Source organism: Mustelus asterias, chromosome 16 (genome assembly GCF_964213995.1).
Source record: "Mustelus asterias chromosome 16, sMusAst1.hap1.1, whole genome shotgun sequence".
Lineage (NCBI taxonomy): Eukaryota > Metazoa > Chordata > Chondrichthyes > Carcharhiniformes > Triakidae > Mustelus > Mustelus asterias.
In genome coordinates this window covers 19,774,886-19,919,064 of record NC_135816.1, presented here as the reverse complement: position 1 = coordinate 19,919,064, position 144,179 = coordinate 19,774,886, and the positions used below count along the sequence as shown (strand labels likewise).

The window sequence follows — 144,179 nt, the reverse complement described above, 5'->3', positions numbered from 1 at the left end:
ACAAATCACAGCCAAGGCATTGGCGTGCATCGGCCTGCCTGGATAGATCTAGGATCTAAGTAATATGAGGCCTCATTCACATCAGCCGTCCATGAAACGGATACAGCAAGAACCAATTTGCAGAACTATAACTTGCACAGTAGTAGCAGGCTGTTTTAGTTACTAAACTACAGAAAAGTTCATACTCCGATATGGCGTGCAACACCACAGATGGTTTAAATAAGTATGGTTCAGGGCCCTTTTGAAGCAGTAGTGTGTTGAAAGCCGTGCATATGAGTGGATGTGACAGAAAGAATGTGCTGAAATCTGTTACAACATAATGCTGTAATTTTGCAGCAAGATGCGAAAATTACATTTTGCGGCAATGACACCATTAATAACAGATATCTGTCTGTTTTTATTTTGTTATTAATTCGGTATTCAGTCACAGATGAGAGATGCAGTTATGTATTCTGCTTATCTTTCTCATTTATGGCATAAAGTATTTCCTTAATTTATGATTCCTCAGAACCCTTTGGACTGATGTCATCAGAACTCAATTGGGAAAGATGGTATTAAATGAAGCGATTTAATGAAACAAAGTGATTTTTCACTTGCCATTTTCATCCCTCATCCTTTTCTGAAAGTGCCAGCTCATCACTGTGCTACAGTCACCAGGCGGCATCTCACCAAGTGGCCATCCGTTACGTAGGAATGGAGATGACTCAAGATGCAAAGGGTAATAAATACTTAAAAGTTATCAATGCAGCATTGTCAAACCCAATCCTCTTCTCGCGGACAATCCATGTCCTCGTCCAAAGGGTTATGCTGGATAACACGTACTGCTTCGCATACATTAGCTGCTTCTCACCTCCATAACCTGAAGCCCCAGCCTCTAGCACTGAGCCATTCAGCAAAGAATTAAGATCATACCTGGGACCTGTTTCATGGCCTGGTTAGAATAGAATAGAATAGAACTTTATTGACCATGCAGAAGTGGAAATTTGTCTTTGACTTCACCTCCAGTATAACATACTGGGTGGAATTTTCCAACCCCGCTCGCCCCAAGACCAGAAAATTCCGCCAGAGGTGAACGGACCTTTGCATGGTCCTGTCCCTCCCACTACGATTCCCGGGGCGGGCGGGATGGGAAATTTCTGCCCATAACCATACAGTCATTAGTTTTAAAACAGTGAGTATTTCATGTGATTAATTCGGTATTCAGTCACAGATGAAATGCGTTAATACGTTTGTACATATATAACATATGCCCATACCATATCTTACCTGCCGTTCACTTCACGCTCCCACTGCGGCAGAGAATTTGTCGGCCAGCCAAATCTCCGTTCACTGAGGCGGGATGGGAAAATCCCACCAGCGTGAATGGTGGTAAGATTCCGGCCAATATATTACACTCTGCAACTAAAGTGTTTATTGCAGTCGATTAAAGTAAATAAATAAGAACAGTGCTATTACCTTCACTGACTGGACCATAATGGGAGCAAATCATGTGGTCAAGTGGTCTATTTATAGACTTTTGTGATGGCCATCCTTTGTGGTGGTGACCTTTCTACAGTCCCCACCACTTACACCATCCATGCCTAGATCAGGCAAATGGCACTAACCATTAGCCATTTCCACATGAACCATTAACAAATGAAACACATTGAGCCGGCTAATCTCAGCAATTCATTAAGCTTTTTGCAACTCCTTCTCAGATTGTAGTTGACCAAGAAGTTGACACTGTTCAGAAGAATTAAAGGGAAAAGCAGAGAACGTGTTCTGAGTCAAAGAGACAACTACAGTAACCAGACTTAACAGTGGAAAAGCAGACATCGGAGGTAAATCAAATGTTTGGTGCCATCTTAATATAGTCTGAGAATCAATAGTCAAAGCAATTGTGAAGGGTTTGTTTACCATAAGAACCAGAATGAGAACCATAAGAGCAAATGTAGGCAATTTAGCCCCTCGAGACTGCTCTGCCATTTAATACGATCATGCCTGATCTCATCACGGCCTCAACTCCACTTACCAGTCCATTCACCATAGCCCTTCAAACCCTTTTCGGCCAATATATTACACTCTGCAATTAAAGTGTTTATTGCAGTCGATTAAGAATCTGTCCATCTCGTCCTTAAATTTATTCAAAGCCCCGACATTCATCACTCTCTGGGCTAGTGAATTCCATAGACTCATGACCCTATGACGGAAGTAATTTCTCCTCATCTCTGTTTTAAACCTGCCATCCCTTATCCTAAAGCTATGACCTCTTGTTCTAGATTGCCCTACAAGAGGAAACTTCCTCTCCATGTCTCCTTTGTCAATCTTCCTTATCATTTTTCTGCACTTCAGCTTTTTTTAAGTTTATTTATTAGTCACAAGTAAGGCTGACATTAACACTGCAATGAAGTTACTGTGAAATTCCCCTAGTCGCCACAGTCCGGCACCTGTTTGGGTCAATGCACCTAACCAGCACATCTTTCAGAATGTGGGAGGAAACCGGAGCACCCAGAGGAAACCCACGCAGACACGGGGAGAACGTGCAAACTCCACACAGACAGTGACCCAAGCCAGGAATCGAACCCAGGTCCCTGGCACTGTGAGTCAGCAGGGCTAACCACTGTGCTACCGTGCCACCCCCTTGAGTAAAGTAGATCAATTAGATCTACTCTCATTTTTCTAAACTCCAGGGCCAAATTTGCTCAATCATTCTTCATAAGACAAACCCCTCATTTCTGGAAGTAATCTAGGGAACTTGCTCTGAACCACCTCCAGCAACTACACACCCCCTCAAGTAAGGGGATCAAAACTGTACAACATTCTAAGTACAGTTTAACTAATGCTTTGTACAGTAGCAGTAACATTTCACTACTTGTATATTCTATTCTTTTAGCAATAAATGCCAAAATTCCATTTGTCTTCCTTATTACCTGCTGTACCTGCAGACTACTTTTCAGCAATTTATGCACGTGGACACCCAGATCCCTCTGCACCAAACCACTCCAAAGTTTCTCTCCATTTAGATAGTAACTTGCTTTTGTATTATTCCTACCAAAATGAATAATCTCACACTTAGCCACTCTAAACTCCATCTGCCAAAGTTTGCTCCATTCACTTAACCTATCCATATCCATTTGTAAGTTTCGTATTTCATTATAGCAAAGAGAGAGAGGGCAAAATTTGACATCCCCTTGGGAGATAAGGAAGGACAGGTGACAGAAGTGTTAGTGAGGGATCATTTTGGGACCAGTGACCATAATTCCATTAGTTTTAAGAGAGCTATGGAGAATGATAGGTCTGGCCCAAAAGTTAAAATTCTAAATTCGGGCAAGGCCAATTTTAATGGTATTTGACAGGAACTTTCAAAAGTTGACTGGAGGAGTCTGTTAGCAAGCATAGGGACATCTGGTAAGTGGGAGGCTTTTAAAAGTGTGTTAACCAGGGTTCAGGGTAAGCACATTCCTTTTAGAGTGAAGGGCAAGGCTGATAGAAATAGGGAATACTGGATGACTCGGGATATTAAGGCCCTGATGAAGAAGAAGAAGGAGGCATATAACATGCATAGGCAGCTGGGATTAAGTGGCTACCTTGAAGAATATAGAGGGTGTAGGAATAGAGTTAAGGGAGAAACTAGGAGGGCAAAAAGTGGACACAAGGTTGCTTTGGCAGATAAGGCAAAGGAGAATCCAAAGAGCTTCTACAATACATAAAGGGCAAAAGAGTAACTAGGGAGAGAGTAGAGCCTCTTAAGCGTGAACAAGGTCATCTATGTGCGGATCCACAAGAGATGGGTGAGTAAAGCATTTACTATTGAGAGAGGCATGGATGTTAGGGAACTTGGGAAAATAAATAGTGATGTCTTGAAGTTTGTACATATTACAGAGAAGGAAGTCTTAAAGCGCATCAAGGTAGATAAATCCCTGGACCTGATGAAGTATATCCCAGGATGTTGTGAGAGGCAAGGGAGAAAATTGCGTATCCCCAAGCAGAGATATTTGAATCATCGACAGCCACAGGTGAGGTGCCTGAAGATTGGAGGGTAGCTAATGTTGTGTCTTTGTTTAAGAATGGCTGCAGGGAAAAGCCTGCGAGCTACAGGTCGGCGAGTCTAACATCTTTAATGGGTAGGTTGTTAGAAGGTATTCTGAGAGACAGGATCTACAGGCATTTAGAGAGGCAAGGACTGATTAGGGACAGTAAGCATGGCTTTGTGAGTAAAAATCATGTCTCACGAATTTGATTGAATTTTTTGAAGGGGTAACCAAGAAGGTAGATGAGAGTAGTGCAGTTGACGTCGTCTACATGTACTTTAGCAAGGCCTTTGGCAAGGTAGGTTGTTGCATAAGGTTAAATCTCACGGGATCCAGGGTGAGATAGCCAATTGGATTCAAAATTGGCTCGATGACAGAAGACAGAGGGCGGTTGTAGATTGTTTTTCAAACTGGAGGCCTGTGACCAGTGGTGTGCCTCAGGGATCGGTCTGGGTCCACTGTCATTTGTTTATTTGTATTAATGATTTGGATGAGAATTTGGGAGGCATGGTTAGTAAGTTTGCAGATGACACCAAGATTGGTGGCATAGTGGACAGTGAAGAATGTTTTCTCGGATTGCAACGGGATCTTGATCAATTGGGGCTGATGACTGGCAGATGGAGTTTAATTTAGATAAATGCGAGGTGATGCATTTTGGTAGATCGAACTAGAGCAGGACTTAGTCAGTTAATGGTAGGGTTTTGGGGAGAGTTATAGAACAAAGAGTTCTAGGTGTACAGGTTCATAGCTCCTTGAAAGTGAAGTCACGGGGGAACAGGATGGTGAAGAAGGCATTCGGCATGCTTGGTTTCATTGGTCAGAATATTGAATACAAGAGTTGGGACATCTTATTGAAGTTATGCAAGACATTGGTAAGACCACATTTGGAATACTGTGTACAGTTTTGGTCACCCTATTATAGAAAAGATATTATTAAACAAGAAAGAGTGCAGAAAGGATTTACTAGGATGCTAATGGGATTTGATGGTTCGAGTTATAATCAGAGGCTGGATAGACTGGGACTTTTTTTCCCTGGAGCATAGGAGGTTTAGGGGTGATCTTAAAATAATGAGGGGCATAGATAAGGTCCATAATCAACATCTTCTCCCAAGGTAGGGGAGTCTAAAACTAGAGGGCACAGTTTAAGGTGAGAGGGGAAAGATACAAAAGGGTCCAGGAGGGCATTTTTTTCACACACAGGATGGTGCGTGTCTGGAACGAGCTGCCAGAGGTAGTAGTAGAAGCAGGTGCAATTTTGTCTTTTAAAAAGCATTCAGATAGTTATATGGGTAAGATAAGTATAGAGGGATATGGGCCAAATGCGGGCAATTGGGAATAGCTTAATAGTATAAAAAAGAGCAGCATAGACAAGTTGGGCCAAAGGGCCTGTTTCCATGCTGTAAACCTCTATGACTCTCACTTACTATCCCACCTATTTGAGTAACAATCAAGACCAAAAGAATCCTGAAAGGGGAGGTGTGAAACCTAGAAGTAAAACCTTGTTGGAAACAGGTAAGTGAAAGCATTGTTTAAAAGAAGATTTGAAAGTGTGTCTTTTTGAAGGCAGGATTTGAAATCACTTTTTTTTATTCATTCGTGGGACATGGGCATCGCTGGCTGGGCCAGCATTTATTGCCCATCCCTGGTTGCCCTTGGAGTCACATGTAGGCCAGACCAGGTAACAACAGCAGATTTCCTTCCCTAAAGTACATGAGTGAACCAGATGGATTTTTCCGACAATCAGCAATGGTTTCATGGTCATCAGTAGATTCTTAACTCCAGATATTTTTGTTTTATTGAATTCTAATTCCATCATCTGCCATGGTGGGATTTGAACCCAGGTCCCCAGAACATAAACTGAGCGATAACACCACTAGGTCATCACCTCCCCTTCCACTCGTGTGGAAGCTGGAGTTCAGTGAGAAAATGTGGCTCATGGCATAAGAATCATCTGCGGAATTCTGAGCAGATACCCAGAAAAATTCACTTGAGTTCAGAATGTAGTGTATCTGACCACAGCCATCCTGTTTGTTTAAAGGGGCTGTATGTTACTGAGGCCATTAAAGCCTAAGATATATGTGTCCCGGTGGCCAACAGCAACAATGAGAATGGTTAAGTGTTTTGGTCAACTTGAGTTAAATACTGATACAGGTCAGAGAAGGCTGAAGCAAGTTGCAACCTGTTCTGTGAGATGTGACCTGACACTTCCAAATAACGGTGATTGTCTGGTCAAGTACCAGACAGACCAGAGCCATCAATTACTGCATTATTCTATATATGAACAGGCTATTTGACTTACATGCAACTTGGTATAAACATTTGGGAGTTGCTTATGAGTAACGCCATTGGCCATAATCAAATGTTGCAATTAGTTTCTGATGATATTTGGTTGATTGCCAGAGAACTTTCTGAAGAGATGTGCAAAGTTTAAGGTAAAAAGAGGAACCTTGAGTCTTTTCCTTAGAGGAAACTTGGGAATCACCTTCGCGGCATGTGCCCTGAAGATCAGCTTCAGAGAAGAACAAAGTAGATCAGAAGAACAAAGAACCACGGGGAAGATCTATATCTGAGGGTGCAACTGGCCAGTCCACTCAAGCAGGTTGCATTTGTTTTCAGTTAAACTTACAGTTAAAGTTAGAGCCAACGTTAAATGAGTTAAAGTTAAAATCAAATGAGATTGAGTTGAAGTTGAATGAGTTAAAGTTAAGGTTGAAGTTAAATGAATTAAACTGAGTGAGTTAAAGTAAGTGTTGCAACTAATGTGTATTTATGTTGAGTATTGATACCTGAAACATTAAATAAAGAGGGGGTTTTGTTTAAGTGAAATTTGAGTTGATTATCTTTTGCTCGGTCGCACAAGGAGAAAATATTTAATTTATTTTTCAAATTTAATTATTCTGGTCAGATAACATATACTTTATCACCCATGTTAACCTTAAAATCCATGTATATTTGTGAAGATAAGTGGGAGCAAGGGAGCATTGTATTATCAACATTTTCATGTTTAATATTTTTGTCTTGTTGTTAAAAACTAATTAAGAGTCCTGTGACTCTGTTCCTCTACACATTCTAAAAAGAAATAAACCATTCCCACTGTTGCTGTTGCTGTTGGCCACCTGGCCACAAATATCTTGGGCTTTAACGGCCTCAGTAACACACAGTCCCTTTAAACAAACAGAATGGCTGTGGTCAGACACACTCCACGTCTTTCGTGCCAGGATTCCATTCTAGAATCTTCCCATCCAACTTTAGCGTCAACTGGATCGTAACAGGAAACTGTTTCTCCCATGGTTTGTCCAACCCCCAGACCTCCCTCCACCCCTCCCCCTTCCCCCCCTCCCCCCAACCAGCAAACCCACTCCAATGGTAAGTCCAGCCCCCAGAACAACCCCCCATCCCTCCCCCTTCCATCCCCCACCCAGCCAACCCACCCCATGGTTTGTCCAGCCCCCAGAACAACCCCCCACCCCTCCCCCTTTCATCCCCCACCCAGCCAACCCACCCCATGGTTTTGATCACCTCTGTCATTTTTGTAAAACTTTTCTGCACTCTCTCCAATGCGTTCACATCCTTCCTACAGTGTGGCACCCAGAACTGTACACAATGGGCCCGAATTTACCATTACATTGCGCCTATTTTCTTGGTAAAGTCGGGCGTGAGGGGAAGGGAGGCGGGTCAGATAGATCTCTGATGGGAGGGGGAGGAGGAAGTGGGCCACATGTATCTCTGGTGGGGGGGTGGGAGGAGGGAGGCCCGATCATTCTTTGGTGGTGGTGGGGGGGGGGGGGGGGGGGTGGTGGAGGAAGGCCAGATGATTCTCTGGTGTGGGGGAGGAGGGAGGCCTAATCATTCTCTGGTGGTGGGAAGGGGAGGCCAGATGGTTCTCTGGTGGGGGGAGGAGGAAGGCCTGATAATTCTCTGGTGGGGGGGGGGGCAATCATTCTCTGGTGGTGGGAGGGAGGCCAGATGGTTCTCTGGTGGTGGGGGCGGGGGGGTGTCCGCTGCCATTCTGCGGGTGATCGGAGGGGAGGAGGGGGGTAGGGGATTGCAATCAGTCTGGGTAGCAGGGGGGTGGATAATGGGGACAGTTATGTTGTGGGGGTGGGGCCATATCTGTGGGGGCCATCACTCCTGGACCGTTTTATCCACTTTTTGCGGCCCGGTAGCGATGTGACAGGGGAACATTTTTCCTTTTTTTTTTACTGTGCATGCGCAGTTCAAAGCTCCGGTCGGAGCAGTAGCGTTTCGAGCGCGATAAGCCCCGCCCACAGCGCGATTCAGACTCGCGATTTTTTTTCAGGCTGAGTGCGTATGGGGACACCTGAGAACAGGTTTTCAGATTCAGCACTTAGAATCAAAACAGTAAAATCACTCCCAATATTTCAGAAGTAAAAAAGATTGGCTTATGATCGAAAAATCTGAAGTTGATGTAAGTAAACATTTGAACAGTATTTGCATTTGACATTTTTTTGCTATCTCCAAAAGTAATTAAAAGCTGAAGGATTGAGGTTTCCATCTTTAAAAGTTAATGGTCAGCACACCATTAAAATGTACAAGCCTTAACATTGTCTGGTGTTTGTATATCTATAAGCAAGTACTGTATAGGAACTTCCTGCCATTCAATGTATTTGAATGGGGAGCCAGATAGTGAGACGCCAGTAAGCTTTTGGAGAAGTACCACATCTCAGATAGTAACTTACAGATTTTCACATTTAACTGCGTGTGTGCAGTGCCAGATGTTGTCCCAATTTCCACATAACAGTGTTCATGGTTATTTCAATAATGAAATCCAACCTAATTTCAACCTCTTTGAAGGGAATAAATTTGAACTGATGAGCTCTGAATGATGCGCAGTGGTGGCAGCAAATATAGGAGCCCCATTCACTGCTTGCGCTCCCTGGTTGTTAAGGAAGCACTCAGTCCCTGTAAGAGATGATGTACCACCCAATGCTTACAGTGGGCTAATCATATTAAAACCAACATGACCCTTATTAGTGCTGGGAATCATTAACCGCTGTGGCGATATAATTGCTGCAATTTTTGTAAAAATCAAGGAGGGATTCTCCTGCCCCGCCCACCATAGGAATCATAGCGGGCTGATGGGGGTGGGGGCGGGGGGTGGGGGGGGGGGGGTGGGGGGGCGGTGTGGGGGGGGGACCATGCAAAGGTCTGTTGATCTCGGGCGGTATTTTCCAGTTTTGGGGCGAGCGTGGCCAGAAAATCCTGCTCCAAGTGTTTCATTCATTGCAATTACAAACATATACTGAAGGTTGAAATTTAACGGCTGGAGGTATGGGCAGAATTTTACGCCCCCACCCGCCAGCAGTGTTTTCCATTCCCACAAATGTCAATGGAGTCTGGAATTGTGCCCTGCATTTTACTGCCCTCATAGAAATCATAGAAACCCTACAGTGCAGAAGGAGGCCATTCGGCCCATCGAGTCTGCACCGACCACAATCCCACCCAGGCCCTACCCCCACATATTTTACCCGCTAATCCCTCTAACCTACACATCCCAGGACTCTAAGGGGCAATTTTTTAACCTGGCCAATAAACCTAACCCGCACATCTTTGGACTGTGGGAGGAAACCGGAGCATCCGGAGGAAACCCACGCAGACACGAGGAGAATGTGCAAACTCCACACAGACAGTGACCCGAGCCAGGAATCGAACCCGGGACCCTGGAGCTGTGAAGCAGCAGTGCTAACCACTGTGCTACCGTGCCGCCCTCTGCCCTCACCACCAACCGCACTCCCCGCCCCCCCCCCGCCCCCCCATGAAACTTTCTCATGAAACTGAGAGGAGCTCCTTGCGTTTTATCAGCTCTCTCATTTGCATGTAAAAGGACACCTAATCCAGTAGCTTTGGTTAAATAATTCCTTCACAGCAATTAGCCATCTACAGACGTGTCTGGGCACCCTGCAGAATTCCTGCATGATTCACTGTTGGCTGCTTTGGGTAATACTGTACCTGGATTCTGAGTGATTTGTACAAAGTGGATATATGGACCTAGGATCTTCTCTGTGACTTATAGCACACTAAGAAGTTTAACAACACCAGGTTAAAGTCCAACAGGTTTATTTGGTAGCAAAAGGCACACAAGCTTTCGGAGCCCCAAGCCCCTTCTTCAGGTGAGTGGGAATTCTGTTCACAAACAGGGCATATAAAGATACAAACTCAATTTACATGAATAATGGTTGGAATGCGAATACTTATAGCTAATCAAGTCTTGATTCTCGGGTGCGTCAATGATAACATATTTTTACATAATGTAAACTGATTCACTTTGGATCATTTATGCCCTGACGCTCAAAGCCTGGCCTAGAGGCTTGGAGCTAATTGTGAAGGCTCGCAGAAAAGAACGTGGGGGACAGAGTCCAATGGACAACAGTGAAGGCCTAATTTCTCCCTGTGAGGGGATGTGAGGTGAGGGGGTGATGCAGTGGCGGGGAAGTGGCTGGGGCACAGTTTTGAAATCTCAAATGAGTTAAAGTAAGAACTGTACGGTGAGTTTTGATTTCAACATCATGAGACACAGGATGCACAGAATGGAGGAAAAGGGTTCAAGATATTATAGCCTAGAAGGAGCCGGATGGGAGAGATCAGAGGAACATTGGCCATCAAGGTAGCAAATGTATAAAGAAAAACCAGAGTAGCTGAATAGTGGAGCAAAAAGAGTAATAACCTACCTGGTCAACAATTAGGTTTACAACAGCTTTATGAATTCCAAAAACAATTGAGGAGATCCTGCTGGCGTGCCAAGATCACTATGGCCCATGGGGGCAAGGGACATGGCAATGTCCCTGGCAATGCCCCTGACACTGGTTGACAGTGCCACCCTGGCAGTGCCAACTTGGCTGTCCCAATCTGTGCCAGGGGCAATGACAGGTGTGGGCCTCTGGGGAGCCCAGTTGAGGGGGGTGGGGGGGGGGGCGGTGGTGGTCCCATTATGTATGGTGTGGGAGTGGGGGGTTGCAGAGCACTGAGGCTTTTGGAGCGGGGAATCTTCTCAGTGAGCGGAGGTGGGGGACCTGGCAGTTAGAGGGCAGCACCAGTGACACTGCTGTGGTGGTTATATGTATGTGTGTGTGTGTGTGTGTGTGGGGTAGGGGGGGGGGTGGAGGTGGGGGTGGGAGAGCCCCCAATAATTGTGCAGTGGGAGGGTAAACCCCACGCGATCACCTCTCATTCTTCTAAAATCTAGACAATATAGGATCATTCTACTTAATTTCTCTTCATTGGACATTCTCATGATAGGAATCAATCTAATGAACCTGCAGGGCACCCACTTCAAGTCAAGGTTTCATTTGGAGATACATTGACCATTGCCACTCATGTGAGGTCATTGACATTTTTCAGGCACTGTAGCCAGAGCCTTGGGGCAAGACTCTGGGAACTCGCCTCCCTGACCCCCATCTTCCACTCCATTCATAGGGTTTGCCTTGAGGGCCTCTTGGCCCCTATAGGAATGTGGCCTCTTTCCTCATATTCAGTGCCAGAATAACTGTCAATGACCTCAGACGAATGGCGATGGTCAGTGAATGCATCTCCAAGTGAAACCCCCTATCCACCTCACCACTAATCTCTCAGGCCCGCATGCACCACGTCATTCACCCATCAACAATCAGAACTTGTGACTGTCAATATGGTGCCAGCCTCACATCCATTGCTTGCTGATTCCACATGCTTCCAAACAGTCAGCCATCACAGGCACATCACCCAAACACATTGCAGAGAACCAGCCGAGGACTGACACATTTGCATCTCCTGGGCCCTCTGGAGGGGACAGTGTTTTGCAATATGGCGCAGAGAACCATAGTGATTTAATGCAGCATCAGCAAGCCCTAAAATGTCAATTTCAGGAAGAAAGTCTTCCAGTGGCTGCAGTCATATCTGGCACAAAGGAAAATGGTTGTCATTGTTGGAGGCCAATCATCTTTGTTCTAGGGCAGGATTATATTCACTGGAGTTTCGAAGAGTGAGAGGGGATCTCATAGAAACTTATCAAATTCTAATAGAGTTCGACAGGATAGATTCAGAAAGAATGTTCCCAATGGTGGGGGAGTCCAGAATGAGGGATCATAGTTTGATGATAAGGGGTAAACCTTTTAGAACTGAGGTGAGGAGAAATTTCTTCACCCAAAGGGTGGTGAATGTGTGGAATGCGCTACAACTGAATGTAATTGAGGCCAAAATGTTGTCTGATTTCAAGGAGAAATTAGATATAGCTCTTGAGGCTAAAGGGATCAAGGGATATATGGGAGGAAAGGGGAATCAGGATATTGAACATGATGATCAGCTATGATCAAGATGAATGGCGGAGCAGGCTCAAAGGGCCAAATTGCCTACTCCTGCTTCTAGTTTCTACATTTCTATCACTAGAGGAATTGCTCAGGATAGTGGCATAGGTCCAACCATCTTCAACTGCTTCATCAATAACCTTCCTTACATTATAATCTGAGACATGGTAATGTTTACTGATTATTGCACCATGTTCAATGCTATTTGCAACTCCTCAGATAGCCCTGCCTGCATGGAGAAAGTAACATTCGCTCCATGCAAGCAGCAGTTGCTGACCATCTCCAACCAAGATCTCATTGAAAGTCAACATATACAAGAGGGGCTGGATGGTCCATTCCAAATCTTATATTTCTTAGATATGGTTGCAAATTGTCCTTATCTGTATGTGATACTCTAGTAATATTTCAGTTCCACTGAGTGAGCTGTGCTCTGCCTTAGCAGGCAGAGGGGTATTCTTCAAGAGAATACTTCAAATGCTGGAAAACTGGAACAGAAAAAGAAAATGCTGGAAAAGCTCAACAGGTCCATCGGGGGAGGCGATGGCCCAATGATATTGCGGCTAGACTATTAATCTAGAAACTCAGCTAACGTTCGGGGGACCCAGGTTCGAATCCTACCAGGTTCGAATCTGGAATAAAGAATCTACTGATGACCATGTGTGGCCATTACAGAAACGTGGCTGAAAGGTGACCAGGACTGGGAGATGAATATCCAGGGGTATCAGGCGTTTAGGAAGAATAGACAGGAAGGAAAAGGTGGTGGGGTCGCGCTATTAATAAGAGATAATATCAGGGTAGTACTGAGGGATGACATAGGCTCTGAGGAACAAAACGTGGAATCGTTATGGGTAGAGATGAGGAATAGTAGAGGGAGAAAGACACTAGTAGGTGTGGTATATAGGCCCCCAAATAATAATGTTGAGGTGGGGAGGGCTATAAACAAGCAGATAAGGGATGCGTGTAAAAACGGAACGGCAATAATCATGGGGGACTTCAACATGCACATTGACTGGCAGACTCAAGTTGGTAAGGGTGGAATGGAGGAAGAGTTCTTAGAATGCTGTCGGGATAGTTTCCTTGAACAGCATGTTACGGAACCGACGAGGGAACGAGCTATTTTGGATCTGGTATTGTGTAACGAGGTAGGTAGAATTAAGGATCTTATTGTGAAGGACCCTCTTGGGTCTAGTGACCACAATATGGTCGAATTTCTGATTCAGATGGAAGAGGAGAAAGTTTGGTCTCAAACCAGTGTCCTCTGTTTGAACAGAGGGAAATATGATAGGATGAGGGATGAATTGGCTAAGGTAGACTGGGAGAGCAGGCTGGCAGGTAGGACAGCTGAGGAACAGTGGAGGATTTTTAAGGAGATCCTTTTCAGTTCTCAGCAAAAATATATTCCAGCAAAAAACAAGGATTGTAAGAAAAGGGAGAACCAGCCGTGGATAACGAAGGAAATAAAGGAGAGTATTAAAATAAAAACAGCTGCGTACAGAGTGGCCAAAAATAGTGGAGAAACAAGTGATTGGGAAAAATTTAAGAAACAACAAAGAGAGACTAAGAAAGCGATAAAGAAAGGAAGGATAGACTATGAAGCTAGGCTAGCAATTAATATAAAAAATGATAGTAAAAGTTTTTATAAATATATAAAAAGGAATAGAGTGGCTAGAGTGAATGTTGGACCCTTGGAGGACGAGAGGGGGGAGTTAATAGTGGGAAATGAGGATATGGCTGAGTCTTTAAAGAAGTTTTTTGTGTCGGTCTTCACGGTGGAGGACACAAATAGTTTGCCAAATATTAACGATAGAGGGTTGGCAGCAGGAGAAATACTTAATACGATTAATGTTACCAGAGAGGCAGTGCTGGGTAGACTAATGGGACTGAAGGTGGACAAGTCCCCGGGTCCGGATGGAATGCATCCCAGGGTATTGAAAGAAATGTCAGAGGTAATAGTGGATGCGTTAGTGATTATTTATCAAAACTCGTTGCATTCTGGGGTAGTGCCGGTTGATTGGAAAACGGCTAATGTTACGCCGCTGTTTAAAAAAGGAAGGAGACAAAAGGCGGGTAACTATAGGCCGGTCAGCTTAACGTCTGTAGTAGGGAAAATGCTGGAATCCATTATTAAAGAGGAGATAGCAGGGCATCTGGATAGAAATGGTTCGATCAATCAGACGCAGCATGGATTCATGAGGGGAAAGTCGTGCTTGACGAACATGTTGGATTTTTATGAAGATGTGACAAGGGCGGTTGATGGAGGAGAACCGGTGGATGCGGTGTTTTTGGATTTCCAAAAGGCGTTTGATAAGGTGCCCCATAAAAGGCTGCTGAAGAAGATTAGGGCACACGGAGTTGGGGGTAGTGTGTTAAAGTGGATTGGGGACTGGCTATCCGACAGGAAGCAAAGAGTCGGAATAAATGGGTGTTTTTCCGGTTGGAGGAAGGTAACTAGTGGCGTGCCGCAGGGATCGGTACTCGGGCCGCAACTATTTACCATTTATATAGATGATCTGGAGGAGGGGACGGAGTGTAGGGTAACGAAGTTTGCAGACGACACAAAGATAAGTGGAAAAGTGAATCGTGTGGAGGACGGAGAAGATCTGCAGAGAGATTTGGACAGGCTGAGTGAGTGGGCGAGGATATGGCAAATGGAGTATAACGTTGATAAATGCGAGGTTATACACTTTGGAGGAAATAATAACAAATGGGATTACTATCTCAATGGAAACAAATTAAAACATGCTACCGTGCAAAGGGACCTGGGGGTCCTTGTGCATGAGACGCAAAAGCCCAGTCTGCAGGTACAACAGGTGATCAAGAAGGCAAATGGGATGTTGGCCTATATTGCGAGGGGGATAGAATATAAAAGCAGGGATGTCTTGATGCACCTGTACAGGGCATTGGTGAGGCCGCAGCTGGAATACTGTGTGCAGTATTGGTCCCCTTATATGAGGAAGGATATATTGGCATTGGAGGGAGTGCAGAGAAGGTTCACCAGGTTGATACCGGAGATGAGGGGTTTGGATTATGAGGAGAGGCTGAGGAGATTGGGTTTGTACTCGTTGGAGTTTAGAAGGATGAGGGGGGATCTTATGGAGACTTATGAGATAATGCGGGGGCTGGATAGGGTGGAGGCGGAGAGATTCTTTCCACTTAGTAAGGAAGTTAAAACTAGAGGACACAGCCTCAAAATAAAGGGGGGTCGGTTTAAGACAGAGTTGAGGAGGAACTTCTTCTCCCAGAGGGTGGTGAATCTCTGGAATTCTCTGCCCACTGAGGTGGTGGAGGCTACCTCGCTGAATATGTTTAAAGCGCGGATGGATGGATTCCTGATCGGTAAGGGAATTAAGGGTTATGGGGATCAGGCGGGTAAGTGGTACTGATCCACGTCAGATCAGCCATGATCTTATTGAATGGCGGGGCAGGCTCGAGGGGCTAGATGGCCTACTCCTGCTCCTATTTCTTATGTTCTTATGTTCTTATGAAACGATTGTCGATTGTTGGAAAAACCTATCTGGTTCACTAGTGTCCTTTAGGGAAGGAAATCTGCCATCCTTACCTGGTCTGGCTTACATGTGACTCCAGAGCCACCGCAATGTGGTTGATTCTCAGCTGCCCTTGGACAACTGAGTGTGGGCAATAAATGATGGACAGCCAACAATGCCCATGCCCCACAAATGAAAAATAAGTATGCGGAGAAAGAGAAGCAACATTTTAGGTCGGTGAACTGAAATTACTTGGAGATGTAGTATGTTAAAGCGAAGGGAAAGGTCGGGGGGTGGTGAGGGTGGGTGGTGGGGGGGAGGGGGTGGGTTGGGGGAGAGGTGAGGGAAGGAGAGAAGGGAAGGCTGCCGAGGCTGAAAGGAAGGAGAGAAGAAGTGAGAAAGCAAAAGAAAATGTTAATGGGACAAGTAAAGAAAGAGGGGGTGTACATTGGAAAAGCTGATAGCTGCCATACCAGAAGCAAAATAAAAACTGGGGGGCGGAGGGTTATGAACTGAAATTGTTGAACTCAATGTTGGTTCCAGAATGGTGTCAAGAGATGAGATGCAGTTCCTTGAACTTACATTGAGCCTCATTGGAACATGAAGGGTGAGGACAAAGAGGTAACATTTCAGATTTCAGTTTTCCACAGTGTTTTGTTTTTGTATAAAGTGGGCTGGACATTTGTTAATATCTGTATTTTGGTACAAATGAAGCCCAATTTATTTAGTATCGCTGGACAGTTCTTTTGTTTTTCTTATTGCAGCAAATGCTGGATGTACCATTTCTACACTTATACAGGGCCTAATGAGGAACAGGAGCTCAGTCAGTATTACACTCACCTCTGAGTCAAAAGGTTGTGGGTTCAGATCCTACTCCAGAGACTTCTTTCCATGCTTCATAAATGTTTCCAGGTTAAAAGTGCAACATTCCGAGCAGAGTAAATATAATGTAAACCTGTCATCGAACAGAATAACTTGGTAAGAGCATTCATCCGATAGCAAATTATCCCCTTGTGTAAAAGTGCTCTTTGTATCCACCTTTGATACATTTCTTTATGAATAAGGAGCACTGTAGGAATGCAAATAATTTTGTTTCCTGTACTGTGAGGCGCTAAGTGTTCCTTCAGTGCGAGTGCCATTCACTTGGGCAGTTTTACTGCATAATCGGCATTGGCAGATGAGGTTTGCTAGAGTGCCATAAGCCATTGTGAAGTAGTTTCCAAAAGAGAAAGGCTTGCTCCCTCTTCTCTCATTGTTGCCCCTCCCTCCATTAGGTCACATGTTGCAGCAGTTCACAAGACTTTTCATCTTATCTTTAAATATCAGAGGCCACACAATGGCATCACACATGCTTCAATGCACGAGCAATTATTAAGCTTACTTGAAACATGGTAAGAAGGTAAAGTCACCATGGTCCCAGATGACCATAGACTGGTGGAGAGTCCGCAATGATTATAGACTGGCGGTGATTTAACCTGAGGGATCACCATACCTAAGCAAGGGGCAAAGTTGAGATTCCAGCTGAATAACCTCAGCTGGAATTGAACCCGCTCTACATCACTAAGCAACTGTCCAGCCAACTGAGCTAAACCAACCCCCATGAAACATGTTAGAACACCATGCTTCAACAGGACAGCTGCTGTATCATGAATGTACCAAGATCAACAATGACATGTTTGTTTCAGATGTGGAGATGCCGGCATTGGACTGGGGTAAACACAGTAAGAGTTTTAACCTGGTGTTGTTAAAACTCTTACTATGTTTGTTTCAGGCCAGGAACGAGGTTTTCCCATTTATTTTATTTAATTTCTTCTTTTCATCTCATCCGTCCATTTTTACCACTTTTCATCCCTACTTCTATTTTTCCACTTCTGAAATCACTCTCCATCTTGTCTCCAAATACGCCCTCCCCCCATCCAGGGCCAACTGCTACATTCCTCATGTGGTCCTTTAACAATTTGTGCCTCTGTCCTGCCATTCACACATTCCTATCACTTAATGAATGCTTTTAGCATCTTTCTCAGCCTTCATCATCACTATTTACATTTCCTTTGTCCAATTACAGCCCACCCCCCATCCTCATTGTCTCAATCTTGTTTGATTTTCTTTGCTTTCAGCTCTGAAGATAGGTCACCCAGACTTGAAACGCTTGCTCTATTCTCTCTCCACAGATGCTGTCAGGCCTGCTGAGTCTCACCAGCATTTTCTGTTTTTGTTTCAGATTCCAGAATCCACTGTATTTTGCCTTAAACTAGGTTTTCCCCAAGGCAGTCTCTTAAAGAGCCACTAAGGATTTTCAGTCATGTGTCCACTGAACTTTAAATTTCCTTATTGAGAGCATGAGGTCAAAAGATGACCACTTTCAAAAGTAAATATGACTCAATTTTAATAAATACAGGATTGCTTTTCCAAGAATTATTATTCCAGGATCAGAAGTCCACTCACAGAATCCCTACAATGCAGAAGGAGGTCATTCGGCCCATCAAGTCTTCACCGACCACAATCCCACCCAGGCCCGTACTACCATAACCCTACATATTTACCCTGCTAATCCCTCTGACGCGAAGGGCAATTTAGAATGGCCAATCAACCTAACCCGCACATCTTTGAACTGTGGGGGGAAACCGGAGCACCTGGAGGAAACCCACGCAGGCACAAGGAGAATGTGCAAACTCCACACAGACAGTGATCCGAGGCTGGAATTCCTGGTGCTGTGAAGCAGCAGCGCTAACCACTGTGTCACTGTGCCGCCCCACTGTCATACTGATAGATAGATGGCCAACTGGCAAATTTCTGACTCTCACCCCTTTCTATCAATCAATTAACAAATAAATCGTAACAGAAATAAGACAGGTGGTGGTGGGACCACCTTCTTGAATCACTGCAGTCCATCTGGTATAGATACACCCATTGTGCTGTTAAGAAGGGAATTCTGGGATTTTTATCCTATAATCAAATGGACTGCTTTGTCCTAGATAGTGTTAATCTTCTTGAGTGTTGTTGGAGCTGCACTCATCCAAGCGAATGGAGAGTGTCCCATCGCACCTGTGACTTGCGCCTTGTAGATGGTTGACAAATTCTGGAGAGTCAGGAGATGAGTTACTTACTATAGAATTCCCAGCCTCTGACCTGTTCTTGTAGTCACAGTATTTATATGTCTGGTCCAGATTAGGTTCTGGTCAATGATAACCTCCAGAATGTTGATAGTGGGGGATTCAGTGTTGGCAATGCCATTGAAAATCAAGGAGAGATGGTTAGATTCTTTCTTATTGCCTGGCACATGTGTGGTGCGAATGTTACTTGCCACTTATCAGCCCAAGCATGAATGTTGTCCAGATCTTGTGGCATATGGTACAAACTGCTTCAGTACTTGAAGAGTCATAAATGCTGGAATTATTTGTATTGCTGCATCTTATAACACAACTGAAGAAGGAGGATCTTATCTGGATTTTATCTCGCCACCTGCTGATCTTAGGGCATAACTCAGGGGCAGGATTTACGATTTGGACAGGAGATGAGAAAATGGGAGCAAAAACAATAATTTACCCTCGAGATGGGAGGAAGTTAACTCGCCAATCTAAGACTAAACAGCTACATTTTAAGACTGGGCTGTTGCTAACTATTTTGCGTAGGGAAGCAATGGCCTAGTGGTCTCATTAGACTATGAATCCAGAAACTCAGCAAATATTCTGAGGACCTGGGTTCAAATCCAGCCATGGCAGCTGGTGGAATTTGAATTCAATGAAAAAAATCTGTAATTAAGAATCTACTGATGACCATGAAACCATTGTTGATTGCTGGAAAAACCAATCTTGTTCACTAATGTCTTTTAGGGAAGGAAGGGAGTTTTCTATAGGCCGCCCAATAGTGACAGGGAAGTGGAGGAGTAGATTGGGAAACAGATCCTGGAGAGTTGCAATAATAGCAGAGTTGTTGTGATGGGAGACTTTAGTTTCCCAAACATAGATTGGAATATCCCTAGGGTAAGGGGATTGGATGGGAAGGAGTTCGTTAGGTGTGTTCAGGAGGGTTTCCTGACACAGCATGTGGACAAGCCTACAAGAGGAGAGGCTGTACTTGATCTGATACTGACCAATGAGCCTGGACAGGTGTCAGATCTCTCAGTGGGAGAGCATCTTGGGGATAGCGATCATAACTCTATCTCCTTTATGCTTGCATTGGAAAAAGAGAGGATCAGGCAAGCTAGGAAAGCGTTTATATGGAGTAAGGGGAAATACGAAGACATAAGGCAGCAATTTAGAGGAGTAAATTGGAAGGAGGTATTCTCGGGGAAATCTACTGAAGAGAGGTGGCAACTTTTCAAGGAATGTCTGTCCAGGGGTCTACAGGACAATGTTCCGAGCAGACAGGGAGGAGTTGGTAGGTCAAAGGAACCGTGGTGCATGAAAGCTGTGCGGGACCTAGTTGAGAAGAAAAGGAAAGCGTACAAAAGCAAAGATAGGGATCTAGATGAGTATACGGCTTGTAGGAAGGGACTAAAGAAGGAAATTAGGAGAGACAGAAGTGGTCACGAGAAGGCCTTGGCAAGTAGAATTAAGGAAAACCCTATGGCGTTGTATAAATATGTGAAGGGTAAAAGGATGAGACGTGAAGGAATAGGGCCTAAAAAAGGTGAAGGCGGGAAAGTCTGTATGGAACCAGTAGAAATGGCAGAGGTGCTTAATGAGTATTTTGCCTCGGTTTTCACAGAGGAGAAGGACATGGGTGGATGTACTGTGGGCTTGCGGTGGACTGAAAAGATTGAGTATGTGGACTTTAACAAAGAGGTTGTGCTGGAATCTTTGAATGGCATTAAGATAGATAAGTCGCCGGGTCCGGATGGGATGTACCCCAGGTTAATGTGGGAGGCGAGGGAAGAGATTGCAGAGCCTCTAGCGATGATCTTTGCGTCATCGATGGAGACGGGAGAGGTGCCGGAGGATTGGAGGATTGCGGATGTGGTTCCTATTTTCAAGAAGGGGAATAGGGATAGCCCAGGAAATTACCAACCGGTGAGTCTAACCTCAGTGGTTGGTAAGCTGATGGAGAAGATCCTGAGGGACAAGATTTATGAGCATTTAGAGAGGTTTAGTATGCTCAAGAATACTCATCATGGCTTTGTCAAAGGCAGATCGTGCCTTGCGAGCCTGGTGGAGTTCTTCGAAAATGTGACTAAACACATTGACGAAGGGAAAGTGGTAGATGTGGTTTATCTGGATTTTAGCAAGGTGTTCGATAAGGTCCCCCATGCAAGGCTTCTAGAAAGAGTGAGAGGGCATGGGATCCAAGGGGCTACTGCCCTGTGGATCCAGAACTGGCTTGCCCAAAGGAGGCAGAGAGTGTGTATAGATGGGTCTTTTTCTAATTGGAAGTCAGTCACCAGTGGTGTGCCCCAGGGATCTGTTCTGGGACCCTTGCTGTTTGTCATTTTCATAAATGACCTGGATGAGGAAGTGGAGGGATGGGTTGGTAAGTTTGCCGACGACACAAAGGTTGGTGGGGTTGTGGATAGTCTGGAGGGATGTCAGAAGTTACAGAGGAACATAGATAGGATGCAAGACTGGGCGGACAAGTGGCAGATGGACTTCAACCCAGATAAATGCAGGTCAAATGGGATGAAGGAGTACAATATAAAGAGAAAGACTCTTAGTACAGTAGAGGATCAGAAGGACCTTGGGGTCCGGGTCCATAGGACTCTAAAATTGGCCCCGCAGGTGGAGGAGGTGGTTAAGAAGGCGTATGGTGTGCTGGCCTTTATCAATCGAGGGATTGAGTTTAGGAGTCCGGGGATAATGATGCAGCTAAATAAGACCCTCGTCAGACCCCACTTGGAGTACTGTGCTCAGTTCTGGTCGCCTCATTACAGGAAGGATATGGAAAAGATTGAAAGGGTGCAGAGGAGATTTACAAGGATGTTGCCTAGATTGAGTGTCATGCCTTATGAGGATAGTTATAGGGAGGGAGCTTGATCTTTTCTCCTTGGAGAGACGTAGGATGAGAGGAGACCTAATAGAGGTATATAAGATGTTGAGAGGCATAGATCGGGTGGACTCTCAGAGGCTTTTTCCCAGGGTGGAAATGGCTGCTACAAGAGGACACAGGTTTAAGGTGCTGGGGGGTAGGTACAGGGGAAATGTTAGGGGGAAGTTTTTCACACAGAGGGTGGTGGGCGAGTGGAATCGGCTGCCGTCAGTAGTGGTGGAGGCAAACTCAATAGGGTCTTTTAAGAGACTCCTGGATGAGTACATGGGACTTAATAGGATGGAGGGTTATAGATAGGCCTAAAAGGTAGGGATATGTTCGGCACAACTTGTGGGGCCGAAGGGCCTGTTTTTGTGCTGTAGTTTTCTATGTTTCTATGTTTCTAAATCTGCCGTCCTTACGTGGCCTGGCCTACCTGTGACTACCCTAAGTCTCCTACACTCCAGGGAAAAGAGTCCCAGTCTATCCAGCCTCTCCTTATAACTCAAACCAAATCCCAGTAGCATCCTAGCAAATCTTTTCTGCACTCTTTCTAGTTTAATAACATTATTTCTATAATAGGGTGACCAGAACTGTACACAATATTCCAAGTGTGGCCTTACCAATGTCTTGTACAACTTCAACAAGACATCCCAACTCCTGTATTCAATGTTCTGACCAATGCAATCAAGCATGCCGAATGCCTTCTTCACCACTCTGTCCACCTGTGACTCCACTTTCAAGGAGCTATGAACCTTTACCTCTAGATCTCTTTGTTCTATAACTTTCCCCAACACCCTACCATTATTTTCATAGACCAATGGGAGGTTTTCAGGAGAGGATGGCACCTGTACAAGAGGGAGGGGTCACAACTAAGTTGGAAGGGCACAAATATCCTGGCTGGGAGCTTTGCTAATGCAGTTCGGGGGGGTTTAAACTAGTATGGCAGGGGGGTGGGGATCAAACTATTAGGTCTATAAGTGTGGTGGCTGGGGACGAGCTTGGGGCTGGGACAAGGCTGGCAAAGAAGAAGAGCACTCTGGGGGAGGACGACCTCACTGAGCCTGGGGGTCTGGAGTGCTTATACTTCAATGCAAGGAGCGTAGCAGGTAAAACAGACGAACTTGGGGCCTTAATGCGCACGAGGAATTTGGATGTGGTTGCGGTGACGGAGACTTGGTTGAAAGAGGGACAGGACTGGCAGCTGAATATTCCAGGGTACAAGTGTTTTAGGCGAGACAGAGGAGGGGCCAAAAGAGGTGGGGGAGTAGCGGTATTGGTTGGAGAGCATATTACAGCGGTGCAGAGGGAGGACAATTCGGAGGAGTCGGGTAGCGAGTCACTCTGGGTGGAGCTTAGAAACAGGAAAGGCGCAGTCACTATGTTGGGGGTGTACTACAGGCCCCCCAGCAGCCCAAGGGAAGTGGAAGAATGGATATGTCAGGAGATACTGGATAGGTGCAGGAAATATAGGGTTGTTGTAGTGGGAGACTTCAATTTCCCTGGTATAGACTGGAAATCGCTGAGGGCAGGGACTCTGGATGGTGAGGCATTTGTAAAATGTGTACAGGAGGGTTCGTTGGAACAATATGTGGACAGCCCAACTAGAGAGGGGGCTATACTGGACCTGGTGCTGGGGAATGAGCCCGGTCAGGTCTTCAAAGTTTTGGTCGGGGAACATGTGGCAAATAGTGACCACAATTCTGTTAGCTTCAGGATAGTGATGGAAAAGGATGAGTGGTGTCCCAAGGGTAAGGTGTTGGATTGGGGGAAGGCTAACTTTATTGGGATCAGGCAGAAATTGGCAGCTCTTGATTGGGAGAGGCTGTTTGAGGGTAAATCCACATCTGGTATGTGGCAGTCTTTTAAGGAACGGTTGTTAGGGCTACAGGACAAGCATGTGCCTGTAAAAAAGAAGGATAGGAAGGGTAGGATTAGAGAACCGTGGATAACCAGGGAAATTGAGGGACTGGTCAAAAGGAAAAGAGAGGCGTATGTTAGGTCCAATCAGCTAAAAACGGAGGGAGCTCTGGAGGAGTATAATGAAAGTAGGAAAATACTCAAACGGGGAATTAGAAGAGCAAAAAGGGGTCACGAAATGTTCTTGGCAGACAGGATTAAGGAGAATCCCAAGGCATTTTATTCATACGTTAGGAACAAAAGGGTTGTAAGGGAAAAAATCGGACCTCTCAGGGACAAAAGTGGGGACTTATGCTTGGAGCCCAAAGAGGTAGGGGAGATCCTAAATGAATACTTTGCGTCGGTATTCACTAAGGAGAGGGATGTGTTGACTGGGAGTGTCTCGGAGGGGAGTGTTGAACCGTTGGAGAAAATCTCCATTACAAAGGAGGAAGTGTTAGGTTTGTTAGAGAATATAAAGACTGACAAATCCCCAGGGCCTGATGGAATCTATCCAAGGCTGCTCAGGGAGACGAGAGGTGAAATAGTTGGGCCTCTGACGCAAATCTTTGTCTCGTCACTGGACACAGGTGAGGTCCCAGAGGATTGGAGGATAGCCAATGTGGTCCCGTTATTTAAGAAGGGTAGGAAGGATAACCCGGGTAATTATAGGCCGGTGAGCTTGACGTCCGTGGTGGGGAAGTTGTTGGAGAAGATTCTTAAAGATAGGATGTATGCGCATTTAGAAAGGAATAAACTCATTAACGATAGTCAACATGGTTTTGTGAGAGGGAGGTCATGCCTCACGAACCTGGTGGTGTTTTTTGAAGAAGTGACCAAAATGGTTGACGAAGGAAGGGCCGTGGATGTTGTCTATATGGACTTTAGTAAAGCATTTGACAAAGTCCCTCATGGTAGGCTAGTGAAAAAGGTTGGATCCCATGGGATAAAGGGGGAGGTGGCTAGATGGGTGGAGAACTGGCTTGGTCATAGAAGACAGAGGGTGGTAGTGGAAGGGTCTTTTTCCGGCTGGAGGCCTGTGACTAGTGGTGTACCGCAGGGCTCTGTATTGGGACCTCTGCTGTTTGTGATTTATATAAATGATCTGGAAGAAGGAGTAACTGGGGTGATCAGTAAGTTTGCGGACGACACAAAACTGGCAGGACTTGCAGATAGTGAGGAACATTGTCAGAGGCTACAGAAGGATATAGATAGGCTGGAAATTTGGGCAAGGAAATGGCAGATGGAGTTCAATCCTGATAAATGCGAAGTGATGCATTTTGGTGGAAATAATGTAGGGAGGAGCTACACGATAAATGGAAGAACCATAAAGGGTGTAGAGACGCAGAGGGACCTGGGTGTGCAAGTCCACAGATCTTTGAAGGTGACGTCACAGGTGGAGAAGGTGGTGAAGAAGGCATATGGCATGCTTGCCTTTATAGGACGGGGCATAGAGTATAAAAGTTGGGGTCTGATGTTGCAGATGTATAGAACGTTGGTTCGGCCGCATTTGGAATACTGCGTCCAGTTCTGGTCGCCACACTACCAGAAGGACGTGGAGGCTTTGGAGAGAGTACAGAGGAGGTTTACCAGGATGTTGCCTGGTATGGAGGGGCTTGGTTATGAGGAGAGATTGGGGAAACTGGGGTTGTTCTCCTTGGAAAGACGGAGGATGAGGGGAGACTTAATAGAGGTGTATAAAATTATGAAAGGCATAGATAGGGTGAACGGTGGGAAGCTTTTCCCCGGGTCGGTGGTGACGTTCACGAGGGGTCATAGGTTCAAGGTGAAGGGGGGGAGGTTTAACACAGATATCAGAAGGACATATTTCACACAGAGGGTCGTGGGGGCCTGGAATGTGTTGCCGGGCAAGGTGGTGGAGGCGGACACACTGGGAACGTTTAAGACTTATCTAGACAGCTATATGAACGGAGTGGGAATGGAGGGATACAAAAGAGTGGTCTAGTTTGGACCAGGGAGCGGCGCGGGCTAAATGTTCCTGGTTTCTCGTTTCAAGGCTTCATTCTACGATCATCTTGCTGGTGCCAGTACAGAGTGATACTGCGGATAGTTGGGAACCTGTCTCGGGGGCAGGGAATTCATATGGTGTTCGTGGAAGTGGAAATGACTAGGGTTGGGAAGCATTTTCCGATCGGGGCCATTGTGATCTCCTGGACTCGTTTCGATCGCCTCAGGGGGTCGGAGAGGAATTTCCCAGATTTTTTTTTCCCCATATTGGCCCTGGGGTTTTTCACTCTGGGTTTTCGCCTCTCCCTGGAGATCACATGGTCTGGAATGGGGGGGTGGGGGTAAGTTAATAGGTTGTAATGAACAAAGCATCGTAGCTGTGAGGGACAGCTCGGTGGATAGGATATTGGTATGTAGATAGGCTGGAAAATTGGGCGGGGATCCTGGATTCAGGATTCAATCCTGGACCGGGGAGCGGCGCGGGCTTGGAGGGCCGAAGGGCCTGTTCCTGTGCTGTATTGTTCTTTGTTCTTTGTTCTATTAACTGAATAAGTCCTATTCTGGTCCGATCTACCAAAATGCATCACCTCGCATTTATCTAAACTCCATCTGCCATTCATCAACCCACTGGCCCAATTGATCAAGATCCCGTTGCAATCCGAGATAACCTTTTTCACTGTCTACTATGCCACCAACTTTGGTGTCATCTGCTAGCTTATTAACCAACTCAATTAACATCCAAATCATTGATATAAATGACAAATAACAGTGGACCCAGCACCGATCCCTAAGGCACACCGCTGGTCACAGGCCCCCAGTTTGAAAAACAACCCATGAATGAATTTTAAAAATCTCCTAAAAGTGCCAACTGTTGAGAAGAACGCTCAGTCTCGTTCTGTAGGGCTTTCCCAAGCTCAACAGCAAAACTGAGCTTTGCACTGATCTTAAATTCCTGGCCCAGAAACAGCCTGATTTGATCCAAACAGTCTGGAATGTCAAGCCAAAGATGTAACGAGCTGCCATGTGTACAGGAAATGTTTGCAACAACATACCACTTGTTTGGAGTAATTATGCAAAATCATCATACCATATGATTGCTCACAAGCACACAATCTAATAAAACACATATGTCAGTCTCTAACATCAGCCAGGTTACAAGCCCCCGGAACACCAAACCACAAACAGTTTTTCACCTTATCCATGTTTCCAGGAGAGTTCTGACCATCTTGAACTTTCTTTCTCTTAACTTTAGTTCTGTAATTAAGTAGAACAATGAAGTCAGAGAAAGGTTACAGTGCAGAAGGAGGCCAAGGGCTGACACGGTGGCACAGTGGTTAGCACTGCAGCCTCACACCGCCAGGGACCTGGGTTCGATTCCTGGCTTGGGTCACTGTCTGTGCGGAGAGTGCACGTTCTCCCCGTGTCTGCGTGGGTTTCCACCAGGTATTCCGCTTTCCTTCCACAGTCTGAAAGACGTGCAGGTTAGGTACATTGGCCATGTTAAGTTCTCCCTCAGTGTACCCAAACAGGCACCAGAGTGTGATGACTAGGGGATTTTCATAGTAACTTCATTGCAGTGTTAATGTAAGCCTATTTGTAACACTAATAAATAAACTAAAAAACACTAAACATTCAGCCCATTGTGTGAGCACCAGCCCAAAAAAAAAGAAGAAACTAGCCGCTCAATTTAATCCCACTTTCGAGCACCTGGTCTGTAGCCTTGCAGGTTACAGCACTTTTCTGATCTTTCCCCCTCACCCTTTTTAAATAATGGGACAAAAGTTGCAGACCTCCAATCCTCTGGGATCTCACCTGTATCTAGTGAGGGTTGGAAAATGATTTTCAGAGCATCCTCTCCTTCCTCCCTCACCTCCTTCAACAGCCTGGGATACAATCCACCTGGTCCTGGTGATTTATCCATCTTCAAGGATGCCAGTCCCTCCAGTAATTCCCCTCTCAATATGCTTACTGTAGCCAAATATCACACTCCTCCTCTCTAACTAGAGAAGTCAAATGCAAGAGATAACCTTTACATAGAATCCCTACAGTGCAGAAGGAGGCCATTTGGCCCATCGAGTCTGCACCAACAACAATCCCACCCAGGCCCTATCCCCGTAACCCCACATATTTACCCCGCTAATCCCCGCATCCCGGGACACTTAGGCGCAATTCAGTAAGGCCAATCAACCTAACCCGGACATCTTTGGATTGTGGGAGCAAACCAGAGCACCTAGAGGAAACCCACACGGACACGGGGAGAATGTGCAAACTCCACACAGACAGTGACCTAAGCTGGGAATTGAACTCAGGTCCCTGGAGCTGTGAGGCAGCAGTGCTAACCACTGTGCCACCGTGCCACCCTAAACAGCTTGGGATACAATCTCATTTTTGTTATTGCAAAATGCAATTTCACCTGTTTGCTGAATGTTTTTGTCTGCTTGCAAGGTTATTTACTTTATTTTCTGAAAGTTCCAGTACATACCTTCCCCTGTCCAAAATGGTGGATAGTTGCTTCAAGCCACTTCTAGTGAGGTTCTATAGTTGGTTATTGGGAGATACCATTCTCCCTCTTTGAAGGACTGTCTGCCCTTTGCTCTGCAATTCACTCTTGTGCACTGCGAGGTTACCAACTGATTGTATGGGATGGCAAGCTTGATTTTATATTCTGGTATTCTGCAACACAGATGCTGGAGCTTTCAATGCAATCTCTGCCACACTGCCAAACGTAGCTATGCTTCTTCAATGATATTTAATTGGCGGCATGGTGGCACTGCTGCCTCACATCTCCAGGGACCCGGGTTCAATTCCGGCCTTGGGTCACTGTCTGTGTGGAGTTCACATGTTCTCCCCATGTCCGTGTGGGTTTCCTCCGGTTACTCTGGTTTTTTCCCACAGTCTGAAAGACGTGCTGGTTTGGTGCATTGGCCATGCTGAATTGTGTCAGGGGGATTAGGAGGGTAAATATGTAGTATTACGGGGATAGGGGCTGGCTGGGATTGTTGTCGGTGCAGGCTCGATGAGCCGAATGGCCTCCTTCTGCACTGTTGGGATTCTCTGAACATTTATGGTATCACTACACATTGAGATTTCTCGAGAAATTGCAGTCCTTGGAGTGGCTGCAATAGATTCTGAATTTTTTTAAAATCCCACTTCCAATGCACACCCATGTTATTTAATGATATTGTTGTACATTGTTAACGCAGGACTATGTGAGAAGAGCATATCTGAATAACTCTTTCAAAAGGTCCAGTACAGGAACAGTGTCCCAAATGGGCTCCTTCTGTACATTCTGCTGTAGCTTCTATAACAATGTCAGAGCTTCAGATCGATGTTGCACCTCTGATACCAGGTAAATATTTGCATTCGATGCTTGACAGGCGCTTGTTGTTCCCACATCGACAGTATTCTTCAGCACAAAAAAAATCTTAAATTAAAAGACAGGAAAGGAAATGGGAAGCTGCTCAGCCTCCAGGGAATTGTTTTTTTTCCCTCTGTTCAGTTTTCAGCTGGCTGCCTCCGGCTCCCAGAATTCAGAGAGCCTTCGCAACCTGCACCTGGCTGCAGTGGCATCCCAGGCTGTTTCAGGGATTGGAATGCAATGAGTGGATTTGACATCTTCGCTGTTTACCAACGTATCACTAAGTGCAAAGTGTGTTTTCATAGAGGGATGGTTAAAAAGAGAAAGGAAACTGGGTTAAAAACTCATGCAAGGATTAAAAAGGGGGACAAAGCAGTAGAACATAGATGGGCGTCCTGACCCAGTACCTCTGGGTTGTCAGCATGGTGGCACAGTGGTTAGCACTGCTGCCTCACAGCGCCAGGGACCCAAGTTCGATTCCCAGCTTGGGTCACTGTCTGTGTGGAGTCTGCATGTTGTCTGCGTGGGTTTCCTCCGGGTGCTTCAGTTTCCTCCCACAGCCTGAAAGACGTGGTCTTTGGATCATTGGTCGTGCTAAGTTCTCACTCAGTGTACCCGAACAGGCGTCGGAGTGTGGCGACTAGGGTGATTTTCACAGTAACTTCATTGCAGTGTTAATGTAAGCCTACTTGTGACACTAATAAATAAACTAAAACACACACAGACAATTATTTATTCCAGACAAAAAGGGGTATCCAGGCTGTTCAGGAGAAAGCTCATGTAAGTTATAGTTAAGGGAGGAAAGATTGGAATCTCTGGACAAACACAGCGAATCATGGGCAGTTCAGCGATTGAACAAACTAAGCAGGTTTCACTCTTGCGATGCATCATTTCATCTTTATTACCTTATCAGCTATCAGGTATCCTCTGTTCACTGATCTCCTCAACTCACAATATCTGTTTATATACATACCAGATTTTACTCAACTTTCCACACATCACCCGGAACACTGAGGAATGATAATATTCGATAAGTGCCAAGTAGCTTTAAGTACATTAGCAATTAACTTTCAACCGAGACAGAGATGAAGACGGCATTCCAGGTTCTATCGAGGAGCCACTGTAGACTGCACCGCACTCCACACACAGAGAAGCACTCAGACAAGTTTAAACACATTCAACAGAAAGAGCGTGCCACTTATCTTAAATTTCATCACATTGTCAGAATATCTCCAAGAGCTTTGAAGCCAATGAATTGCTATTCAAGTGCAGCCATTGCTGCCACACAGACAAAGCACAACAAGCAATTGTGCACACAAAAAGCAAGTGAGAAGCACGATCACCGAATTATGTTTATTTTTGAGGGTGGTTAATTGAGGCTGGAATGTTGGCAGGACACCAGGAGCTCTCGACTCCAATAATGCCACCGACACTTCAAAATCTAACTCGACATGCAGACAGGGCCTCAGTTTAAGTAGCACTGCTTCGCTTCTCCAATTTGCTGTCAGTCCAGATTAGGTGCTGAAATTGTGCACTTAAAAAAAAGACTTTTCATTTATATAACACCTTATTTTGTCTCCAGGAAATCCCCAAATGCAAATTACTTTCTGAAGAACAGTGGCTCTCTCTATGAAGGTAAACACAGCAGCACATTTTTCAGATAGTGTTGTCCCATAGTCAAGAATGAAAGAATGTTGGCAAGGGCAAAAGGAAAATTCCTTACTCCTCACCAAGAAGTGTTGTGGGATCTTTAACATCCGTCTGCATGGGCAGACTGAGTTCACTGACTCTTGTGAAAGGCAGCACAAGCAAAAATCCTTCCGGCCTGCGCTGAAGTGATAGCCAGCTTATTTCCTCACAGCCTTGAATCCATATTCCTCTTTGGAAAAATTCTTTCATTCTGATGTGGACATCTCTGGCAAGCCCAGCGTTTGTTGCCCATCCCTAATTGAGATTGTGGTGGTGAGTTGCCTTCTCGAAACACTGCATGGGCGGCATAGTGGCACAGTGGTTAGCAGGTTCAATTCCTGGCTTGGTCACTGTCTGTGTGGAGTTTGCACATTCTCCCCATGTCTGTATGGGTTTCCTCCGGGTGCTCCAGTTTCCTCCCACAATCTGAAAGATATGCTGGTTAGATGCATTGGCCATGCTAAATTCTCCCTTAGTGTAGATGAATAGGCGCCAGAGTGTGGCAACTAGTGGATTTTCAGAGTGTAAATCATAGAAATCATAAAACCCCTCCAGTGCAGAAGGAGGCCATTCGGCCCATCGAGTCTGCACCGACAATAATTCCACACCAGGCCCCATCCCACAACCCCACATATTTTCCCCGCTAATCCCTCTAACCTATACATCCAGGGACACTATGGGTAATGTAGTAGGGCAAAACCCAGGGAATGTGGGTTGCAGAAGGAGAGCACTGTAATATTCACACTCACTGCAGGGAGACAGGACAAAATGCAAATAACTATATCTCAGACGGTACTAAAACAATCACACCCCAGGTGATATCGTTCAAAGGTTACAACAACCACATGAGAATTGATATCAATTATCAAGGCTCCAAAAGGTCTCAAGGAACCATTGTGCCCCTGAAAACTTAATCAAATATCCAGGAGATGGGACAATCAGCATCCCATCGAAATCAGGTTGACAAACACAGTGCCTTGATATTATAAACAGGTGGACGGGAGATGTCCAGTGAGGAATTAAAGCTGAAGCACCCAAGACAATGGATCCGCATAATGTAATCAAAAACAGAACTGTAACCAATTCAAAGTAACAATCTGATGACCTAATCGAAATATAGCACTTTGTAACGCGAAAGAGTATAAGAATATGTAAGAACCGATGATCAGTAGAGTAGCTCAGAAGCAAAGCTGTAGTTACAACCACGGGTTCTGCTCTTCCTCATGCATGTTGAATAAAGCTATTTTGTTGAAGTTCTACATGATCTCGGAGAATTCAGTTTGTTCATTCCCTCCAACACAAAGTAACTTCATTGCAGTGTTGATGTAAGCCTACTTGTGACACCAATAAATAAACTTAAACGTAGTAATTATTATTGTGTCACAGAACTGCCAGGATAGTAGGAGACAAACTAGATGAATGATGGCCTTTGTTGTCTTGCAAGTCCTATGTTCCTATGAATATGTCAGAGTTGTAAATTTAGAAAAGGGATTCAGAACTGAGCTATAAAATAATGAGTAGAAAGAAAAATCTTTTTTAAAAAACCTGCATGCTTCATCTTATTTGGGATTCTGCCAATCATAACGTTAAAAGCTCATAGCAGGGTGTGGTCATCAGCTCCAGTATGCGGACCTGAGGCAGTTCAATATATCCCAAAATAATGGAGCAAGGAAGACATTTTTACCAAGACCATGAGAACCACCCAGTTAAGAGGCATGATTCCTTAGCTTCAGTCTTAGTTTAAGTTAAAGTTTATTTATTAGTGTCACAAGTAGGCTTACGTTAACACTGCAATGAAGTTACTGTGAAAATCCCTTAGTCGCCACACTCCGACGCCTGTTCGGGTACACTGAGGGAGAATTTAGCACAGCCAATGCACTTAATCACCACATCTTTCGGACTGTGGGAGGAAACCGGAGCACCCGGAGGAAACCCACGCAGACACGGGGAAAACTGTCTCCGCACAGACAGTGAACAAAGCCAGGAATTGAACCTGTGTCCCTGGCGCTGTGAGGCAGCAGTGCTAACCACTGTGCCACTGTGCTACCCTAACCACTGTGCCACCATGCTACACAATGCAAATGCAATTGAGTGGGCAGTGCAGTATCCTGCTTTATAAAACTATTCTGATACAAGCAAAATAACATACAACAGCCATTTCTTTATATTTGAATTTAGGCCACGAACACTTGAGACACTGCCACAAACCATTACAAAGTCTTTCCTTAAGAGTAGAAATCCATTCTGTACTTACTAGGGGCACAGTGATTTTAAAAGACATGGAATATCTTATCCCATACAAATTACTGCTGAGTCATTGACCTCACAACAATCTCTGTTCCTTGGCCACTAAGACTTTGTGACAAAGGCTTCTGTAGAGTGATGTTCACATATATCTGCATGGCACAGTGACAATGGGTGCAATTCTCCCAAGCCCCCATCGGCAGGTTCAATGGCAGACGTGGGGGAATGTGGAAGGAGGCCCAAAACTCGGTTTCAGGCTGGTGCGAAGTGACAGCAGAATCTTCCTCTGGTACCTCATTTGCACCCTGCTAATGAGATGCAGAAGAAGCCCCACTCTCCCCGCCCCCACGTCAGATTCTCTGTAATGTCTGTGGAAAAACACACCGGCATGAAATATGTTTGGAACAATGCGGCATTCATCTGAACAATGTCTGGGGCTGCCTCCAGAGTTCGGGATGGAGGCTGTCCACAACCCTGGACCCTGGAACACCACAGCAGTCAGGTGGGGGGGGGGGGGGGGGGGGGCGCAGTGTTGGGGGAGGTGAAGGAATGGAAGTATCTGTAGGTGGACCTTCCAAGTTCAGTGTTCTCGGGGGGTTCTGTCTTCTGGTGTCAGAATGTTTCCAGAGATCTATCTACATTTTGAGGAGGTCCAACTTCTTCCTTCAATAGTGGGTCAGTGATATAGGGCACCTTTTCAGTATGGCACCTGAACATAACAGTGACTCTGTGCCATTCAGACATGCCCCATCACTGAATAAAAACATGTGGAAGCATAATTAATGAGAAATGGGCCATAGGATTTGGCTTGTTTTCCTACCAAACTCCACAGTGGCAAACACTCCACATTCCCATCCCCACCACAGGAGTTAGTCTAAAAATGGGAGAATTCTGCTCTCTGTTTCCAGGACATGGGACAGGCTCCATAGGAAAGGGGTTTGAATCTGCCCCCATATAAGTCATTGATCAAATAACTAGATCTCTAGACCAGAATTCTCCAGTCTCGCATGTGCTACTACAGCTGCCAATAAGAATGGAGAACTTGCCGCTCAGCCAAATCTCTATTCACTGCAGCGGGACTGGAAAATTCCAGCCCGTATCTCTGGTTATAATGACACAGTGATGAAGATTATGTCTTGGATTTTCCAGACTCACCATGGCGTATGTGGTAAACCAGCCAAAAGTCCATTGACTACAGAAGCGCTGTAGTCACTGGCAGATGGGACAGGAAGATCCCACCGTATAGATCAATTGATTTCCAACTCTACACCTGTAGATCAATGACAAAATAAAACAAATTCTATGTTATGATCCCAGCTGATGTTAATATTAGACAAGTCAGATCCTGGAGTGAAACCTCGCTTGGTAGATCTTAACTCTTTTTTGGAAACCGAGGAAGAAAGTTACTGAACAAATTCACAGGAGTCTGCTGATGAACATTTAACATTTAACAATTAAATATTTATTAGCAAGAAAAATGACCTATAGTACACCAGACAAAAAGGTTGGAAAGATCTCAATACAAACACATGAAGATGATTCATTTTCCCAATATTCCTTTACCTAACAATATCTTTACAGACACAAAATCCAGTGAGGATTTACCACTATCCTGACAGCTCGGCATATTGCTTGGCTAGGTTAATGTGGGTTAATAAGGGAATTCAGGCACTATTTAATCATAAGTTGTTGTTTCTGTTGGAAAGAGCGGGAAAGGAGCCTTGTTTAGGACAGGGTATATGCAGCACATTGGAGTGTATAGAGATTAGACGTGAGCAAGGTAATGGAGGAGATTATTGGAGCAGTAGAGTTGGGAGATAATGAGATTGTGTTCAGAGGTTGAGGTGAGGTGAAGGTGAGCATAATGGAAAGGAATTGATATGAAATATGCTTGAGCTGCTCAGTTTGTTGGCACAAGTAGCAGCTTGCTCTTTATGATGTTGCTGTTTAGTGCAAGCTTGCTGTATGCAAATTGGCAGCTGAAATTTCTACATTGCAACAGTGACTGCACTTCAAAAGTATTTCATTGGTTGTAAGGTGCTTTGTTTTAAAAGGTTTGTTTATTAGTGTCAAAAATAGGCTTACATTAACACTGCAATTAAGTTACTATGAAACTCCCCGAGTCACCATACTCCGGCACCTGTTCGGGTACACTGAGGGAGAATTTAGCACCTAACCAGCTCTTCTTTCAGACTGTGTGAGGAAACCAGAGCACCCGGAGGAAACCCACCAGACATGAGGAGAACCTGCAGACTCCGCACAGACAGTGACCCAAGCCGGGAATCGAACCCAGATCCCTGGCGCTGTGAGGCAACAGTGCTAACCACTGTGCCGCCTTGATACAGCCAGAGGTGGTGAAAAGCACTATATAAAAGCAAATCTTGCTTCTTTTTTTTAAAAAAAAGCATCCTGTCCATTGCTTGCAGGAAAAATGTACTGTACTTCACAATTTTCAATTTCTACCCATTAGTTAGTAGATCCTTCAAGTGGTCACTCGGTATTAGGTGGTGTTTGGTGTTTGGTATGAACATTGCTCACCTACTGCTTCTCTGGATTGTATGCTTGCTCTAACTCAAAAGATCTCGGTCCACATTTCTACTTCATACGCCTCAGACCTTTCACTGATTGTGCCTTTACTTTTCAAACTGTTCAAACTACAAATTCCACATCATCTTCAATGCTCCATCCCAGAAGGATCACCATTCTTCTTCTTTTATATTCAGTCCACTTGTTCAACAGGATTGAAGTGTTAAGTTAAGGCAGAGTTTGCCATCGATGCAGTCTCTGGCACAACCTACTTCTCTTGTTCCGCGCGCAGTGACAGCTACGTTTTGGACTAATTGGTCCTATCTGTGTTTTGCACATACTTTACCATCTCCAATATTTGGTCCTTATCATTCTTATATAAAGTGTCAACCATTTGAAGTTTCCGATCTGTGACTTGTTTCGTTCTGATTACTCCATTAGAAAGTATGACAGGGAACTGAGAGGTTAGAGCTGGTTGGTGGCATGGGCTAAGATTCGGGCTGCAATTTAAACAATGAGTCAGGTAAAGCACAAAACTAGAACTGCAGTCAGTTATGGACTTCAGAAATGTGATGTAAATTCACTTACCCTTCATCATTGGTTATATTAAGAAAGTATGCAAAATGGTCTCAATAAAATGAAGATGGAATGCAGCAATCTGGGAATTTCGGCAGCGAGACCCTGAGGGAGATTTTGAAGAAACCGGCCAATTAATAGTCTACTCTCAACCAATTAAAACCAGTGGATGGGCCACACATTTTGGGAAAGCCAATCAGAGGACCCAAGGCTCTGGGCAGCCAGCAGTTCCACTTGGAGAGGAGGAAGCTCCTTCTGCAGACTACAGAGAGTTAAAAATAAAGTATGATCACAGCTTCCAGGGCATCACTGTGGAAAGGAATCTGCTGTCAGGAGAAGACCTTCATTCATCGGTTAGACTTCAATGGGGAGAGGGGACGGGAGGAGGGTGAGGGGGAGGTGTTGGGGACCTAACCTGTCATCTGGAAAATTCCAGGCAACATCTGATGAGTCGTCTTGAAAGCTACTTTAATTGATAAATTGACTAGCCACTGACAAAAGAAAATTAAAAAAAGAGAAGAAGGCTTTTCAGCCTTATGAGCCTCCTCTGCCACTCCATAAGATAGTGCTGATCTGATTGTAGCCTCAACTCCACTTTCCTGCCTGCACCCCCATAACCTTTGACTCCCTTGTAGATCACAAATTTGTCTAACCCAGTGTTGAATATATTCAATGACCCAGCCTCCACTGCTCTCTCGGATAGACCCAAAAACAGCTTATTTCCTGCTGCCAAATTTTTGAATGAGCCTGCCATATATTAAGCTGATCTTTCTTTGCAACCTAACTATGACTGTAACACTACATTCTGCACCCTCTCCTTTCCTTCTCCCCTCTGTACTCTGTGAGCGAAATGTTTTGTCTGTATAGCGCGCAAGAAACAATACTTTTCACTGTATCCCAAAATATGTGACAATCTTAAATCAAATCAAATCAAGTCAAAGAGAATGCCAAAGATTCATGACTCTCTGAGAGAAAAAAAATCCTCTTCAACTCAAAATTAAATGGGAGACCCTTTATTTTGAAACTTGTGTTCCCCTGATTCTAAATTCCTTCCATGAGAGGAAACATCCTCTCAGCATCTACCCTTAACCCAACCACTTAGAATTTTAAAACTGGATTTAAATGTGGATTACAGGGTCAAAGGTAGGGTTCTGAAGACTGTGGAGGAACAGAGAGATCTTGGGGTCCATATCCACAGATCTCTAAAGGTTGCCACTCAAGTGGATAGAGCTGTGAAGAAGGCCTGTAGTGTGTTAGCTTTTATTAACAGGGGGTTGGAGTTTAAGAGCCGTGGGGTTATGCTGCAACTGTACAGGACCTTGGTGAGACCACATTTGGAATATTGTGTGCAGTTCTGGTCACCTCACTATAGGAAGGATGTGGAAGCGCTGGAAGGAGTGCAGAGGAGATTTACCAGGATGCTGCCTGGTTTGGAGGGTAGGTCATATGAGGAAAGGTTGAGGGAGCTAGGGCTATTCTCTCTGGAGCGGAGGAGGCTGAGGGGAGACTTAATAGAGGTGTATAAAATGATGAAGGGGATAGATAGAGTGAACGTTCAAAGACTATTTCCTCGGGTGGATGGAGCTATTACAAGGGGGCATAACTATAGGGTTCGTGGTGGGAGATACAGGACGGATATCAGAGGTAGGTTCTTTACGCAGAGAGTGGTTGGGGTGTGGAATGGACTGCCTGCAGTGATAGTGGAGTCAGACACTTTAGAAACATTTAAGCGGTTATTGGATAGGCACATGGAGCACACCAGGATGATAGGGAGTGGGATAGCTTGATCTTGGTTTCAGATAAAGCTCGGCACAACATCGTGGGCCGAAGGGCCTGTTCTGTGCTGTACTGTTCTATGTTCTATGTTCTATGGATAAACGCAAATTACTGCGGATTCTGGAATCTGTACGCAATCAGGACCCTGATCTTCCGGTTGCTTGCCATAAAAACACACGACCCTGCTCCCATGCCCTCATGTCTGTCCTTGGCCTGCTGCAATGTTCCAGTGAAGCTCAACGCAAACTGGAGGAACAGCATCTCATCTTCCAGCTGGGCACTTTACAACCTTCCAGTCTCAACATCGAATTCAACAACTTCAGATAATTTGCTCTTCCCCACCTTTGTTTTCATTCTATTTTATTTAATTTTTTACTGTTCTCTACCTTTTATTTCTTTATGGTCTTTTTTCATTTTTCTTCCCCCCCACGCACCCCCCCCCCACTCTTTCCTTCCCCCAACTTCATCCTCCTTCCCTTACCTTTTCTCCCCCATTTCCCCTTTTCTACATTCTATCTCTGTCCCACACCCCTCCCCCCTCCCCCAACATTTCCATTTGTCACAGCTTATAGCTTCTCTGCTGGTTGGCCATTCACACCCTTTATTCTCTCTGCGGACAGCCATTAGCAGTCTTTTCCCCTGGTTTCTATGAGTCATCTTTCATTCCCTCCCCCTACAGTATAAATATCTCCCACTTTCTATGGCTTTTAGCTTTGACAAAGGATCATCTGGACTCGAAACGTCAGTTCTTTTCTCTCCTTACAGATGCTGCCAGACCTGCTGAGATTTTCCAGCATTTTCTCTTTTCGCTTAGAATTTTAGGTGTTCCAATAAGAGCACCTCTCATTCTTCCGAACTCTAGTGTGCACCGGCTCAACCTGCTCAACCTTTCCTCATAAAACAACATGCCTCCCAGGCAAGTACCCTTCACTACTCCCCCACAAAGCAAACTCCATGAAAATACTGCTCAAGACCGGAACACGCTGGCTAACCAGCGCGCTAACCGATAGTGCAAAATTGCCAGCACATCCATCTCTGGTCCCACCTCTTCAGTCCAATGGAAACTCATCCCATAGTGTGTTAAAGTAATGGCAATTGAGATACTTGCACCACAGTGGCAACAGTGTGTACCCTCTACACAATGCACTGCAGAAACTCATTAAGGATTCTTCAACAAAAGCAAATTACTGCGGATGCTGGAATCTGAAACCAATAGAGAAAATGCTGGAAAATCTCAGCAGGTCTGGCAGTATCTGTAAGGAGGGAAAAGAGCTGACGTTTCGAGTCCAGATTACCCTTTATCAAAGCTGGTCATCTGGACTCGAAACGTCAGCTCTTTTCTCTCATTACAGATGCTGCCAGATCTGCCGAAATTTTCCAGCGTTTTCTCTTGTGGTTAAGGTTCCTTCAATAGCATCTTCCAACCCTGCAACCTCTACCATCACAAAGGACAAGTGCAGCCCCTGCATGATTACAGCACCACCCTGCAAGTTCCTCCCCAAGCCACACCACCCTGGGTTGGAACGAAATCGGCGATCCTTCACTGTCGCTGGATCAAAATCCTGGAATTCCCTCCCTAACAGCGCTGTGGATGTTCCTACGCCACATGAACTGCAGCGGTCCAACAAAGTAGCTCACCATTCTCTTCTCACGGGCAATGAGTTTAAAAGTTTAAAGTTTAAAAGTTTATTTATGAGTGTCACAAGTAGGCTTACATTAACGCTGCAATGAAGTTACTGTGAAAATCCCCGAGTCACCACACTCCGGCACCTGTTCAGGTACACTGAGGGAGAATTTAGCATGGCCAATGCACCTAACCAGCACGTCTTTCCGACTGTGGGAGGAAACTGGAGCATCTGGAGGAAACCCATGCAGATAGGGCGAGGACGTGCAAACTGCACACAGACAGTGACCTAAGCCAAGAATCGAACTCGGGTCCCTGGCGCTGTGAGGCAGCAGTGCGAACCACTGTGCCATCGTGCCGCCCAATGAGGGAGGGGCACTGAATTCTGGCAACGCCCACATCCCGTGAAAGCTTTTCAAAAAAAAAAAATCAGTGTTGTGAAAAGACAGATGGAAATTTGAAGGAGATATTGTCATGAGGGAGAGAGCATGTCCTGTTCCTTTTAACCACAGAATGTTTAGCACAATGAGCTTTGTCATATATCTCAGAGCATGAAAAGACATATAATTGCAGACAGGTTTTTCTGTTTGTGAGGATATAGTTTTAATCAACCAAAACATTGGTTTCCGAGTGAGTTTGTAATCACTTAGAACCCCTGAAACCATGCACTGCTTTGAATAAATTTGTTTCACTTACTCCCTGAGCACTAACTAAACATTGGCCTGTTTATGCATATGTGCTTATTCTATTTGTCAGATTAACAGCGGTGTCAGTTTCTCATAGAAATTGGCAGTTCCATTCATACTTCATTTGAGGAACAGGATTTTCTGATTTCACAAAGTTTTTTTCTGACATTTTTGTGAATTTGCTATTTTCTGCTACATTGATTGTCATCAACCAATGTCACTGTCAGTGCAAAAGAAGCAGAAAGGCATTGTTTCCAGGGATTATTTTCAGCACGACAGTGCGTACAGTCACAGCAGCAACACCCTGAAACAACAACAGAGACGGAGGAAAGAAAGGTAGAAGAGTTTTTGGGGGTTAGAGATGGGATTGTAGCAGAGAGGAGATAGGCAAGAGGTGCAGAATCACAGAATCACACAGTGCAGAAGAGGCCCTACAGCCCATCGAGTGTGCACCGGCATGTGAGAAACCTCTGTCCTAACGACCTAATCCAATTTCCTAGCACTTGGTCCATAGCCTTGAATGTTATGACATGCCTAGTGCTCATCCAGGTACTTTTTAAAGGATGTGAAGCAACCCACCTCCATCACCCTCCCAGGCAGCCCATTCCAGACGGTCACCACCCTCTTCTCCTGCTTTTGTTTTCTATGTTTCTATGTTTCATTTTCAATAATAATTGACCACTGCCATTTTATAATTCATAGTTTCTGGCTACATAACCTGCTGTAAAGGAAAGCACCATCAGTTGCTTCAATTAGGCTGGAACACACATCGACTAACAGGCTATGCAACAAAGTATTCGAGCCTTGGTGACTGCCTGTGTAGAGTTTGCACGTTCTCCCCATGTCTGCATGTGTTTCCTCCAAGTGTTCTGGCTGCCTCCCACAGTCCAAAGATGCGCAGGTTAGGTGGATTGGCCATGGTAAATTGTCCCTTAGTGTCCAAAGATGTGCAGGTTAGGTGGATTGGCCATGATAAATTGTCCCTTAATGTCCAAAAATGTGCAGGTTAGGTGGCCATGGTAGATGCACAGGTTATGGGGATAGGATGGAAGGGGAGGTCCTAGGTGGGATCCCTTTTCAGAGAGTTAGTGCAGACTCGATTGCCCGAATCATCTTTATATGCACTCTTCTAAGGCTTCTACCTTCAACTGCCTCAGCTATCTTCAATTCCCTCCTAACTCTGAGGTTGTCCACTTCGCTCTCTGTTATTGAGGGTTCGTCTCAGGACTTCTTGACTTCTTATTCCCTTATCTCCAACGTTGGACTGGGGTGGGCAGAGTAAGAAGTCTCAAAATACCAAAGTAAAGTCCAACAGGTTTATTTGGAATCATGAGCTTTCGGAGCGCTGCCCCTTCATCAGTTGAGTGGAGAGGTAGGTCACAAACACACATATACACAAACACAATTGCAAGATAATGGTTGGAATGTGAGTCTTTATAGGCAATCCAATCTTTACAGGTACAGATAATGCAAATGGAGAGAGGGATGATCACAGATTAAAGAGGTATGAATTGTCTTAGTTAGTAAGATAGGATACCTGTCTCTTAGGCCAAACTGCCCAAATATCTACTTCCATGTCTTGGTATAAAAGTTTGCCTGATAATTCTCATGACAGGTTGCGGGAGGTTTTACTATGGTAAATATTCTATGAGGTGGGCAGGATTTTCCTCACCTCCCCACCCCTCACCGGCATGATTTGCAGCTGCAGAGGTAGCCCAACATTGGTCAGCAACAGGCTCATCTGAACCCACCGCTGTCAATGCAGTTTCCCATTGTTCGCACCCTCTGCCACTGCAGAACCCATGACGGGGACTCGCCGTGCCAGGACTGGACGATCCCACCAGCGGGGTCAGCCGGAATATCCCGCCCAGAACAAATGCACATCATTGTTATTGTCCTTCTATCCCTCAACCTTTCTGTGTTCCATCTAGTCAGATTCTCAACAGTTTCAATGTTGCTACCATCTCACTAAACGGTATATGCATTTTGGCACTCTTGCCATTATCGGTCAGAGCATTGAGTACAGGAGTTGGGATGTAATGTTAGGAATGTACAAGACATTGGTAAGGCCACATTTGGAGTACTGTGTACAATTCTGGTCGCCCTGCTATAGGAAGGGTGTTATTAAACTGGAAAGGGTGCAAAAGAGATTTACAAGGATTTTACCAAGACTGGAAGATTTGAATTATAAGGAGAGGCTGGACAGCTGGGACTTTTTCCCTTGGAGTCTAGAAGGATGAGAGGTAACTTTATAGAGGTTTATAAAAACATGAGGGGTATAGATAAGGTGAATAGCCAGGATCCTTTCCCCAGGGTAGGGGAGTCCAAAACCAGAGGGTGTGGTATTTCCTGAGAGGAAGGTTAAGAGATTTGGGCCAAATGCAGGCAAATGGGACTAGGGTGGCACAATGGTGCGGTGGTTAGTACTGCTGCCTCACAGCGCCAGGGATCCGGCTTCAATTCCTGGCTTGGGTCACTGTCTGTGCGGAGTTTGCACGTCCTCCCCGTGTCTGCGTGGGTTTCCTCCGGGTGCTCCAGTTTCCTCCCACAGTCCGAAAGACGTGCTGGTTAGGTGCATTTGCCATACTAAATTCTCCCTCAGTGTACCTGAACAGGCGCTGGAGTGTGGCGACCAGGGGATTTTCACAGTAACTTCATTGCAGCCTGAATGTAAGCTTACCTGGGACAACAATAACAAATAAAAAATAGTTCCGCTTCGGAAACCTGGTTGGCGTGGCATGGACAAGTTGGGTTCGAGGGCCTGTTTCTGTGCTGCATATGTCTATGACTCTCTGAATATGACAAGGAAAGTTTGTCTCTGGACTTATAGAAGATGGCTAAGTGTCAAGGGTACACGATGGGGTGAATCAGAAATGTAATTTATTGTGTTATTTGCTGGGCTTCACCACAGCGGATTGTATTTAGATTCAAATTGATGTTCAGTCAGAATGTAATCTTATGCTATGCTGTGGGATCATAATATCATAATTCTAACTATATCTCTAGCTCAGCGGAATCCTGACAAGTGCATAGCAAGTTTGGCAAGGTATCAGACGCGTGCTTAGGAGCAGGCATTATCCTCAATGGCAATAAATGAGAGAAGGGAAATTGAAATTCTATGCTTAGATTAGGTCTGTATTTACTTAGAGTAGATAACGTCTGATGGTGTTCATTCTCATCTTGTCTAACATTAATACAGAGGATAACGACCAAAGCTCGGAATTTGTTCAGAGGCTGCAATATAAACATGGAGCAGCTTCCACAGATATTCGGGTCCTCAGGCTTGCTCAACCCAGACATTATTTTATGGATTGTGAAGAATTTTTAAATTAAGCCATTGCTGGCTCACAAGTTTGTGTCTTCCACTGCAATTTAATCCCTGCCTGGGGTGCAGAGGGAGGGTTATGTTCCCATCTAAATTAGGATTATCAACGGTGATAAATAAAATATTTTTTGATACTACGGTTCATATCTAAATGATTAAATCAAGCAAGATCAGATGCAGAGTGGCACTGCCTTTTCTTTTCCTTACTTTGCCCAATAGCGTACATTTGCTCATAATCTCAGAAGGTAAGGCCTATTTGTGCCAATGTAGTTTGACCACACTGGGCACTCGCTCAGTTAAAGTGTAAACTTGAGGAGCGGCACAGTGGCAGAGTGGTTAGCACTGCTGCCTCACAGTGCCAGAAACGCGGGTTCAATTCCAGCCTTGGGCAACCGTCTGTGCGGAGTTTACACGTTCTCACCGTGTCTGTGTAGCTTTCCTCTGGATGCTCCGGTTTCCTCCCTCCAAAAATGTGCAGGTTAGGTGGACTAGGAGCCACGCTAAATCACCCCTTAGTATCCTGGAATGTGTAGGTTAGATGGATAAGCCATGGGAAATGTGTGGGGTTACAGGGATAAGGCAGGGAAGAGAGCCTGTGCAGACTTGATGGGCCGAATGGCCTCTTCTGCACTGTAGGCATTCTATGATGTAATTATTAAATTGAGGCTAGCTTTGGGCTACGAACGTGAAGCCACTTGGAACTCACTGAAGACCAGCCAAATGCAGTTCAAACATGGTAGAGGAAAGTCTTGGTGAAGGCTGGCCCACTCTATCACCCCAGCCTGGCAATTGACTTATGTCACATTTTGCACTTCAGCCTCTAATCATATGATGACACGGGGAGAACATGCAGACCCTGCATAGACAGTGGCCGAAGCCACGAATCGAACCCGGGTCCCTGGAGCTGTGAGGTAGTAGTGCTAACCACTGTGCCACCGTGCCACCCCATCAGGTATATTCCCCTTTCCAAGAGCTTGAACAGCAATTCATACCAATTTAACATCACCAATCCTAACTTTAGAAATTAAGTGTCCAGGGTTGATGCTTTTGTATTGGAGACAGAAGTGCTGAAGTATTAGTCTGAGACCCTGAATGGTTTAGGTCCAGCACTTAGAGAGGAAATATCTGATGTGCAAACCATCACCATGCTGTGCCGTTTGATATCTGTGGATGGCTGCAAATCAATTCTTGAATTCTTGAAACTGCTGGACCTCTTAATTATGCAAATATCCATCCAGTCAGGAAAACCATGCTAAAAGTATAGGAAAGGAAAACAGAGCATCTATTGTGGCTGTGCTTGGGAGCGTGAGGAGTTAATTTGTTATTTCAGCTCTCCTGACATGTCTGAGCACCAGTGCCTCAGGAGGCACAGGCTCTCACAGCAGGTTACTGCTGACATCTACTCTCCGCCACCACCCCCCCCCCCCCCCGCCTCACTCCGCACCCCCCACCACCCCCTCCCCCCAACCCCCACCCCGGTACAAGGCTTGCGCTCCAGTGGAGCAAGTGGGCACAACATTGCCAGTGGCCGACAAGCTGTTGGTCACTGGAGGGCAATGCCTCCTCTCCAATCTTCAGGCCTCTGCCTCTCACCAAGTATTCTCTTCCCCTACAGGAGAGAGAACAGAAAGGTGGGAGTGCTCATAAGGGTGTGTGTGTGAAGGGGAGGGATGAATAACAATTTTTGGAGGGATGGTGGTGAGGGTGCAAGATGGCAATAGGCTCAGGTTGATGATAAGTGTTGGCTGTTGTTCAGATGGGGATGTGGGGTACCTGCAAGGAGTGCAGCTGCAAGATGTGTTTAACCTGAGGAATGTGACGCAGGAGAACACCAAACATGTCATGTGGGTCCTGGCTTCTGAAAGTTTTATACCTCTCAGCTTTTCTGCCCTCTTGAGGTCCTGAATCCGCTTGGCCCACTATCCCCAGGTTGGAGGAAGCCAACTTCTGCTGCTGACTTTTTAAAAATTCATTTTACAGGATGTGGCATCCCTGGCCAGGCCAGCCTTTATTGCCCATCTCTAGTTGCTCTTGAGAAGGTGGTGGTAGTGGGTTGAAACGCTGCAGTCCCTGAAGTGTAGGTGCATCCACAGTGCTGTCAGGGAGGGAATTGCAGGATTTTGATGCAGCGACAGTGAAGGAATGGCAATATATTTCCAAGTCAGGATGGTGAATGACTTGGAGGGGAACCTGCAGGTGGTGGTGTTCCCATGTGTCTGCTGCCGTTGTTCTTCTAGAGAATAGTGGTTGTGGGTTTGGAAGGTGCTGCCTAAGAAACCTTGCTGAGTTCCTACAGAGCATCTTGTAGATGGTTCACACTGCTCCAACTGTTCGACAGTGATGGAGGGACTGAATGTTTATGGTAGGGATAGCAATCAAGCGGGCTTTTTTGTTCTGGATGGTGTCAAGCTTCTTGAATGTTGTTTGAGTTGCACTCATCCAGGCAAGCGGAAAGTATTCGATTACACTCCTGACTTGCGCCTTGTGCATTGAGAAATCAGGAGTGTGTTACTCTCTGCAGGATTCCCAGCCTTTGACCGACTCCAGTTCAGTTTTTTGGTCAATAGTAACCCCCAGAATGTTGCTAGTGGGGGATTCAGCAATAGTAATGCTATTGAATTCATCAGCAACTTCCATTAACACTTGTTTTCTGTTCCAATTATCCTTGAGTGAGTTCACCTCACTGCAAAGCTCTTCCGGACCCACATCAGAACCTCCAGAGTAAGAGTTGGAACCTTCCAGGATTCCTCCCCATTCCTGTGTTCGCTGCAGCTTCCAAATCCACTTTAATTAGAACCACCTTCTCTAGATTCATAGAGTTATAGAGGTTTACAGCATGGAAACAGGCCACTCAGCCCAACTTGTCCATGCCACCCTTTTTTTAACCCCTAAGCTAATCCCAATTGCCCACGTTTGGCCCAAATCCCTCTATACCCATCTTACCCATGTAACTGTCTAAATGCATCTTAAAAGACAAAATTGTACCCGCCTCTACTACTACCCCTGGCAGCTTGTTCCAGACACTCACCACCCTGTGTGTGAAAAATTTGCCCCTATGGACCTTTTTATATTGCTCCCCTCTCACCTTAAACCTATGCTGTCTAGTTTTAGACTCCCCTACCTTTAGGAAAAGATGTTGACTATCTAGCTGATCTATGCCCCTCATTATTTTATAGACCTCTATAAGATCACCCTAAATCTCCCATGCTCCAGGGCTAAAAGTCCCAGTCTAAGTGGACATAGATGATTAGTTTGCTCTAGGAAAGAACAATGGCTGGGTAAGCAAATCAGTCAGTCAAATTCCTGACTTGTAAATGGTCCTATCATTCCAATAGAAGCTAAAATGAGAAGATTCTGCCCATCTTTCCATTGATGATTCCTGATCAACATTTTCTGTTTTTATTTCAGATTTCCAGTCTCCACAAAATTTTACTCATGAATTTGTTTCAGTGTGTCTTCACACACACACTTTTTGTCCTTTGGGAATAGTGGAGAAGTGATGGATTGATCCCTTGGCATTCAACAGAAATTCAAAAATGCCTGTGGAAGTCTGAGACTTTCTCACAATTTGCAATAATCAGAATTTAAATGTAGCCACAAAAGAGTCAGTTTTTCACAATTTAATAGGTTAGTTAACCTCAATAATTCCAAACTAATTTAGCATAATATTTTATTAACTGGACATAATACAGAACTGATAAAATATAACAATATAGCTCCTGCTTGCAAAAAAAGAACTGTAAATTACATCTTAATTTCTTTCTTCATCTGGGTTTCCAAATGACTTTAAAAATATCTTACATAGTTGAAAAGGGCATTAATTTTCACATTTAAACAAAATCTTCAATGTTCCTACACTAAAAGGGCAAAAAAGGTTGGTGCTTTCCATGACTTCTCTGCTCTGTCACATTCACTCAAGTTTGTTGAAGAGAGGTTGAAAACAGATGAACTCCTGCAACTTGTGTTGGCAGAAATGGAATCTTTCCCTTTACTCCCTCATTATCCCATCACGGATTAATTCAGCGCCTTTTTCCTCAACCCCACTTATAAATTCCATTGCTTCTTACTTGGCAAAAACCTTAAGAGTTGGTGATGACTCAATGTCAATAGCAGTTGGCAGACCTGGAGGAAAACAAGTTAAAGTTATTTTTTAAAGTTTATTTATTAGTCACAAGTAAGGCTTACATTAACACTGCAATGAGGTTACTGTAAAATTCCCCAAGTCACCTGTTCGAGTCAATGCACCTAACCAGCACATCTTTTAGACTGTGGGAGGAAACTGGAGCAGTCAGTGGAAGCCCACAGACACAGGGAGAACATGCAAACTCCACACAGACAGTCACCTAAGCCGGGAATCGAACCTGGGCCCCTGGTGCTGTGAGGCAGCAATGTTAACCACTGTGCCACCGTGCCGCCCCCATTTTAAGAAAAGCATTTTGCAAGCATTAGAATTGACATAAAATGACAGCATGCAACTTTAATTTGAATTGTATAAAACTATCACCATTTTATCTGCAATCTATTTCGAGAAGTCATAGAATCCTTACAGTGCAGAAGGAGGCCATTCGGCACATTAGCCAGAATTTTACTGCCATGCCTGCCCCAGAATCGGGGCGGGCGCCACTCGCAGAACGGAATTCTCCATTGGCCTTGGGTGGGATTTTATGAGCCTCGCCTGAGCGCGGTTGTAAAATATCAGCCACTGAGCCTGCACTGAGAACAATCCCACCCAGGCCCTATCCCCATAACCCCACATATTTGCGCTGCTAGTCCTGCTGACACTCAGGGGCAATTTAGCATGACCAATCCACCCAACCTGCACAACTTTGGACGGTGGACTGTGCATTGAAAAATCCTAAACGGTGTAACACACTGCTTTTTAACAATGTGCTGGTTAGCTTTAGTGGAAATAAATTGATACCAGCTACTTCAACTTCAAATGTAAATCAAACATTTACCCCAATTCTTGTTGGAAATGTTCAATTGAAATGAACACACAACTTGAGAAATGTTGATCCCTATAATGGGTTATGAACTCAAAGTGCCAACATTTAAATATATTCCGAGTGAATGAACCCAGGGAATATTCTCATGGTTTGAACCAGTTCAAAACTAAAAACACAACTCTGAATATCTCAAAAAAATAATACACGCACTGATAGTTAGCAAACATAAAATAGCTTGTAGAAAAGATACTGAGTAAAATGTTTAAAATACTTTCAACATCCAAGGCAAGACAAGAGAGGATTAAAGGGCTTTTAGCTCTGTGAGTAGAATGGAGGGGTTGCCAGCTGCCCATCCAGAGTGGCTTGCTAGGCCATTTCCGAGGGAAGTCGAGAGTCAGCCACATTGCTGTGGCTCTGGACTCACATGTAGGCCAGACCGGGTAAGGACGGCAGATTTCCTTCCCTAAAGGACCTTAGTGAACCAGATGGGTTTTTCCGACAATGGTTTCATGATCATCAGTAGATTCATAATTACAGATATTTTTTATTGACTTCAAATTCCACCACCTGTCATGATGGGATTCGAATTCGGGTCCTCAGAACATTAGCTGAATTTTCTGGATTAATAGTCTAGCGATAATACCACCAGACCATCGCCTCCCCTAAGTGTCGGATGAGTTGACACTGAATGCAAGCACAACACAGGTGTACTTTTCTTCAAATAGAATGAATCTTTCAAACAATATAAATGCTGTACCTTCTTGACATTCATACAGTCTCATAATCTGGAATTCGGGCAACTAGGGATGGGCAATAAATGCTGGCCAGCCAGCGACGGCCATGTCCAATGAATGCACAAAAGAAAAACTGAATCTTCCACATTGAGAGTTATTCCAAGCCCCCTGGTTATACCCCAGAACTAGGGACTCGCAATAGAATAAATTAAACTTTGTCGCATATTCCTCACAGACTACATAATGAGATGAAACCGTGCTATTGATATATTTTATGTTTAAAGGAATTGTTTTAAAGTTCAGTTTTTTTCTGCAGGCAGATGTTTGCCCGAGAAAACATGCAGCTCAGATGATGGGAAAGCAGATAATTACTCATTTTAGCCATGTAGTGTTTATTTAAACCATAGAATAGGATTCCTACAGTGCAGAAAGAAGCCATCTGGCCCATCGAGTCTGTACTGACTCTCCGAACGAGCATCCTACCCAGGCCCCCCCCTCTCCACCCTGTCCCCATAATCCCGTACATTTACCATGGCTAATCCACCTAACCTACACATCTTTGGACACTAAGGAGCAATTTAGCATGGCCAATCCACCTCACCAGCATGTCTTTCAGACTGTGGGGGGAAACCCATGCAAACACGGGGAAAACGTGCAGATTCCGCACAGACATTGACCCAAGCCAGGAGTCGAACCCAGGTCCCTGGCACTGGAGGCAGCAGTGCTAAACATTGTGCCACTGTACCACTACTAGGAGAGAACTAATGGATTTTTCTTTACAGATGAAAAGGTTCCTGGCATTTTTTGATTAAAGGAATGGAAAGTGGGTTTAGGAATGCAGGGTCATGTGAAAAAGTGGCTAATAGGAGAAACTAGGTATGTAGCAGAAAAACAGTGGTTAGTTTTCTGACTGCGGTTGTTTCAAGTTTATTTATTTGTGTCATAGGTAGGCTTACATTAACACTTCAATGAAGTTAATGTGAAAATCCCTTAGTCGCCACATTCTGGGGCCTGTTCGGGTACACTGAGGGAGAATTTAGCATGGCCAATGCACCTAACCAGCACATCTTTCAGACTGTGGGAGGAAACCTGAACACCTAGAGGAAACCCATGCAGACACTGGGAAAATGTGCAGACTCCACACAGGCAATGACCCAAACTGGGAATTGAACCTGGGTCCCTGGCTCTGTGAGGTAGCAGTGCTAACCACTGAGCCACTGTGCTGCTCATTAAGAGATTAAATGAAAATCTACCATGGCCCTATGATGTTGTAATTTAATCAAAGTGGTTGTAGATTGGGCAAAGCCTTTATCAATGGTGGTAGTTTCAGGTGGGTGTGCTGTTACATGCAAGCTTGAATTTTAAACTATTTCAACCTCATTTCCTGTACTGAGAATGAAGAATTGGAGAAAAGGGGGGAAGCTCAATCCGTGACATTCCCATCCACTTCCTTGCAACCTGTTCATGATTAGCAATGTCAAAGGTTTAGACCTCAGAATTGCCTGTCATAGAATCATGTCCTTCTCTTAATAGGGATGAAGCACAGTGCGGACCAACAGAACTGGAAGGAATGGGTCAGTAACAATAAACTCATGTCAAAATAAATTTTAAACTGCTTGGAAAATATGAGCGTTCGTGAAAAAAAAACTTCTGTTTTCCATTGAAATACCTCTTGGGATTTAGGCTAGTGCAGATTTGCATAACATCTGTCTTTCATTTTTGGATGCATTTTCATGGAATTCTGATGGAATGTTCCTTTAAATAGTTTGTTACATTTTTGAGTAAAAGTAGTCAAATTCCATGTCAGCAATGTCAACAAGATGATCCCAAGTGTTTTAAAGAAAAAGCCAGAAAAAGCAAAACTTTCTTCATCCCATCTTCACGGCACACATGTTCTGGGCCACCAATGCTGCTGTAATAGACTTTACAGAATTCTGTCATGTATCCAAGCATCTATGACAAGTTACGTTCCCATTAATATTGAGGACAGGAAATTCATCCCAATAGGGGGGATCTAAACTGAAAGGGATCAAGGATGGGAGAGAGGACTGTCGCACTGATTCTCCAACCTCTGCTCTCCTCTTGCAAGAGTTTGACAGGTGTAGTGTCAGCTGTGACTCTTGCTTCTGAGTTGGAAGCATGTGGGTTCAAGGTACAAGTGCCGAAATGCTTATACCCAAGTGCAATACTAGAGGAATGTCACACGTTTGGAGGTGCTGTCTTTTGGATAAAATGTTAAGCAGAGACCCTATCTGCTTATTTGATTAGATGTAAAAGATTGCATAGGGCACTATTTTCAACAAGAACCGGGGACCTACCCCACGTGACCTGCCCAATATTCATTTTTCAGTCAACATGACAGAACCAGATTATCTGGTGATTGGTACATTATTATTTGTGGAAGATGGCTGTTAGCAAAGTGGCTGCTGCATTTTCCACATGACAACAGTAACTACACATCATAAGGAAAAGTACTTAATTGGCTATAAAGCGCTTTGGGACATCTGGAGCTTGTGAAAAGTTCTATATAAATGCAAGTATGACTATTTTTCTACTTTAGAATCATTGAATCCCTACAGTGCAGAAGGAGGCCATTCGACCCATTGAGTCTGCACCAATCACTATCCCACCCAGGCCCTATTCCCATAACCCCACATATTTACCCTGCTAATCCCCCTGACACGAGGGTCAATTTAGCATGGCCAATCAACCTAACCCGCACATTTTCGGACTGTGGGAAGAAACCGGAGCACCCGAAGGAAACCCACGCAGACAATGTGCAAACTCCACACAGGCAGTGATCCGAGGCCAGAATTGAACCCAGGTCCCTGGCGCTGTGAGGCAGCAGTGCTGACCACTGTGCCACCGTGCGGCCCTCCTGGTAACGTGGGATTGTCTCTCTTTCTCTTCTTTCCTGCTATAAATCTCTCACTTGGGTAAGTTTGAAAACATTTTCCATTTCCTGTCATGTTTAATTAACTGCTTGTATCTGTTTGTTCGTATGAAATGTTTATTGAAATGAACACGTTCAACCATCACTTCCATTTGCTCGATCAAGTATGACTGTACTCGCCCCCATTCTCTGCCCCATCTCCTCCTAACTTCCCTCCATTGCAGAGGTGGCATGGTGGCACAGTGGTTAACACTGCTGTCTCACAGTGCCAGGGACCTGGGTTTGATTCCCAGCTTGGGTCAGTGTCTGTGCAGAGTCTTCACGTTCTCCCGTCTCTGCATGGGTTTCCTCCGGGTGCTCCAGTTTCCTCCCACAGTCCGAAAGATGCGCAAGTTAGGTGCATTGGCCATGCTAAATTCTCCCTCGGTGTACCTGAACAGGCGCCAGAGTGTGGCAACTAGGAGATTTTCATAGTAGCTTCATTGCAGTGTTAACGTAAGCCAACTTGTGACACTAATAAATATACTTTAAACTCTTCCAAATAGTTGGATAGATCTCAGTGATGTTAAAGAATCTATCGAATCTACTACAACACATTTAAACAAAGCTTTGAAAACTAATAAATGGAATTTACTCATGACTTGGTCTGCAGGTGTTAGGTAGTTGAACTTATGAACATATTGTATTTAGCTCTATTGCTATGATAATTTGAATTATTAGTGGGCATGAAACCATGTAGGGCTGAAAAAGGTCTGATTCATTTTTCTACATTGGATGCAAACCTTTTTCGGGCCTTGCTAGCAGGTAAATGATCAAAAATATTTCCTCATTTCAGCTGAGAAAATAACTTTAATAATTGGGCAAAATCCCTGTGAAATGGTTTCTACTTTGTACTATTGTCGTTAGAATCATTTATCTCTTACACAAGCAATATCACCAATATTGGGGAGGGGGTGGTGCAGTGGTATTGTCACTGGACTATTAATCCACAGACAGGGTAATGCTCTGGAGACCCGGGTTAGAATCCCAACATGGTGAAATTCGAATTGAATTTTTAAAATCTGGATTTAACAGGCGAATGATGACATGAAACCATTGTCATAAAAACCCATCTGGTTCACTGACATCCTTCAGGGAAGGAAATCTGCTATCCTTACCTGGTCCGGCTGACATGTGACTCCAGATCCACAGCAATGTGGTTGACTCTTAAATGCTCTCAGTTCAAGGGCAATTCAGGATAGGCAATAAATGCTGACCCAGCCAATGATGTCCACATCCCAGGAATGAATTTTTTTTTAAAATCCAAATAGATATCTTACCTTTTTCAAGGATAACTCAGATCCAAAGACCAAATTCCAATGGAACAAACAACCTTCCATTGATATCCATTACATGCAGCCCCTGATCCAAGCATAACATTTGCACAGGATCTCAACTAAGCAGAAAACATTGCCAGTTTAGTCACTTTAATCCACAGCAGTCACTTTGTGGCCAAATCTCACAAGATCCAGTGTATTTTGAGAGATTAATCCCTATTTGAAATGTTTTTGTTCAGCTTCTTTTTGGATTCTGGTGCTCACTGGAAGATTTAAAGCGATGGACTTCATGAAAATTTGGATTCAAGTGTCGCACTCAATCTAAATGTTTCTGGAATTTAAATTTAACCACAGCTGCATGCATGGCGTATCTGTGATATTTGACACAAGATTTTTCCACTAGACTATACTATCAGCTTAATTTTATGGTGACCTTAAAGTCAAAAGATTGTTGGCTCAGTTCCATTCCAGACTGACCCATCAATGCAATGCAGTGTGAATGCTTCCTTTTTGAATGAATTATGCAGATCAAGGCCTGGTTTGCCTATTGAGATGGAGGTTAAAGATCCCATGGCACTAGTCAAAGAAGATACAGATGGATAGGTTCTGGATTGGAAAGGGGATTAAAGATTGCAGGGAAAAGGTGGGAGAATGGGGTTGAGAAACATATCCACCATGATCAAATGGTGAAGCAGACTCGATGGACCGAAGGACCTAATTCTACTCCTATATCCTATGGTCTAAGCAATGTTCTCCTGTTATCCTGGTCAAGCACTCGGCGGACATTACCAAAGAAGATTAACCGCTGGTTATGTAATGTAATTAGTCCTGTTAAGCCCTATATCAAGGTGAATGTTTTTTCTCGTGCTTCTCCACACTTAAAATGTTTAATTTCTTCAGCAACATTTATAAGCATTCTCAAGTCAGGTATAACTTGAAACAAAATAAAAATCTGTTATCCTGCCACAAGACTGGATTGTGAGAGACTTCTATAATAAATGATTTTAGCGACATCTGAGTTTTATCTTGAGTAGCATCGACTCTAACTGAGGCAATTATAGTGGCCCCGGGTAGGCTGAATAGTGCTGAACAATCATGTGTGCTCCTCCGACGAATCCTTGGATCTGCCAGATTTTCCAAGGGAGGGCCCTCTCCCTTTCTAGTGCGATGGGCAGAAACCTATCCCAACACAACTCATTGAGGCTACAATGCAGCATACCAATTTCTTATATCAAGATGTGTATTGATGTATGAAGGCGACATGGAGGCACAGTGGTTAGCACTGCTGCCTCACAGCGCCAGGGACCTGGTTTCGATTCCCGGCTTGGGTCACTGTCTGTATGAAGTTTGCACCTTCTCCCCATGTCTGCATGGGTTTCCTCTGGTTTCCTTCCACAGTCCAAAGATGTACGGGTTAGGTGGATTAGCCACGTTAAATTGCCCCTCAGTGTCAGGGGGACTGACCAGGGTAAATACATGGGGTTATGGGGATTGGGTCTGGGTGGGATTGTGGTTGGTGCAGACTCGATGGGCTGAATGGCCTCCTTCTGCACTGTAGGATTCTATGATACTATGCTCATAGAATATTGGATGTAAAATGCAGCTGATAGTGCGCTTTAATTCCCAATACGGGATCCGAACATGGGAAGTTCCGCATGCTGATGATTTTAAGTTGTTGCATCATGAGTCACTTTGAAGTGTAGTGAGAAATAAAGACTAACAGAAGCTCACTGTGCCACTTATGACATTGGCACAGGCTTGGGAACAGATTTGCCCGCAAGGCCTCTCAGTGAGGAGAATGATGTGGGATAAACAGTCTTTACTTCAAAGGGAATTATATTCATTGCCAGGGCGGCTTCTCTTTGCTGTTTTGTCATTGTGTTTCTTGTATATGATGTGAAATAACACCAGTTCCCAATATAATGACAAACTCCTTTGAATAGGTCAAAAGCATAGTTTTGGTTTAACTGGTAATAGAGTCCTTGGGGGCTACCAGAGAATCTGTGCACACTTAACAACACAGTTTCCATCTGAAATGATTTGATGCTTGTGCACTGTGATTACCAGCTGTGTGGTCCGTATTGTTAACCCGTTAGTGGCAGATAAATGTAAAGTAACTGAGTAAAGGCCCTGATATTTATTGGGGCAGGGTTTCCAAGTGGTGGAGGGAGCTCCAGAATTTTCAATTCCACGACATGCATATTTCTTTTTAAGGAACCAGCCTGATCGATCAGCTCAGCATCCTGCGGAAGAGACTATAGCCCAGGAACTTGTAAGTTTGTGCAATTCGAGGTGGAGATCACAGCGATGAGAGAGTTTAGTTTTGGTTTGGTTTATTTATTAGTGTCACAAGTAGGCTTACATTAACACTGCAATGAAGTTACTATGAAAATCCCCTAGTCACCACAATCCGGCACCTGTTCGGGTACACTGAGGGAGAACCTAGCATGGCCATTGCACTTAACCAACACATCTTTCGGACTGTGGGAGGAAACTGGAGCACCCAGAGGAAACCCACGTAGACACAGGGAGAACGTGCGGATTCTGCACAGATAGTGACCCAAGCCAGGAAACGAACCCGGGTCCCTGGCGCTGTGACGCTGCCACTGAGTGTTCAAGGGCATCAATGGGTGGGTAGGGGGAGCGACTGATTGTAGGGAAGAGTCAGTGATCACTGGAGTCCAATCATATGGAATGGGAAACACAGTGGAATTAGAGGCTTTGCAGGAACCTGCTCCTTCTGGCCCACAAGCACTGCTGGGAAAGGATTCAGCTGTTCCTCACAGTAGTCCTTCTCCTCCTTTAGTTGTCGGGTTGCCTGAAGCACAGAAACATGGCCAATCAGCATTAAGACTCTAACAAAGATAGATTCATAGACGGACAGCCTCATTAAGATCGATCAATGAGCAATCAACTTCTCCATTAAAACCAGACGTAGGCCAGCTTGTTGCTAGTTGACCTGGAGACCAAGGTATAAATGAAAAATTCTAGGCTTGCCTTTGAGACCCCTCCAGCCCCTTTAATTGTCTCCCTTTCTCTAATTGTTGTAACAGGTCCTATTTTAGCACAGTCGCAATAGCTTCCTCTGGGAGTGAGAGGGTTCCTTTGGGTGGTGAGGATCTCACTGGCACCTTGTTATACAATGTAGTGTCAGCCATGCTCAGATCAGAATGTTGTAAGTTCAATCCCCTTCAAGGGACTTAAGTACAGTGTCCAGATTGATACTACAAGGGATGATATTGGAATAGTGTAGGTTAGATGGGCTTTAGATTGATTTCACTGGTCGGCGCAACATCGAGGGCCAAAGGGCCTGTACTGCGCTGTAATGTTCTATGTTCTATGCAGTACTGAGGGGTACTGAAAATGTTGTGCAGTTAAAGGTCCTTTAGATGTATTGTCGAACCAGTTTTCAGCTCTTTCGGGTGGACATAACAAATGTCATGGTGCTATTTCAAAGAAAAGTAGGGGAGTTTCTCTGGTGCCCTGGCCAGTAATTATCCCTCAAACAACATCATAAAATAGACAAAATAGAATAGAATCCCTACAGTGCAGAAGGGAGCCATTGGGCCCATCAGGCCTGCAAGGACAATAATCCCACCCAGACTCTATCCTCATAACCCCACGTATTTCCCCTGCTAACCTTCCTGACATTAATAGTCAAATTATCATGGCCAATCAACCTAACCTGCACATCTTTGGACGCAGACATGGGGAGAATGTGAAAATTCCACACAGACAGTCACCCAAGGCCAGAATTGAACCCGGGTCCCTGGCACTGAGAGTACTAACCTCTGTGTCACCGTGCCTCCCATGGTCACATTGCTGTATGTGGGAGCATGTCGTGCGCTCCACCTCCAAAGTACTTTGTTGGTTGCAATACATTTTGGGGTGTCCTTAGAGTGCCAAAGGCGCTACATAAATGCACATCTTTCTTATGCTGAAGTGACCTCCAAACATTGGGTCTGGGTTATGGAGAGGTCAGGACAGTAGGAGGACATTGGGATCATTGGTGGCAGATTGACATTAGAGGTTGGGTTAAATTCAGAGAGACAAACCCTGCAAAAGTCAGCCTCATGCAGATGAGGAAGGGAAAAAATCATAGAAACCCGACAGTGCAGAAGGAGGCCATTCGGCCCATCGAGTCTGCACCGACCACAAACCCACCCAGGCCCTACCCTCACATATTTACCCGCTAATCCCTCTAACCTATGCATCCCAGGACTCTAAGGGGCAATTTTAACCTGGCCAATCAACCTAACCCGCACATCTTTGGATTGTGGGAGGAAACCGGAGCACCCGGAGGAAACCCACGCAGACACGAGGAGAATGTGCAAACTCCACACAGACAGTGACCCGAGCCGGGAATCGAACCCGGGACCCTGGAGCTGTGAAGCAGCAGTGCTAACCACTGTGCTACCGTGCCGCCCTAGATATCCAAGAAGAAGCGATTATATATGTTCCAGATAGAATGAGCCCTTTCTAATCTGATGATATGGCATTGCAATGACCTGCTTACAGAATCTGAGCCTGCCGTCTGATATCTCTTACAGGTGAACTGTCAAAGGAGGCACCAACATTTGATCACTGAGTCCAACTGGAGAAAATCAACTCTGTGCAGATCGCAACAGAACTGGAAAACTTCCGCAGGCGAGAGCAAATGACCTCAAAAATAGGCAAGTGAACGAGGTAAATAAACAAACTTGTCTTCAGGGTTGGCCGTGTTACAGAGCCTTTGTGCTTTTATAATGATCTCCATTCATCTGCAAAGTCTAGGCTTCAGCCAGATGGGATGAAGGTTTCCTCTTTTTTGACAGCTGTTCCAGGTCACAAACTGAATGAGTTTAGGCAGTCCTACTCTCTAACTAGCTCCCAGCAGACCTCATGCAGCTCCACAGCTCAAAGGCTGCCATTAATGTTGAGTTTATGGAGCGAACTCACGCTGAGACTCCACAAGAACAGGAGGCTGCGGTGCTGGTGGAAGTGACATTCTCGTGCTCTGCTGCCTGTTTGGAGCTTAGGGTCAAGGTACTGTATATTTATTTGACACTCTCTGGATCTGACACTGAATTGATTGATGGCGTGAGTGGACACAGAGCAGAATAAGCAGGCCACTGCTTCTGCAGAACAGTTACTACCTTGGCTCAGTGAATAGTGAGAAATTTATTCAGCTTTTCTTCTTAATGTCATTGCCTCTCTCAAAACCATTTGGCTCCATCTTATTCAGTTTCTCTTAAGTGTGAGAAAAAGCCAGACTTTTTCAAATCTTTCAGCATCAATTATTCTCAGAGTGCACTGGTAGGATTAACATATGACACACAAAGGGGTGTCTGGGATTTGCTGCCCGAGTTGATGGTGGAGGCAGAGACCCTAAACTCTTTTAAAAGGGACCTGGATCTGCACTTTAAGTGCTGTGAGCTTCAAGGCTATGGGCCAGGTGCAAGAAGGTGGGATTAGAAAGGGCACCTGGGTGTCCTCGGGCTGGCATGGACAAGATGGGGCGAATAGCCTCCTTCTGTGCTGCAACTTTTCTATGGTTCTACGGGTGGGTAAGGGGGTGGGGGAAAGATATTCACTGCTTTGCTGAGCGGAGGTGGAGAACACCAGAATTGAAATGGTGGGGGGAAAGTTTTGCACCCCTTCCCTGCTACAGATTCAGAGATGTCAACTTGGGAAAGCCCTTTCTTTGGGTGGCCAAAGCACTCGCCTGATTCAGTTGATAGGCTCACTTGGCAATGAATTATAGCATCAATCATTGAATCCCTACAGTGCAGAAGGAGGCCATTCAGCCCATCGAACCTGCACAGACAACAATCCCACCCAGGCCCTATCCCCATAACCACATGTATTTACCCTGCTAATCCCCTGACCCTAAGGGTCAATTTACCATGGCCAAGCAGCCTAACCCGCACATCTTTGGACTGTGGGAGGGAACCGGAGCACCCGGAGGAAACCCACACAGACACGGAGAGAACATGCAGACTCCACACAGACAGTGACCCAACGCCAGAATTGAACCAAACCCCTGGCGCTGTGAGTGCTCATCACTGTGCCACCATGCTGCCCAGTGTGGCCAATGTAGGTCACAACCAGGTGGAGTGTAAGACGCCCATTCCCTGGTGGTTCAGCGGAAGGGGAGCCTGATAGATAAATCATTGGTCATTTTTGTGGGGGCCACGTGGAACTTTACTGGGCTCCACAAAGAACAATGCAGGTGGCTGAGCGACTGAATTCCATTCTTCCATGACTGTTTCTTCCTTAATGATGCCCCTTGAAACCTATCTCTTCGATCAAGCCAGTGATCACCTGCCTTAGTGTCTCTGTGCGATTTGTGTCAAAGTTTGGCTGGCACCACTCATGTGGAATGCCTTGGGGCCTTTTACCATCTTAAAGGCACGATATAAATGCAAGCTGTTGTTGTTTTCTAACAGCCTGTACAGCATTCTGTGCTCGTGATCTTTTTTCTCCTCTGTCAACCTTTAATTAAAACTGGCTCCCCCGTCACCCGCTGAAAGGAAACTACCAGCCTAACTTGTCAATGTTGCCCGCTGGACCCAAATTAATAGGATTCTTGCAGCAGCGTCATCTCGATGCTGGCTGGAATGTCCAATTATCTTTAATTATCCCAGTATGCCAAGTCTGATGCCCCGTCTGAAGCCTCATATATACCTGCCAGCTCAGCACTTCTATCATTTTGAACACCTGAACACCAAAAATTAGTTCAACAGTGCCATTTTAAAGATATATCACAGCAAAGTTCCTGTGACACCATATTCTGAAACAGGCGAATATGTAAACATTACATAATCATTTAGAATTGAACTGTCAATATAAATTCCTGCTCCAAGTGCCTACTTCGTCCCTGGCATCATTGCCTCTCTCTTCCGCCACCACAGCCTAAGTACCATGAGCACTCATACGTTACCAGCCCTGGGTATAGCCTTCTTCCTCATACTGCTTCCTTCTTTCCCTTCGCCAGCAGAAAATAATTAAATGAGCCACAACCCTTGATGGTGATTGGTGGCCGGCGCAGACACAATGGGTTGAAGGGTCTCTTGCTGTGCTGTAAAACTCTATGACTAACCCAATGACATACAGACCTTAATGATCCACACGCAGGACTCAGTATAATACATCAGCTTGCCCCGGCTCCTGATATGTAAGATAGCTGGTATTAACAATCGGGTGACTGACTGGTACAGTACGCTGACATGAAGTCTGCTCCATTTTGCTTGTGTGGCTTTTGCTACCAAATAAACCTGTTGGACTTTAACCTGGTGTTGTTAAACTTCTTACCCCATTTTGAGAGCCAGCCCTTATTACCACATGGCTGGCAGGGCAGGCTTTGGGGCCAAATGGATGGCAGGCAATGCCCAGTTCCAGGCCAGTGCAATATCAGGTGGCTTAAAGGTTAACCTGGGCAGCATCCAGGAATGTCTGGGTGGTGTGTGGGGAGGGGAGGGGGGGGGGGGCGGGGGGTGCGTGGGGTCGATGCAGGAAATTCCAGAGCCTAGGGGCAAGGAATCCAAAAGCATGGCTGCCCCCTGTGGAGCAATGGAAATTTGGGAATTCTCAAGAGGCCAGAATGGCAGGAATGTAGAGAGTTCAGTGGATTATGCAGTTGGAGGATGTTACAGAGAAAGAGGGAAGTGAGGCCATCGAGGGGTACAAAAACAAGAGTGGGTATTTTAAATTGAAAGAAAGCTGAGAGAAAAAACAGCAGAGCGAAAAAAGAGACTCTCGCCTGGGCTGGAATACAATCTGCAGAGGAGTTATTCTGTTAATGTTAAATAGGGATAGAATAGTGTGTCCTTTACTTCATATTATTACGCAAAGGTAAAGTTTGGAAAGTAAACAATATTCTATGTAAAGTGGAAATTTCAATTACCTATCGCTTCCTTCAGCTTTAGTGATACCAGGAGCCTCAGTCTATCCAGAAGGCTGGGTTGGATTAATCTGTCACCAGCTCCGACAGCATCCCCATATCCCCTGCTCAACACCCTCTGACGCTCAACCCACTCCTCACTGATTGAATGAGAGGTCGCGCGACACCAGGCTATAGTCCAACAGATTTACTTGAAATCACAAGCTTTCGGAGTGCTGCTCCTTCGTCAGGTGAAGTCAAATAAACCTGTTGGACTATAACATGGTGTCATGTGACCTCTCACCTTGTCCACCCCAGTCTAACACTGGCACCTCCACATCATCACCGATTGAAAGCGTGGAATCTGAAATGATTTTCCATCTGTTCACCTGACTGCAAAATAAGACAGTTCAATAATTTGAATTTGCACCATCCAATGTTAATCCAGTCCATCTTTAGAAGGATTACAGAAATACATCCAGAGATGCTTTAGTTATGCCCAGCGTCCCACTATCATACAGATGCATCATACAATACCACAAAAGAGAAAGGTGCTGTCTCTGTTCAGGGGCTGCCAAACCCAAGAAAAGATACAGAATGTTTAACAATATGTGGGCGATACTGTGGCACAGTGGTTAGCACTGCTGCCTCACAGCAGCGGAGACCCGGGTTCGATTCCGGCCTCGGGTCACTGTCTGTGTAGAGTTTGCACATGCTCTTCGTGTCTGCGTAGGTTTCCGTCGGGTGCTCTGGTTTCCTCCCACACTCCAAAGATGTGCAGGGTTAGGTGGATTGACCATGCTAAATTTCCCATTAGTATCCCAAGATACGTAGGTTAGGGAGATTACCCATAGTAAAGGTTTACAGGGGAGAGGACCTGGATAAGATACTCTGTCAGAGAGTTGGTACAGACCCGATGGGCTGAATGGCCTCCTTCCACACTGTCGGGATTCCATGAAATAGATTTTGTTCATGTATTTTGAACAATCGATATTTCAGAGTAACAGAGTGTAATTTTTTTATTGAAGAGTTCAGATAGTTCACACATAGAATTTTTTAAAAATTCATTCATGGGATGTGGACATTGCTCGCTAAGCCAACATTTATTGCCCATCCCTAGATGCCCTTCAGAAGATAAAACTAAGTGGCTTGCTGGACCAGTTCAGAGTGCATGTAAGAGTCAACCACATTCCTGTCACACCTAGGCAGGACCAGGTAAGAACAGCCGATTTCCTTCTCGAAAGGGCATGAGTGAACCAGATAGGTTTTTACATCAATTGTTTCATGATCATCATTAGACTTCTTTTTGAATTCAAACTCCACCACTTGCCATGGTGGGATACAAGCCAGGTACCCAGAGCATTACCCTGGGTCTCTAGGATAATTACTAGACCAGTGACAATATCACTTCACCACCGCCTTCCCATCTTAATATGGGAGCGAAATATAAAATGTAATGTAATTGAGGAGTCCACGCATTCATCTATTCAATAATGGATGAATGAGTAATGACTTAAGAAGAAAGCATTTTCACTTGTGTTGCTCTTTATCATGTCTCCAGCCCAAATTCATCTTTATAACTAATGTATTTCTCTCAAAGTGCAGGCAATATAGTCGCAAACACAAACATCAATGTAGGCAGAGCAAACCCCCACAAAGAACAAGAGAATAAATGACCAGGTAGAATCTTTTGGGGTGCTGTTGAGGAAGGTTGGTGAAGATATAGAAAAACTCCTGGATCTATGTGTCCGAGCATTGTTTACGCCCACCTGAGAAGGCAAATTGGCCTCAGCATCACATAAAATCATAGAGTTATGCAGCACAAAACAAGGTTATCTGACCTCTTATCCAAAAGATGGATTACTGAGTTAAAGGTTTCGGCCAATTATGCAGGAAGAGACAGGCACTTAATAATAAGTTACAGGGTGCAGCATAATCAAGGGATGCAAAGGATGCCACAAATCATGAGAGCAAAGTTTTATAACCTTGTTGCAATATGATTTCTCTAGTTGCAATGTGAATTTTTAAAAAAAATTATTCTAGCATAATCACCGACATCGCTAAGTTGCCTTGACAACTAAATGGCTTGCTGATTGATTACAGAGGGCATTGGGAGTCAATCAAATAATGAGCACTAGAGTTACATGCAGTTTTCTTGATCAATGTCCTGACACCAGACTCAATATCCAACTCCTGACACACTATGGCTGTACCGACAATCGACTTAATGCGCTGTACCAACTGAACAACTAGCTTTGATAGCTACTCCCTTCCCCTGTAAGCCAAAACACGATGATGTACAACAGCAGCAATGTAATCAGCACAGCATAATTTCCAAGTTCCCTTCCAACTCATACACCATCCTGACTTGGATTCTGAAGCAAAGTCATATAGACTCAAAATGTTAATCCTGTTTCTCTCTCCACAAATATTGCCAGGCCGACTGAGCTTTTCCATCATTTTGGAAATTTATTGTGTGTTTTCCTTGTCATTATGTCAGAATCATAGAATTCCCTACCAACAGACCATTGTGAAATTGCCAGGATCAAAGAAATTGGCAACTACAATTCAAATAGAAGGATCTCCATCATCTTTTCAAGTCGGCTAAATCCCAAGAACAAATTATCTAATTGGCAGTGTAGCATCATCTCTTCATAGAAGTAAAGTGATGGAAGGTGTCATCAGCAGTGCTAACAAACAGCACTTAACTCAGCAATAATCCACTCCAACTGTGGACAAAAGCTGAACTCAAGAGTTGAGGATGACTGACCTCAACAGAGGTGGTGAATTAGTTGATGCTTTAGTTTTAATTTTCCAAAATTTGCTGGATTGGCAATGGTTTGAAGGCAGCTCACCACAGCCATCTCAAAGGCAATTGGTGATGGGTAATAAATGTTGGCCTAGCCACTGACACCCCTATCCCATGATTTAAAAAAATAAACAAAAAGAATACTAGTGAAGCTTTTCATTTTTGGCCAATTTGCCTGGGTTTAATTCACAAATTATGTAACATGATGGACTTTGAGTTCGTGATTTGTGGCTGACTAATATTGGGGTCATTTTACTCACGTTATGTCAGAAACACATTTTTTTTGATTGTGTTGCCTCACAATATGTCCAGGGCAGTTTTTCTCACTATCTAGTATTTACTCTGGTCTATAAATATATAAATGATTGGAATGGTTGATAAAATGTCTGCTTCTAAATCAATCCCAAGTATCATGTTCAGTGCTTAATTGTTCTGGTTGCCCTTTATCGAACTAAATTTTCTGGCAGGTATCAGGACCCCAACATCAAGACTGAGTCTTAACCGGAGGTGCCCAGTCTGTCTGCACAATTTCCCCAGAGGCAGGCAATTAGGGAAGGTGCATAGAAACCCAGGCCAGAAGGTGAATTGGAGCACTCGAGGCCGTGGGTTCTCAGAAGCCCCACTGGGAGAGGTGGGTGCTGCCAATGTCGGTGAGAACTACATAGTCACATTAATTTAACTTGTGATCACAGCTTTGGCCCGTTGATCCATGCAGCTCCGGGATGGGGGCAACGTAAATGAAGATTCATTGGAGCCTCAATCTGCTGCTGGAATGTTGCCTCACGTCAATGGCTGGGCTTCGATTTCAGCAGGGGACTATCCACTGATGGAAAGGTTCCAGTTGTGTGGAAATAGACCACTCAGTCGGATTAATAATTGATTTCCCACCACCCCTCGGCGAGGAGCCTTCTCCCCAAGATGCCACCTCCGAACAATATCACATAGAGATGGTAATACATCTGGCAACTAGCATGAAATTACCTGCCTCCTAATTAGCCTCTGCGGCAAAATCCAGCCCAGTGTATCTGTGACAATGATATTTGTTGACATCCATGTTAGTAGTTTCATGACTGTTTAGCATGGCCAATCAACCTTATCTGCACATCTTTGGAGTGTGGGGGGAAACTGGAGCACCCGGAGGAAACCTATGCAGACACAGGGAGAATGTGCAAACTCCACACAGACAGTCACCCAAGGCCGGAATTGAACCCAGGTCCCTGGTGCTATGAGGCAGCAGGGCTAACCACTGTGCCACCATGATGCCCACAATCATTTGTATGATCATTGGTAGCTTATTTCCGGATGAGAAGACATTCAGGTATCACGGTACAATTTCCTTCCAGAGAAGGTCATTACCCTTCGATATACGGGATGAAACAGTTAAAATGTGTTTCATTATTGCTGCATCACATCAGTTGAGATGAAGAAATAGTAACAGGTGAGTCAACAAGTTTAATAAAAATACATGCCATAGGAGTGCTGTTTTTTTAATAGGAAGAGCGATTTCCACTCCTTGCAGAAGAATTTTTCAGCTGGATATATGGTTAATATTTCTACATGGGTTTTAAGTGCTGCTCTGCCGCACTAGATGTAAATAAATGTACACTAATGGGATAAAACTCTCTTTCATTCGACATAAATTTGAAATGAGCAGGTCTGAACTAGAAAAACAATCTCCGCTGTGAGGCCTGCACAGCAAAAGACAAGGCTTTAGCATTTGAAACCATCTTCAGCCAGAAATACCAAGTGGATGGTCCATCTCAGCCTCCTGCTGAAGACCTCAGCATCATTGAGGCTGGTCTTCAGACAATTCAGTTCATTCTCTGTGTTGCCAAGGTATAGTTTAAGGCACTGGTGTAATGACCACCCAGATGAGGTCCCCTCAAAGTTCCTGGTCCGGGCAAGGCCCCTTGATTTGTCACCGTCCAGCCCCCAAATTGTAACAAACTCAGGTGAGGGACACTGAACTGGCTTCCTGTCTTTATTCAATCCCCACTGCTGGTAACAACAAGGTTTACTCTAACAACGTTCCCTTTCCTGTGGGAACCTTTTCAAGACTCAATAGTTGTGTTTCACCAGGAGCCAATTTATCCAGGCTTCTTTGAGTTAAGAATGGGTCAACCATTTTATCAACCACTAAAACGATAAGGAGAAAGATGGTAAAACATATGCATATACATTCATACAGATTAGTAGTGAGAATTGAGTAAGCAAACAGTAAGTAAATATAAATAAGAAGGTATACAGAACAGTCCTTGACTCATAAGGTGAAGTGTGCCAACTTTATGATTCAAGATTCCAGTGGAGTTGACTTTGAAAGCGGATAGTGTGACGGTAGTGTGCCTTGAAGAGATTTTTTAAAATCATGTTTTCTGCAGCTATAAGCAGTTTTGGTTTCATTGTTGACGGGCCATCTGCTAGAAGTCTTTTTATTGCTGCTTCAATGGTTTAAATGGGGTTTTGTTTATTTTTACTGTAGGCCTCAGGTACTTTTTGGGATTGATTTATGACCCTGCATTGTTAGGAGGAAGACTGGTTGGCAGGTCATGTGTTTGGACAGATTTTTTTCCTTCCAATGAATTAAAGGTTTCATTTTCTGTTGCAGTTTGTGTTTAGAAAGGACATCAAGCTAGAAAGCAGTGTTTCTCTCTTTCTCTCCCTGGTACTGAAAATTCTGCTGGTGAGCTGGAAGCAAGGTTTCTTGCCTTCCCTGAGTGGAAAATCTGCTGTTGGTGGCTAGTTTGCCTAGTGTGTCTCTCTCTCTCTCCCTGGTGTGCTGGGCAGCTGTTCTGAGTGTATCCGGAGGGCTGCTAGAAGTTACAAGGCTACAAAGTCAGGGTTTCAATTCTCCAACCAAAGGACTCAGTTCCAGTATCACGTGAGAATTAGTCTTTGCTGTTTTAAACCTGTGGAAAGGGTATTGTCTATGGGAAGTTTTGTTTGATTGGAACCTTTTAGATATATTCGTTAAGGGTTATATATTACCATAGTTGTTTTGTTTGTAATTGATAAAGGTTATTGCTAATTTACTTTCTATACATGTTAACTATATTCTTAAATAAACTTTGTTTGATAAAAACTCCCTAGTGGGTCATTTGAATCATATCTGAAGTGAAATATACCATGCTTACTCTAACCAAATTCAAAGTGCCAAACTTATGATCCAGGTGGTCATCATAAAACATTCTGGACTTTCTGATCTGAATTATAACATAGTCAGTTTCAAGGTTCCAATAGACCTCAGAGCCACATATGGCACATAGTTTGTTCTTTGATTCCAGTGTTCTCTGGTTTGGCATAGAAACTCTCCAGTGATTCATTTGCTGTTTGGGGCTAACATCCACATTCAGAGAAAGGGAGATAGATAGTGGCTATTTTGCAGGGGCACTGCTGGCTGTTTTTGTTACTGTGTCATACACCTTCAGTGTGAAAAACCTTGGGCTGCTTGTCCTCACTGAGTATACACAGACAGACCCGAGGGCAGCTTTCTTTGCTGGCTTTAAACCCATTATTTGTATATTCCAAATTGATAGTGAATCCACAATTCTGTCTCGGCATTACACAGGATTTCTTGAGATGCAATGGCCACTATGTCCTTGTCTTTACCAGAGATGGTAATCAGTTTCTAGATGCTTTCTAAAATATCTTGTCTTGAAACAGGCATGGGGTTCCATTGTCTCTTGGAGATTCATCCACAACAAGTTTTGCTGACTATACATTCTCAGCCATCTTTAGATTTTTGTCCATTTAAAAAATAAAACTCAGGTCTTTTATAAAGTACAAAATTCCCATGCATAATTTTATATTTTATTCTCCATCATCAATATATAGATACAGCAAAAGTTACCAATAGGCTCTGTAACATCCTGGCAGTAGTACAGAATATATATTCTCCAGAATTAGCCATTCCCTCGCTAATTTGTTCCAGTACAGTACAACACTGGAATTTGCCCGATGATGTAGAAAATTGCGAAGGTATGTCCTGTCCATGATAAAGGACAAATCCAACCAGACCAATTACTGCCCCATCAGCTATCTCTCAATTGTCAGTAATTTGATGGAAGGTGTTGTTGGCAGTGTGATCAAATGGTACTTGCTCAGCAGTAAGGGCAATCTCATGGGCAATTAGGGATGGATAATAAATGCTAGACTAGGCAGTGATGCATACATTCCATTAATGAATACAAAGAACATCCATACCCGCTCACTGACAAAAGAGGTGATGGGAGAGTGACTGCCTTTAATGTCAAGTCAGCCTTTGACCAAGTGTAGCATTAAGGAGGCCTCGTGAAATTGAAGTCAATGGGAATCAAGGGGAAAACTCTCCACCAGCTAAAATCATACCTAACATAAAGGAAGATGGTTGTGGTTATTGGAAGCCAATCATCTCACCTCTGGGACACCAGCCCAGCCATGTTCGGTTACTTCATCATGACACTCCCTCTTTCATAAGGTCAATGGGGAAGCTTGTGAATTACACAATGCTTAGTTCTATTTGCAGATACTGAAATGGTCCATGCCTGCATGCAGCATGATCTGGACAACATGTCAGGCTTGGACCATTAAGTGGTGGGTAACATTTGGATCTCTGCCCTGTTGCCCCATGTTTACTCTCCTTCCTGCTCAATATGTTTTCTGCAGCCGGTTCCAGCACCTGCTGCAGGTCGAATAAATATCCACTTTAGAAATTGCTGGCTGGTTTTAGGTGGTGCAAGCTAATTTTAAGCCTTGCACAATCCTGGGCTCCCTGCTGAGGTATGTGACCACTCAGCAGCACATTTAGCATTTGACTGCATGCTACCCATCATTTAAGTTAGCAATTCACCAAAGATCCCAACACAGCACCTTCCAAACCCACGACCACTTCCATCTAGAAGGACGAGGGCAGCAGATAAATGGGGAACACCACCACCTGCAAGTTCCCCTCCAAGCCACTCACCATCCTAACTTGAATATATCACCATTCCTTCGCAGTCGCTGGGTGAAAATCCTGGAATTCCCTCCCTAACGACATTGTGGTTCAACCCACAGAACACGGACTGCAGCGATTCAAGAAGGCAGCTCACCACCACCTTCTCAAGGGCAATAAATGCTGGCCAGACAGCGACGCCCATGTCCCACAAATGAATTTTTAAAAATTTGAATATAGCCTACCTAGGAACAAATAGATACAGATTAATCATACATTATGACCCTTGCACCTGTTTTGAGGCTTAGTGATTTTTTCCTGATTCATACTTGCTCATGTTATCTCTATCTGCTGCTAGCTTGCCTAAACGCTTAACTAGTTCTTTCTCCCTTTGAAGTCTCTTTACATCCACCGCTCAGCTTACTTTCCCACCAAGCCTGTATCATCATCAAACTTAGAAATATCACACTCGGTCCCCTCATTTAAATCACAGCCTCAGGATGCAAATAGCTGAGATCCAAACACTGTTCCTTGTGGTGTCCCATTAGTTACACACTGTCATCCTGAAACTGATTTATTTATTCATACTTTCTGCTTTCTGTCTCTTAAGCAATCCTTAACTCATGCTAATGGTTTACCCAATCCCAAGATCCTTAATCTTGTGGAACAGCCTATTTGACAGTTCCTTGTTGAATGATTTCAAATATTCTACATCCATAGGTTCCCTCCTTATCTACCCTACTTGTTACACCTTCAAACATAATCTCCCTTTCATAAACTCATGTTGACTCTCAAAATCATAGTGCGATTTCCCAATTGTCCTGTTACTGCATCTTGCGATGCCACTGTGCCTTTAAGAAATGTATTTTAATCATGTTTCTCGCGATTATTTTAAGCAGACCTGATAATTTTTGTTTTGATGCCGTGCTGTCCTGAGCTGGTGTCTTCAAACTGTTGCTGAAACAATATAATGGGCATCTTGTTTATTTTAACCTGGGCCTAATGCAGTGTCCTGGGGTTTTATGGCCCTTTTGGAATTGTTTATTTATAGGTCTGGTGCCTTTAGACAGTTTTTTTCACAGGGAAATACAAGGTTTTTAGTTTCAGTTTGGCTAGAAGCTATTGGGACTGCAGGCTTAAAGCAGTGTTTTTGTTTCTCTCCCTGGTGTTAGAAATCCTGCTGTCAGTGGCTGGCTAGCTCGAAGCTGGAGGCAAGTAGTGTCTCTGTTTCTCGAGGGGTGCTGAAGGTTCCAGGGCTAGAAAGCCTCAGTGTTTCATTCTCCATCGAAAGGACTGATTCACAGTAGGTGCTACAAAGCTGCAAAACCCAGCATCACATGAACATACTTGCTTTCCAGGCTAAGCCTAGAAAGGGATGTATTTTTGTGGGGGTTGTTTAACTTGGAACAGGAGAGTTGGCTGTTAAAGTTTATACAATATCATGGTTGTTCTTTTTTTGTAATTGGTAAAAGTTATGCTAATGTTCTTATTATATGTTAGAAGTTCTTAAATAAACTTTGTTTGATAAAAGCTCCCTAATGGGTCACTTGAATCATACCTAGAGTGAAACATCTTATGCTGACCCGTGCCAGATTCAAATTGCAAAACATACGGTCTAGGCTGACTTCATAAACACCTTGGAGTTTCTGACCTGGATTATAACAATCTTTAATAATAGATTCCAGCCTTTTTCCAAACATTGACGTCAAGCTAACTGATATTTAATTCCTTGTTTTTCACACTATTTCATTTCTTGAACTGTGAAGATTATGTTGGTTATTTTCCAATTCATTGGGACCACTCCAGAATCCAGCAAATTCTGGAAGATAAAATCCAATGTACCCACTATCTCCACAACCATATCCTTTATAACCCTAGTATGTGGACCATCAGGTCTGGGGGATTTGTTGGCTTTTGGTCCCATTAGCTCCTCCAGGACTTTGTCTTTATTAAGGTTCATTTGTTTAGATTCCTCACTCTAATTAGATAGCTTCCTCCCAGTACTTTAAATATCCTTTATGTATTTTACTGTGATGATAGACACAGTATTTGTTTAAAGTTCATTATTTCTCATTATAATTTCTCCTATCTCTGCTGTTTACTTTTGCTAATATATTCACTGTTATTTACTGGCAAATGCTCTTACAATCTCATACCTCCACAACTGGCTTTGTTAAACTCAAGACACGAGTTTCAGGCCGAACCACATTGGTTTAAAACATAACATAAAGTTTTGCCATATTTTGATTCCTCTTCCGCAGAGGATGCTTCATTATGAGATAATTAATTAACCCTCTCTCACTGTATGACACTTGATCTGAAATAGCCCGTTCCTTAATTGGTTCCTCAATGCATTGATCTAGGGAGCTGTCTTGAATGTATTCAGTGAACTCACCTCTAGCTACTTCTGTTTGCCCAGTCTACATGAAGATTAAAGTCACCCAGGCTTATTGCATTACCCTTATTACATGATTTATACTATGTCCAACATGATGGTTACTGCAAGAGGAGCTATAAATTACTCCCACTGAACTGTCCTTCGTTATTTCTTAGCTCCATCCATACAGATCCTGCATCCTAATTTTCTGTGATAAGATCTCATTACTGCTTTTGCCTCAACCTTTATTCTAAGGGCTCCTCATTTTCCAATGTGCCCATCTTTTCTAAAAGTCATGTGCCCTGAATTATTTTGTTCTCAAGCCACCCTGCACCTTGCCTCAATAATGGCTACTAGATGAAACCCATTCATCTCCATTTGTGTCATCAATTCATTGATCTTGACATGAATGCTTTGTGCACTCAGGCATAGCACCTTTAATTTTAATGATTTGCAATGTTTCCCTGATGTGACCTAAGTCACAGAAGTTCTATTACCATTGTTAGACTATCAGTCCCTGAAATAAATAGGTTTGATTTCAACCACATTACTATACTGGTTTACTGACAACTTTCCTCTTCAGACATATAAGGCTGAATTTTATGGAGAGGGCAGAGGCCCCAACACAGAGGTCAATCAGAGAGTCAGCATTTCAGCAACCTCACCAATGCCCCCCCTAGCAGTGGTCACTGTTGATGCTGCAGCTGCAGGGACAGGGAGCCTGAATAGTCGGGTGCTCTTGAAGGCAGGAAAATGGGATGAGAGGGAAGTCAGGGACAAGCAGGCAGGCCCTGGCAATCAAGTGGGAAGTCACTTTGCAACATGCCATGGCCCCAAAGATGACCAATGAAGCGGGGGGAGTTCTCTGTCGGCTATGCCAGAAAGTTGCACCCCTTCCTCCCATAACCTTCTGGGGAGAACATCTGATTTCACATGCCTGTTTTGATTCCCTACACAGTGGCAGGGACTCTTGATGTAGGCAAAATGCCCACCGAGGTGAGGAGTTGCCCTTACCTTGGACTTACCTTGCATTAAGTTGATCTTTCTCTACACCCTAGCTATGACTGTAACACTACATTCTACACTCTCTCGTTTCCTTCTCTATGAATGGTATGTTTTGATAGTATAGCACGCAAGAAACAACACTTTTCACTGTATGTTAATACATGTGACAATAATAAATCAAGTCAAATCAAAGATGACACTTAATTGATGCAGTTGGCCTCCAGATAGGCAGCCAGTCTGTCACCTTTCTCAGACTTGGCAAAACAAACAGGAAGATGTTGGATGTATCCCTGATGCCTTCCCGCCTCCCAGCCTATCCCCAAGCCACCCAGAAAATTCCAAACATGGCCGGAATTCGCCGATCTCACCGGCGTCTGGGATTCTCCAGTCCCGCTGCAGTGAATGAAGATTTGGCTAAGCGCCAAATTCGCCATTCACGTTTGCAGCGGTGGCAGGGTGTATGACATCGGAGAATTCTGGCCCATATATTTACTCTTCCTGAATCCTCTCTCTCCTGTCAATTGATACGACAATTTTACCTTCCATTTTTCTGGGAAATGTTCCATTTAATTTTGCTTTAATTTTCTTTCATTTTCCAGTCATGTTTTTGAGTTCTTTTTGAATTTAGGTATATTGTCGAATGAGCCCAATCCAGAAGGATTCTGTTTGGAATACTTCTTTATGTAAATCCAATTTTTTTTAATGCTATGATTCCTCTAATTACCCCCATTCCACCTATTGCTCTTTTCTTGTCCTTTCTAAACATCCTATGATCCAAAGTTTTACGATAGCCACTTATGCTGGTATCAGTTATTACTTTCATAGCAGGATTTTCAATTTTAATCATAGAATCCCTGCATTGCAGAAGGAGGCCATTCAGCCTATCGAGTCTGAACCAGCCACAAACCCACCCAGGCCCTATTCTCATAACTCCACACATTTACGTTGCTAACCCCCCTGACACTAGGGTCAATTTTGCATGGCCAATCCACCTAACCTGCACATCTTTGGACTGTGGGAGGAAACCGGAGCACCCGGAGGAAACCCACGCAGACACAGGGAGAACGTGCAAACTCTGCACAGACAGTGACCCGAGGCCGGAATTGAACTTGGGTCCCTGGCGCTGTGGGGCAGCAGTGCTAACCACTGTGCCGCCCAACCAAATCAATTCAGTGTCATTGTCTGGGCTTATATGTAAAGAACAAATAATTGATTGAGGTACTGAAGGACAGATGATGTGACAGGGTCAGTGCTTCCAGAAGAATTTTAAGGGTTAAAAAGAAAATAAGATCAATTATAGGAGTGATTATTATCTTTCTTTACCAAGTGCCTAGATTATGTTGAAAGAGAGTGCTTCACGTTTAGAGTATGGATAGTTACCACCTCCATTCCTGCAAGAAACCTTAATGACTCTGCTCATCAGTGTGCCAACACAATTTGTATCTTAAATTAAATCTAACTGAGCTAATGGAGAGTGCAAAGCTGCGAGCAGCGGCCTGGAGCTTCTTCGGAGAAAGGAGGGAGAATCCAAGATAGGATCACGCTGGGCCAGTCATCCTCCTCCTAGCAACAGGTCAAAAGGTGATATGGCCACAGGGGCACAAGAAAATCATCTGCCCACCCACTCAGCATGAGGATCATGTAGCAGAATTGGGAAGGAGGAGAGAATAACAAACCCCAGCTGTGATAACATCTGAAGCACGTTATAAGTGGATGGCACAGAAACTGATAACCTCCACAGAAAAGGAACCAAAGGGCCTTGGTTCTGTGACTCCCACTGTTGGTGTTATATGGATTTCCGTGCTAAGGCATGTATTATTTATGCACTTATTTCTTTTTAAATCCCGGGATTCCACTGGAATAAACTGTAACTTGTCAGCCACCTAGTGGTAACATCTGTATGATCAGTACAGAATACTGAATGGTTGGTCATGATTTAATAGGAGGGATTCATCTCTTGTGACAAGAAGACTTGTGTGTTTAAAATTGCAAACCCAGACTTCAAATTAGATTACAAACTTGACATTTCCCTTCCTTTCAATGGTTGCTATTTATTGTTTTGGCTGCTGCGTTTCAGTTAAACTGTCCAATTTTCAAACACTAGCGAGTTAACGTGCTAACTAAAATAGTGGGGAAAATAATTTGGTAAGAACATTTTATAGTCAGCACCTCTGTTTTTGAGAACTGACTCCAAGGTATACAACGATGATCATGCTGGAGTTTTGTAATTCAAAATGACACCTTCTCACTGGGAATTCTTACAAATATATTTGATTGTCACCAAACATGGACGCAAAAAAAGAAAATCACAGGTTAATGTTTCAGGCGGGAACTACCAATTGGAGTTCACTCAGATTTGGGCTAGATTTTTTCTTAACTTACTGCCCTTGGGGTTAAAGGATTGGGGAGGTTGCCACTGAACCTCCCCGTGGATGCAAATTAAAATTGGGCGCTTCCTACAACCCAGAAGGAAAAAACAATAAAAATTGGGAAATGACTGGTACTAGTCTGAACTGGAGTTCCATTTTAAGGTGTACAAGACCTGTACAGACAGCACCAGTCATTTCCCAAGTTTTACTAATTTTTTCTTCTGGGAACGGGGCAGTCAATCTGATCATTTTGGCGTCCCCAAAAAATCAAAATCCGGAACGTTGTGATGAGGGGGTCACAATTAAACTGGTTAAACTGCTCGCCCCCACCCCCAAGCTTCTGCCAACATTTTGCTCCCTTCCCACCAGGTGTAGACATCATTTGAAAATAGCACTAGCATCAAGAGCCAAATGAGGGCTGAATGGCCTACTCTTTTTATTCTTTCATGGGATATGGGCATTTGTTGCTGAGTTCAAAGGGTCAATCTCATTACTGTGGATGTGGGGTCAGTAGATAAAGGACATTCGTGAACTGCATGGATTTTAAAAAATCGACAATAGTTTAATTAGACTTGCAATTCCAGATTTTTATTGAATTCACATTTCACCATGGTGGGATTTGAACCCAGGTCTCTAAAGCATTACCCTGGGTCTCTGGATTTCTGGTATGGTGGCACAGAGACCTGGGTTCAATTCCAGCCTCGGGTGACTGTCCGTGTGGAATATACACGTTTTCCCATGTCAGTGTGGGTTTCTTCCAGGTCCAGTTTCCTGCCACACTCCAAATGTAACGGGTTTATTTGGTAGCAAATGCCATTAGCTTTCGGAGCGCTGCTCCTTCGTCAGATGGAGTGGAAATCTGCCAGATTTCCACTCCATCTGACGAAGGAGCAGCACTCCGAAAGCTAATGGCATTTGCTACCAAATAAACCTGTTGGACTTTAACCTGGTGTTGTTAAAATTCTTACTGTGTTTACCCCAGTCCAACACCGGCATCTCCACATCATCACTCCAAATGTGCCAGTTAGGTTGATTGGCCATGCTAAATTTACCTTAAGGGTGGGATTTTACGGCTGCGCTCATCCCAAAACTGTAAAATCCCACCCGAGGTCAACGGACCTTTCCATGGTATTGGAATAGTTTAGATTAGAGGGGCTTTAGATTGGTACCACTGGTCGGCGCAACATCGAGGACCGAAGGGCCTGTACTACGCTGTAATGTTCTATGGTCCACCCCTCGCCTGCTCCAATTCCCATAGCGGGCAGAACGGTAAAATCTGCTCCTTAGTGTCGGGGGATTAACAGGGTAAATACACGGGTTACAGGGTTTGTTGTCGGTGCAGGCTTGATGGGCTAAATGGCCTCCTTCTGCACTGTAGTGATTCTATAATTACAAGTGCAGTGGCAATACCAGGACAAAATCTCTTCCCCTCAGCACTTCCTCTCTTCCTAAACTGTCAACAGGGGAGTTGTAGCTGGTGTTGAAAGGGTTAACACAGGCGTGCAGTCGGCAAACGAGAGGCAGGCTCATATTTCTGGGTTTTTTTGCACTAAACATGCTTTGACATATTTGGGATGGGGAAAGTATGTTGACAGGCAATGAGGTAAGAATGTAGGCAGCACCGCCCCAGACATCAACTACCTTTTTATTGCACTTCCAGCCCCTGAAGCTGCCACCACTTTCACCCTCAGATAAGCAGCTCCACATTGAACAGGCGCAGGGGGTTTTAAAAAGCTTAGAAGCGAAATATCTTTTTTTTCCCTTCTGGAAACGAAAAAGACGTTTTGGTATTTTCAACTTTTTTTTCTCTTTCAAGAAACAACAGGTTTTTGGGAAGAAAAAGTTATTTTCCAGCTTCCTAAAGATTTTTTGATTCACGCAACATTTTTTAAGAGAAAAAAAGTTAAGAGAGAGAAAGAGGCAGAAAGAAAAAAAAACATGTACGTCTACTGCAGCGAATTGCTTCTCCGGAGCTGTCAGAAGTCTGGTCGAGTTTGGAGACTGTCAGGGTTGCTGGTATCTCTGTGCTTCGTGCAGGTCCTGTTGCTGGGACCCAGCTCTGCCTACGAGTCCAGCCAGGATTACTATGACCAATATGAGGAAGAAGAGGAAGGCGAGATAAAGGTGAAACATATTGCATTTTTAGATCTTTCCAGCTAATTGGGATTGTTAAAAGTGTTTGCATCTTCTCGTTCTGCGTTTGAAATATACTAATATTTTAATGTATGGAGGACGGCGTGTATACAAGTCTTACAAAGACAGCTTTTATCAGTCCTTGAGATAACACTGCTTGTGACACAAAAAGACTCTTTGCACTCGAACAGGATTTTAAGTGCACAAGTAATTGTCGCTGAAGATTCAATTTAGTTAATAGACACACCTTGATTACACTGTTTCACCAGCTCTCTCACCACTTAGAATCCTTACAGTGCAGAAGGAGGCCATTCAACCCATCGAGCCTGCACCACCAACAATCCCAGCCCTATCCCCGTAACCCCACCTTTTTTACCCAGCTAATCCCCCCCCTCCGGACGTTCAGGGTCAATTTAGCATAGCCAATCAACCTAACCCGCACACCTTTGGATTGTGGGAGGAAATCCATGAACACATGTGGAAAATGTGCAAACTCCACACAGTCACCTGAGGCTGGAATTGAACCTGGGTACCTGGCACCATGAGGCAGATGTGCTAACCACTGTGCCACCTGTGAGTTTGCATTGAACTGCCACAATAAATACCTGTGTCACATTCATGATGCTTACTTGGACATAGAATTATACAACACAGAAGGAGACCATTCAGCCCAACATGCCTGTGCCCAATCGTTAAATAGATTCATTCAGTTAGTCTCAGCCCTCTGTTTGTTCCTCAAAAGATCCAACCTTTATCGATCTAAAGATGAGAATTGTTTTCCTTTCTCTGATTGCCCTTCTGACAAGTAGCCAAGGGCAAAACTGTCTCCAGCTGGTGACTGTCTGATTGTGTGGGGGCTCCACTCCAGATTGCAGACTTAAAAATCTGAATGATATTTAGGCCAGTCTGTCTTCGAACAAGTATTGTATCACTTGCTTGTGTACAGATTCTTGGCTGGCTCATTTCTTGAACTGTAATAATTATCGGTAGTTGCAGACAGAAATATTGCCTACACTCCATTAACTTGACAATAACTTTTCTTTCAATCTGGATATTTTTTATTGAACTTTGGAAATCAGGGGAATAATCTGTAATGGAGACATTTATTCCATTATGTTGGGGTTTTGATATCGAACTAAAATGTTGGAGAGACACCTAACCTTACATTCTTATTCCTCCCTGTGTCATTTGATGGTTGGGGGCCCCTGATTTACAACAACAATAACTTGCATTTATATCACATCTTTAGCATTGTGAAAGATCCCAAGATGCTTCAGAGAAGGTTCGAGATGACTTATTGACATGAGATTCCCGGAGTCTTGTTAGTTTTATTCGATTCACATTTGGTCTTTTTTTTTTCTCTGTAACACTAAAAGGCCGTTCCCTCAAAGTGAGTGAGCAAATTATAATACTTTTTTCTGGGATTGTTATCAGTGTTTGAACCAAACTACCAAGATGCCACACTGTTTAATAAAATTAAAATCCTGCGGGATTACAGTACAATTTTAGGTTGGAGTAGGGATTGGTTGCATTCTTAAGAGGAGGTTGTTATTAATGACAGTGGGGTTGAGGGGAGATGGTGGGGACTGGTTATTCACTGACTCTTGAAGGGATTGGCCTTGGTGCTGTATGTAGCTCTTCACAACCTGTTTAATGATCTGAATAAAGGTTCACGAACGATACAATGATTTGTGTGGGTGTCAGGGCCTGCCAAAAGAAAAATAAAGTACAACTGGATCAAGATGAGGAAATCAGCTTGTGTCTAACAGATGTAATTTAATACAACTAAATGTCGTGCTAAGTATGTGTGTAGGGCTAATGCCAAGAATGCGTAGGATTGTGAATGTAAGGCTAAAGAGGGGGAGAAAGATCTAGGTATCAATTAATCATTCAGCTTCATAGCCAATGGGTTACATGGTGGCACAGTGGTCAGCACAACTGCCTCACAGCACTGGGGACCTGGGTTCGATTCTGTTCTTGGGTGACCGTCTGTGTGGAGTTTGCCAATTCTCTCCGTGTCTGCTTGGGTTTCCTTGGGTGCTCCGGTTTCCTCCCACAGTCCAAAGATGTGCAGGTTAAGTGGATTGGCCCTGCTAAATTGCCCCTTAGTGTCAGGCGGGGGTGGGGGCAGGGGCGGGGGCGGGGGCAGGGGCGGGGGCGGGGGCAGGGGCGGGGGCGGGGGCAGGGGCGGGGGCGGGGGCGGGGGCAGGGGCGGGGGCGGGGGCGGGGGGGTGGGGGTGGGGGCGGGGGGGTGGGGGTGGGGGTGGGGGGTGGGGGGGGGGGGTAAGGTTGCTAGCAGGGTAAATACATGGGGTTACAGGGATAGAGCCTGGGTGGGATTGTTGCCGATGCAGGCTCAGTTGGCCGAATGGCCTCCTCCTGCACTGTAGGAATTCTATGATTCTATTAAAATACAGTGCCATGAACAAACCCTAGTAAGATATTGTTAGGGCACTACAGTACTAAACAAAATATTCTCTTTGTTGGCATTGACCTTGATTGGGCCTCGACTAGAATATTGTACTTAGATTTTGTTTTACTCGCATGATAAATGGTAGAGTTGATCTGACGAAAGGTCGTCAACCTGAAATGTTACTCTCCACAGTTGCTGACAGACCTGCTGAGCCTTTTCTGCCTTTATTTAAATGGCAGGGAGACCCTGGTAAAGAAGGGCATGAGACTGATATCTAATTCAAAAACCCCTTACTTTAATGACATTGGAGAGCTGCGTGTTTCTACTCTTGGATATTGTAAACATGAAGGGAATTATACTGAAGTTGTTAAAATTTTGAACAGATTAAATTCAATCCATATGGATAGACTGTTTGAATTAGACAGGTTAGGGAGGACCAGGGGACAGTGGTAATATTTACCTCAGCCGAAAAAAATGCTTTTCTTTTTACAGCGAGCTATCGAATTTTGTAACAAGTTTTAAGCTTGTCAGTGAATGTAGATTTACTTGAAGCATTCAGAGATTCCTAACAGGGGTTTGGATCACAATGAACAGAAGGTGGACATGGTATTGGGTGTCTTGTGGGGGGGATCAGAGGGGAATTTTCCAGATTGTTTCCCTTAGCTTGGCATAGGATTCTTTTGTTCTCTGTTTTTTGACTTTCCTGGGAGATTGTGTGGGTGCTGGTGGGTATTAAAATTCATCATAGCAGGCAGAAATTCAAAGGACGAACTGGTCTTTTCCTGTATATCATTTTTTGTTCATTTGATAATTCTTATCACATTTTGCAAACCTGTCCATTCTTCCCATGAAAATCTCAACCAGTGGCCTTACTGTTAGCAAATGTGCTGGACTTTGAGAGGTTATTTCCTGCTCTTTGTGAATGAATGAGTGGTCTGAATTAAAAGGCAGATTTGTGGAGCTTGAGCATGTGTATGAAATGTAATACTTCCACATTGCTACATTGTTCAAGTAGAGTTTCTATTGGTTTTTGGAAATCAAGTGCAAGATTGTTATCTGAACTGGGAGATATGTGTGGGCAGAGGTTCAGTGGCATCAGAACGTTGTCCGCTTGCTTCGAGCAAGTTGAGTTTTGAACAAGAAATACTTGATTTGATTTATTATTGTCACATGTATTGGCATACAGTGAAAAGTATTGTTTTTGTGCGCTATACAGACAGAGCATACCGTTCATAGAGTACATAAGGAGAAGGAAAAGAGAGGGTGCAGAATGTAGTGTTACAGGAATACCGAGGGTGTAGAGGAAGATCAACTTAATATAAGGTAGGTCCATTCAAAAGCCTGATGGCAGCAGGGAAGAAGCTGCTCTTGAGTCGGTTGGTACGTGATCTCAGACTTTGTATCTTTTTCCCAATGGAAGAAGGTGCAAGAGAGTATGTCCGGGGAGCGTGGGGTCCTTGACTAAGCTGACTGCTTTTCTGAGGCAGCGGGAAGTGTAAACTGAGTCAATGGATGGGATGATGTTTGTATGATGGACTGGGCTACTTCACAACTCTTTGTAGTTTCTTGCGGTCTTAGTCAGAGCAGGAGCCATAGAAAGCTGTGATACATCTGGAAAGGATGCTTTGTATGATGCATCTATAAAAGTAATGCAGAGCACGGAGGAGATGGGGTGAGGTTTCAGAGGGAGAGACATTTCAAACAATTAAAATTATAATTTGATACAATTCAAATTCAGATCAATTTGATGTTTCCAACTTCCCCCAGTTCAGCAGACATTGGACCAAATGAACTGTTATTGCCTTAAGTGCATTGTTAGCAGTGCAGTTTGAGTAGATGGGCTGAGGGTTTTGGGCTCAACAAATTGTAAAGTGTCTACTTTTTGAATTAGTATATAAGATAAACATCTTTACTATCAGTAAGAGAAATTGGTAGAGGAGAATTTCTGCTAAGCATCTTTGTCACTGGCTGTTTTCACTGGTCCCCTTTTGAATCTTGTTCTCATGATTTAAGAACATAGAACATAGAACATAGAACATTACAGCGCAGAACAGGCCCTTCGGCCCACGATGTTGCACCGACCAGTTAAAAAAAAAACTGTGACCCTCCAACCTAAACCAATTTCTTTTCGTCCATGAACCTATCTACGGATCTCTTAAACGCCCCCAAACTAGGCGCATTTACTACTGATGCTGGCAGGGCATTCCAATCCCTCACCACCCTCTGGGTAAAGAACCTACCCCTGACATCGGTTCTATAACTACCCCCCCTCAATTTAAAGCCATGCCCCCTCGTGCTGGATTTCTCCATCAGAGGAAAAAGGCTATCACTATCCACCCTATCTAAACCTCTAATCATCTTATATGTTTCAATAAGATCCCCTCTTAGCCGCCGCCTTTCCAGCGAAAACAATCCCAAATCCCTCAGCCTCTCCTCATAGGATCTCCCCTCCATACCAGGCAACATCCTGGTAAACCTCCTCTGCACCCTCTCCAAAGCCTCCACATCCTTCCTGTAATGTGGGGACCAGAACTGCACACAGTACTCCAAGTGCGGCCGCACCAGAGTTGTGTACAGTTGCAACATAACGCTACGACTCCTAAATTCAATCCCCCTACCAATAAACGCCAAGACACCATATGCCTTCTTAACAACCTTATCTACTTGATTCCCAACTTTCAGGGATCTATGCACACATACACCTAGATCCCTCTGCTCCTCCACACTATTCAAAGTCCTCCCGTTAGCCCTATACTCAACACATCTGTTATTCCTACCAAAGTGAATTACCTCACACTTCTCCGCATTAAACTCCATCCGCCACCTCTCGGCCCAACTTTGCAACCTGTCTAAGTCTTCCTGCAAACTACGACACCCTTCCTCACTGTCTACCACACCACCGACTTTGGTGTCATCAGCAAATTTGCTAATCCACCCAACTATACCCTCATCCAGATCATTAATAAATATTACAAACAGCTGAGGGATTTGGGATTTACTTTGCTTTTGTTCTCTCTATTTCTGTTTGATTGAATTTTCTTTTTCTTAATTTTACTGCTTACTCTAATTCATGGTTGCGGGGAGTTGGAGCCTATCCCGACAGACACTGGGCACTAGGCAGGATACGCCCAGGACAGGGTGCCAATCCATTACAGGGCACACACTCACAGACAGACAAATTGAGGGGCAATTTAGCATAGTCAATTCACCTAACCTGCACATCTTTGGACTGTGGGAAGAAACTGGAGCACCCTGAGGAAACCCATGCGGATATGGGGAGAACGTGCAAACTTCACACAGACATACACGCAAGGCCAGAATCAAACCCGGGTCTCTGGAGCTGTGAGGCAGCAGCGCCAACCGGTGCCCCGCCGTGCCGCCCATTCTTTTGTAACCTTTTAACCTTTTTTTGTTTCATGTTTTCCACATTAGAATCATAACTGCATAATAATACTTCATTGACAGTAAAGCGCTTTGGGATATATCAGAGAGGTTGGGCCTCTTATAGAAAGAAAGACTTGAACCTATATAGAACCTTTCACAACCTCAGGATGTCTAAAACCATTTCACAATGAATGAATACTTTTGATGTATAGTTACTAATAGAAAACACAGCAGCCAGTATTCATGCAACAAGGTTCCACAAATAGTAGCATGATAATGACCAGATAGTCTGTTTAGTTTGAGATTGTAAAAGCCATTATTCTTTTTTGGGTCATTTTCTCTTATATTTAGTGGCATTTTTCTATTTCAGGAGCTATTTGTATTCTGTGCTTTTTCCTTATTGCAAAGTGATAGTAAACACTGTCATATTTTCATTTCCTATTTGGACAGTGTTATGGATATGAATTCTTCCTTACATACAACTTTGAAAATATTAGTGCTTTTGACTATTCTGCCTGTGGAATATGATTGACTGTAAGTTGTTTCTTGCCCATACATGTAGTTTTAGTACAGTGGTGTGTCATTCTGTTTTGCAGCAAATCTGCAAAAAATCTGTTATTCGTGTTGGTTAATTCTTAAATGAAATTATTTATGTTATTCTAATATTTACAAGGTGCTGGAATTGATCATGTAAGCAAACCAAAATTGGAAGCAAATATTTATTCTGGTATTTGGGCCTCTTACATAGAAAGAAAGACTTGAAACTATATAGAACTTTTCACAACCTCAGGATAACGAAAACCATTTCACAACTAATGAATTACTTTTGATGTACAGTTACTGATAGGATAGGCAGCAGCCAATTTGCACACAGCAAGGTTCCATAAACAGTAGCATGATAATGACCAGATAGTCTTTTTATTTAGAGTGATGTTGGCTGAGTGATAACAATTGGTCAGTTCTTCAAATTATCTTTTACATCTTCTTGTGAAGACGAGTTGGAGCATTGACTTAATGACCCATTTGAGATATTTCCGGCCGCGTTCGCCCCAAAGCCAGGAGATTCTACCCGAGGTCAGCGGACCTCTGCATAGTCCGCATCCCATCCGCTACGATTCCCGTGGCAGGCAGGACAAGAAAATTCCACCCATGGCATGGCAAGTACAGCCTGTACTTTCAACCTGTAGTGCTCATGTATCTATAGTGTGATTTGAACCCATAACCTTCTGGCTCAGAGGCAAGAGTGCTACTGAACCATGGCTGTCATATGGGTTTCATCCATATCACGCTTAAAACCTTGGTGGAAGCTTCGCTGACATCTGTACGGGCACATGACCATTTAACAATAGTTTCATGGATACCACCACACATCTACTGTGAAACCAGCTGTTGAAATTGTGTGCTAGAAATTAGTACCTCATTACCAGGAATCCTCCTGCAAAAGGAAAGACTGTGAACTGAACAAATCTATCTGCCAATGTCACTAAAAAGCAGAAAGGTGAAAAATACTCGATATAGCAAGGCAAATGACAGAATGATTGCTGCATAACAGCAATGGAAAATTCCATGGTTAACTTATGTGACAAAAAGTGTGTACACGTTGACTATTCATTTCTAATATTTAATAAGGTACTAAACATAACGCAAATATAATACTATTTTCCTGAGCTCTGGTCTCCGGCATACAAGAGAAAGATCAGAAACTCACCATGTCAGGGTGAATGGAGTGACAGATGGGTATTCTGTAAGGCAGGAAAAATCGTTGCTAAAAATTCTAAATTCTAAACTTGCCCTGCATCCAAACAACTATTGTGCGTAGAATCTTTCATTCTTAATTGCACTTTGTTACACATTCAAGCAATTGTAATGATTTTAGTTGGTCTCTCTTGGTTTCTGATGAACGAAAAGATAAATTAGTATGGGAACAATGTATATTGAATCATACTTTAGAATGCAAAGAGAAACCATTGTCAAGAAGTCCAATTAGAATGTGTGCTAGCAATTAATTCCCTTACAATATGTCAGTATTCTCATCAGCATTGAAGATCTGTTAAACAGAAACTATCTTTGATACCTGTTTTAATCTTCAGTTAGCTCCTCTATTTTATGCTTATCCAGATGAATGTTTGAATATTTTCTATTTTTTTTTCATGTGCTGTTAATATCAGGCATAGGGAGTTTATTGTAAAGATCTTCTTGGAGCTTCTTTGGTCTTTTCTGAAAAAAAAAGTTTCTAAGTCACAGACTTTTGTCATGGATAAACCTGGTGTTCTAGTAGCTTAATAAATTTTGCCGCATGCCGATGAATTAAGCAGAACACTGTCTACAGCTTAATTCAACTTGTGGTTTTATCATATACTCTTTGGAAGACAGCACAATCACGTTGAATTGGACTTTGACTCAGGTTTTCACTCATGACAAGGAGATAAAGCATAAAATATTTTTACAGTTATTTTGAAGCCTAGTGAGCTTGTGTGATGGAAAATAATACATAGTTCACAACTGCTATGTTCAACTGTAAGTAATTTTATCATTGAATATTTTTCTTCCCTCACTGTCTGCACAAGCTACAGGTCCTGACTATATTTTGACAAGGCTCCAGACAGGCTTATAAATTTGAAGAAGACAGATTGTCATTATGAGAATGAAATTGTACTTCAACCCCTTATATGCAGTGGTAGAATAAAATAAGTCATGCCAAATCGTAGAAAAAATATGTTTTATTTTTGTCACATTCATTATTTTGTTTCCCAATTAGGGCAACGTTACTAAGTAATGCATATCCATTTCTCAAATTAACCATTGACCTCATAGAGGAATCTCTGCAGTTCAGAAGGAGGCCATTTGGCCCATTGAATCCACACTGACACTGCAACAGAACATCTTACCTAGGCCCTTTCCCATAACCCCACGTATTTCTCCTGCTAATCCCCCCATTCTACACATCATTCTACACTAAGGAGCAAATTAGCCAATCCACCTAACCTGTACATCTTTGGCGCGTGGGAAGAAACCAGAGCACCCGGAGGAAACCCACGCAGACACAGGGAGAATGTGAAACTCCACACAGACAGTCACCCAAGACTGGAATTCATAGAAATCATAGAAGCCCTACAGTACAGAAAGAGGCCATTCGGCCCATCGAGTCTGCACTGACCACAATCCCACCCAGGCCCTACCCCCATATCCCTACATATTTTACCCACTAATCCCTCTAATCTACACATCACAGGACACGAAGGGGCAATTTTAGCATGGCCAGTCAACCTAGCCCGCACATCTTTGGACCGAACCTGGTCCCTGGCGCTGTGAGGCAACAGTGCTAACCACTGTGCCACTGTGCTGTCCTTGACTTCCCTGGTTATTTCTATGCATTCTGTCACCAAATGGTAGAAGCCTACCTTCTCAACCTTGCCCCCCCCCTCAAGTTAAATCATCTCCAGTCAGCTCACCCCCTCAAAGGGGAGAACAGCTTATGGTCATCTGGGGCTATGGTTACTTTATCTTTATCTTGGTAGAAAATGGCAATTTTGATTTTTTGTTTAAGCTTGTGCATCAAAATCCTTCCCTTCCTGTCTCATCAGATCCATTAACCCAGTGGCTAACATTCACTTAAAAAAAAATGCAGAGAGGAATACGCTGGAATAAGCCTACAAGAGTCTAGCATCATCTTTGTCGAAATGCCACACATAAAGTTTTGTAATAATTATTTCACGTGATTGAGTGAGATGCATTAGTTTTATAATGCGTTGGCCGGGCCATGAGGTATGTTGCTGGTTACGTCTGTCCAATGTCATAGCTGTTAGCACTGGTCATTATCCTTCATTTTCCATTGTGTATTCAGTTCACTATTAAGTTTACAGCTTCATTCTTTGCCCTAGAGGTTTTTGCATTCACCTTATTGCCTTCGCTAGGTGGAGATAGATAACATCCCCTCAATTCTCTTGCATTCTCAAAGCATTCCGATCAATCTTTTTCAGCATGATTTGTTCTTCTGCAACCGATATGGGCTGGGAATTATTGCATGTACTTTCTTTAAATGAACTTGAACTGTTTGCTTCAGAACTCCAATGTCAAGTTAACTAGCCCATTATTCCTCAGAGCATAGTCATGACCTTTCTCTTAAAATAAATTGGAATAACTTGAGTTCCTCTCCAATCTTCCAGTACTATCTCTGGGTTTAACAAGCTTAAAAATTTTTTTTTAGCCAAAGACACTTCTTCCCCCCTCATTTTCTAAAGTATTCTTGGATGCATTCCACTTGGTTCACTGGCCTTATTGATATTCCAGCCGGCTAGTTTTTGAGTGACCATTTCATGACTGCCTTTCACTTTCTGCGTGAAATCAAAGCATCTCGCTTCTCTCAATCACCAGAAAGAGATTTACAAGGATGTTGCCAGGACTCCAGAGTTTGAGTTGTAGGGAGAGATTGGACAGGCTAGGACTTTTTTCTTTGGAGTGTAGGAGTCTGAGGGGTGAACTAATAGAGGTGTATAAGATCATGAGAGGCATAGATAGGGTGAATGCACTCAGTCTTTTTCCCAGAATCGAGAACTAGGGGGCATAAGTTAAGGGGGGGAAGAATTAATAGGAACCTGAGCAGCGACTTTTTACATAGAGGGTGGTACGTATGTAGAATCAGCTGCCGGAGGAAGTGGTTGAGGCAGGGACATTAACAATATTTAAAAGGCATTTGGACATTACATGGATAGGAAAGGTTTAGAGGGATATGGGCCAAATGCAGGCAAATGGGGTGAGCTTAGATGGGCCTTTTGGTCGGGCCTATGGACCAGCTTGTGTCGAAGGGCCTGTTTCCGTGCCGTACATTCTATGACTCTATGAAAGGGCACTGGTTGTTATCTACAGCAAAAACTGTGGCAAAGAAAACTATAACATTTTTAATAAATAATTTCCTTCTCTCACTCCTTGAATATTTCATCTACATTAAGTTGCCTGAACAACACTCAATTGTTCCCAACATTGTTTGAAATATTTTCATCTGTTTTCTCTTTTTCTCATTTCGGATTACCAGCTTAGTTTCCAATTGAGGTTGGTTCGCTCTCTAATATTTTTTCCTCTGTTCCTGATGATTCGTATTTAAAAGTTAGCTGTCTGTTTTAATTCTGATAATTTTAAGTCCATTGTTAATTATTGAAAGTTGCCCTTCTGTTATAAATTACTCTTTCAACTCGGGTTAGTTTGATTTTCTTGACTTACCATCTTGTCCATTTTCTCTTTTACGGTTAAAGTAGGTTTTCTTGCTCCTTTTATAAATCATAACTCTTTATTTTTAAATGGTGGGTGGTGGCAGACAACCACTGGATTCAGTCAGCTTCTTGTTCAATACCATTTGAAATTAAGAATGTAAAGACTATGTGGGACAAAAAGAGGATGTTCATCCCATCATGCCAATTCCTTCCAGCGAATACTTTTACTTGTAATCGTCCCTTCGGCTGCCTCGACTTTAAGTCCTAGATTTCTCTTCCTAAATCTCTCCGCCTCTCTGTCTCATTCCCCATGTCCTTTAAGATGTTCCTTAAAACCTAGCCACGTAACCAACCTTCTTGTCACTGGTCCTAATATGTGGCTCCGTATCAAGTTTTGCTTAATGATGCTCTTCTAAAGCCTCTTGGGATGTAATACTATGTTAAAGGTGCTATGCCGATACAAATCATTGTTGCTGCTAGCTAAATGCCTCAGCATCCTGTGGTTCTTTTTTTCTGCTATTAATTTAACATTTGTTTTTTAGCATAACTTCACACCCGCACAGTTTGTTACACTTTGGGGAATAGTGAAGGGAAGTGTTGGAAGGATTCCTGATTTGATTATAAGCTCATTGAACAGTGTTGAATACTCCAGCTGTGGCCAGCAAGTCCTTGTGTTGGACTCGGATTCACAGCTTCTGGTCCAGCAATAGGAATGCTGCCACTGTGCCACGAGGCCGCCTATTGAATTTAAAGAAAGTCACCTAAGGTGGCACAGTGGTTAGCACTGCTGCCTCACAGCGCCAGGGACCCGAGTCCGACTTGGGTAACTGTCTGTGCAGAGTCTGCACATTCTCCCCGTGTCTGCGTGGGTTTCCTCCGGGTGCTCCAGTTTCCTCCCACAGTCTGAAAGACATGCTGGTTTGGTGCATTGGCCATGCTAAATTCTCCCTCAGTGTACCCGAACAGACGCCAGAGTGTGGCGACTAGGGGATTTGCACGGTAACTTCATTGCAGTGTTAATGTAAGCCTACTTGTGACACTAAGAAATAAACTTTAAATTTAAACTAAGGGAAAAGTCTCTGAAATTTCCTCCCGATCTGAAACACAACAAAGCAAGGAGTCACATGTCAGTTTGCTTTCTGTCACTGATATTTTCATGCAACACAGGATTCATAATGTTCCCTAATCATATATTCAATGCATTGAATCCCAGTTGTAATCAAATATTTATCCTGTTCTTTCTGAAGGACCTAAGCTACACAGCAATAACTCCTGTAGAAAGTTTGTCCCACAGGTCCATTAGCTTACTGAGGAGGGGAAGGACTGAAATCTTCTAGTCTGATGTGTGATTTGAAAGTGGCGTGATTTCAGGTTGTGTGATTCAAGGAGGAATTGGATATAGCTCTTGGGACTAAAGGGATCAAGGGATATGGGGGGGTGAATGGGGCATCAGGATATCGAATTTGATGATCAGCCATGATAATGAATGGTGGAGCAGGCTCGAAGGGCCGAATGGCCTCCTCCTGCTTCGATTTTCTATGTATGTTTGCATGTAGTCTCAAATCTTGTTTGAGGTTGCTAATGTTGTAGCTGCCTCTCTCTCTCAGTTTCATACTTATTTGCACAGGTTAAATTGCCTGCTTACATCAGCATTGCTATGTCACTCTGGATTTTGAAAGACCTTACTCATGTCCTGTCACAAAATCTTTCCATGAAAATACAATAGAATCCCTACAGTGCAGAAGGAGGTCATTCGGCCCATTGAGCCTACACCAACAACAATCCCACCCAGGCCCTATCCCAACCATAAGACCAGAAGATACACGAGCAGAATTAGGCCATTCAGCCCATCGAATCTGCTAATCCCACTGACATTAAGGGGCAATTTAGCATGGACAATCAATCTAACCCGCACATCTTTGGACTGTGGGAGGAAATCGGAGCACCCAGAGGAAACCCACACAGGCAACGTGCAAACTCCACACAGACAATCACACAAGGCCAGAATTGAACCGGGTCCCTGTGCCACTGTGCTGCCCAAACTAACAAATTAAAATTGAACCTTTTTCTAATAATATACAGCACTAGGTTTCAAAATCATAATTATTGTTCTTCTCAGAACCGTTTATATTGAAGCACCGACCACAATGCACGCTGAATGTAGCCCCAATAATGATATTGATAGGAAAGATCATGTGCTATAAACCTACTCCAGAAACTTAAATTCATAACCTGGGCTAACATTCAGTGCAGTACTGGGAGAGTGCCGCTATCTTGGATTTCTGATAAGATATTAAATCAATGTCTTGTTTACTCTCTGTGATGAATGCAAAGGATTCCATGGCACTCTGAAGTTAAAGCGGGGGGGGGGGGTTTCCGAGGATGGGGCGGGGTGTCCGGAGAGGGGGGATTTCCGAGGATGGGGCGGGGTGTCCGGAGAGGATGGGGGGGGTTCTGCCGATGGCCTGGCCAACATGTATCTCTCAATTAATATCACCAGGAATAGATTTTCTGATAATTTATCTCATCGATGTTTGAAACCTCGAATGTGTGCGTACTACCTGCTGTGTTTCCCTATTACAAAAAGTATTTACGCTTCAGTAGTATTTCATCGTGTTTAGGATGTCTTGAGGTTGTGAAAAATGTGATGTGACCATTGTGTTTGACCTGTGTCTCTGGACTATGTTAATCAACATAAAATGGCTAAGTAATGACAATGAAACATCCAGTCACTGGTTCAGAACCTTGGGTAATGGACATCCAACCAGTGTGTGGTTAATCTGGGACCGAATGTTCCAAATTATGTTATTAGCTTTGATATTTAAAACAATTTCAGCAGGTCAGACTGCCCCTAAAGAAATGGTATTGACGGCCTCCTTTTAAGGAAAGAAACTTGCATGAATCCCAGTGGATTTCGTCTTGCCTTTTTTGCCCAGTTCCCGTGGCCGACTTAAAATCTTGTTTGTTATTCCAACACGTATTGATTTTTGTTTGTGTACATTAAAATCAATCCTAATTACTTATCCTAACTTTTATAATACTACTGAAAGATTATTCCACCATATTATTTTGAATAACATGAACAGCTGGAGAAGATGCCTGAGGAACATGACTGGCTCCCCATCTGAAGGCTTTCCCATTTGACTCCTGCCTTTGGCACCCTATTTCCAAACCAGTTTTTAATTCAACTATTTATTCCATGAAACTTTTATTAGCCTAGTCAACAACAATCTCTCCTTAAATAACAATGCATCCTATCCCATGAATCAGACTGGTGAATCTCCACTGCACTCCCTCCATGGCAAGTATATCTTTTTTTTAGGTAAGGAGACCAAAACTGCACACAATATTCCAGGTGTGCTTTTGTCTCATTGCTTTTGAATGTTGGGATACCATTTGCCATCTTCCAGCTTGCAAGAATGGAGCTTCTTAAATGTCTTCCAATCACTCATTTATTTGAGGATTCTTAAATCAATCCTTTCCAATGCCTTGTACTCAGTCAATTATTAGAATTTCTTCACGAGCCATGTTTTGCTAATGTAGATATATGTTACAGCTTCCCAGAAATTTGTCCAGACTTCATGAGCTAATCTGCTAGTAATGACAGTGTGAATAGAAGAATGTAAAATGCCTTATACTGATAATGACTGAACTACACATTGCCTTCCTGCACTCTTGAAATCCTAACTCATAATGTCACTGCTCTAATGTCACTAATAAATCCATCTGGAGAATTGGGAGGATAATGTTCCAATGAAGATAATCCTCCTTTAAACCAAACGCAAGTCACACATGTCAGAACGAAACACTGGACTTATTTTTCTCCCCTTCATAATCAAGGTAGTATTTCTATTAACTAAGAGACAATTTCCCTGACACAGGTAGGATGGAAGGTGGACTTACACCCAAAGATCTTCCATTAGGTGAGGTATCCGGAGTCAGATGAACAATAGGAAGCCCAAAGCTCTGCTTCAAGGATGCTTGCAAGTATGACATGAAGGCCAAAAACATCAAATTTTGCATCTGGGAGACACTTGCCACCAACACAGGGAAATGGCAACATCACCTATGGTCTGATATGAACCACCATGGCGATCATTAGCTCCAAGAGCTTAGCAACAGGTACCAACACCAAAAACAATAAGCTATAATGGTAGCAGATAATCACTTCACACGTGGCACTTGTGGCAGAACCTGCTGCTCAGAGACTGATCACATGAGGCACTATATTAAGCTGCCCCATCCCCAATGTGTTTGTTTTGCTCTATGTCCAGCATCTTATATAGATGAAAGGATGCCGCCACTGCTGAACTAAGCCTAGCATTACGTTAAAATATAATTAATTTTACAGAAAAGAAAACTCATTTATACAATGCCTTTCACAATCTGAGCATGTCCCAAAACACAGTTACTTTATAGTCACTGTTGTAATGTAGGAAATAGCACTCAGCAACGTTCCACAAGTAGCAAGATTATAATGGCCATCTTTTTCAGTGGTGATGTTGAAGAATGATAAATATTTATCAGGACATTGTGGGATAACTCCTTTATTTTCAAAATCATTCCATGGAATCTTACATGTCCACACTTGAGGACAGGGAGAGTCTCAGTCGAATACTTCATCAGAATGACAGCACCTCTGTCATTGCAGAATTCGACTGCCAGCATAGATATTCTCTGGAGTGGGACTGGAACCCATAATCTTCAGTCACAAGCAGGACTGCAATCACTGAGCCAGCAATCTCACCCTACATAGATCTGGGACTCCCTGGTAAGGACATCAAAGGCAGGAATCCTCTTCACCAAATCAGTGCACATTATGACAGTGCAAAGATTTCACATGGGACATATGCAACATTCTCTGACCTCTGACGATGAATCAAAGTGCAGGGATTGGGTTTTCATGTCAGACATGGAAATTGGGAGGTAGAATCAATTGCTCGGGAATGTCAACAGGTGGGATCTTCCGGGAAATCTTGGTCCTAAGTGATCTGAAGGCGGGCCTGCTGCCGTGGAAATGGAGGCTGGTTTGTGGCGGGAGTGGCGAAGAGCCAACCCTGAGCAGGCAGGTTAAAATGCTCACCCCCATTCCCAAAAACCCTCACTCCAGTGCTTCCAAGGCAATCAGCAGCTCACCTATATATAGCTGATCTTTCTGACCACATTAATCCCTTTATTCATCTACATCACCCCTTCACTCTGAACCCTTCCACTCCCTCATTCTGACTCCCCACCCCCCCATCTCCCTGACAGTCATCTCACCCTGCACCCCTCACTCCATCACCCCTTCACCCTCACTCACTTACCCTCACTTTCTCATCATCCTCTCCTCATAAGCCACCCTCACACCCACAACCCATTATCCAACTAATGAACATAACTCACAAGCCCTATAGTTGGAACTGTTAAATAGTCCATAAAACTCACTGAGTAGTCCACCAAACTCTTCAAAGCAGCTTTAAGAACAATGCTAAGCACTTGTGAAAGGATTTGGCATTTGAATTGCAGTCAAGAGCCCATAAAACTCTGGAGTAAACAAGAAGACTTCAGATCTGCTATCACAACACATGTCTATTTTGAATAGATGAAAGCACTGGGAAAAGATTAATCATTTAATCATGCTAGGCTAATCTTTCAATAGGGTGATATGTACTTTATCTCCAACTATTAGATGAACCCTTCATTTGGAGAACTTTCCACATTTACAATGTTGATATGTTACTTGATATCTTGCAATTGACAGAAATAACAATCAAAAACATATTATTTAATGGGTGGTTGTATTTTCCAATCACAGCATTGCCACAACTTACCTTACTGAACATAGATACAACTCAAGCTACAGCATTTCATAATGACATTTAAAGGAGGACAAAACAATTTAACTTATCTTCTAAACACTTCTCACCGCCAATCTATGGGTCAGACCTCCAGATAGCTGGTGAAAATCCAAGAGCTGCTAAAGTCTGTTCACCTCCATGAATAGTAAAAAACCTACCTCGGGTGGACCCACAATGCTGCAATTTGCCTCCTTAAGGGTGGATCCTGGGGCCCTTTCCCTTCCCACCCTCGTGAAAATGACTGAGGGTCGAGACAAAGGCAGGAATTCCAGCTGCCCTGCTCAACAGGCATTTTTCTATTGTCCCACCTCCATTTGGTCCCAATTGAAACAATATAAATTTGTCCCTGCAGGACTTCTCAATGGCTATGGCAGTGATGCTCTATTATTGACCCACAAGAGATGCAATCAACGCCTGAATTTGCAGTTTGTTTCCGTCATTGCCTTGCCAATGTGTAACAACTATTCTGTCAAGTGAGAATCCCAATCTTGCACCATGAGAGCTTAGGTTTGCGGGTATGATGGCATGGGTGGTGTTGTCGTGACAACCCAGATACTGACCCATCCAATAATACCCAGTCAATTGTGCTGAAGTTGGTTAAATTGAGAGACATCCTCACAGCTTGAAACAATCATGTTCTGGCTGGGTTCAAATGGTCAATTATTTAAGTTACTAGGCAATTAAAAAGATAAGTAAAAGAAACCAGTGGAATCTGTTTCACATCAGGATTCAAAGCCAGAACAGACTGACAGCTTAGAATCCCTCTCACAAACCTCTTGCTTTAATACATATTAAATGTATTGCAATGAATTAATTGACTGAAGATTTGTTGTCCACAACTTCAAATATTATAGCACTAAAAAGCCCAATTTACACTGGTTCAGCAGTGGGTAGAAGGAGTTTTGTGTTGTTTCCCTTCCCATATCTAGTGGTGCACAAGGCAGACCACAGTGAGGTTTGTCCTGGAACTGGTCACGCGCCTGTTGCCAGAGTCTTGTAGCTTGCCAGATGTCATTCCACATCAAGCATGGCTGACCAGGAGTCTCTCCCACCCTTACTGCCAGCCATTGATGTGTTGGATGGATTTTGCGAGTTGATACTCAACCTGCCCGCCACATTGTTAACACACTTCCATTGACCATCGAGTCCTGAGGTGGGACTTGAACCCGGAGATTGTGTCTCAGAGGCAGGGAAGCTACCCATTGTGCCAAAAGACCTCCACAATGGGTATCAGGAGCGCATCTTGCAAAATTATGTACTCCCAGTCCATTTCTGTACACTACCCTTACTGGATGGAAAATTATGTGCTGGGAGAGCACAGTTTTGCACAGGAGTGGTACATCAGTCATCACTTATCCTATTTTGGATAAGTACATGGATGGGAAGGGATTAGAGGGAAATGGACCAAATGCGGGCAATTGGGACTAGCTGGCAGGGCACCATGGTCAGCATGGACCGGTTGGGCCAAAGGGCCTATTACCATGCTGCATTGTTCTATGACTCTGTCAGCCTTTTGACTTCTAAATTGGTTGCTCCACTCAACAGAGAAGCAAATGGAATGATTATATAGGACATCTGTAGAGAATTCTTGCGCCACAGAGCATCCTATTCTAAAGGTGGAGTGGAATAAATTTCATTCTCTATCAAACCTGACCTAGATGTACCTGCTGCTAAACTTGTAAAAAAAATATTCAATTTCTCAACACTGTAATTGCTTCCCTGGGAAAGTATAAAACCCAAACCAAGTTAAAAAAGATCTTATTTTTAAAGCAAGAAAGGAGTAAACTAGATCACTATCTATAACCCAACGCCCAGATTAAATCAAATTACAGTCAAAGAAAGAAAATATCTATTGCACAAATAGGCCACCACTGTCAGAGAGCACTGTCAAAACAATTTCCTATTTAAATAAAATAATCAGCTGATATCTGTGACTGTAACTTTGGCAAGTCCAAGTGATTTTTGCATTGCAGCAGAATTAGAAGAAATCCAAAACAATCTGCCTCCCGTAGAGACCCAGGAGCTTGTGTCTTCAACATTTCTTGGATATTTGTGTGATGTTGTAACTGAGACTTCCAGTTCCCTGTCTGGCTGTGTTGCAAATGATTTGAGTTTTTGGTGTACCTTTCAGTGTGGTGTGTGCCATGTATCATTTCCTATTTAACAGAGGAGACAGAGCAGATGTTCCGGGCTCTTTCTGCCAAAATTGACCCAGGAGATGCTGTTCATGGCGACTTGATCTCCATTTTCTCCATTCCTCTCCGTAGGGGGAACGCTTGGCTTGCACGGTTACCAGAACCTTTTTTTGTTAGCATGTGCAGTAATCGCCAAGCAAGGCAATAGCTTCCGCAGTGGTTCTGCAGAACTCTGAGTCCTCCGCTGAATTCTGTCAAGGCGTAGATTTCAGTGATGTGAGTCACTGGTTGGGGTACACCGCAATTGCAATCAGGGTTCCCTGCAAGGTTCCACTTGTGTCGATTCGCTGCACAAAGGCCTTGGCCTGTGCAGAAATGGTTGAGGACTGCACAATGTTGGTATGGCAGGTTGAAGCCGAATTGGGCAGGCTGTGGGCTCTGTGACAAGGAAGTGGTTTTAAATGGAAATTAACTAAATAATGACTTGTGAGCATTTCCTTTAGGGTGGGGTTGGGGGGGGGGGGTGGGGGTGGGGGTGAGGGGGGGATTCTCTGGTCTCCCTGTAGTGTTTTTCTCAGTTGGGAGATGGCCTGCCGTTGGCTGGAGTGGGATGTTCTGAACCCGCCGCTGTCAATGGGATTTCCCATTGCAGACACTCCACCCCGCCGGGAAACCCACAGAGGGGAGGCACCGTTGGCAGGGCCAGATGATTCTGCCCTGGCCTTTGTCTCATTCATTGTCAGATCTTCCCTCAGTATGCTAAAACTGGGTGGACATGCACTTTGGATTCAATCCCTTTGACGTGCAAGTTAGCTCTAAAGGATATGGTCTAAAGGACTTTCGGGCCATGCTGATTGGAAAAATAAACTCGCCAAGGAGAGAGGCAGAAACCAGTTAAACCCTTGACAATCTCATCTACTGCTCTGCACCATAACGAAGGCAGCGGTTTCAGGTTTCTGCCTTGCCAGCTGACCTCCAAAGTATGGAATTAATTGTCCTTCCTGATGTAAATTAACTGTTTGTGATTTTTGGATGGGTTTAATCTTCAAACTAATTTAATATTGTTAGGGTATTGAATGACAATAAATGACAGTCATGCTGAAAAGCTAGTGAAATTTAATTCCATGACTTCATCTAATGCTTTTGATGGGGGAACTGGAATTGTTACTGATCCTTCTTGTCTTGCTGTGCCCAGAGCAGGGGGATTGTGTTATTCTTTTAATATGAGAGAGAGCACTTAATTATTACCAGGCTTGAGTCTCCCCTCGACAGGCTAAAGTCCTGAATGCCATTGGATGATATTTTTTGAAATGGACTATGGAAAATTGGTTCACCAGCCTCATTTGTGCATTAACAGAGATCTGCGGGTACCAGTCACAGCCTGAGGGAGCTCACTGGGAATGGGGGTGGGGGGATGAATAGACTGGCTAAGCAATTCACTGTTTCAGTGCGGACCCAGTGGTCTTTGGTAGAACACCATAGGAACTAGAAGGGCTCGGCTTCGGTCATTCGGCCCTTTGAGCGTGCTCCGCCATTCATTATGATCATGGTTGATCATCAGATTTCCCTCACCACCACCACCCCCCCCCCCCCCCCCCGCCTCATACATCTCTTTAGCCCCAAGAGCTATATCTAATTTCTTCTTGAAATCAGACGACGTTTTGGCCTCAACTACTCTCTGTGGTAGTGAATTCCACGCATTCACCACTCTCTGGGTGAAGAAATTTCAACTCACCTCAGCTGTAAATGGTGTACATGGCACATATTATGCTCAGCTGTGGTACCATTTGCCAAAGGAGCCTGAAAGAGATTCTGTCGCTGGGTCAAAACCCCTCTCTAACAGCACTGTTGGTGTACCTACACGGTAAGAAGTTTAACAACACCAGGTTAAAGTCCAACAGGTTGATTTGCTAGCAAAAGCCACAAGCTTTCGGAGCGCTGCTCCTTCGTCAGGTGAGTGGGAATTCTGTTCACAAACAGGGCATATAAAGACATGAAACTTGATGTCTGTGTCGATATGCGCAATCTTCTTGGAGATCCTCTCCACTTGGAGCCGGCAGTTTGCAGTGTCGATGGTAGTCACGATGTGGCGATGCTGGCGTTGGACTGGGGTAAACACAGTAAGAAGTTTAACAACACCAGGTTAAAGTCCAACAGGTTTATTTGGTAGCAAAAGCCACACAAGCTTTCGGAGCTCTAAGCCCCTTCTTCAGGTGAGTGAGAATTCTGTTCACAAACAGAGCTTATAAAGACACAGACTCAATTTACATGAATAATGGTTGGAATGCGAATACTTACAACTAATCAAGTCTTTAAGAAACAAAACAATGTGAGTGGAGAGAGCATCAAGACAGGCTAAAAAGATGTGTATTGTCTCCAGACAAGACAGCCAATGAAACTCTGCAGGTCCACGCAACTGTGGGAGTTACAAATAGTGTGACATGAACCCAATATCCCGGTTGAGGCCGTCCTCGTGTGTGCGGAACTTGGCTATCAGTTTCTGCTCAGCGACTCTGCGCTGTCGTGTGTCGCGAAGGCCGCCTTGGAGAACGCTTACCCGAATATCAGAGGCCGAATGCCCGTGACCGCTGAAGTGCTCCCCAACAGGAAGAGAACAGTCTGGTGATTGTCGAGCGGTGTTCATTCATCCGTTGTCGCAGCGTCTGCAACGTTTCCCCAATGTACCATGCCTCGGGACATCCTTTCTTGCAGCGTATCAGGTAGACAACGTTGGCCGAATTGCCATGTACCGTGTACCTGATAGCCTGATAAACTGATAGCCAAGTTCCGCACACACGAGGACGGCCTCAACCAGGATATTGGGTTCATGTCACACTATTTGTAACTCCCACAGTTGCGTGGACCTGCAGAGTTTCACTGGCTGTCTTGTCTGGAGACAATACACATCTTTTTAGCCTATCTTGATGCTCTCTCCACTCACATTGTTTTGTTTCTTAAAGACTTGATTAGTTGTAAGTATTCGCATTCCAACCATTATTCATGTAAATTGAGTCTGTGTCTTTATATGCTCTGTTTGTGAACAGAATTCCCACTCACCTGAAGAAGGCGCTTAGAGCTCCGAAAGCTTGTGTGGCTTTTGCTACCAAATAAACCTGTTGGACTTTAACCTGGTGTTGTTAAACTTCTTACTGTGTCCCTACACCACAGGGGACTGCGGCAGTTCAAGAAGGCAGTTCCCCGTCAACTTCTGAAGGGCAATTAGTGATGAGCAATAACTGCTGGCCTGGCCAACGACGCCCACACATTCCGTAAATGAGTAGATAACAATCATGAACCATATCAGAGATTTCCGTCAACACTTCACCTTTTCACACAGCCTCAGTGTTTCTTTTCACTTCCTCTTCCCGCCCCATTACTGTTGGTAATCCCAAAGGGATGCTCTCATGCTGTGCTGTGTTGCACCGTGTGAATGGGAATGCTGACCATTAAGCAGCTGTGTCAGGATGTTCCCCGCACGCACAGAAACCCTTTTCACCTGCAACTAAAGCTAAGAGAAAATTTCTGTTTCCTCAGTGGGACAGCTCTAATTGTGAAGCTTATTGTGTCCTTCCATCAGTTTTCCAGCACTGTCTTCAGCTGCATTAACTTTATTTACACCCCACCTCCCGTACCTCATCCCACAAGAAAAACGCATTTCTCAAATTGCATTTTCTCTTCCCAAAAATGACACCATCATCCCGCCCAAAAGTTGGATACCCTGTTTCAATTCGTCAGTGGGAGTCTGCGAGCATGTTCTGTCTGGCCCTGTGACCTGTCAGTCACTCACCAGAAGGGCGGCACGGTGGCACAATGGTTAGCACTGCTGCCTCACAGCACCAGGGACCTGAGTTCGATTCCCGGCTTGGGTCACTATCTGTGCGGAGTCTGAACATTCTCCCCATGTCTGCGTGGGTTCCCTCTGGGTGCTCCGGTTTCCTCCAAAAGATGTGCTGGTTAGGTGCATTAGCAATGCTAAATTCTCCCTCAGTGTATCCAAACGGGCGCCCGAGTGTGGCGACTAGGAGATTTTCACAGTAACTTCATTGCAGTGTTAGTGTAAGCCTACTTGCGACACTAATAAATAAACTTTAAACTTTTAGAATTAATGGGCAGAATTGAACTTTGTGGGCAATTCAAGTCTTCCTAGCACTTCCAACATCATCCAACTTAATAGGCTGTGATGATGGATATAACTTGTACTTGAGGTATATTATCCTTTTCAATGCTATAATTATTAGAGACTGCATTGTCTCTCTGGATGGGTGTGTGGAATTGTGATTGACGGTGTTAACGGTCAACCACAAAGGACCAACTGGAGCACAGCGTCTTGACAGATAACTGGACAACCAATAAGATCCAAGAATCAAGGGGCACATTCAACCAGTGTTTAGATATGGTTGCAAACTCTGGCTCGGCGTTTTCTGGGAGATATCGCCACATATCCTCTGACCTGGCACTGCCCCTTGCCAGACTCCTGCCATTGGTCACCATAATATGTGTCATCACAGAGTCCCGCCTTCTCGAGGCTTTTCAAACAGTCACACTTTTGATTTATGAAAATCTGATCACCTTAACCAGCCAGAATAGAATGGGCTCACCTATAGCATCCTTCACAATCGGAAAGCAACATTCATAGTTTTCTTATTCATTCCTGGGACATGGGCGCCGCTGACTGGGCAATAAATGCTGGCCATTTCACGTTGCCCTTGAGAAAGTGATGCTGAGCTGCCTTCTTGAAACACTGCAGTCCATGTTCTGTGGGTTGACCCACAATACCATTAAGAAGGGAATTCCTGGATTTTGACCCAGCAACTGCGAAGGAACAGCGATGTATTTTCAAGTCAGGATAGTGAGTGGCTTGGAGGGGAACATTGTAGTTGGCAGTGTCCCCAGTATTTGCTACCCTCGTCCTTCTTGATGGAAGTGGTCATGGGTTTGGAAGGCACTGTCTAAGGAACTAAAGAACATCCCTGGAACCATAGCCCAGGTAGAAATGAATGTATTCATGGGAGGACAACAAAGGGGAAGATAAAAATGTCATCAAAATTTGCAGCTCCAGTTGCTACACTGCCATTTTGTTTTCCAAGCATAAAGCAAATGATTGAGGGAGATGAATCTATGTAAATAGCTACACAGATATCTTTACAGCATCCTGTTTGACGTTTTATTTGGGTACAGTTCATATCATAAGAGCCAACTTTGGCACTTGTATCACATATCTACAGCGTCCGGTGATAATGCTGCAAGTGGGAGGGTGGAGATCGTGTTAATGATTTATAGCATGCTTGGTTACTGCTCCAGTGCTGTACTGAACTTTGTTGTGTTATTCCCAGCTAGACCTTAAAAGGGGACAAATTATGTCTGATTGCTTCCCCATTTATGCCAAAAAAAATGAAGCAGACACAAGACCAGAACCACAAACGATAACGAATTAATAACTGTTCCAACTTTCAGGCAGGCTTCAATTTAGACAGCCTGAGCTCCCACCAGAAACACGTCTCTCAAATTCATTGAGATCCAGGACAAATTGGTATGTTGGCCTTCATAGCGAGCGGATTCGAGTATAGGGATAGGGATGTTTTGCTGCAATTGTACAGGGTGTTGGTGAGGCCACACCTGGAATATAGTGTGCAGTTTTGGCGTCCTTATCTGTGGAAGGATGTCCTTGCTCTAGAGGGAGTACAGTGAAGGTTTACCAGGCTGATTCGTGGGATGGCAGGACTGTCATATGAAGAGAGACTAAATTGGTTAGGATTATATTCACTGGAGTTTAGAAGAGTGAGAGAGGATCTCATAGAAACTTAAAATGCTAACAGGGTTAGACAGGGTAGATTCAGAAAGAATGTTCCCAATGGTGGGGGAGTTTAGAACTAGGGGTCATAGTTTGAGGATAAGGGACAAACCTTTTAGAACTGAGGTGAGGAGAAATTTCTTCACCCAGAGGGTGGTGAATGTATGGAATTTACTACCACAGGATGTAGCTGAGGCCAAAACGTTGTCTGATTTCAAGAAGAAATTAGATATAGCTCTTGAAGTTAAAGGAATCCAGGGATATGGGAGGAAGGGGGGATCAGGATATTGAATTTGATGATCAGCCATGATCAAAATGAATGGCGGAGCAGGCTCGAAGGGCCGAATGACCTACTCCTGTTTCTAGTTTTTATTGTAATTATTGGCAGAGGCCAAAAGTAAACAATGGAAAGAGAGCGCAGAATCCAGAGTGTCCCACCCACCCGCCTCATCAAACACCACCTCCCAATCCTGTGGCAGAGTCTGCGGTTCCAGGATTGGACTATTCAGCCACCGCAGAATCCACCTCCCCCAAGGAGTGGCAATTCATCCTCGAGCCTGAGGGACTGCCAAAGGAGGAGAAGGGGAAGATGATTTTTATATCTACCCAAATTGCTTCTTCATCCTGTCACCAGCCGATGGTACCATTTACAATGATATATAACTTGCTACAATGATTTGTGAGATGGTTTGCCTGTAGTAGAGGGTGTTTTTTTTCTCAGATGATTTCAAAATGATAATCCTGGCAATACAATGTTCTGAACAATTACATTCCCCTGATGACACACTTCTCTTTCTTCACGAGACCTTTCTGACAGCTGTTTTCTGGCAACGTAATTGTAAGGATGGGGAGCAACAGTAGGATAAAGTAGCAAAATGAGGCGTGCTCACTTAATCTGTATCCTCCCACCAGTGTATAGACCTTGGACATCACCTGCAGTCCTTGAAGAAGCAATGCGTAAGGAGAATGAGCTTCACTCTGGAGCCTAACAGAGAATTATGTCACCCCTCCTACATCAAGACCTGCAACCAGCTGCAATCGTTAGCACTGCCTTGACTGTCACATTTAGGGCCTCTTCTCAGCTGCTTGTGTTCTGGTTATTGCATATTGTAGACTTCCCAAATCCAGGGCCTCCTTGGTGACATGTACATCACGCTGAGGGCTAATCCCACTGCCATGATGACACTGTCCTTCATTAACATGCAAATGGGGTGTGAACAGTCACTGTGCATCATGCAGATTGACAGTTGTCATGAGACATTTACATTGCCTAATGTAACCCTAATTTCCCTGCTCCTTCACCCTGCACAGCAAGTGAGACTTATTTGGGGCAAGGGTGCTCCTTGCACACTTTGCTCATAACTCCTCTCAGAAACTCGTGCTCTGCTGAACTCTGGGGCACTCAGATCCATGGTTTAGTTAGAACATTAAGGGGGTTGGTTTAGCTCAGTTGGATAGATGGCTAGTTAGTGATGCAGAGCAATGCCAACAGCATGGTTTCAATTCCTGTACCGGCTGAGGTTATTCATGAAGGTCTGCCTTCTCAACCTTGCCCCTCGCCTGAAGATCCCCAGGTTAAATTACCTCCAGTCAGTTCTTCCCCCTCAAAGGGGAGAGAAGCCTATGGTCATCTAGGACTATGGCGACTTTATCTTTTACATTAAGCAGATCATTGGGTCCTCGAGTTACCAGTCCATTACCTGCAATATAACCCATGAGGTGTGCCTTATCTGTGGTGATTTGCTGTATATGGCAAAACCAGGTTCAGCACATGGAGTCACTATTAGATGAGGACCTTCAACACTTAAAAGTACCAACACCAACAATATAGAAGATGTTGATGAAGTGGGAGAGCTCCAACAGTTTCCTTCGTTGGAACACTTTGGTAACAGTTCATTGAAGAATACTTCCGTTGAACATTTCCCATTCCCTGCAGTAACAATCCTATCCATCATCAGTCCTAATTCTTTCACCCTGGAATGAGGTATATGCACCCAAAGACTGGCATTATACTCACAGTAGTTAAGGTTACAGGGTAACCAACCACAGGAATACCTACTGCATACAAAGATTTCAAAAAGGTTTATCCTTTTATGTACATACGTCAATGTCAACACACTAATTACCACTCGAGTGCGAGCCCATAGAGTCTGCTGTTGGTGTTTTGTTACATATTCCATTATTCTGAGAGGTATTCTCCCACGTGGCTTCAGTATGACACTGAGAAGATTGCTGTAGCCCAGTCAAGGGCCCTTGAGATGTAAACTGAAGCGTCTCATTGGTTGCCAGGGCAATCTGGGCCAGCTAATTTTCTGGCAATCGGATGACATTGGTTGACCAGGTGAGAAGGCAATGGCCTAGTGGTATTATCTATCACTGGACTATTAATACAGAAACTCAGTAACGTTCTGGGGACCCGGGTTTGAATCCCACCACGGCAGCTGGTGGAATTTGAATTCAATAAAAAATATCGAGAATTAATAATCTATTGTTGATTGTCGGAAAAAAAAACATCTGGTTCATGAATGTCCTTTATAGTCTGGCCTACATGCAACTCCAGAGCCACAGCAATGTGGTTGACTCTCAACTGCCCTCTGAAATGGCTGAGCAAGCCACTCAGTTGTATCAAGAAGGCAGCTCACCACCACCTTCTCAAGGGCAATTAGGGATGGGCAATAAATGCTGGCCAGCCAGCGACGCCCATGTCCCACAAATGATTTTTTTTTAAAGTGTCTGGATATAATGTTATATTGCATTTGCACAACTGTTCCTGCTATTGGGCTCTGTCTCAGCACTCACACTGACCTGAGGCAGACTGTAGGACGTTAGTGATGCAAAAGAAGCTCCTATCCACTCACTGTACCAACCTGTTCACGGAAAAGGAGATAGTGACGCCAAGAATCAGAGGAAAAGCGGGTTTCCTTCCTGTGCCCCACTTGCTCCAAGAGCACTCTGGTAGTTTTATGTTGGAGAAGTGGAATGACATCATGGTGTCTGCCATTTTAATAATTCGCTCTCCACAGACAAAATTAAGGAGCTGTGGTCTCTATTTAAGTGGCAACCACTTCCTGTGCTCTCAGTCAGTGAGATGTATGTGACTGGTGCAGACATTGTTTTTAAATTGAATCCCAGACATAAAGATTGATTGGCTTTTCCAATGACATCTTCAGGCAGCTGGAGTGGACTCTCTTTTTATTATTTTTCTTAAATTCGTTCTTGGGATGTGGGTGTCACTGACTGGGACAGAATTTATTGCTCATCCCTAATTGCCCTTGAGAGTCAACCACATTGCTGTGGGTCTGGAGTCACGTGTAGGCTAGACCGGGTGAGGACGGCAGATTTCTTTCCTTAAAGGACGTTAGTGAACCAAATGGGTTTTAACGACAATCGACAATGGTTTCATAGTCATCATTCAACTTTTAATTCCACCATTTGCCATGGTGGGATTCGAACCCAGGTCCCCAGAGAATTACCCTGGGTCTCTAGATTATTAGTGACAATATCACTGCACCACCACCTCCCCTCTCTACCCACTGTCTTCCTGGCATGTGTTCCATGTGAAAATTGAGCCCTTTGAGAGCGAAATGGTCAAAGAGTGACACTTACTTGCATTTGTGCCTTTTCTATCGCCTGAGCATAGACTAACGCAGGCAAAAGACAGAACCTTCTATCGATTTCGGATAGTTACTGGGAGAAATTTTTTTAAATGGTCCTTTAAATTGTTCTTATATTTATTTTTCTTTAAACAGTTAAGTGCTGATGATATCACTGGGATAAACTGACTTGGGAACGTTCCTGAGGCTAACAACATGAGAAAATATTTGAGTTCAAAACAGTTATTAATCCAGATTGTTGCATCAGCTGCACGATACCTGCCTCTCACACCATCTGGGTTATGAGCTCCTCTGCCCAATTGCTTCCAGTAACGTTCAGATAATGTTCAGTTTACATAATATTGGATATCAAAGACTGATTACGAGAGTGTAATCTAATTGAAGTGTTCAGATGGTTTAAATGTTGGAGAGCGCATTCTTGTTGACCATTACAATGTGTAGTCTATTTGAGGCTAGTTTATGGTTTTAAGAAGGTGAAAAATTAAATAAAAGCCATTTAAGCAGATGGGTGGGGATGGGGGGGGAAGAGATCCTCCCAAAGTGTCAACTTTGCTTAAAGACTGGAGTAAACAGCACTGTTTTATTCAGTGGGAGCTTCAAAAGGAATCTCCCACACTCAGTGCACAGCAGATTGAGCCCAGAAAGCTGGGGGCTGGGCCTATTCCCACTGGAGAGGCCGGCAGCATAGCGCTGAGTGGGCCACTGATCTGTCAACGCCAAGATCGGCACATATGCACTGGCACCTGTCTGCCGGCCTCCCGATTGCTGGCCAGCTCGATCATTGGCCCCCTTGACATGCCCAAGCCAGCCTCCACCCCCAACCCCCCCAAGGCCCGACCCCACCAGGAGGCTGGCCTCCCTCCCTCTGTCACTCAGCCCAAAAATGCAGAGTGGCAGTGGGAAGCCCTGCCCCCTTGGCAGTGCCCTATGCCCTGTGGGCAGTGCCAAAATGCACCCTGGGCATTGGCACTTTGCCCCTTAGGCAGTGCCAGGGGGCCCAGGCTGGCACTGCTACGGTAGCAATGCCCAGGGGGCACCCCCCGGCACACGACCCTCTGAGGGGCCTCTATTGCCCCCCCCCGCTTCACTCCACTGGGGCCGGGCCACTAGCTCCCTGCAAGTGGGAAGCTATAGTAAACTTCACTGGAATGAACCACTCCTGGCAGCGGGGGAGAGGCTAGCAGGCCTGGAGACTTCAGTCCCAGGCCCACTAATTGAAATTGCATTTAAATTCTAATTTAAATCATTTATGCAGCTCCGTGCTGATTTCTGGCGTGGAGCTGATGGCACTGGAAATCCGGCTGCCGGAGACGTGCAGAGGCCATGGCGCCCAGCGGAGGCCATGGCGCCCAGCGGAGGCCATGGCACCCAGTGGGGAGCCTGCGAAATGACCTCCACTAGTGTCTCCCGGCCCGCTGCGCAACAAAAGCAGTGCAGCGGGCTGGGAAGATTCCCCCCCCCCAAGGTCTTTCTTTTCTAACAGACTGCATGTCACTGAAACTATTGTGGACTCAGTTTTGAAGAGTTGATTCTGTAATTGAATTCTTGAAATTAAAGTCATAGGTTGCTCCTCACCTCCTGATCACGAATTGGCCCTTTACTTTCTTCCTCAGGGAGCCACAGAGAAAACCTCTTAACAAGTTGAAACTCCGAATATTTCCTTGATTCCTGAGAAAGCTGCAGGGTGTCCGTCGAACGTTACAACCTACTTTATTCAGTCCCAGTTTATTGCACTCTTCTGATGGCATTCCCATATTCTGAACAGCACGAGACCTGGATAATATTACCTGGATCTATCCGGCCGTGTAAACTCGTGCTTCAGAAACTTTAATGCCATTTAAAACCAGATACATTCAAGTGATTATACTCAAAGGATTTAATTAGTTACACTTCATGGGTTGCCATTGTATGGAACAAATGTTCAATTTGGATATTATTTATTTATTTGGGATATAAATAAATTTATTTGGGATTTTCATCCTGCTGCAGCTTTTGCTAACTGTATGCTCTTGGCTTCATTCAATGCCTCACCTCTCGTGTATATCCTATTTGTGTGTAAAATTGTTCAGCGCAGAAACCGTGAGCCAGATTTTCAAAGGACCATGGGGTTAGGACCCAGTACGGGTGTGATTTCAAAGTTGGACTCCCAGAGGTTGTTTCGGGATCCCTGGATTAAATGTATCTGGTTTTCAGTGGCATTAAAGGTTATGAAGCATACGGCCAGATACATCCAGGCACTATTATGGTCTCATGCTGGGACAGCTTGAGTTTCAAATGGCCACAGTGGGGGTTGGAATAGGAAACCAGGTCGTCACCAATTAATGGCCAGTTAATCTCCTTAAAGAGCTTGTTAAGGGTCTCGACTAGTGCAGATGGAAGTTTTAACATTATTTCCATGAACCCGAACAGTATTAATGCACAGTTGTTAGGTTCATCTTGGGGGCCAATGAGTTTGTCTGTCTTTGTTTTTTCACCTGTTTTTTCTGGAAGTGCAGGGCTTTCATTTTTCCATCACGCACGGCCCCTTCCAACCTTATTGAGGCTGTTGGTTCCCAGTAGAAGTTGCTTACCCTCTTTGGCAAAGCAACGGCAGCCCTTAAAATGGCTGCCATCTGCCTTTGGCACTGCCGCTGGGATGGCAACTCCTGGAGGAACTTGGTGCTGCTAATGCAGTGCCAAGCTCACTTCTTGCCCAATTAGGGTATTTACATTTTGACATAGCATTGCAAGAGCAACACAGATCAAGTGAGCGGTCGGGACATGAAATTCATCCAGCTGCCAGGTTCTTGACCCTGATTTGGCAATCTGACCCAACATGCCATTGCAGTTGCCAGATGTCAGCACAGATGTTGAATGCGAGTGCACTCTCTGTCCTTGGGTAGGGGATGCTCAGCCAGGATGTTTCATGATTGTGATGTTACTGACAAATCATGTGGGGCTGAAGACTGGGGCATTCGGATATATGTTCTGTTTTTTTGGTGGCCTGGGGAATATTTATTCTGCAATCAACGTCACTAAAGACAGATTATCAGGTCGTTGTCACAATGCTGTTTAAGGGACCCATGTCACGTTCAGAATTTTCTTACATTACAATACTAGACTGCATCAAATATATTTCCTTTGCTGTAAAGCACTTTGAAACATCATGAGTTCATGAAAGGTGCTACATAAATGCACCATTTTATTATAGCAGCTGGTACATGGTGTGTAGCATTTAGATCCAATTCACTTTCTGATATTCTGGAAGACATGTTGCGAAGCATGATCAAAAAGTCTTCAGGGCTGACTTTTCCCGTCCTGCCTGCCACAGGAATCGTCACAGGTGGGATGGACCATTTGAAGGTTCTGTTGACCTTGGGTCGGAATTTGCTGTCTCGAGGGGGGGGGGGGGCTGGGATTGGGGGTAGCGGGCGGGACCAGAAAATTTCACCCAACTGGATGTGCAGATGGACTGCTGCACCAGATCAATCTCATTACTGAGTGAAAGTTGGCTTGGAAGAGATTCAACAAGTTGACTTCCAAGAGGCAAAAGTAAACTTAACCGGGATGTTTATGCAGGCCCTCCTCTCTGTGGATCCCATGTCCATTTTATCCTTTAACAATAAGCTGTAGTGAGTAAGCAGAGCTCTTTCCTCTATTTCAATTCTGCAGTGTTTTGTGAAGCTGGTCAATGTACACGTGGGACACCTCATTGCACTGGAGGATGCCTCTGCATCCCATTGATACTGCAACCCATTGATGTGTTGATCTCTTATTAGAAGCATAGAATCCTTACAGTACAGAAGGAGGCCCTTTGGCCCATCAAGCCTGCACTGACAACAATCCCACCCAGGCCCTATCCTGGCAACCCCATGTCTTTACCCTAGTCCCCCTGACACTAAGGGGCAATTTAGCATGGCCAATCAAACTAACCTGCACATCTTTGGACTGTGGGAGGAAATGTCAAACCTTATGAAAGTTGCAGGTGTATGAGAAGAGAAGTTTACTGTCAGATTGCTGCCAATTATATTGATATTCTTATAGATCACTATTAAACTCACAATCCTTGATTCAGAGAGCAATACCATTTGATTGGGAAGAGTCCACTAGGTCTGCACCAGTTTGAGGAATATTACAATGAAAAATCCAAATGCATTGTAGGAGGATCAACTAAGTTGTGGTTTTTATATCACTTATTTTTGTGAGCAATGTTGATACCTCATGAGAAAAAGTGAGATCGATAACGAGCCCTTTTAAAGGCACACGTGATTTCTTTTAGGAGCAAAATACATCTGTCATTAAATTAGGAACAGGAGCTCTTCAAGCTACTCCATCATTCAGTAAATTCATAGCTGAATTTCCACCTCAACTCCACTTTACACATTGTTCCCATATTCCTTGAGTTGCTTAGTATGCCAAATTCTATCAATCTCTATCTATACACAATGATTGAGGATCCACAGTTCTCAGGAGCAGAATATTCAAAGATTCCTTTGAGGGAAGATCTTAATCCTAAATAGCTGACCATTTAATTCTGAGACTGTGAATCCCTGGTCCCGCCATGGGACACATCCTCTCAACATCTACACTGTCAAGTTGTTGAAGAATTTTATGTACATCAATGAGATTAACTCTCATTCTTTCACACTCCAGGGAGTAAAGGCCCGATCCGCTCCATCACCCCTCATATGGCAATCCTCTTATTCTGGAGATCAATCTAGTGTATTTCCATTGCACCCTGTCTAAGGCAAATATGTCATTCCTTTGGCAAGGAGACTGCAACTATACATAGAATCCCAACAGTGTAGAACAAGGCCATTCGGCCCATCAAGCCTGCACCGACAACAATCCCACTCAGGCCCTATCCTCATAACCCTATGTATTTACCCTGCTAATCTCCCTGACACTAAGGGGCAATTGAGCATGGCCAATCAACCTAACCCACACATAATCAACCTAACCCACACACAATCAACCTAACCCACACATCTTTGGACTGTAGGAGGAATCCAGAGCACCCGGTTACTCTGTTACCCCATGTTGCGACCAGGGGATTTTCATAGTAATTTCATTGCAGTGTTAATGTAAGCCTACCTGTGACGTTAATAAACAAACTTAAACTTAAAACTTGTGGTATTGTAAAGGGCCTATACATGATTGTAGTCTTTTGTTACAATCTGGTTGGAGACCATTGATGTTTAAATAAAAATACAGAAATCTAATTTTAACCAATAGAACTGCACCACAAGAATTCACATTTCTTTAAACAAGACAAACTTTATTATATATAAAAGACAAACAAAACAAGCACTATTAACTTAATAATATAGTTTCTTCTGATGCATATTATACATTCAGGTTTATTTTTTACTTTCCCTGAGAATTCTCTTATAAGAGACATTTATATATATATATATAATATATATATATATGCCGCAGTCTGAATTAATTTTCTTTAGCTCTATTTTCAGAGATAAAACTTTCATTTGCCCTATTCTGGTGTCTTTTCCAATAACTTGCAAGTTAATCTGCTGGTTATTTTCTTTTGCAATAAGATATGGTGGGGCCCAGTGTAGATCGTTCAACTAGCTTCAAACTAAGCAATCTTCCAGCCTCTGTTTCTTTTCAGATTCAAACTGAGCTACAGCCTCACCCACTTTCTATGCTGTCAAGAATGAAGGTAGCGTATTATTCTGCTTATAATGCAGGCCTATCTAACTGCCGTTTATTTTGGCTCACTTCCATTGAGAACTGCAAAACACATGAGATCCAAGCTGCAACTAAAAATCTCTCCCAGATAGATTGGAAGCAGAGAGCCTTCTCCATGATGATGTTGTCTGCTCTGGTCAATTCCTAAACAGACCTTTAAGTTAACTATCCCTCAATGTCAGAAGGGTGGATCACCTGAGTTGCACATTTCACACAGCCTTTATTTTCTTCTTCTCTTGTGAAACCGGGGGAGAAAAAACTCTGATGGAAATAAATCGTAAGCAGCTTACACAATGAATAAACCATTAAAACAAAATTGCACAGAACACAAAACAGAAATAAAACGAGTGACACACAGCAGGTGTTGGCATGTTACAACATACACATATATAAGAATGTATTTTAAAAATTGTTATGTTGTGTCCATTGCTGTTTGAAATACAGGGAAGGGGGCACATTATACAGTCTTACAAATTGTAAAATGTATTAAAAACCTACTGCAAAGAAGAGAGCAGCTTATAGAAAGTTGCAACATTCAGCACAGACCAGGCATTCCAGTCCATTATTTCCGTGCTAGCTCTTTGAAAGATCTATCCACTTAATCACACTGCCCTATTACTGGGGGTCGGTTAACTCAGTTGGCTGTTTTGTGCCGCAGAGTGATGCCAACAGCATGGGTTCAATTTCCGTACTGGCTGAGGTCGGAACTTCTCAACCTTGCCCCTTACCTGAGGTGTGGTGATCTTCAGGTTAAATCACAACCAGTCAGCTCTCCCCATCAAAGGGAAGAACATCTGGGACAATGGCAACTTTACCTACATAAAGCCCTGTAAACTTCTCTTTTCCAAGTATATACCCACTCTCTATTTCTATTGAACTTTACTATTGAATTATTATTGAATTCTTGGGGCAGCACGGGTGGCACAGTGCTTAACACTGCTGCCTCAGCTCCAGGGACCTGGGTTCGATTCCCGGCTTGGGTCACTGTCTGTGTGGAGGTTGCATGTTCTCCCCGTGTCTGTGTGGGTTTTCTCTGGGTACTCCGGTTTCCTTTTCTTTAGCTTTCTTTAGAATTTTCTTTAGCTCCAGCTATTTTCAGAGGTAAAACTTTCATTTGCCCTATTCTGGTGTCTTTTCCAATAACTTGCAAGTTAATCTGCTGGTTAGGTGCATTGGCCATGCTAAGTTGCCCCTTAGTGTCCTGGGATGTGTAAGTTAGAGGGATTAGCGGGGTAAATATGTGGGATTGCTGGGATAGGCCCTGGGTGGGATTGTTGTCGGTGCAGACTCGATGGGCCGAATGGCTTCCTTCTGCATTGTAGGGTTTATAAAATGGTATGATTCTTTCTCTACTACTTTTTCACGCACTGCATCCCAGACCATAAAGTCTACTATGTCAAAAAAAACCCTGTGCTTCTCACTGCTTTCTTTGCCAGTTATATCAAGGATTTTACTTTAAAAAAAAAAAGACTCAGAGTTGGCACCTACAGGGAGAATAAATTAAATACACAGAGTCACTTAAAACTGTTGTTCAGCAGATACAAAAACTCTAACTGGGCAGCTACATAGTTAAAACAAGGTCATGGTCACTCGGCTAAAGCAAGTCATTCCCATTGCCAGGAATTCCTAGTCTTGGCCACGATGTCAGGGAGACCGGATGCGAGGCAAAGATTAAACACATCCCCAAAGTGTGGGAGAGACAAAGGGAGAACTTAATCTCCTGGAAGCACAGCAAAGTGACCCACTGTTCCTGCTCTGTCAAGGCAGCCAAGGCCAGGAAGCGGCTAACTTGCATGTTCTTCTGACCAAGGGGAGATGGTGACGTAGTGGTATTGTCGCTGGGCTAACAATCTAGAGACCCAGGTTAATATACTGGGAGCCCAGTTTCAAATCCCAGCATGGCAGATGATGAAATTTGATTTAAAAACCTGGACAGTGAGCATCATGACCATGAAACCATTGTCAATTGTCCATGGTCGATTGTCATTAAAAAACCCATCACTAATGACCCTTTAGGGGAAAAAGACATGTGATCCCAGATCCATGGGATCTCAAATGCCTCTGAAATGGCTGAGCAAGGCACTCAGTTCAAGGGCAATTAGGGATGGGCAATAAATGCTGGGCAGCCAGCGATTCCGACATCCCATAAATGAATAAAGAAAAGTTGATGTGCAAATGTCTGAGGCTTATGCTGCGCTTCTGTATAAATCTGAGTGCATTAACTCTATATGGATAATTAATGACAGGTTAAATGTTTGCTGATTGGAAGTTCTTCCCCAACGTGACACGAACCAATGTAAGAATCAAAGGAGAGATTATCTTACATTCAAAAGATCAAACATATGCTCGCCCTAAACAGAATGCTGATCAATGAATTCTAACTGATCAATCATTTCTCATTCACTTGCATGGTACAGAGTTCGGAAAGACTATACTTTATTATGTCTGACTCTCTGGAAAGCCTAGCCAAGAATAACACTTTTATGTGATGTTCGGATTTATTTTTGAAACACTATCCAGCAATTTTGTTTATAGTTCTATGCTCAGTGTGATTAGTGCAATGCTGCTTTTTCCACCGCGGGGGCAACTGCACATATGATCCCTTATCATAAAGTCTGTATTTTCCTTTTGGATCGAGTTGCTGGCTGGCTGAAGAGGTACAATTCAGTTGTCTGGCTTAAAGATTTGAATAGGCTCTACTGGTTCTACAGATGTACAATGGACACCCATGAGTCCAATGTGATGGGTAGCACATGCTCGTCCCCATTCTACGCCAAATAGTGTGCACGCCACATTGGTTCTGAATTAGTTTTCCTTGGCAAACCTGATGTAGGATTTACAATTGTCCTTCAGCCACCTGGGTGTGTCTGATTCTTCATGCTGTTGTAAAAGAGCAATCATTTCAATATATACGATCTAAGGGATGATTCAGAGCTTGCCCTCACCAGATGATACATGTAGTGTTTTCATTGACTGTATTATTGAGCCCACTGGGACTATCACATTGTCTATCCTGCATTTTACAGAGAAGTGTTCTTCTCTTTGTCATCAATTAACCATAGATTTTATATCCCATGTTTTGGGTCAGTTACAGCTATTTGCTTTAGGCTGGAGGTATTTCCTGTGCTATAAATCTGCTTAAATACCCCAGGGTGACCGTTTGAGGCTGTTTTCACCAGGCCTAAAGAACAAAGAACAGTACAGCACAGGAAACAGGCCCTTCGGCCCTCCAAGCCTGTGCCGCTCATTGGTCCAACCAGACCATTCGTTTGTATCCCTCCATTCCCAGACTGTTCATGTGACTATCCAGGTAGGTCTTAAACGATGCCAGCGTGTCTGCCTCCACCACCCTACTCGGCAGCGCATTCCAGGCCCCCACCACCCTCTGTGTAAAAAATGTCCCTCTGATATCTGAGTTATACCTCGCCCCTCTCACCTTGAGCCCGTGACCCCTCGTGATCGTCACCTCCGACCTGGTAAAAAGCTTCCCAGAGAGAAGCTCTGTAAAATACAGAGAGTCATTTGGAGAGCACACAGACAATTCAATGCGATTCAATACTGCACCTTGAACATGCAAAATTCAGACTCTGGTCCATTTGAATTGGCTCAGAAGTCAGCAGGCAACATCCGACGTCCAACAACCCTCTGGGACGCCCTACAACTCTCTGGGACTGCTGGGAGACAATGGGTGACAGTGGAACTTGGATCCTCTGGAGCTGCTGTTGGCAGTCAGTGGCTCTGGAGCTGTTGAGGGTCAGGTTAGTTATTCTGTGGCACTGCCAAGAGGTACCTAATTTGGCATTGTGAGACTTGGGGTAATATCTAAAGTCACTTCCTTTGCATTTTCTGCAAGTCTAAAAGTTTTTTTTCGTCATTCGTGGGACACGGATGTTACTGGCTGGCCAGCATTTATTGCCCATCCCTAGTTGCCCTTGGAAGGCAGTTGAGAGTCAACCACATTGCTGTGGGTCTGGAGTCACATGTAGGTCAGACCGGGTAAGGACGACAGATTTCCTTCCCGAAAGGACATTAGTGAACCAGATGGTTTTTCTGACAATCGGCAATGGTTTCAGGTCATCAGTAGATTCTTAATTCCAGATTATTTTTAAAAAAAATCAAATTCCACCATCTGTCGTGGCAGAATACAAACCCAAGTCCCCAGAACATTAGCTGAGTTTCTGGATTCATAGTCTAGCAATAATTCCATAGCCTCCCCAAGTCTAAATGTATTGATGCTGGAAATGTTTTTTTCCTTCATTTCTTTTGGTTCAAACATTCTCTCAGCTCAGCCATGGGTTGAATCCAGAGTACAGCTCCCTGAGGTCCGACCATGGATGTGTCTCCATTCCAGCCTCAGAAGAGCAATTCACATTGAATCTCGGATATTTCTGTCACCCGCATTGGCCATCCGTGTGCGCAAGATTTTTCTTAACAAAACAAGCCGCGCGATGAATCAAAAGTCTGCATTTGGTTAGTGTTACAGGATCTGTTGGCAATTATAACTGGAAGTGAGGCTGTTCAGCAGTGATTTGTTCCAATAATGACACAGACAGACCTCCTGTTTTAAATTAAACTGAGGACTTAGTGGCATGTGTTCATTCTCTTGCATTCCTTGTAAGACTCCTATACAAAAAGAGACCAGATGTTAGCCACTGTGATATTTTTCCAGAGGTCATTTTTACTGAAAGATAACCTACTCACATAGGTAATCAAAAGTCCATTTGTAATCAGTAAAATAAATTGTGGAACACATTTTACTTGGTTATGGCTGTGACTATTGGGAATCAGTGGAGATTCAGCACAGTCTGATGCACTGTGCCATTGAATGGTAAGCTACACACACCACGCGCATGATATTGTCACGTGCTGAGCGGCTGAAATGGGCTCTGCGCCGAAGATTTGCTTTCTGCACAGAATTAGGGCTGAGGATATCCTCAGGCAAGGCTGCCTGGGACACTTTGCCCCTCTGTTGGGAGGTGGGTGAAGCAGCTTTGTCAGAAGCCCAATTGATCAGCCCTGCCACTCATTATAGGGGCAGCACAGTTGCACTGTGGTTAGCACTGCTGCCTCACAGCGCCAGGGACCCGGGTTCGATTCTCGGCTTGGGCCACTGACTGTGCGGAGTCTGCACGTTCTCCCCATGTCTGTGCGGGTTTCCTCCGGATGCTACAGTTTCCTCCCACAGTCTGAAAGACGTGCTGGTTAGACACATTGGCCATGCTAAATTCTCCCTCAGTGTACCCGAACAGGCGCCGGAGTGTGGCAACTAGGAGATTTTCACGCTAATTTTCATTGCAGTGTTAATGTAAGCCTACTTGTGACACTAATAAATAAACTTAAAACTCATTATACTAGGCAGGAGTTGGAAAGGAGAGGTGTGGTGTGGTGGGGTGGGGGGTGGGTGAGAAGCAATTGAGTGGGATAAGGTGAGGTGGGGTGGGGAAGGGGTTGGAGGTGCTGAGTTGAAGTGGGGGTAATGGGGTGGGGTGGGTTGAGGTGGGGAGGGAAGGGGTGGTGGAGAGGTTGCAAACCAGGAGGGAAACCGCATTCTGGAAACCTCTACAGTGGTGTCCTCTTGTCCACAGCAATTCATGGAGATTTAAAATGGAAACTGCAGATGAAGGTGGCATGTGGTGAACAGACATTGGGAGGAGCATGGCTGAGTTTTAACCCATGGCATGGTCTATTCATAGCAAGGGAAAGCAACACAAATTTAACAACAAAAAGATGAGAAGATATATCTAGAAATTTGAACATTGAAATTTCACGAAAGGGCCATTACTTAATGTATTTGTTAGCAGTGCTTCCTATATTACAGCAGTGACTACACTTTAGAAGTACCTCATTGACTGTAAAGTGCTTTCTTGCCGCTGTGAACTATTTGTTATTCCCATTGTTGGTCACTTTGCTCCCTGTCTAAGATTGAGGTACAATCAATTAAAAAGGAAATGAGTCACGGCAACCAGCCGGCACACAATATTAAACTCAGAAAAATGAGATCTGGTGATCATGTTGACAGGGTTAGTCCAGCATTTCATCTGCAGCCAACTGAACTTCTCAGTTGAAGCCAGAATTGCCTGGACTGCAGTCTCTCCATCTTAACAAGGTCAGTTTTACTTCAGCAGCAAATTTGGGCTTAACAGAGAAAGGAAGGAAGAACTTGCATTCATTTTGCACCATTCCGAGGACATCTGAAAGTGTTTCACACCCAGTGAAGCACATTCAAAGTGTTAGGAGGCTCTGCAGCCAGTTTGCATGTAGCAAGGATTGGAATAAATGCCTTTGTTAAATGATGTTAGTTGACACTTTAGGTTGGTTTACTCTTGAGACAGCACATCTGATAATGCAGCACTCCGTTGCCACTGAAACTTAGCTATTGTGCTTGAGTTTCTGGAGTGAGATTGTACCCATTAGCTGCTGCTTCAGAGCTGAGAGTGCTTGACTAAGTCAAACTGATCCATAATCTGTGACCGTGTGAGCCTTTAATGACAGTACCACTTTCTCTTTCTGCTACAATTGCTAAAAGCACCATAAATTATATAAAACTGTCATGGAGTCAGTTAGCCAAATAAACATAAAATCATAGAATCCCTACAGTGCAGAAGCAGCCCATTCGGCCCATAGGGTCTGCACCAACTCTTACCCAGTGGGACTGAAACACCTGAGAAACAATTAGTCACACTGCAACATGCTGCAACAGAGAAGACTGAAGGGCAATCTGATTGAGATGTTCAAGGTTATGAGGGGCATGGACAGGGTGGATGGGGAGCAGCTGTTCCACTTAGTTGAAGCGTCAGTTACGAGTTAAAAGTGAGGGCTGGGAGCTTTAGGGGGGATCTGAGGAAAAACGTTTTTACCCAGAGGGTGGTGATGGCCTGGAATGCACTTCCTGGGAGGGTGGTGGAGGTGGGATGCCTCACACCCTTTAAAAAGTACCAGGACGAGTACTTGGCACATCATAGGCTATGGGCCAAGTGCTGACAAGTAGGATTAGGTGGGCAGGTCAGGGCCTTTCATGCATCGGTGCAGACTCGATGGGCTGAAGGGCCTCTTCTGCACTGTAGTATTCTATGAACATCCTGATATCAGTTAGTCCAACAGGAGTAGGAGTGTTATCAATATGGTATTAATCGTCACATGGTAATATAGCTGCACATTCTGCTATCAGTCAGACATGCAGTATGGGATTGCGCCATCATATGGTCCATCAGTCACATGGAGATTGGACTGCAGCAGTGTTGAGAGAATTAGACACACACTGAGAAGATAACCTCACACAATTGGACAATCAACCAGGCAGCAATTATCATAGGGACAGTCAATCATACTACAAGGGTTACATTGTCATCGAACAGCCATTTAGACAACAGTAGAGCAGGTGTGTTGTGGTGTCTGTCAATCACACAGGTTTAGAGGTACACCAGTATGGGTACAGTTAATCACTAACGTTGTACCATCATGCGAATGGTCGATGTCACTATATTAGGGCTACCCTCTCACAGGGACTATAAAACTTGAAGGGAAATGTTTTTTTCCTGTAAGAGGAATTTTCTGAGATGTTCTGCTGGGGTGTCTTGTATTGAATGATCCCATTCAGTCAATATATTAACTACACGCTGACTTTGTAGTCTAAGAATGAATAGGAATTTATTTGCTAATCCATGCATCAGGAGGGAGAGCAGTCATGGGAAGCTGATTGCCCTCTCTGATTTTGCATTACAGACATAGAATTAATATATTGTCCTGAACATTTCAATCTCCCGCCCAGCCTTGTCACCCAGACTGGAGGGTCCAATTACAATATTTCACAGTATTACCTTAGCCAATAACATTCCACCTGTCAACAGGATTAGGAGATCATTAGCTTATTGCACCTAAGGTTCCTACCCCATTACCTAGGAAACCTAACCCACGTCAATCCGGTGCCCAAGGCCATAGCTAACATCTGTGAATTTTAATTAGCAAAAAGAGTCATTCTCTGCCTGAATCTGGCCTCTTCTTATCAGCTTGAGAGAATGCGCTAGCCTCGCTAACCATGAATGAATTCACTCCCATTGATTCCAAGCCTATGATTAAACTTGCCTTTGCGTATCCAAAACCGATAAGAGAAACGGCCTTTCTATGCCCCAGCGTGTTAAAATAATTTGGTCTGCCGACCACTGTGTTTCCCATCATGCTGCATTCAGAACGAAGTTGGCCAAGATGCACAATACTATATATATTGAAGATACAGTTTAAGCTTATCATGCTTGGTTATTTTGTGTTTATACAGTTTAATAATATCGTTGCATATTTTGTTCCAGGCACATTGTGAATTCTCACTATATCTAAGGCACTTTATAATTACTTTAACCTAGTCTACTTATTATAGTAAAACTAAAATGAAGGGCTTCATACTAAGAATTCTATACTACCCCCCACCCCTCCCCCAATCACTCCCTGATCTCAGGACAATAAATGACCATTAAAAATATTTCTGCAGATGAGCAATCAAAAGAATCACGGAATTTGGCAGCACAGAAGGAGGCCATTTCTTCCTGTGCCAGGTCTCCAGTAGAGTTATCCCATCAGTGCCACTTCATTACTCTTTTGCTAAGACCCTCGTATATCAGCAACTTGAGATTTGTCATTGGCGAGCTTTTTGAGGCAGGAAAAACTGTGCAGAAACAGGATGAGCTCAATATTGTTTCTTTTTTGTTATGAACTCCCTGTTCTTGTCACTGACCCTTCAGCCCATCCCACTACCCTCCCCTCCCCCCATTCCATTCATTACAGGTAGGGTGGCACGGTGGCACAGTGGTTAGCACTGCTGCCTCACAGCGCCAGGAAGCCGGGTTCGATTCTCAGCTTGGGTGACTGTCTGTGTGGAGTTTGCACATTCTCCCCGTGCCTGCGTGGGTTTCCTCCAGATGCTCCGGTTTCCTCCCACAGTCCAAAGATGTTTGGGTTAGGTGCATTGGCCATGCTAAATTGTCTCATAGTGTCCCGGGATGCATAGGTTAGAGAGATTGGTGGGGTAAATATGTGGGGTTATGGGCTTAGGGCCTGCGTGGGATTGTTGTTGGTGCAGACTCGATGGGCTAAATGGCCTCTTTCTGTACTGTAGGGGTTCTATGATCAAGCAGTTTGTCATCTATAGTCTGGCAGAATGATCTCTTTCTAAGGCTCCTTGCCAATGCCTTTATTATGTTGGGTATTTGGAGTTGTACATATAATTATCCCAAATGTCAGCTGACTGACCTTTAGTGGACCCAACCAGGCATGGCTGAATGCATTGCCATTCAAACATCCTGCTGGTCAGACAATCCGCATCCTTCATGTTGACCAGTTTTTAGAATCATAGAATCCCTACAGTGCAGAAGGGGACCATTCGGCCCATCATGTCTACATCGACCACAATCCCACCCAGGCCCTATTCCCGTAACCCCGCTTATTTACTGTGCTAATCCCCTGACACAAGGGTCAATATGGCATGGCCAATCAACCTAACCCACACATCTTTGGACTGTGGGAGGAAACCAGAGCACCCGGAGGAAACCCACGCAGACATGGGGAGAATGTGCACACTCCACACAGACAGTGACCCAAGGCCAGAATTGAACCCGAGTCCCTGGCGCTGTGAGGCAGCAGTGCTAACCACTATGCCACTGTGTCGCCCTCAATACTAACAGATTCTGAACCACTGGAGCCTTCTAGCCTTTTGTGCTTCCCTTTCTCCAGCCTATCCGCCAAGGAACTGCCTCCTGATAGCTATTCACATACTATACTTTTTAAAATTTCTCTTCGCATGGCTCTTATTGTTCCATGCTAACACCCTTCTCCAATTTAATCATTCCGTAGACTCCACTTAATCATTTTCCATTTTATCCTATTCCTTTGAGTGCGACTGTTTTTCACCCCTTCATTTTTCCCTGTGTTCTGTTCCTTTTTAAAGGCTGTTCCTCAGTAATATTTGAGGAAAGGTCCATACTCAAATCTGGGGAGGCGATGGCCTAGTGGTATTATTACCAGACTATTATTCCAGAAACTCAGCTAATGTTCTGGGGACCAGGGTTCGAATCCCGTCATGGCAGATGGTGGAATTTGAATTCAATTAAAAATATTTGGAATTAAGAATCTACTGATGACCATGAAACCATTGTCAATTGTCAGATAAACCCATCTGGTTCACTAATGTCCTCGAGGGAAGGAAATCTGCGGTCCTTACCTAGTCTGGCCAACATGTGACGCCGGAGCCACAGCAATATGGTTGACTTTCAGGCAGCTAGGGATGGACAACAAATGTTAGCCAGCTAGCGACACCCCGTCCCATGAATGAATAATTTTAAAAAATCATGTCCCCAGTAATGCTGCCTGGCCCTGTTTCTTTTTTACTCCATCTTAAATGCTCCTTGTGTACCTTGGGTCATGGACCTGCTTGACTTATCATCAGTGGGAGATTAAAAAGCATCAGCTGAGCAGGAATGGATAAGGTGGCCACAGCAGCCTTAACGCAGACTGGTTTAGCTGGTCCTCCAGTAAGCTCACTCTGTGCCTCTCGTTTGCTGTGTTACATTGACTGTCTGCTCCTTGTTCCAGAGTCAGGCCAGTAGCGAATTGGAGGACCAGCTGAGGTCCGCATCGAGCGTCACGGAGCTGATGGACATTTTCTATCCAGAATACAGGAAGATCCACGAGTGTCTGCAAAGGAAAATCCACGTTGTGCAGCGTGCAATGACAGAGGCTGAAGAACTGGAATGGAAGGAGGCAGCTGCGTTTACATTGTCGTGGGAAGACGATGATATAAAAAGTGAGGAACATTCATGCTTCATTTGTTAAGTTAGGAGGTAAAGAAGAAACCTGAGCAAATCTTTCAGTTATTTCACACATTTATACAACATCAGGACCTCCCAGTTAAAGTTTAACACTGCAATTAAGATACTGTGAAAATTCCCTAGTCGCCCCACTCTGGCGCCTGTTCGGGTACACCCAAGGGAGACTGTAGCATGGCCAGCTGAGTGTTGCAGGCAATGAAGTACTTCAGCAGTGTTGACCCTGCTGTAGGGGACTGATGCATCCAATTTCTTATCTTTCTAGTGCAAAAGGAGGCCATTTGGCCCATCAAACTTACACCGATAACAGTCCCACCCAGGCCCTATCCCTATAACCCCACATAGTTACCTGCTAGCCCATCCTTGGAATGTGGGAGGAAACCGGAACAGCTGGAGGAAACCCATGTAGACATGGGGAGAATGTGTAAACTCCACACAGACCTCCATCCAAGGCTGGAATCGAACCCGGGTCCCTGGTGCTGTGAGGCAGCAGTGCTAACCACTGGGCCACCTTGCCGCCCAAGATCCTGCATATGTCTGACGGTGGGATTTCCTCAGAAACTGGTGCAGAAAAGACCATCCGAAGGGAAACTGATAGGATAGATGAGGGAAACTATTTTTCCTGGCTAGGATATCTAGACCAGAGGACACAGTCTAAAACTTAGAGCTCAACTCTAAAGAATGAAGTTAGAAAACTCTTCTACACATAGAAGTTTGGGACTTTCTTCTACAAACAGTAATTTGATAAATCAATTATTAATTTTAAATCTGAGATTGATAGATTTTTGTTAACCAAAGGTTTTTAGTGTTACTGAGTAAAGCACAGATCAGCTGAGATCTCATTGAATGGTAAAACCGGCTCTCGGGATAAGTGGTCAACCCTCTATCCTATATTGCATTGAGTTGGTGCTTCTACACATTGTGAAATCGAATACTATAACCCAGGCTCATGTCCTTCCCTCTGCCCTCAGTTTCCCATGGAGTAGCCTATGTAGTACATTATGTTGGTAGAGGGAGGAGGTCTGCAAACACAAGTTGCATTCTCTGAAACCATTGAAAGCAAGATCTGCAAGGTGGATGAGTAGACTGGCCGTGGCAACATGATATAGGAAGCCATTCAAGCAGAGGGAGCAAATAGGATTGTATCTATATCAGGTTTTTTGATTTGGTTTATCATTGTTACATGTATTAGTATACAGTCAAAAGTAATGTTCCTTGCACGCTATATAGACAAAGCATACCATTCATAGAGAAAGAAACAAGAGAGTGCAGAATGTAGTGTTACAGTTATAACTAGGATGTAGAGAAAGATCAATTTAATGTGAGATAGGTCCATTCAAAAGTCTGATGGAAGCAGGGAAAAAGCTGTTTTTGAGTCGGTTGGTACGTGACCTCAGACTTTATATCTTTTTCCCGATGGAAGAAGGTGGGAGAGAGTATGTCCGGGATGTGTGGGTCGTTGATTATGCTGGCTGCTTTTCCGAGGCAGCGGGACGTGTAGACAGTGTCAATAGATGGGAGGCTGGTTTGCATGCTGGACTGGGCTTCATTCACGACCATTTGTAGTTTTTTGCGGTCTTGGGCAGAGCAGGACCATACCAAGCTGCGATACAACCAGAATGAATGCTTTCTATGGTACATCTGTAAAAGTTGGTGAGAGTTGTAGCGGATATGCCAAATTTCCTTAGTCTCCTGAGAAAGTAGAGGCATTAGTGGGCTTTCTTAACTATAGACCTGCATGGAGGGACCAGGACAGATTGTTGGTGATCTGGACACTGAAATCCTTGAAGCTCTTGACCATTTCTACTTCATCCCCATTGATATAGACAGGGGCATGCCCTCCACCACGCTTCCTGAAATCAATGACAATCTCCTTCATTTTGTTGACATTGAGGGAGAGATTATTGTCGTTGCACCAGTTCATCAGATTCTCTATCTCTTTCCTGTACTGTGATAGTATAGTGAGGGGGATTGACACTTTTCTCTGCAGCAGTGAATGAGAGTCCGGGTGACTGTGTTCCCCTGCCTAGTGCCAAGGTTTGGCCCATCTGCTCATGGTTGGAGAGGAACTTGCAGTGCGAGGGGGAGGATTCAGGTGTCATGGTCCATGTAGATATCAGCATCACAGGCAGGACAAGTAAAACAATTATGCATAGTGAGTTTGAGAAACTTGGTGCCAAAGTAAGAAGCAGAATCTCGAAGGTAATAACCCTAAGTCACATACAAATTGGCATAAGGCAAATAGGGATGAATGCATTAGCCCAAAGACTGGCATGGGTGAAGTGGGCTCTGGTTCATGGGGCACTGGTAACTGGAGAAAGTGGGGGCAGTACCATTGGGCAGTCTTCATTTTGGAACACATGTTCTTACAAATTGCATAACTAGGGACGTAGAAAGGGCTTAAAACTAAATAGTTGGATCAGGGGATCAAATAGGAGAAGGTGTGGTATATCAAAGAATGGAGATAAGCTAAGAGAGGATGGTATTAATATGGGAAAGGATAAACAATTCATGACAGGGAGGGATAGAGAGTATGGCTGGAATTTTACTGGCCCCCTGCCATGGGAATCAGGGCGGGCGAGAGACAGAGCATGGGAAGGTCTGTCGACCTCGGGCAGGATTTTATGGTTTTGGGACGAGTGTAAAATCCCACCTACAAGTCTAAGAGTAACCAACAGATAAGGCTAGATTACAAAAATAATAAAAAAACAAAACTAAAGGCTTTGTATCTGAATGCACATAGCTTTCAACACAGATTAAATGAAAGCACAAATAGAAATAAATAAGTATGAGCTGATAGCCATTACAGAGACATGGCTGCAGGATGGCATAGATTGGGACCTGAATATTGAAGGATATGTGACATTTAGAAAGAATAAGAACATAGGAAAAGGTGTCTCAGTTAGTTAAAGACGACATTAACACAATAGTGAGGAATGACCTAAGTTCAGGAAACCAGAAGTGGTTTGGGTGAAGATGAGGAATGGTAAAGTCAAGAAATTGCTTGTAGAAGTGGTGTACAGGTGGCCTAACAGTAACCACATAGTGTGATGGAGTATCAAAGAAGAAATAGTGACAGCTTGTCAGAAAGGTACGACAATTATCATGGGGGATTTTAAGCTACATACAGACTGGAATAACCAGATGGGCAAAGGTATTGTATGTGACAAATAGTGTAGAATGCTTTTGGGATAATTTCATGTCCTGGAGCCAACCTGGAAGACTAGACCTGGTCTTATGCAGAGAGAATTAATTAATGAGGGTGCCCCTTGGTAGCAGTGATCAATATATGATTGCATTTTACATTTGGTTTAAAGGAGAGAAGAGTGGGTCCATGACTAGTATTTTAAATTTAAATAAGGGCAATTATGAGAATATCAAAGCAGAGCTAATGAAAATGAACAGACAATTTAGGTTAAGAGATAGGCCAACAGCAATGCGGTTGCCAACATTTGAAGGAGTATTTCAGAATACACAAAATACATGCATTCCAATGTAAAGGTTGGATCAAAAGGTTGGATTCCCCATTGGTGCTTAACTAAAAAAGTTAAACATAGTATCAGACTTGAAGAAAGAGCATATGATTGCACATTGATGAGCGGCAGTTCAGAAGATTAGACAGAATATAAAAATAAACGGCACAAATAACTAAAAGATAAATAATGAAGGACAAATTAGAGTTCAAGGGAAAGTTAGCTAGGAATATAAAGACATAGAAACATAGAAGATAGGAGCAGGAGGAGGCCATTTGGACCTTCTCCATCCCTGGAATCAGCCTGGTAAACCTTTGCTGCACTCCCTCAACAGCAAGAACATTCTTCCTCGGAAAAAGAGACCAAAACTGCACACAATACTCTAGGTGTGGCCTCACCAAGGCCCTGTATAATTGCAACAACACTTCACTGCTCCTGTACTCAAAACCCCTTGCAATGAAGGCCAACATTTGCTTTCTTTACCGCCTGCTCTGCCATTCATTACGATCATGGCTGATTGTCCAATTCAATAGCCTAATCCTGCTTTTTCCCCATAACCTTTGATCCCATTCACCCCAAGTGCTATATCTTGCTGCCTCTTGAATATATTCAATGTTTTGGCATCAACTACATCCTGTGACAATGAATTCCACAGGCTCACCATTCATTGGGTGAAGAAATGTTTCCTCATCTCCATCCTAAATGGTCTACCCTGAATCCTCAGACTGTGACCCCTGGTTCTGGACTCCCCCATCATCGGGAACATCCTCCCTGCATCTACCCTGTCTAGTCCTGTTAGAATTTTATAAGTCTCTATGAGATCCCCCCTCATTCGTCTGAACTCCAGCGAAAACAATCCTAACTGAGACAATCTCTCCTCAGATATCAGTCCCGCCATCCCCGGAATCAGCCTGGTAAACCTTCGCTGCACTCCCTCAACAGCAAGAACATTCTTCCTCGGAAAAGGAGACCAAAACTGCACACAATACTCTAGGTGTGGCCTCACCAAAGCCCTGTATAATTGCAGCAACACATCCCTGCTCCTGTACTCAAAACTCCTTGCAATGAAGGCCAACATTTGCTTTCTTTACCGCCTGCATGCTTACCTTCAGTGACTGGTGCACAAGGACGCCCCTCTCCTAATTTACAGCCATTCGGGTAGTAATTTGCTGCCTTGTTTTTGCTTCCAAAGTGAATAACCTCACATTTATCCAAATTATACTGCATCTGCCATTGATTAGCCCACTCACCCAATCTGTCCAGATCATTCTGAAGGATCTCTGCAGGTAGTAAGAGTTTCTACAGATATTTTTTTAAAAAGAGTTAACAAAGTGAAGGTTGGTCATGTAGAAATTAGTTCTGGGGAATTAATAATGGAAAATAAGGAGATGACAAATGAATTGACAGGTATGTTGCATGGTCTTCACCTTTGAGGCTACAAGTAAAATTCCAGAAATAACTATAAACCAGAAAATGGGGGGGAGGGAGGAACTCGAGAAAATGACAATCACCAGGGAAATGTTGCCTGGTCTGGAGAGCATTAGCTATAAGGAGAGATTGGAGAAACTTGGTTTGTTCTCACTGGAACGACGGAGGTTGCGGGGCGACCTGATAGAAGTCTATAAGATTATGAGAGGCATGGACAGAGTGGATAGTCAGAAGCTTTTTCCCAGGGTGGAAGAGTCAATTACTAGGGATCATAGGTTTAAGATGTGAGGGGCAAAGCTTAAAGGAGATGTACGAGGCAAGTTTATTACACAGAGGGTGGTGGGTGCCTGGAACTCGCTATTCAAAGCTATTATTAAAGAATTCATAACAGGCCCTTAGATAAATTCAAGGTAATCAGGCAGAGTCAATATGGTTTTGTGAAAGGAAATCATGTTTAACAAATTTCTTGGAGTTCTTTGAAGAAGTAACAGCTCCTGTAAATGCACTGTGCTCAGATTTTCAAAAGGCAGTAGCTAAGATGCCTCTTCAAAGGTCATTGCCGCAAATGAAAACTCATGGTGTAGGGGGTAACATTGGTAATGGATAGAAGATTGGCTTGCTAACAGGAACCAGAGAGTAGGCATAAATGGGTAATTTTCTGGTTGGCAGGATGTGAAGAGTGGTGTGTCACAGGAATCACTGCTGGGGCTTCAAACATTTACAGTTTACATCAATGATTTGAATGAAGAGACTGAAGGTCTGGTCGCTAAATTTGCTGATGACACAAAGGTAGGCAGGAAAGTAAATTGCGACAAAGACATAAGGCTACAAAGCAGACGGGGAATAGAGGGATACAAGCGAATCAAAGTTCAAAGTTTATTTATTAATCACAAGTAAGGCTTACATTAACACTGCAATGAAGTTACTGTGAAATTCCTTTAGTCGCCACACTTCGGCACCTGTTCGGGTCAATGCAACAAATTAGCACGTCTTTCAATCTGTGGGAGGAAACCTGAGCACCCAGAGGAAACCCACACAGACACGGGGAGAACATGCAAACTCCACACAGACAGTGACCCAAGCCAGGAATTGAACCCTGGTCCCTGGCAGCAGTGCTAACCACTGTGCCACCATGCAATCAGATGGTTGGCCAGCAGTTGGTTTAGATAGGACAACATGATCAGCACAGTCTAGGAGGGCTGAAGGGCCTATTCCTGTGCTGTACTGTTCTTTGTTCTAAAAGTATGTAGATAGGTTAAGTGAATGGGCAAAATTCTGAAAAATGGAGTAGTGTGGGAAAATGTGAAATTGTCCACTTTGGAAGGGCAAATTAAAAAAAGAGGTATATTATCTAAACAGTGAAACATTGCAGAGCTCTGAGATACAGAGGGATCTGAGTGCCCTGGTACATGAATCACAAAATGTTCGTATGCAGGTGCGGCAGCTAGCAAATCAGCAAAGTTTATTGCAAGGGAAATTGAATACAAGAGTCATGTTTCAGTTATACAAGGCATTGGTGAGACCACATCTGCAAAATATGTATATAGTATTGGTCTCCTTGTTTAAGGAAAGATGTAAATGCATTAGAAGCAGTTCAGAGAAGGTTTACTAGATTAATGCCTGGGATTGGTGGGTTGTCTTTTGAGGAAAGGTTGGACAGGCTTGGCTTATACCTGCTGGAGTTTAGAAGAATAAGAGGCGACTTGATCCTGAGGGGACTTGACGGGATGAATGTGGAAAAATATGGAAAGAGGTCACCCATTTAGGATAGAGGTAAGGAAATTTTTTCTCTCTCAGATTTTGAGAGACTTTGGAATTCTCTTCCTCAAAAAGTGGGTGTGGCAGAACCCTTGAATATCTTTAAGGCAGAGGTAGACAGATTCTTGATAAACAAGGGGCTGGAAGGTCATCAGGGGAGGCAGGAATGTGAAGATGAGGTTCAAATCTGATTTTATTGACTGGTGGAGCAGGCTTGAGGGGCCGAGTGGCCTACTCCTGCTCCTTATTCATATGTTCATATCAGCTAAGACACGCTGTTATTGTCCAGGACAATTCCAACAGATGAATAAAGATGAGAACCAGCTGGCAGATGCATCCAAAGCACCTCTCCATCCTTGAAGATGGGAAATAGTGCCTGATTTCACATTTTAAAAAAAATTGCAATAGTGGGAAGGCAGTATTTTAGAATCAATTCTGTTTGTGATGAGACCCAAAGAGTTGACTCAGTGTGTTATGTGTGATCTGATAAATGATCACTGGAAGTTTTTTCAAACAAAAGCAACAACTTGTGTTTAAGTAACAATTTCGTGGTACACCACAGAGATGTAATGGGACAAAACACATCATTAAAGTACATCAGACCTGGTATGGAACTGTGACAAGATCAACCATTTTGGAAGGTATTTTAAAACACAGTTGAAGTATAACTTGGCAAGACATTTTGTTATTAATAGCCTTTGCCTTTCCCCATCAAAGACCTAACTCATGCAAACTATCTACTGTTGTCAGTGTCCTTTTATTTAAATGCACGTTTCTCAATAAGCAACTAATAACGAAACCAAATCATTTGACAGATGTTGAACTTGAATGGGAAAAGACTCAGTGTAAGCCTAGAGAAGTGTGCTTGGATGTGGGGAAAGAGCTTGGGACTGCAACAAACAAGTTCTACAAACCTCCCTGTGTGTCTATCCACAGATGTGGAGGCTGCTGCAATAGTGAGGGACTGCAGTGCGTAAACATCAGTACTTCGTACGTGAGTAAGACGGTAAGTAACTCTTCCTACCCGGTGACTTTGAAATCTTGTGTTGCTCGACTTCCCTGTCTGAAATATTTGTTCAGTGTTGACCTGCAAGGGGCAGAGCAGCCAAATCACTAGTTAGACAAGAGGAGGGACAGAAACTAGGGATTAAATAGATACTGCAGGAGTTATTGAGCTGGGTGGCACAGTGGTTAGCACTGCTGCCTTACAGCGCCAAGGTTCGATTCCCGGCTTTGATCAATGTCTGTGTGCAGTTTGCACGTTCTTCTTGTGTCTGCATGTGTTTCCTCCCACAGTCCAAAGATGCGCGCTTTAGGTGGATTGGCCATGCGAAATTAACCCTTAGTCAGGGGGACTAGCTAAGGTAAACGCATGGGTTATGAGGATTGGGCCTGGATGGGATTGTGGTTGGTGCAGACTCGATGAGCCGAATGGCCTCCTTCTGTATTGTAGGGATTCTACGATTCTACAATAATGAAAGCTTGAAAGAGCTAATAAGATCACAGCTTTTGCATTATGAGCCTGCTTTACTGTTTTTAAATTTTGGGGGATAATTTGGAGGTTGGGCAACAATGTAAATATTGATTCAGTAGCCCGATATACATCTCTCTCCATCGAAGTCCATCGACATTAAAAGCGGGAGAGATGAATAACAGACAGCTAGTATTGCCCAGCGAAAATTAGCCCTTTTTTGTTTTGTTCTTGCATTTTTTTTCAGGTGAGTTGGTGGTCGAGTGGATTCTTCTCCTCTCCCCTTTGAGTCCTCATATGGAGTATGCATGGTGCAAAGAGCCAGACTGGCCCTGCAACTGGCTGGCCCTGAGCTAACCAACAAGAAGGAAAAACACACTTGAACGTGTTCTCGCAAATCGATTTGCCATAGAGGCAACTGCCCACGTCAGTATTGATGTGGAGATGCCGGCGTTGGATTGAGGTGGGCACAGTGAGAAGTCTCACAACACCAGGTTAAAGTCCAGCAGGTTTATTTGGCATCACAAGTTGATGAAGGAGCAGCGCTCCGAGAGCTCGTGATTCCAAATAAACCTGTTGGACTTTAACCTAGTGTTGCCAGACTTCTTACCATGTCAGTATTGGTTGGAATTATCACCAGACAGTTCTTAAGGAGATCAAGTTCGATCTCCGCACTGGGGATACCTTCCAGCGTTTAGTGTGGGACTACCCTCATGCTAAAAGAAATGGAATCACAGCAGATCTAGCAACTCAAAATTGGACATTCATGAGGTGCTGCAGATCATCAGCAGCAGAATTATATTCAACCACAATCTACAACCTCACAAGACCAAAAGAAATAGGAACAGGAATTGGCCATTCAGCCCTTTGAGCCTGGTGAACAATTTAATAAGATCACAGCTGATCTAACACTCACTAAGTCCACTTTCCTGCCTCATCTCCATAACCCTTAATTCTCCTACTGATTAAAAACCTGATCAATCTCAGCCTTGAAAATGTTCAAGGACTTGACCTCCAAAGCTTCCTGAGCTAAAGAATTCCAAAGATTCATCACTCCTTAAGAGAAGAAATTCTTCCTCAAATTCATCTTAAATGAGCACCCACTGTGCTCATATGGCTTGGAATATTCCTCACTCTAGTTACCATCACGCCATAGGGCCAAAGCTGATTCAATGAGGAATGTGAGAGAGCATGCCAGGAGGAGTACTAGGCACAGTGAGGTGCCAACTCAGCAACAAGCTACTCATTGATACTCAGTTTGGATTCTGCTTGACCCACTTAGCTGCAGATCTCACTCCAGCTTTGGTCCATACATAGACAAAAAAGCTGAACTCCAGAGGTGAAGTGAGAGTGATTGCCCTTGACATCAAGGCAATATTTGTCCAAAGGTGACAACAAGGAGCCCTATCAAAATGGAAGTCAACGGGAATCAGAGGAAAACTCTCCACTGGTTCGAGTCATGTTTAGCACAAAGAAAGTTGGTTGTGGCTGCTGGAGACCAATCATCACAATTTTGGGACATCATTCAGGGTCATATCTTCGGCCCAACCATCTTCAACTGCTTCATCAATGGCTTTCCCTCCACCATAAGGTCAGAAGTGGGGATGTTTGTTGATGACTGCATAATGTTTTTTAAAAATTTATTTATGGGATGTGGACATCAATGGTTAGACCAACATTTTTATTGCCCATCCCTGAAAAGCTGGTGGTGAGCTGCCTTCTTGAACAACTGCAGTCAGTCAGGTTAGGGAGGGAATTCCAGGATTTTGACCCAGCAACAGTGAAGGAATGGCAATGTATTTCAAGGTCAGGATGGTCCGTGACTTGGAGGAGAACCTCTAGGTGGTGGTGTTCTCATGTGTCTGCTACCCTTGTCCTTCTAGATGGTAGTGGTCGTGGGTTTGGAAGATGCTGCTGAAGGAACCTTGGTGAGTTACTTGTGGTGAAAATGTTACATGCCACTTATCAGCCCAAGCTTGGATAATATCCAGGTCTTGCTGCATTTGGACACGGAGTGCTTCAGTTGCTGGAGTCACAAATGGTGCTGAATGTTGTGCAATCATCAGTGAACAACCCCACTTCCGACTTTATGATGGAGAGAAAGTCATTGATGAAACAGCTAAAGATGGTTAGGCCTAAGACACTACCCTGAGGCACTCCAGCAGTGATGTCCTGGGACTGAGATGATTGACCTCCAATCACATCCATTTTCCTTTGTGTGAGCTATGACTCCAACCCCCTGATTCCCATTGATTCCAGTTTTGCTAGGGCTCCTTGATACCCTAGTGGGTCAAATGCTGCCTTGATGTCGAGGGCAGTCACTCTTACCTCACCTCTGAGGTTCAGCTCTTTTTCCATGTATGAACCAAGGCTGTAATGAGGTCTAGAGCTGAGTGACCCTCGTGGAACCTAAAATGGCTGTCACTGAACAGGTTATTGTTGAGTTGCTGCTTGATAGCACTGTTGGTGACCTGTTCCATCACTTCACTGATGATCAAGAGTAGACTGACGGGGTGGTAATTGGTTGGGTTGGATCTGTCCTGCTTCTTGTGTACAGGACCTACCTCAGCAAATTAGCACAGTGCCGGGTAGATGCCAGTGTTGTAGCTATACTGGAACAGCTTGGCTAGGGGCGCAGAAAGTTCTGGACCACAAGTCTCCAGTACTATTGCTGGAATATTGTCAGGGCCCATAGCCTTTGCAGTATCCAGTACTTTCAGTTGTTTTTTGACATCACTTGGAGTGAATTGAATTGGCTGAAGAATGGCATGTGTGATGCTGGAGACCTGGGGAGGAGGCCAAGATGGATCATCCACTCAGCACTTCTATCTGAAGATTGTTGTGAATGTTTCAATGTTATCATTTGCACTGATGTGTTGGGCTCTTCCATCATTGAAGACGAATATATTTGCGGAGCTTCCCCCTCCAGTGAGTTGTTCAATTATTCACCACCATTCACGGCTGGATGTGGCAGGACTGCAGAACTTAAATCTGATGCACCGGTTGTGGGATTGTTAGCTCTGTCCATTACTTGCTGTTTGGTACGCAAGTCGCCCTGTATTGCAGCTTCGCCAGGTTGGCACTTCATTTTTAGGTATGCCTGGTGTTGCTCTTGGCATGTCCTCCTGAACTCTTCATTGAACCAGGATTGATTCCCTGCTTGGTGGTAATGGTAGAGTGGGGGATATGAGGTTACAGATTGTAGTTGAGTACAATTCTGCTGCTGCTGATGGCCCACAGTGCTTCATTGATGCCCAGTGTTGAGTTTCTAAGTCTGTTTGAAGTTTATCCCATTTAGCAGGAAGCCACACCACACAATGGAGAGTATCTTCAATGTGAAGATGGTATTTTGCCTCCACAAGGACTGTGCGGTAGTCACTCCTACCAATGGTGTCATGGACAGATGCATTTGTGGCAGGCAGATTGGTAAAGATGAGGTCAAATATGTTTTTCCCTCTTGTTGATTCCCTCACCAGCCCTAGTCTAGCTTTAGGACCCAGCCAGCTTGGTCTGTGGTGATGCTATGGAGCCACTCTTGGTGATTGACATTGAGGCGTCCCACCCAGAATACATTCTGTGGCTTTGCCGCTCTCAGTGCTTACTCCAAATGGGGTTTAAGATGGAGTAGTACCATTTGCAGCTCCTCAGAAACTGAAACAGTCCGTATAGAGAAAACCAGGACAACATTCAGGTTTGGGATTATAAATAGCAAGTCATATTCATGCCACACAGTGCCAGCCAATGACTATCTCTAGCAAGACAGAATATAACCACCTCCCATTGACATTCAATGGCATTATCATCACTGAAACCCCAGCACCAACATCCTTTGAATTACCATTGATCAAGAACTGAACTGGATCAGCCATATAAATACTGTGATTACAAATGCATGTCAGAAGTTGGGAATACTCGCCTCCTGACTCTTCAAAGCCTGTCCACCATTTACAAGGCACAAGTCACAAGTGTGATGGAATACTCTCCACTTGCCTGGATGGGTGCAGCTCCAACCGTAATCAAGAGGCCCAACACCATTCAAGACAGAGTGCAATGCTTGGTTGGCACACCATCCACCAGCTTAAACATTCGCCACCCCAGCAGGCCTTGGCAGTACTGTGTACCATTTACGAGATGCACTCTACCACCTTGAAGGACAAGGGCAGCTGATGCATGGAAACCCCACCACCTGCAATTTTCCCTATAAGCCATACTCTATCACTGCTTCCTTCACTGTCCCTGGATCAAAATCCTGGACCTCCTTTCCGAACAAATGTACCAATGTCACTTGGACGCAATAGTATAAGAAGGCGGTTCACCACCACTTTCTCAAACGCAGTTAGTGATGGCCAATATGTGCTGCCCTTGCCAACCTTCCCCACATCCCATGAACGAATTAAGGAAAAAAGGATCTTCCTACCCACTCAATGCTGCCATCCTGGATATAACATTTGGTTTTCACCCGTTCCAGGGCACCCAACTTACACCTACGGAAATACTGCACTTGCTGGGGAAGAGAGTGAGAGATTGGAAGGTAGCTGAGTGAGGAGAGAGATCGGCCTGTGAGGGAGAGGCAGACATGTTGAGCCAGAGGAAGTAGTCTAAAAAATAAACATTGAGATTGAGAGAACCTAAGTGCTATAGGTTAAAAATAGGCATGAAGCAGACAGGCCAGATACTCCCATGAGGTATTACAAGTGTTACACATGGTGGTGAAGGTGAATGAACATTAAAAGGTGCAGCGCCATGGGGAAATGAAAAATAGCCAGACTGAGATCAAACACCTCAAAGTGGTTGCAGAAAGTGACAGGAATATCAGAAGATATGGGATTGAAATAACAAAAGAGCGACATAAGAAAGAGCCAAATATAGTTTTCTACATGACAGAAGTGACGACATTTCAAAAAATTCTTAATTGGCTGTAACGTTGTTTGAAACATCTGGTAGTCATGAAAAGAGCTATGTAAATACAAGCCTTTCTCAAAGAAAAAAAAACACCCATATAAATCATGAGGCAGAAAGGAAATCTGAGAGCAAAGAAATACATGTCAGGAGAGTGTGAAAGACAGGGGACAGAGAGAAAATCGCAGATCAGTACAAAGGAGTGGGGTGTATTGAACTCATGTGGAGCAATGGCACAGAAGGTCGATTGGCACTTAGGGCAAGTGCCTTCACTTCACATCAAAACGAACACTGTCGCCTTGCTTAGTGTTACTTAACTGGCTGTTTTCTGGGTTCATTTTGGTTTCATCATTATAGAAGGAGTTTGTGTTTTCTTCCTCTAGTTGATCGAGATCACTCTACCACGAGTGGGATTTTCCAAGCTGGTGATGATCAGTTTCATTAATCATACGGCCTGCACCTGTCAGCCCAAGCGCGACACCTTCGGACGCTCCCACTCGATTATCAGACGTTCCTTTCACATTTCCCAAAATGGGTAAGGATTTGTGTGACCGTATCATGTCGGGGTCAAGTCTCAGTATTTCAGCTTCTCCGGGCGATCGCTGGTGGGCTGGAGGGTACTTCAGGCAATAACCACTCAGCCAGCTGCAACAGAATCACAGACGATGGGAGTGAAACTCAAACCATGTGATACCAAAAGAGAAAATGCTGGAAAATCTCAACAGGTCTGGTAGCATCTCTAAGGAGAGAAAAGAGCTGACGTTTCGAATCCAGATGATCCAGCTTTGACAAAGGGTCATCTGGACTCAAAACATTAGCTCTTTTCTCTCCTTACAGATGCTGCCAGACCTGTTGAGATTTTCCAGCATTTTCTCTTTTGGTTTCAGATGTCAGCATCCGCAGTAATTTGTTTTTATCAAACCATGTGATGTCTTTCATTGGCATCAAATTGTGTATGTGAAGGATATTCATTGGTCTCAATTCTCATCCTTAGGCATTTCTGGTTTCACCTGAATTCTACCTGAAGCTGGTGAAATTCTTCTTTATATGTGCCAATAAGTCCTAAAGACATCATCAGGTAGTCGACTGTGATTTGAGCCTGATTTAGCCTGAGTGGGGCTGTGGCTGCAGCTTCCTTCACTGGCTGAAGCCAGCGTGAGTCTTCCTCTAAGTCCCACATGGAAAGTGTAGGCCACACTTATCTGGAGGTGCCAACCATCCTCTCCCCCTCTACAAAACCCCAGAGCACCATTAATCTCATCATCCTTGTACTGGCCTGTGGAGTAAAGGGTTAACATAAGGAGTACCCGATACCAATGTAACTATGAGGCGGTGTCATATGAGTAAGTAACTAAGATTGAGTGGGGGGGCAGATGTACAATTTCGTGGAGATGTATACATATGAACAAATGTTTTTTATGAATTACAGTATTTTTAGGATAACAGGCAAGCCCCAAAGAAACCCCATATAGACCCCAAACCTCTGCCCTGGGGCCAAAATGGCAGCCTCTGTGATACCCGATTTGAGCATCTGGCCACATGCTACCAGACAACTTGCTGTCTGTTGTGATCAGGACATTTTGCTCATTACTGAAGCCCAGCCTTTAAAATTGGGTGGGTCTTTTACAGATGCTCTCAAACAGGCTGGCTGTTCGTTAAGCCAAGGAGATAAAAGCTCACTAAATATTGAGTTAAAAGGGCTTATTTCAAATTGTGTTTTTGAACAATAGCACCTGCTGTATGTGTTGCGAGATGTGTTACATAGAAACTGGAATCAGGAAGAGGCCATTCACCCTTCGAGCCTGCTCTGCCATTCATTTTGATCATGGCTGATAATCAAATATCCTGAACCCACCTTGCCACCAGCCCCCACCCTCCCACCCTCCTGTTCTATCTTGAAGGGAAGGACTCAATTCTAAGACAGACTGTAGACATACTCTGGTATCTGCTTAATACTTGTTTATTGGTATGACACCTAACAGGTTACAGAGTAGGCATGTTGCACTTGGAATGATTACAACCCTTCACTCTCTCTACTCCCTGACTGACTAGTGTTAGTGGTACGTCATCATCCACATCATATATTAGCATGTCACATCTGTTAACCCTTTGTTTAGCGCACATTTGCATGGGTAAGGCCACTGCCCATTGGTCTACCCACTCTACAGAGTCAGGTGAAGTCTTGTGGTCATCAGAAGTTATAGCCCAATTAACCGCTCAAAGATCAGCCTCCCTCAATTAATGGACTGCTTAATCCAAAGATCATCTTTGGTCTCAGAAAGTCAGAGAGCTTCACCCACAACTATGTGATTGTGGATTAATTCATCCTTCAGTGCCCTGTATCATCGCCATCATGTTGCGAGATGGAGATATCTCAGACTCCTAGATATAGGACTTGATTCTTCAACATGCTGTAGACTACTCTGGTATCTCCTTAATACGTGTTTATTGGTACGACAGGTTACAGGTTACAGAGTCGGCATTTTCACCTCTGTCCCTTTCTCACTCTCAAGTCCAGTGCATGACTAACTAATGTCGTGGTACATCATCATTTGCGTCATATGTTAGCATGTCCTATCTGTTAACCCTTACACTGCAGTACGTAGCATACTGTCTCTGCTACAGGGCATGCTCAATAACTGCTAGTTACAATAATCACCAGCCCCAACTTTAACTCAACTTCCTGTGTACAAAGGTCAAGTCAGGAGGGGTGGGGGGGATGAAGTGGCCTCACCTCAGCATTGTGAGGTCTGGGCGATTGTAGCATCTGTCTGTCACCAGAACTGTCAGTCTCCTGTTCCATATTAGAGGGAGGGGGTTCAGGAGGGCCAGGTTAGGTGGTTTTGGGGTGAGCGGGAAGGCCGGGACAGGAACGGCCTGATCCCATTAGAGAAGTCAGAGAGAAGGAGTCTGCTTTCCTCTTTTTTGCCCTTTTTCTAGCCCTGACCCCCTCCTGCTAGGCTGGCTTGCCAGGAGACCCACAACACTTCCTCCTTTTGGACCTTTGGCATCCTGATGATGTTTATAAAATCATAGAATCCCTGCAGTGCAGAAGGAGGCCATCTGACCCATCGAGCCTGCACTGACACCAATCGCACCTATCCCTGTAACCCCATGCATTTACCCTGCTAATCCCCCTGACACTGAGGGTCAATTTTGCATGGCCTATCAAACTGGCCCGCACATCTTTGGTGTGTGGGAGGAAATCGGAGCACCTGGAGGAAACCCACGCAGACACGGGGAGAATGTGCAGACTCCACACAGTCACCCGGAATTGAACCTGGGTCCCTGGCACTGTGAGGCAGCACTGCTAACCACTGTGTCACCCACAACAACTGTTAATGGAGTCCAGTCTGCATATTTAAAACTTTTTGAGACTTCTTTCTGTGTAACACCAGCATCTCCACATCATATTTAAAAAATGATCTGGCAGGTGTTTCTCTCTGCTCAGAAGACTAGGTCAAAACTGGATCCTCCAAACAGGCAGTGGGACTTTAATGGTTAAATCTTGCATGCAATGCCAAGTGAACAGAGTTAAAGTGGTCCCCTTTTCTGTTCAATCCCAATTCTCTGTTCTCCAACCTCAGTGCGACTCTTGGTTGTAGCAATGGCCGTTACTTGCGCATTGCTGGGGGATTTTATACTTTCTTACCATTTGCATTATTTTAATTTTCCTTGATGGAAATGGAGACCTGCAGCTCACTTCCCATTGGGATTACATTAGTTGTAAATATGTTAGAATGTTTAGGGACACAGTGACTGCTGTGGCTCCGAGCCAACCTGTTACAAATGCCTTCTGCTAAAAGTCTGTTTGCAGCATACACAGATTCTCCAAGTTATTTGAATTGGACTGAATCCCTGACAGGATTGGCCATAAAGTACAACAATGGAAAACAAAGCTCTGTAAATCTAATAATCTGAATGAACTCTGAGAATTGTGCTCTGAGAGTGTGCCCAAATTTCTAGGCCATAGAATGTTACAGTGTGGAAGAAAGATGATCGGGCTGTTGTGTCTCAGCCTGCTGCCTGAAAGAGTTATTCATTTCATCCTTTCCTTTATCACTCAATCTTATTTTACTTTCTCTAACTATTTGCCGGTCTCTCTTTTAAAAGCCGCGTTGAATTCGCTTTCACCTGTGTTTCCGAAGGGTCAGAATATTTTTCCAAATCTCCTTCTGTTCGTTTAGTCTTGCTTAATGGTCATTACGTTACTGATGCACAAACTGATGGAGTCAGCTTAAACCCAATTCAATTCATCAAAACCTCTTGATTTCCATGCACTCATTAGACCACCTCTAAAACTTCATTACTCTTGTGAAAAGAACCCCAGTTTCTCCACTGCAGTTAAAAGTATTAAATTATGAGGACAGGTTGCATAGGCTAGACTTGTGTTCTTTTGAATGTCAAAGATTAAGAGGTGATTTAATTAAAGTGTCTAAGATGATTAAAGAATTTGGGGGTGGTGGCGCAGGGTTATTGTCACTAGACTCGTAATACAGCCACCCATGGTAATGCTCTGGGGACGCAGGTTCAAATTCCGTCCTGGTGAAATTTGAATTCAATAAAAAAAATCTGGAATTAAAAGTCTAACATTGACCCATTGTCATCAAAACCTATCTGATTCACTGCTGCCCTTTAGGGCAGGAAATCTGTCATTCTTACCTGACTCAGATCCACAGCAATGTGGTTGACTCTTAAATGCCCTCTTGAATGGCTCAGCAAGCCACTCAGTTCAAGGGCAATTTGGGATGGACAATAAATGCTGGCCTAGCCAGCGACGTTCAAATCCCATGAATGAATAAAAAAGAGGCGAGTCAGCATAAAGGGTGCATGAAAATTTAAAGTCACGAGTTGGTGGGTTTTCCAAAAGGTTAGTTTTAGGTATATTGCTTCGTGTGGTGCTGAACTGTATTGAGAGCTTGCTCTCCCTCTTCCAAAGATGTGCGGGTTAGGTTGATTGGCTATGCTAAAATTGCCCCTTAGTGTCCTGGGATGCATAGATTAGAAGGATTAGTGGGTAAAATATATGGGGGTAGGGCCTGGGTGGGATTGTGGTCGGTGCAGACTCGATAGGCCGAATGGCCTCTTTCTGTACTGTAGGGTTTCTATGATTCTACATTGGATTCTAGTTAAGCAGAATTTTGATTTTAAAATTCCCATTTTTTTTTCAAATCCCTCAATGACCTTGCCCTTCTATAAATCTGTAATCCCCTTCCAGCCTTCTGACCCTCCTCGATAAATGTGTTCAACAATTATTGGCTCCTTGCATACGCATATTTTAATTGCCCCACCACTGTGCTTTCAGCTGCCCTGTGCCCTAATCTCTAGAATTCCCTCCTTGAATCTGTTCGCCCCACTTTTCTTCTTTAAAACACTCTTTCGGACCTAACTCTCTCACCAAGCTTTAAGCTATCTGACCTAATATCTCTATATAGTTAATATTGCTTAATAATGGCCAGGATTTTATGGGCCCTGCCACGGTGTGTCTCCCCCTGGTGGATGCGGCAGACCATCTGAATTGCTGTTCACTTTGGTGGGATTGTAATATCACACTGGGTGGTAAAATCCTGGCTTATGATCCCCTGAAGTACCTCTGGAAGTTTTATTACATTCACGATGCTATATAAATACAAATTGTTATTGTCGACTTCGCTGATACTATCCAACATGGTGGCGAGGCTGCACAACCTGCTTCTTGTCAAGACTTAAAAAAAACCGAGCCAGGGTTCCTGCTCCAGCCTGTTGTCCAGAGACACCATCGCACAGAGTATTTGTGGATTTGGAGTAAGAACAGGATCAGCTTTGGCTGCAACGTATCCAGGGATCAATAGTTAGCTAGGGGAGGCTGTGGCATAGTGGTATTGTCACTGGATTACTAAACCAGACACCCAGGGCCTAGATTTGGGTACCTGGGTTCAAATCCCATCACGGCAGATGGTTAAAGTTGAAATCAATAAAAATCTGGAATTAAAAGTCTAATGATGGCATGAAATCTTTGTCAATTGTCGTAAAATCCCATCTGGTTCACTAATGTCCTTTAGGGAAGGAAACCTGCTGTCCTCAGGTCTGGCCTACAGGTGACTCCAGATCCACAATAGTGCGGTTGATTCACAAATGCCCTCTGAAATGGAGGGCAGTTAGGGAAGGGCAATAAATGCGGGTTTAGCCAGCGAAGCCCACATCCCATAAACAAATTTTTTAAAATCCTGACCTAGTTTGACATGGGAAGAATAACCACTTGAGTAAACGTGTGCCAGTGCCTGCGGAACTGTACTCCTGCGGAGGGACAGGATATAACCTCCTGCAGATGACAAATGTAACCGAGATCAGACCATTGGACCTGATAGCTAATTTCCAAACGTTTCTCCCCATAGGTGCGTTATGGATAACAAAACATGTCCGCACGGTCACACCTGGAATCCCCATTACTGCAGATGTGTCACCGAGCAGGAGATCTTCAACTTAGTGGCTGGAACTTCAGAACCAGGTTATCAATTTGCCTTGCTCCCCTTGTAATTTTGGTAAAGATTCATTCAGAAAGCATTTCTAAGGACACTTTCATATGCCAGAGTGCAGTCAAGAGAGGATGATCTGAACTCACTCTGTTAGCTGCGTTCCACAGTGAACATAGATACTGTGAAACCCACACAGACACTGGAAGAACATGCAGGCTCCGCACAGACAGTGACCCAAGCCGGGAATTGAACCTGGGTCCCTGGCACTGTGAGGCACAGTAAGAAGTTTAACAACTGTGAGGCAGCAGTGCTAACCACTGTGCCACCCTGCCACCCCTCTGTGGAGAGAGAACAGAGCTAACGTTTCGAGTCTGGATGACTCTTCGTCAGAGCTGAAGGCAACTGAAGATAGGTAGAGGAGACCTGATTGCACTGTTCTTGTGAGTTGCCAAATGTACATGTTGATCAGAAGTGAGAGGAGGAACAGAGAAAAGAAGCAGGATTTAGCTCTTCCTGCACACAGACCCATCTGACAGCTGAAAGAGATGTTTGCAGAAATCTAGGTGCAGATTATTATCTGCCCTCTAATGGATCATTAGGCAGGGCAGGGGTTGGGAGGGGGGGATGGGGAGTGAAAGAGGGAAGAAAAATAGAACAACAAAAAAAGATATTTATAATGATGACTGTCATATCATGGATGTTGCTGACATTTCTTTCACATTCTTGTCAGATGATAGTGAAAGTGAGATGGATGACTTTTGTGGCCCCTACATGGTATTCGATGAAGATACATGCAGCTGCATGTGCATGAACAGGCTTTCCATATCAAGCTGTGGCCCCAACAAAGAATTCAATGAGAGTACCTGCAAATGTGTTTGCAGCAACACGGAGCATCCTGGTTTTTGTGAACCGCAGAAGGAATGGGATGCGGATGCTTGTGAGTGTGTGTGCAGGAAGAACTGCCCAAAGAATCAACCCTTGAACAGTAGCAAATGCACCTGTGAATGCACAGAATCGGTGTATTCGTGCTTTCGCAAAGGGAAGAAGTTTGATCCACAGACATGCAGGTGATCACATTTTTACCAATCATTTTGTCCTCATCTGTACAACTGCCTTGAAATTATTGACAGCTTTGTGGAACAGGGAAGGCAGTGGACCTAAGCTCCTGAATCGTTGCAGGAGCTGAATGAGTTTGTCTCAGAAAGAGACATCATTGGGGTGGGTGTGAATGGGAATAAATCTTGCAGCAGCGCCAAGCCACTGTAGTGTCCAAAAGCTAATGGAAGCAGTCAGAGAACCTCAGTCTAATCAATGTGGATGTTCTGGCCCTTGTGTTCATGATAGTGTTTTTTTTATCCTGTATGGCACGGTAGCACAATGGTTCACACTGCTGCCTCACAGCGCCAGAGATCCTGGTTCAATTCTGGCCTCAGGTCACTGTCTGTGTGGAGTTTGTATGTTCTCCCCGTGTCTGCGTGGGTTTCCTCCCACACTCCAAAGATGTGTGGATTAGATTGATTGGCTATGCTGAATTGACCCTAGTGTCAGGGGATTAGCAGAGTAAATATGTGGGGTTACGGGGATAGGGCCTGGGTGGGATTGTGGTCGGTGCAGACTCAATGGGCCGAATGGCCTCCTTCTGCACTGTTGGGGTTCTATGGATTTTATAGGATGTGGACATCACTGTAAAGACCAGTATTTGTAACCCATCCTTACTGCCCTTGAGAAGGGAGTGGTGAGCCATCATCTTGAATTGCTGCAGTCCATGCGGTGTCGGTACACCCACAGTGCTGTTAGGAAAGGAGTTCCGGGATTTTCAGCCTGTGATAGTGGAGGAAAAGAGATATCGTCCCAAGTCAGAATAGTGTGTGGCTTGCAGGGCAATTTGTGGGTGAGAGGTTAGGGATAACTTCCCTGACTCGTCTTTGAAATAGTACCACGGGATCTTTTACATCCACCTGAGTGGGACCTCAAATGGCATTTTTGACAGTGCTGCACTCACTCAGTACTTCACTGGAGCGTCAGCCTTGATCTTATGCCAAAGTCCTGGAGTGGAACTTGAATCCACAATGTTCTAACTCAGGAATACAAAAACACCAGTGCCAGCCGTAAGTGTGACTAGTCACTGAAAAGTCCAAACCAACTTAAGTAGCCTTGTTCAGACATCTCACGACCGTACTGATCTGTGAAATTAACCCTCCCAAGAGCTGGGTTCAACTTTTTTAAGACACAATAATTACACCAAGTTAATCTTGCCCCCCCATCCTGCTCTCCACCCCGTCCGCCATTACAGCCGGGGGAGGGAAAGAGGGCTTGGGTGAGATACTCTGTCACAGACTCAATGGGCCGAATGTCCTCATCTGCACTGTAGGGATTTTATGATTCCAGAAGCACGATTCCAGCAGGCCACACATGGGTCATAGATTGTAAAAATAAATGTAATGATCAGATTTAAATTGCGACTAAAAATAGTTGACCCCAGTAATATTAATGCAGAGACGGGCCTGACCAACATGACTTCCTCCTGTCACTGGTTGTGTAAAATGTGTAATTTTTGTTCTCTCTCTCTTTCCCTCTGCAAACAACAAACAGGTGCTACAGGTTGCCCTGCCGAACCCAAGTGAAGCAGTGCCAATCAGGCTTTTACTTCAGTCATTATGTTTGCAGCTGCCTTCCATTATACATGAAGGAATACCAAACTGATGAGTGACACACACAACTGCTTTCTACTTTGCCTTGCTTCATTAATGAAGAACTTAACTTTTCGACCTACAGCACTTACAAAAGTACTTTTCTATTGGGATTCTACACAATCTAGTAGGTACGCTGGGCACCGAGGACATTCCTGATATACCAATGAGACATCCCGGAGAAAGTATGGTTCGTTTCTTGCACGTTTCACCCATTTTTGTGCATAACACAAGGACTGAAGCTGTTTGGTGCGGTTAGCACCGTCAAGATCACAGCAGGATATTGTCAACAACTCCCCAAAATCTCATCTCACTTCAGAACTGACTCAGTTGTGAGGTGGAA

The 144,179-nt window shown here is 44.1% G+C and overlaps 1 protein-coding gene across 1 annotated transcript; it reads left to right on the top strand.

Moving 5' to 3' along the window:
* The first annotated feature begins 76,584 nt into the window (after positions 1-76,584).
* Positions 76,585-143,918, top strand: LOC144505047 (vascular endothelial growth factor C-like). Its single transcript, XM_078230755.1, has 7 exons — positions 76,585-76,770; positions 121,436-121,640; positions 129,137-129,327; positions 135,075-135,226; positions 141,066-141,178; positions 141,877-142,213; positions 143,739-143,918. Exons 1-7 carry the CDS (start codon positions 76,585-76,587, stop codon positions 143,854-143,856), a joined length of 1,302 nt encoding a protein of 433 aa, XP_078086881.1. The 3' UTR covers positions 143,857-143,918.
* Positions 143,919-144,179: the final 261 nt, after the last annotated feature.

What these genes read in the sequence shown, in the direction of transcription:
- LOC144505047 (XM_078230755.1), top strand. Translation starts at nt 76,585, where the DNA reads ATGTACGTCTACTGCAGCGAATTGCTTCTCCGGAGCTGTCAGAAGTCT. An exon ending in AAGAGGAAGGCGAGATAAAG is followed by an intron (nt 76,771 to 121,435) that starts GTGAAACATATT and finishes TTCCAGAGTCAG; the next exon opens with GCCAGTAGCGAATTGGAGGA. An exon ending in GGAAGACGATGATATAAAAA is followed by an intron (nt 121,641 to 129,136) that starts GTGAGGAACATT and finishes ATCATTTGACAG; the next exon opens with ATGTTGAACTTGAATGGGAA.